General features: G+C 47.3%; 4 protein-coding genes and 1 long non-coding RNA gene across 15 annotated transcripts in view; all 5 read right to left on the bottom strand.

The window, feature by feature from the left end:
• Positions 1-21,293, bottom strand: part of LOC114426772 (potassium voltage-gated channel subfamily D member 2-like) — a 117,219-nt gene extending 95,926 nt beyond the window's left edge. Inside the window, exon 1 of the mRNA XM_028394396.1 lies at positions 19,616-21,293. Coding sequence (XP_028250197.1) covers positions 19,616-20,724 — 1,109 coding nt within the window. The 5' untranslated portion in view covers positions 20,725-21,293. The remainder of the gene's footprint in view (positions 1-19,615) is intronic.
• Positions 21,294-62,438: 41,145 nt separating this feature from the next.
• On the bottom strand, positions 62,439-75,296 carry cradd (CARD and death domain containing adaptor protein). Its single transcript, XM_028394765.1, has 2 exons — positions 74,891-75,296; positions 62,439-62,871 (listed from the first exon to the last, which is right to left on the bottom strand). The coding sequence occupies exons 1-2, from the start codon at positions 75,186-75,188 to the stop codon at positions 62,576-62,578; spliced, it is 594 nt and encodes a 197-aa protein (XP_028250566.1). The 5' UTR covers positions 75,189-75,296; the 3' UTR covers positions 62,439-62,575.
• socs2 (suppressor of cytokine signaling 2) lies at positions 74,791-83,809 on the bottom strand. 6 transcript variants are annotated; one of them, XR_003669418.1, is made up of 4 exons: positions 83,216-83,808; positions 82,127-82,343; positions 81,056-81,839; positions 74,791-74,801 (listed from the first exon to the last, which is right to left on the bottom strand). XR_003669418.1 is itself a non-coding variant. In XM_028394740.1 (4 exons), exons 3-4 carry the CDS (start codon positions 82,251-82,253, stop codon positions 81,358-81,360), a joined length of 609 nt encoding a protein of 202 aa, XP_028250541.1. In that variant the 5' UTR covers positions 82,254-82,343; positions 82,471-82,576; positions 82,653-83,809; the 3' UTR covers positions 80,088-81,357. The 6 variants fall into 6 exon arrangements, 5 of the variants coding, with proteins under 5 accessions (XP_028250541.1, XP_028250536.1, XP_028250529.1 ...); XM_028394740.1 differs by lacking the exon at positions 74,791-74,801 and adding an exon at positions 82,471-82,576 and having other exon boundaries at positions 80,088-81,839; positions 82,653-83,809; XM_028394735.1 differs by lacking the exon at positions 74,791-74,801 and adding an exon at positions 82,471-82,576 and having other exon boundaries at positions 80,088-81,839; positions 82,683-83,809.
• Positions 83,810-87,147: 3,338 nt separating this feature from the next.
• LOC114427074 (uncharacterized) lies at positions 87,148-88,487 on the bottom strand. Its single transcript, XR_003669424.1, has 4 exons — positions 88,299-88,487; positions 87,593-87,786; positions 87,450-87,518; positions 87,148-87,326 (listed from the first exon to the last, which is right to left on the bottom strand). It is a non-coding gene; the product is annotated as an uncharacterized LOC114427074 (long non-coding RNA).
• A 2,480-nt stretch (positions 88,488-90,967) lies between these two features.
• Positions 90,968-114,980, bottom strand: LOC114426512 (filamin-C-like). Of its 6 annotated transcripts, none has more exons than XM_028393980.1 (48): positions 114,199-114,970; positions 109,250-109,498; positions 108,614-108,711; positions 107,943-108,093; positions 107,709-107,827; positions 107,559-107,636; positions 107,283-107,445; positions 107,006-107,206; positions 105,940-106,065; positions 104,933-105,070; positions 104,733-104,859; positions 104,474-104,610; positions 104,162-104,355; positions 103,827-104,084; positions 103,631-103,754; positions 103,358-103,518; positions 103,182-103,272; positions 102,929-103,098; positions 102,746-102,863; positions 102,302-102,564; positions 101,475-102,072; positions 101,227-101,400; positions 100,660-100,822; positions 100,418-100,578; positions 100,181-100,348; positions 99,963-100,086; positions 99,730-99,886; positions 98,306-98,495; positions 98,201-98,224; positions 97,867-98,114; positions 97,035-97,127; positions 96,573-96,672; positions 96,317-96,457; positions 96,089-96,217; positions 95,806-95,979; positions 95,572-95,733; positions 95,294-95,497; positions 95,067-95,219; positions 94,725-94,847; positions 94,329-94,586; positions 93,835-94,104; positions 93,472-93,609; positions 93,200-93,315; positions 92,893-93,025; positions 92,605-92,781; positions 92,308-92,526; positions 91,835-92,041; positions 90,968-91,761 (listed from the first exon to the last, which is right to left on the bottom strand). In XM_028393980.1, the coding sequence occupies exons 1-48, from the start codon at positions 114,575-114,577 to the stop codon at positions 91,574-91,576; spliced, it is 8,337 nt and encodes a 2,778-aa protein (XP_028249781.1). In that variant the 5' UTR covers positions 114,578-114,970; the 3' UTR covers positions 90,968-91,573. The 6 variants fall into 6 exon arrangements, with proteins under 6 accessions (XP_028249781.1, XP_028249813.1, XP_028249796.1 ...); XM_028394012.1 differs by lacking the exon at positions 114,199-114,970 and adding an exon at positions 114,008-114,080; XM_028393995.1 differs by lacking the exon at positions 105,940-106,065 and having other exon boundaries at positions 114,199-114,972.
• Between the last annotated feature and the right edge of the window lie 314 nt (positions 114,981-115,294).

Here is a 115,294-nt window from a genome sequence, read left to right as displayed (position 1 = left end):
CACCGTCAGACTTTTGTAAGAGTTTTTGAATGCGTCTATTCCCTATGGTGTCCTGAGTGGACACAGTGAGTTTTAGCTCATTTGGATGAAGTATGCGAGGCATTGAAAAGTTTTTGCTAGGCAGGGTCACAAATCGCAAAAATTAACAGAAATTTCAAAATGCTGGACTTCCTGTTGGGTTTGGAGGGGGGGTCCAAGAGACTTTTTGTGCATCTTGGGGTGATACACATGTGTGCCATTTTCGGACCCTACTCAAACAGGCCAGGGGGCAGGCAGAAAAACCTATGAAAACACAACATTTTGTGTAGCCAGTAGGTGGCGCTCTGTCAAAGCCTCAATATTGTTGTATAGATGTGTTTAGGGTCAGACTCTGATCATACATGTGACATTTCGTACAGATCGGACAGAAAACGAAGAAGTTATAGAGACTTTCTGTGTCCTCAGAAATGGTCAAACTTTGAGGCCACGCCCCGGCCACACCGTCAGACTTTTGTAAGAGTTTTGGAATGCGTCTATTCCCTATGGTGTCCTGAGTGGACACGGCGAATTTCAGCTCAATCCGTTGAAGTATGCGAGGCGTGAAAAGTTTGGCAGCAGGGTCACACATCGCCAAAAATGGCCACAAACCTTCAAATGGCGGACTTCCTGTTGGGTTTGGAGGGGGGGTCCAAGAGACTTTTTTGTGCGTCTTGAGGTGATACATATGTGTGCCAATTTTCATAATCCTGTGTCAAACCGGCCAGAGGGGCTACGCGTTGGGGGCGCTATAGAGCCATTTTCTATGTGCATTTCAAAAGTCAGCAAATTTCAAAATTTTTAGGGCGAATGAATTTTTCTACCAAGTTTGGTGAGTTTTTGGGCATGTTAAGGCCCCAAAAATGCGATCTAGGGGGGGGAAAGAAAAAAAAAAAAAAAAAAAATTAAAGCTGCAAGCAGCATTGCGGGCCCTCGCGCACCTTGCGATCCGCGGGGTCATCGCAGTCTTCTCTCCTATGCTCTCGTCTCCTATACTCTCCTGTGCTATGCTCTCCTCCTCTCATTTCCACAGATATACAACAAACACATGTTTACAACCAACTTTCCTGCTACCAGTAGGTGGCGCTATGACCGTATCATCCTATTAGCATATATATCTGTTTAGACTCGGGCTCCATGGCAGTACTGTAAGATTTTGTCCACATTGCATAAAGTATATGGGTAGTACTGCATAAAACACAGCGAGTTCCTTTGTAATGGCGAATGGTCAACTTTGAGGCCACGCCCCCACCACACGGTAATACTTTTGAAAGAGTTTTGGAATGCGTCTATTCCCTATGGTGTCCTGAGTGGACACAGTGAATTTCAGCTCAATTGCATGAAGTATGTGAGGCGTGAAAAGTTTTGAAGCAGGGTCACAAATAGGCAAAAAATGGCCACAAAAGTCAAAATGGTGGACTTCCTGTTGGGTTTGGAGGGGGGGTCCAAGAGACTTTTTTGTGCGTCTTGGGGTGATACACATGTGTGCTAATTCTCATGATCCTGTGTCAAACTGGCCAGCGGGGCTACGCATTAGGGCAATAAATACAGTGAGTTCCTTTGTAATGGCGAATGGTCAACTTTGAGGCCACGCCCCCGCCACACCGTCAGACTTTTGTAAGAGTTTTTGAATGCGTCTATTCCCTATGGTGTCCTGAGTGGACACAGTGAGTTTTAGCTCATTTGGATGAAGTATGCGAGGCGTGAAAAGTTTTGTAGGAGGGTCACAAATCGCCAAAAATTAACAGAAATTTCAAAATTGCGGACTTCCTGTTGGGTTTGGAGGGGGGGTCCAAGAGACTTTTTTGTGCATCTTGGGGTGATACACATGTGTACCAATTTTCATGACCCTACTCAAAACAGGCCAGGGGGGCAGGCAGAAAAACCTATGAAAACACAACATTTTGTGTAGCCAGTAGGTGGCGCTCTGTCAAAGCCTCAATATTGTTGTATAGATGTGTTTAGGGTCAGACTCTGATCATACATGTGACATTTCGTACAGATCGGACAGAAAACGAAGAAGTTATAGAGACTTTCTGTGTCCTCAGAAATGGTCAAACTTTGAGGCCACGCCCCGGCCACACCGTCAGACTTTTGTAAGAGTTTTGGAATGCGTCTATTCCCTATGGTGTCCTGAGTGGACACGGCGAATTTCAGCTCAATCCGTTGAAGTATGCGAGGCGTGAAAAGTTTGGCAGCAGGGTCACACATCGCCAAAAATGGCCACAAACCTTCAAATGGCGGACTTCCTGTTGGGTTTGGAGGGGGGGTCCAAGAGACTTTTTTGTGCGTCTTGAGGTGATACATATGTGTGCCAATTTTCATAATCCTGTGTCAAACCGGCCAGAGGGGCTACGCGTTGGGGGCGCTATAGAGCCATTTTTATATGTGCATTTCAAAAGTCAGCAAATTTCAAAATTTTTCGGGCGAATGAATTTTTCTACCAAGTTTGGTGAGTTTTTGGGCATGTTAAGGCCTCCAAAAATGCGATCTCGGAGGGGGAAAAAAAAAAAAAAAAAAAAAAAAAAAAAAAAAAAAAAAAAAAAAATAATAATCCTAAGGGTTTCAATAGGGCTCTTGCACCATTCGGTGCTCGGGCCCTAATTAAAGCTGCAAGCAGCATTGCGGGCCCTCGCGCACCTTGCGATCCGCGGGGTCATCGCAGTCTTCTCTCCTATGCTCGCGTCTCCTATACTCTCCTGTGCTATGCTCTCCTCCTCTCATTTCCACAGATATACAACAAACACATGTTTACAACCAAACTTTCCTGCTACCAGTAGGTGGCGCTATGACCGTATCATCGTATTAGCATATATATCTGTTTAGACTCGGCTCCATGGCAGTACTGTAAGATTTTGTCCACATTGCATAAAGTATATGGGTAGTACTGCATAAAACACAGCGAGTTCCTTTGTAATGGCGAATGGTCAACTTTGAGGCCACTCCCCCGCCACACGGTAATACTTTTGAAAGAGTTTTGGAATGCGTCTATTCCCTATGGTGTCCTGAGTGGACACAGTGAATTTCAGCTCAATTGCATGAAGTATGTGAGGCGTGAAAAGTTTTGAAGCAGGGTCACAAATAGGCAAAAAATGGCCACAAAAGTCAAAATGGTGGACTTCCTGTTGGGTTTGGAGGGGGGGTCCAAGAGAGTTTTTTGTGCGTCTTGGGGTGATACACATGTGTGCTAATTCTCATGATCCTGTGTCAAACTGGCCAGCGGGGCTACGCATTAGGGCAATAAATACAGTGAGTTCCTTTGTAATGGCGAATGGTCAAGTTTGAGGCCACGCCCCCACCACACCGTAAGACTTTTGTAAGAGTTTTTGAATGCGTCTATTCCCTATGGTGTCCTGAGTGGACACAGTGAGTTTTAGCTCATTTGGAGGAAGTATGCGAGGCGTGAAAAGTTTTGTAGGAGGGTCACAAATCGCCAAAAATTAACAGAAATTTCAAAATTGCGGACTTCCTGTTGGGTTTGGAGGGGGGGTCCAAGAGACTTTTTTGTGCATCTTGGGGTGATACACATGTGTACCAATTTTCATGACCCTACTCAAAACAGGCCAGGGGGGCAGGCAGAAAAACCTATGAAAACACAACATTTTGTGTAGCCAGTAGGTGGCGCTCTGTCAAAGCCTCAATATTGTTGTATAGATGTGTTTAGGGTCAGACTCTGATCATACATGTGACATTTCGTACAGATCGGACAGAAAACGAAGAAGTTATAGAGACTTTCTGTGTCCTCAGAAATGGTCAAACTTTGAGGCCACGCCCCGGCCACACCGTAAGACTTTTGTAAGAGTTTTGGAATGCGTCTATTCCCTATGGTGTCCTGAGTGGACACGGCGAATTTCAGCTCAATCCGTTGAAGTATGCGAGGCGTGAAAAGTTTGGCAGCAGGGTCACACATCGCCAAAAATGGCCACAAACCTTCAAATGGCGGACTTCCTGTTGGGTTTGGAGGGGGGGTCCAAGAGACTTTTTTGTGCGTCTTGAGGTGATACATATGTGTGCCAATTTTCATAATCCTGTGTCAAACCGGCCAGAGGGGCTACGCGTTGGGGGCGCTATAGAGCCATTTTTATATGTGCATTTCAAAAGTCAGCAAATTTCAAAATTTTTCGGGCGAATGAATTTTTCTACCAAGTTTGGTGAGTTTTTGGGCATGTTAAGGCCTCCAAAAATGCGATCTCGGAGGGGGAAAAAAAAAAAAAAAAAAAAAAAAAAAAAAAATAATAATCCTAAGGGTTTCAATAGGGCTCTTGCACCATTCGGTGCTCGGGCCCTAAAAAATAATAATCCTAAGGGTTTCAATAGGGCTCTTGCACCATTCGGTGCTCGGGCCCTAATAATAATCCTAAGGGTTTCAATAGGGCTCTTGCACCATTCGGTGCTCGGGCCCTAAATAATAAAGCTGCAAGCAGCATTGCGGGCCCTCGCGCACCTGGCGATCCGCGGGGTCATCGCAGTCTTCTCTCCTATGCTCTCGTCTCTTATACTCTCCTGTCCTATGCTCTCCTCCTCTCATTTCCACAGATATACAACAAACACATGTTTACAACCAAACTTTCCTGCTACCAGTAGGTGGCGCTATGACCGTATCATCCTATTAGCATATATATCTGTTCAGACCCGGGTCCATAGCAGTACTGTAAGATTTTGTCCACATTGCATAAAGTATATGGGTAGTACTGCATAAAACACAGCGAGTTCCTTTGTAATGGCGAATGGTCAACTTTGAGGCCACTCCCCTGCCACACGGTAATACTTTTGAAAGAGTTTTGGAATGCGTCTATTCCCTATGGTGTCCTGAGTGGACACAGTGAATTTCAGCTCAATTGCATGAAGTTTGCGATGCGTGAAAAGTTTTGAAGCAGGGTCAGAAATAGGCAAAAAATGGCCACAAAAGTCAAAATGGCAGACTTCCTGTTGGGTTTGGAGGGGGGGTCCAAGAGACTTTTTTGTGCGTCTTGGGGTGATACACATGTGTGCCAATTTTCATTATCCTGTGTCAAACCGGCCAGAGGGGCTTCACGTTGGGGGCGCTATAGAGCTATTTTCCTATGTGCGTTTCAAAAGTCAGCAAATTTCAAAATTTTTCGGGCGAATGAATTTTTCTACCAAGTTTGGTGAGTTTTTGGGCATGTTAAGGCCCCCAAAAATGCGATCTAAGGGGGGGAAGGAAAAATAATTAAAGCTGCAAGCAGCATTGCGGGCCCTCGCGCACCTTGCGATCCGCGGGGTCATCGCAGTCTTCTCTCTTATGCTCTTGTCTCCTATACTCTCCTGTGCTATGCTCTCCTCCTCTCATTTCCACAGATATACAACAAACACATGTTTACAACCAAACTTTCCTGCTACCAGTAGGTGGCGCTATGACCGTATCATCCTATTAGCATATATATCTGTTTAGACTCGGCTCCATGGCAGTACTGTAAGATTTTGTCCACATTGCATAAAGTATATGGGTAGTACTGCATAAAACACAGCGAGTTCCTTTGTAATGGCGAACGGTCAACTTTGAGGCCACTCCCCCGCCACACGGTAATACTTTTGAAAGAGGTTTGGAATGCGTCTATTCCCTATGGTGTCCTGAGTAGACACAGTGAATTTCAGCTCAATTGCATGAAGTATGTGAGGCGTGAAAAGTTTTGAAGCAGGGTCAAAAATAGGCAAAAAATTGCCACAAAAGTCAAAATGGCGGACTTCCTGTTGGGTTTGGAGGCGGGGTCCAAGAGACTTTTTTGTGCGTCTTGGGGTGATACACATGTGTGCTAATTTTCATGAACCTGTGTCAAACTGGCCAGCGGGGCTACGCATTAGGGCAAAAAATACAGGGAGTTCCTTTGTAATGGCGAACGGTCAACTTTGAGGCCACGCCCCCACCACACCGTACGACTTTTGTAAGAGTTTTGGAATGCGTCTATTCCCTGTGGTGTCCTGAGTGGACACAGTGAATTTCAGCTCAATTGCATGAAGTATGTGAGGCGTGAAAAGTTTTGAAGCAGGGTCAAAAATAGGCAAAAAATGGCCACAAAAGTCAAAATGGCGGACTTCCTGTTGGGTTTGGAGGGGGGGTCCAAGAGACTTTTTTGTGCGTCTTGGGGTGATACACATGTGTGCTAATTCTCATGATCCTGTGTCAAACTGGCCAGCGGGGCTACGCATTAGGGCAATAAATACAGTGAGTTCCTTTGTAATGGCGAATGGTCAACTTTGAGGCCACGCCCCCGCCACACCGTCAGACTTTTGTAAGAGTTTTTGAATGCGTCTATTCCCTATGGTGTCCTGAGTGGACACAGTGAGTTTTAGCTCATTTGGATGAAGTATGCGAGGCATGAAAAGTTTTGTAGGAGGGTCACAAATCGCCAAAAATTAACAGAAATTTCAAAATTGCGGACTTCCTGTTGGGTTTGGAGGGGGGGTCCAAGAGACTTTTTTGTGCATCTTGGGGTGATACACATGTGTACCAATTTTCATGCCCCTACTCAAAACAGGCCAGGGGGGCAGGCAGAAAAACCTATGAAAACACAACATTTTGTGTAGCCAGTAGGTGGCGCTCTGTCAAAGCCTCAATATTGTTGTATAGATGTGTTTAGGGTCAGACTCTGATCATACATGTGACATTTCGTACAGATCGGACAGAAAACGAAGAAGTTATAGAGACTTTCTGTGTCCTCAGAAATGGTCAAACTTTGAGGCCACGCCCCGGCCACACCGTCAGACTTTTGTAAGAGTTTTGGAATGCGTCTATTCCCTATGGTGTCCTGAGTGGACACGGCGAATTTCAGCTCAATCCGTTGAAGTATGCGAGGCGTGAAAAGTTTGGCAGCAGGGTCACACATCGCCAAAAATGGCCACAAACCTTCAAATGGCGGACTTCCTGTTGGGTTTGGAGGGGGGGTCCAAGAGACTTTTTTGTGCGTCTTGAGGTGATACATATGTGTGCCAATTTTCATAATCCTGTGTCAAACCGGCCAGAGGGGCTACGCGTTGGGGGCGCTATAGAGCCATTTTTATATGTGCATTTCAAAAGTCAGCAAATTTCAAAATTTTTCGGGCAAATGAATTTTTCTACCAAGTTTGGTGAGTTTTTGGGCATGTTAAGGCCTCCAAAAATGCGATCTCGGAGGGGGAAAAAAAAAAAAAAAAAAAAAAAAAAAAAAAAAAAAAAAAAAAATTAATAATCCTAAGGGTTTCAATAGGGCTCTTGCACCATTCGGTGCTCGGGCCCTAATTAAAGCTGCAAGCAGCATTGCGGGCCCTCGCGCGCCTTGCGATCCGCGGGGCCATCGCAGTCTTCTCTCCCATGCTCTCGTCTCCTATACTCTCCTGTCCTATGCTCTCCTCCTCTCATTTCCACAGATATACAACGAACACGTTTACAACCAAACTTTCCTGCTACCAGTAGGTGGCGCTATGACCGAATCATCCTATTAGCATATATATCTGTTCAGACCCGGGTCCATAGCAGTACTGTAAGATTTTGTCCACATTGCATAAAGTATATGGGTAGTACTGCATAAAACACAGCGAGTTCCTTTGTAATGGCGAATGGTCAACTTTGAGGCCACTCCCCTGCCACACGGTAATACTTTTGAAAGAGTTTTGGAATGCGTCTATTCCCTATGGTGTCCTGAGTGGACACAGTGAATTTCAGCTCAATTGCATGAAGTTTGCGATGCGTGAAAAGTTTTGAAGCAGGGTCAGAAATAGGCAAAAAATGGCCACAAAAGTCAAAATGGCAGACTTCCTGTTGGGTTTGGAGGGGGGGTCCAAGAGACTTTTTTGTGCGTCTTGGGGTGATACACATGTGTGCTAATTTTCATGAACCTGTGTCAAACTGGCCAGCGGGGCTACACATTAGGGCAAAAAATATAGGGAGTTCCTTTGTAATGGCGAATGGTCAACTTTGAGGCCAAGCCCCCACCACACCGTAAGACTTTTGTAAGAGTTTTGGAATGCGTCTATTCCCTGTGGTGTCCTGAGTGGACACAGTGAATTTCAGCTCAATTGCATGAAGTATGTGAGGCGTGAAAAGTTTTGAAGCAGGGTCAAAAATAGGCAAAAAATGGCCACAAAAGTCAAAATGGCGGACTTCCTGTTGGGTTTGGAGGGGGGGTCCAAGAGACTTTTTTGTGCGTCTTGGGGTGATACACATGTGTGCCAATTCTCATGATCCTGTGTCAAACTGGCCAGCGGGGCTACGCATTAGGGCAATAAATACAGTGAGTTCCTTTGTAATGGCGAATGGTCAACTTTGAGGCCACGCCCCCGCCACACCGTCAGACTTTTGTAAGAGTTTTTGAATGCGTCTATTCCCTATGGTGTCCTGAGTGGACACAGTGAGTTTTAGCTCATTTGGATGAAGTATGCGAGGCGTGAAACGTTTTGTAGGAGGGTCACAAATCGCCAAAAATTAACAGAAATTTCATAATTGCGGACTTCCTGTTGGGTTTGGAGGGGGGGTCCAAGAGACTTTTTTGTGCATCTTGGGGTGATACAGATGTGTACCAATTTTCATGACCCTACTCAAAACAGGCCAGGGGGGCAGGCAGAAAAACCTATGAAAACACAACATTTTGTGTAGCCAGTAGGTGGCGCTCTGTCAAAGCCTCAATATTGTTGTATAGATGTGTTTAGGGTCAGACTCTGATCATACATGTGACATTTCGTACAGATCGGACAGAAAACGAAGAAGTTATAGAGACTTTCTGTGTCCTCAGAAATGGTCAAACTTTGAGGCCACGCCCCGGCCACACCGTCAGACTTTTGTAAGAGTTTTGGAATGCGTCTATTCCCTATGGTGTCCTGAGTGGACACGGCGAATTTCAGCTCAATCCGTTGAAGTATGCGAGGCGTGAAAAGTTTGGCAGCAGGGTCACACATCGCCAAAAATGGCCACAAACCTTCAAATGGCGGACTTCCTGTTGGGTTTGGAGGGGGGGTCCAAGAGACTTTTTTGTGCGTCTTGAGGTGATACATATGTGTGCCAATTTTCATAATCCTGTGTCAAACCGGCCAGAGGGGCTACGCGTTGGGGGCGCTATAGAGCCATTTTTATATGTGCATTTCAAAAGTCAGCAAATTTCAAAATTTTTCGGGCGAATGAATTTTTCTACCAAGTTTGGTGAGTTTTTGGGCATGTTAAGGCCTCCAAAAATGCGATCTCGGAGGGGGAAAAAAAAAAAAAAAAAAAAAAAAAAAAAAAAAAAAAAATAATCCTAAGGGTTTCAATAGGGCTCTTGCACCATTCGGTGCTCGGGCCCTAAAAAAATAATAATCCTAAGGGTTTCAATAGGGCTCTTGCACCATTCGGTGCTCGGGCCCTAAATAATAATCCTAAGGGTTTCAATAGGGCTCTTGCACCATTCGGTGCTCGGGCCCTAAAAAAAAAAAAAAAAAATAATAATCCTAAGGGTTTCAATAGGGCTCTTGCACCATTCGGTGCTCGGGCCCTAATAATCCTAAGGGTTTCAATAGGGCTCTTGCACCATTCGGTGCTCGGGCCCTAATAATCCTAAGGGTTTCAATAGGGCTCTTGCACCATTCGGTGCTCGGGCCCTAATTAAAGCTGCAAGCAGCATTGCGGGCCCTCGCGCACCTGGCGATCCGCGGGGTCATCGCAGTCTTCTCTCCTATGCTCTCGTCTCTTATACTCTCCTGTCCTATGCTCTCCTCCTCTCATTTCCACAGATATACAACAAACACATGTTTACAACCAAACTTTCCTGCTACCAGTAGGTGGCGCTATGACCGTATCATCCTATTAGCATATATATCTGTTCAGACTCGGGTCCATAGCAGTACTGTAAGATTTTGTCCACATTGCATGAAGTATATGGGTAGTATTACATAGAATAGAGCAAGTTCCTTTGTAATGGCGAATGGTCAAATTTGAGGCCACGCCCCCACCACACGGTAATACTTTTGAAAGAGTTTTGGAATGCGTCTATTCCCTATGGTGTCCTGAGTGGACACAGTGATTTTCAGCTCAATTGCATGAAGTATGTGAGGCGTGAAAAGTTTTGAAGCAGGGTCACAAATAGGCAAAAAATGGCCACAAAAGTCAAAATGGCGGACTTCCTGTTGGGTTTGGAGCGGGGGTCCAAGAGACTTTTTTGTGCGTCTTGGGGTGATACACATGTGTGCTAATTTTCATGATCCTGTGTCAAACTGGCCAGCGGGGCTACGTATTAGGGCAAAAAATACAGGGAGTTCTTTTGTAATGGCGAATGGTCAACTTTGAGGCCACACCCCCACCACACCGTAATACTTTTGTAAGAGTTTTGGAATGCGTCTATTCTGTATCGTGTCCTGAGTGGACACAGTGATTTTCAGCTTGATTGGATGAAGTATGCGAGGCGTGAAAAGTTTTGTAGCAGGGTCACAAATCGCCAAACATTAATAGACATTTCAAAATGGCGGACTTCCTGTTGGGTTTGGAGGGGGGGTCCAAGAGACTTTTTTGTGCGTCTTGGGGTGATAAACATGTGTGCCAATTTTCGTGACCCTACTCAAAACAGGCCACAGGGGCAGGCAGAAAAACCTATGAAAACACAACATTTTGTTTAGCCAGTAGGTGGCGCTCTGTCAAAGCCTCAATATTGTTGTATAGATGTGTTTAGGGTCAGACTCTGATCATACATGTGACATTTCGTACAGATCGGACAGAAAACGAAGAAGTTATAGAGACTTTCTGTGTCCTCAGAAATGGTCAAACTTTGAGGCCACGCCCCGGCCACACCGTCAGACTTTTGTAAGAGTTTTGGAATGCGTCTATTGCCTATGGTGTCCTGAGTGGACACGGCGAATTTCAGCTCAATCCGATGAAGTATGCGAGGCGTGAAAAGTTTGGCAGCAGGGTCACACATCGCCAAAAATGGCCACAAACCTTCAAATGGCGGACTTCCTGTTGGGTTTGGAGGGGGGGTCCAAGAGACTTTTTTGTGCGTCTTGAGGTGATACATATGTGTGCCAATTTTCATAATCCTGTGTCAAACTGGCCAGAGGGGCTACACGTTGGGGGCGCTATAGAGTCATTTTTCTATGTGCGTTTCAAAAGTCAGCAAATTTCAAAATTTTTCGGGCGAAAGAATTTTTCTACCAAGTTTGGTGAGTTTTTGGGCATGTTAAGGCCCCCAAAAATGCGATCTAAGGGGGGGAAGGAAAAATAATAATCCTAAGGGTTTCAATAGGGCTCTTGCACCATTCGGTGCTCGGGCCCTAATAATAATCCTAAGGGTTTCAATAGGGCTCTTGCACCATTCGGTGCTCGGGCCCTAATAATCCTAAGGGTTTCAATAGGGCTCTTGCACCATTCGGTGCTCGGGCCCTAATAAAATAATTAAAGCTGCAAGCAGCATTGCGGGCCCTCGCGCACCTTGCGATCCGTGGGGTCATCGCAGTCTTCTCTCCTATGCTCGCGTCTCCTATACTCTCCTGTGCTATGCTCTCCTCCTCTCATTTCCACAGATATACAACAAACACATGTTTACAACCAAACTTTCCTGCTACCAGTAGGTGGCGCTATGACCGTATCATCCTATTAGCATATATATCTGTTTAGACTCGGCTCCATGGCAGTACTGTAAGATTTTGTCCACATTGCATAAAGTATATGGGTAGTACTGCATAAAACACAGCGAGTTCCTTTGTAATGGCGAATGGTCAACTTTGAGGCCACTCCCCGCCACACGGTAATACTTTTGAAAGAGTTTTGGAATGCATCTATTCCCTATGGTGTCCTGAGTGGACACAGTGAATTTCAGCTCAATTGCATGAAGTATGTGAGGCGTGAAAAGTTTTGAAGCAGGGTCACAAATAGGCAAAAAATGGCCACAAAAGTCAAAATGGTGGACTTCCTGTTGGGTTTGGAGGGGGGGTCCAAGAGAGTTTTTTGTGCGTCTTGGGGTGATACACATGTGTGCTAATTCTCATGATCCTGTGTCAAACTGGCCAGCGGGGCTACGCATTAGGGCAATAAATACAGTGAGTTCCTTTGTAATGGCGAATGGTCAAGTTTGAGGCCACGCCCCCGCCACACCGTCAGACTTTTGTAAGAGTTTTTGAATGCGTCTATTCCCTATGGTGTCCTGAGTGGACACAGTGAGTTTTAGCTCATTTGGAGGAAGTATGCGAGGCGTGAAAAGTTTTGTAGGAGGGTCACAAATCGCCAAAAATTAACAGAAATTTCAAAATTGCGGACTTCCTGTTGGGTTTGGAGGGGGGGTCCAAGAGACTTTTTTGTGCATCTTGGGGTGATACACATGTGTACCAATTTTCATGACCCTACTCAAAACAGGCCAGGGGGGCAGGCAGAAAAACCTATGAAAACACAACATTTTGTGTAGCCAGTAGGTGGCGCTCTGTCAAAGCCTCAATATTGTTGTATAGATGTGTTTAGGGTCAGACTCTGATCATACATGTGACATTTCGTACAGATCGGACAGAAAACGAAGAAGTTATAGAGACTTTCTGTGTCCTCAGAAATGGTCAAACTTTGAGGCCACGCCCCGGCCACACCGTAAGACTTTTGTAAGAGTTTTGGAATGCGTCTATTCCCTATGGTGTCCTGAGTGGACACGGCGAATTTCAGCTCAATCCGTTGAAGTATGCGAGGCGTGAAAAGTTTGGCAGCAGGGTCACACATCGCCAAAAATGGCCACAAACCTTCAAATGGCGGACTTCCTGTTGGGTTTGGAGGGGGGGTCCAAGAGACTTTTTTGTGCGTCTTGAGGTGATACATATGTGTGCCAATTTTCATAATCCTGTGTCAAACCGGCCAGAGGGGCTACGCGTTGGGGGCGCTATAGAGCCATTTTTATATGTGCATTTCAAAAGTCAGCAAATTTCAAAATTTTTCGGGCGAATGAATTTTTCTACCAAGTTTGGTGAGTTTTTGGGCATGTTAAGGCCTCCAAAAATGCGATCTCGGAGGGGGGAAAAAAAAAAAAAAAAAAAAAAAAAATAATAATCCTAAGGGTTTCAATAGGGCTCTTGCACCATTCGGTGCTCGGGCCCTAATAATCCTAAGGGTTTCAATAGGGCTCTTGCACCATTCGGTGCTCGGGCCCTAATAATAATCCTAAGGGTTTCAATAGGGCTCTTGCACCATTCGGTGCTCGGGCCCTAAAAATAATAATCCTAAGGGTTTCAATAGGGCTCTTGCACCATTCGGTGCTCGGGCCCTAATAATCCTAAGGGTTTCAATAGGGCTCTTGCACCATTCGGTGCTCGGGCCCTAATAATCCTAAGGGTTTCAATAGGGCTCTTGCACCATTCGGTGCTCGGGCCCTAATAATAATCCTAAGGGTTTCAATAGGGCTCTTGCACCATTCGGTGCTCGGGCCCTAATAATAATCCTAAGGGTTTCAATAGGGCTCTTGCACCATTCGGTGCTCGGGCCCTAATAATAAACGTAAGGGTTTCAATAGGGCTCTTGCACCATTCGGTGCTTGGGCCCTAATTCTGGGTAGTGTCCCTTTAGTGAAATATGGAAACAAAACCCCAGGTGGATACTAGATACACTGGACAGATTCTTGATCTATACCACAATCTGTAAAATTCTATGCTCTTAACTGGTTTGTCACCAAAAATTAACACATATAATCCTCCTTGCCAATGAACAAACAGAACTCTACACAACTCTAATGGAGGAGATTACACAGTGTAGTACTAGTACTATATAGTACACGCAGTGTAGTTTAACACATTCACATCAACCATATTCAGAAACGTCTTTTGCTCATGTTGGCCCACCAAAGAAATATAAATTAAAGCTGCAAGCAGTGATGACAGGCCCTCGCAGGCCTTGCGGTCTGCGGGACCAGCAGCCGCCGCCTCCCCTGTCGTCCCACGACCTCTCTCCCAGCTGTACCGGCACGAGCTGTGGTCTGCAGGGCAGAAGAGTAAAGTAAAACACACGTACAAAAGAGAGGTCCTCCGGCCAGTAGGTGGCGCAGTGACTGTAGCAGATCAGCATGTCAATCTGTGCAGCGTCCGATGTTCAGCATGACTGTAAAGTTTCATCCACATAGGATGAAGTATGTGGGAGATACAGCCAAAAATACATGTATGTCCTGTGAGTTGGCGAAGGGTCAACTTTGTGGCGGTGCCACGGCCAGACCGTGTGACGAAGCGCTGCGGTTTTGATAACTTTTGGTCCCTAATGCCTTAAGAGTAACCAGACCAAGTTTCAGGTGGATTGGAAAAATCCTGTAGGAGGAGTTCGTAAAAGTGCGGGGAGTGAAAATTGCAAAATGGCGCAGGTTTTTTCGAAATGGCGGACTTCCTGTGCGTTTTAGAGTATACATCCAAGAGACTTTTTTTCTTGTGTAGAGGTGATACATATGCATACCAATTTCCGTGTCTGTAGGTCAAACGGGGAAGCAGATCTCATTCCAGGGGGCGCTGCAGAGCGAGAGGCGATGAGGTGATATAAAAAGGTGTACAGGGGCTGATGTCATGATAGAGTAAGAGGCAGGTAGGATGAACAAATCAAGAAACACAGCAGCTTTCTGTATGGTGGCGAAGGGTCACCTTTGTGGCGATGCCCCGGCCACACGGTGTAACATCGTGCTGCGTTTTTGATAACTTTTGCTCAGCCATGTCTTCAGAACCAGGTGACAAAATCTCAGGTCCGTCAGAATATTTCCCTAGGAGGAGTTTGTTCAAATACGAGGTGTGGAACATGGATAATCAGGCTGAACACAATTCAGGCCGCCAGTAGGTGGCGCTATAAGAGTTTGTTGTCATTAGCATATCAATCTGTTCAGAATGACAGGCTCAGCATGCCTGATTTTTCTCATCCACATTGGATGAAGCATGTGGGAGATACAGCCACAAATACATGTATTTCCTGTGCGTTGGCGAAGGGTCAACTTTGTGGTGGCACCACAGCTAGACCGTATGACGAAGTGCTGCTTTTTTGATAACTTTTGGTCCCTGACCCCTGAAGGGTGAGCGCACCAATTTTCAGCCGTATCAAGCAAGACCCCTAAGAGGAGTTCACGAAAGTGTGGGGTGAGCAAATTGGAACTTGGCGTGGTTTTTCCAAGATGGCCGACGCCCTGTAGGGGGTGGAATTTTTTTTCCAAAGCCATGTTTCCTGGTATGAGGCGATATATCAGCATACCAATTTTCATTGCTGTAGCTGTTACGCTGAATATTTTGAAAATCTAGGGGGCGCTGCAGAGCCATTTTGCAAGTCGCAGTCCTTGCGACAGTTTCAGATCGCCATTTTTCGCGAGCTGGGGCAGTCTGCCAATTTTAGTGAGTTTTCGAGCACGTTCAGGGGGTCAAAATTGCGCCCAATGACGCGGAAGAAAAATATGGAACAATAATAAACGCTTGCATTACAATAGGGCTCTCGCACCATTCGGTGCTCGGGCCCTAATAAAAAGCCGGCAAAGCAAAATAAACAAACCTCCCCATTGCAGGCCTGATTGGAGTGGATGCTGGGTGTGAGTTACCTCAAATCCGCTCAGATACAGTCACCTTAAGTCCATGCCAAAACCAGCCAAAAGGAAAAAACATCCAGATTCAGTCCAGGAATGCCGGAAAAAAACCCATCTGTGTCCGAGGACTGACGACAAAAAGATGTTTCGGGTCTCCCGCGGAGGCGGAGGAACCACCGTGTTTTTCCAGGTAACACGAGGCACTATCTGGTGAAGCGTGTCTTGGCGATGTGTCGCTAGCAGGTTGCTCACTAGCGGTTAAGCATCATACATCAAAGCTAGTTCAATAAACGGACTTAACTGACACCGCAGTCCAACGCAGACTGGCAATATAACACACAGATTACGTATGCATGAATGCACAATTCTGTTTAGATTAGGGTTGTAGTCAGTTAACTACAACAAAACAAAACAATATAGCAGGCCTAGCGTTAGACTAGCCCTCTTCTCTCCTCTCCTCCCCTTGACCTCTCAAACCACATGCAACACCAACACCCGCCCACTTAGCCAATCGCATACCTAGGAAACTGATGTCCACCTGGGCAGACCAATTACCACAGGAATAAAAACACACACAGTTAGGTTGTCGAACCTCAAGTCACAATGATCACATTTTTTAAAGAATCATGAATGTTAGACACTACAGGATGAAATCACTGTAAAATAACACACAGAGAGCCATGTTCCTCTGAGGATGGGAGAACATGTACCAGAGGCTCCTGATGTGTGTCTTTAAACAACGCCTGAAATCAGCTCCACATTTACACAAACAACCAGCTGAACAGACCCACACACTTGTAAGAAACCACTGCAGGACGCTACCATCACTGACATGGACGCCCTGCCTGTGCTGCATGAACTCACTGTCCACAGCTACATGTACAGTGCGGCTGACATGCTTCATTGTAACTCCTGCATGGACACACTTCCTGGCTCTGACTTGCTCAGCTGTGAGGTTTTTGTGAAATGTTTTCCGCTGACGTTGGCTGATCTTTAATTCCAGTGTGCCGACAGAAAAGCGCAGAAGAAGAAGAAAGTGTGAGCTCAGACTCTCTGGGGTATATTTATCTTTCATCTCCTCTCAGTGAACCTGCTGTGTCTCTTTAAATAAAAGGAGGTCTTTTTCCTGCAGCTGAGTGTGTGTGTGTGTGAGCTGCAGCTGTGCAGTGTATTTATCTCTCTGTCATTGATATTCACAGCCTGCTCTGGATCAATGAGCCCTGACACTCTGCCTATTATTTCATTTCTGGTGTCTAAAAGGCGAAGCTGCTAAATTGTTTTCCATTCGGATTTGGCTGAGTCGTCACAAAGTGGATGGGGTTGGGGTGGGGGGAGGAGGGTGGAGGAAGAGGAGGCAGAACTGAACTAAGTTATGTCCAGTCCTGTTAACGGCTAACAACTTAGCAACTAATCAGCAGCCAGAGCAGGAAGTGGAAGTGGACAGGAAGTGACACACCATCAGAAGGAACACCTCACAAAGAGAAGAAAACTCTGATGAGGCACAAACATCAACAATGAATAGACAAGAATTTCAGATTCAGAAAACAGAGACCTGTCCTCACTTCTCATCACCCCCACCATGCACACTCACCACTTCACCTAATCACCCTCCTCCTCCCAATCTTCTTCTCTCCTCTAATTGTGTGTTATCCCCAAAAATCTCGCCAGCCTCTGAGTGTCTTTTCCAAATGAAGCAGGAGTCAGAGCCTCTTTTCTGCCTGGCTGCTCCGGGAGGTGGCTTCATTACAGAGCCCATTAAAAATAATCACTGTGTGCAGCTAATGCATTCATTTAATTAGCAACATTAACAGCGTGTCATCCCGCAGAGACAGAGGAAGAAAAGACAGACAGGAAAGAAACTGGAGGAGCAGGAAGACTCTACAAACGGCTTTGGACCCAATGGAACGTTAGAATGTGGATCAATAAGAGCAGCGTGATGTCTCCAAGGCACTGTCCACACTGGAGAAAGTCAATCCAGCTAGAGTAGGACATTTGTGTTCAGACCTGAGCCAGATGTAAGCCAATCAGGCTAGATCCACCTCCGAGAGGTGGTTTGAAATCAGTCCGGATATATCCAGAGTCAGCCCGAATCCCACTCTCATTTCCCCAGTGTGAACGGGGTACAATCTTTTCCAAGATTACAAGATTAATTCATAGTGATGGAGCGAGTGAAGGATTTTCTGCCTGTCCTCTCAGATCCTTGTGGATCCTGTCATCAGGTTTTATGTGGATACATATACATCTTTCAAGATTTTCTTTCTCTATGTCAGTGTCTATCAGTCTGTGTCTGTCTGTATGTGTCAATGACTCAGTGTCTCTCTATATGTTTGGTTCGGGGCGTGTGTTCTGTTCAGTTTGGGACATGCGCATCAAGTAATACAGGGAGGCGTTTTTACCACAGCATGGAGACGAGCATGTTGCCAACTTGGAGTCTCTCTCGCTGCATTTGGCAGCTTTTCAAACCTTTTTTTTTTCAAAAGCAACTAGTGACTTTTGGAGACTAACGTGAAATCATTCTGCAATCAGGCTACTGTCCTCGACAAGCAGCGACCATGAGCTCCTCCCCCGCATCAACGCATTTACAAGCGGTCAGTCTCACTGTAGCTTCACGCAGCAGTTTCAGCTGCAGGCAGAGCAGAGAGACCCACACCACTCTGCGTCCAATCGTGCGCAAAGCTGCCGAAGGTCCCGTCATGGCTTACAGAGCGGAATGTAAATAGAATATTTCATTGGCAAAAATAAAATTAAAAAAAATAAAAGACGGACATCAGTAACTTTAGCTTAGTCTAGTCATAGAGTTCAGTCTATCCAACCAACATGTAATGAGCAACGGTGGACAAAGCAACACACGTTCTCTGTCCGACGGTGTGTGTCTGTGTGTACGCACATCGGGCCTCTGTGTGCAGACAGCAGCGCAGAGAGAAATGACATGCTGCTGTGCAAATAAGATAAATACCATGAGCTGTTCAGTTTGTTTAATAAAAGAACAAGGTGTAGACCTGTTCTATAGGAAAGGTTCTCTTAAATGGCTTCTGTTATGATCTGGTGCTAGAAATTAAAAAGAAATGAAATTGACTTAACCTGATATAATGATATGGGAAACACTGAACTGATTCTTAAATATGGTGAATGTTGGATAATTAGGATATAGTGTATATTTTATGCTCATCTGGTATTTCCAGAGTGTTAAAAGTAGAAAATACCTCAACAATGTCAACCGAACCGAACCGAAAACCGTGACCTTAGAACCGTGATACGAACCGAACCATGGATTTAGTGAACCGTTCCACCTCTACTATATGTCAGTCTCTGTCTGTCTGTCTCAGGTAATCGGTCTCGAGCAGCATCAGGAGGTCATGTGACTAAATAATACATGTGTTCTGCAGCTGAGCTGAAACAAGAGAAACGTCTCACACACACACTGTCTGTCTGTCTCAGTGTCTCTGTGTCTGTCTGTGTCAGTGTATCTGCATCTGTCTGTGTTAGTGTCTGTCTGTTTTATGTCTGTGTCAATGTCTCTCTTTGTGTCACTGTTTGTGTCAGTCTGTCTGTCTCAGTGTCTGTCTGTCTGTGTCAGTCTGTCTCAGTGTATCTGTCTGTATGTCAGTGTATCTCTGTCTGTCTGTCTCAGTGTCTGTCTGTACTATTTCTCTTTGTATGTGCCAGTGTCAATCTGTCTATCTGTCTCAGGTTAATTGGGTCTCGAGCAGCATCAGGAGGTCATGTGACTAAATAATACATGTGTGGTAGCGCTGTTCTGCAGGCATCATTGAGCTGAAACAAGAGAAATGTCTCACACACACACACCAGAATGTCAACATGTGTCTGCAGCCAGTGACCAACAAACTACTTGATGACCTGATCCCAATCAGCTGAGGGCAAAACATGTCCTCAGGTTCACAGTGTAGGTTTGAACAGACACTTTTTGTCCTGCAACAAGCTTCTAGAATCGAGCGCTTACGGACTCAGACTGTGATAAGTCTTCCTCCCACAGAGTGTCTCTGTCTGTCTCTCAGTTTGTAGAAAACCAAAGACACCAACAGTTCAATGGGACCACTCTAAGCCCCGCCCATAATGGGACCATTCCAGAAGCCCTGCCCCACACACACAGGCACAAACACACAGAGGTCAGCATCACTCACCCAAGCGTCGTCATGGTGACGATGGTGTACCAGAAGGCGGCCGGGATGCTGGTGAACTTGCTGCCGGATCCCTTTTCGGCGTAAAACATGACGGTGGCGAAGATGATGATGGCCATGGTGAGGGAGAAGAGCAGGAAGCCGAGCTCGGAGGCGCAGCTCTTCAGCGTGTAGCCCAGGATGCGAAGTCCCGCAGAGTGCCGCGAGAATTTGAAAATCCGAAACACCCGGAAGACGCGCAGCGTGGTGAAGGCCCCGCTCAGGTCCTCATTCTCCGTCATGACGAGGCCGATGTAGTACGGCATGATGGCCACCACGTCGATGATGCTCATGACACTTTTGACAAAGTTGTAGCGGCTCGGCGCGGCCAGCAGGCGCAGCAGGTACTCCACCGTGAAGATCATGACGCACGCAGTGTCCAGGCAGAAGAAGGCCAGCGCGTACCGCTCACCGCACGACATGTCCTTGATGCGGTTCAGCGCGGCGCCACACGGGATTGTCTCCACCACATTGGCGAGCACCGAGACCGCGATGAAAAAGCCGGTAACGTAGTAAAAGACCAGCGCCATGGTGGAGGTGTGCGGGTTCTCAAAGGCCCGCCACACGGACTCGCGGAAGCTCATGTCCGCGGACACCGCCTCATTGTTCTGGTCCATCTCCACATCGTCCTGGATGCGCTCCTGGTTCTCCCGCCGCCGGTCCTTATACTCCTCATAGCAGCAGTCCCCGATAATCTCCGGGATGATGCCGAAGAACGCCAGCTCCTCGTCGTACGCGGAGATGCACTCCTGCCGCGGGTAGTGCAGCTTCCCGGTGCGGTAGAAGTTGAGGATGTGGCGGAAGATGTCCGGGTCGCGGTCGAAGAAGTACTCGTTTTTCTCCTCGTGGAAGAAGAAGTCCCGCTCTGAGCTGCCCAGCAGGGTGTCCGGGTACCGCTCCAGCGTGTCCCGCCACGTTTGGAACTTTGTGCCACTCACGTTCAGTACGATAAGCCCATCCTTCCCGCGCTGCTTTGCCTTCGGGGGCACCGGCATGGGCGCGGTGGCCACCGGCATCCACCCGATGGCCGCCGCGCGGGCGAACGGCAGCCAGGCTGCCACTCCTGCTGCCATGGTGGAGCTCTGCGGGTGGAGGAGGTTCAGCGATCAGCGGAGCAACGGGGGGACATCCGGGAAGAGAGGACACTCGGCCGGCCAAATGGGAACAGCGAGCCCGGTTCTCCAGAGAAAAGTGGGGTTTACGCAAAGAAAGTCCGAAAAGACATCCAGATACGGTCAGTCCGTCCTCATCGGAGCTCCGTCCGTCTGTTCGGACGCGGAAACGGAGAGAAGGAGCAAACCAACAAACTCTCCTCCGCCGAACAGCAACTTCACCTGCTCGTGAAACCAGCAAACCCAGACTTTTCCTGCACAGAGCAACAAGTCCGGCAGCGTTCAGGACAACCCCATGCTCCACAGGCGGACACGGGACCGCCGGACCGACGCAGGCATGCTCTGTTCCGGGTCTCCTCGCTGGAGTCCTCCGGGGCTGATTCCGCGGGGAGACGGAGATCAGATTAAACGGCCGCCGCCGTGAGGAAAAGTGAGCCGAGTCGAACCGGGGAGGACTGACGGGATGTTTTTGCTGAAACGAGAAGCAGCCACATCGGCGCGTTCTCCGGTCACACAGGTGCTGCTGAGAGGAGCGGAAACCCGCGTTACTCTCTCTCTCTCTCTCTCTCACTCCCTCTCTCTGATGGGGGCGTGTCGGTGGAGAAACTCCGCGGAGCAGTGGAGGCTCCGCTGCACAAAGCTCTGTGTGTGTGTGAGATTCTTTCCTTAATAAACTTACATAAAACTATTTTTACATATTTAAAGTAAGGCAAACATACATTGAAGAAGCCCTCAGAATACTAAATGTATAATATTGATCGACATTGATCAGATTAAAACACAATGTTTGGCGTCAGTGTGTGGTCAGATCAAACTGTCTGCCAGGACTCTTTCGGTCCGCCTGACTTTTACTTCCAGCTACCAGAAGCCGACGTCCTCACCATCTGTCAGGGAGGCTGTGGTTGTCATAGTTACTGGCCTGCAGCTACAGAAACCAAACCCACATCTGGACTAACAGCTCCACTGAGGCCTCCATCCCCAGAGATCAACTTAATCCTCCTGGACTCACCTCTGACATCACTGTGTGATGGGAGGAGCAGTGTGTGTTTCTGTCTTTTTCTTAGACGACGTATTTTAAGAGTTTTTGAGGAACCTCTCAGTAGCCTCCATCTTTGTTTCCTCTGTTGTATCTCCTCCTGTTTTATGCTGATCAGCCTGGTCCAATAATGAGCCGCTGTTCTGAAGTTCCTCTGAGAACTGATGAGTTTGATGTCATCAGTTTTCATTTCATTGTCCTCTGAGCCATACCTCAGTTAGACAGGAAACTCCTTTTAGGAAGCAGGTAAACACACGCTCAGAGGCTACCTGTGAATCTAGGTGTCTGTCAGTCTGAGTCTCACCTACTCTGCCTGCACACTTCCTGTTTGTGTGGAGAGGGGGCGGGCTCTCTGTGAAGCAGTTTGAGACCGTTCTGATTGTAAAAAGTGAAATACTAACAAAACTGAATTGAACCTAAGTGTATCTGTGTGTGCACGTGCGTGCTCAGTGAGCTCATTGATAAACCTATAGAGTTGGATTATTCTTCCTCTGAGATCAGATGCAGCCTGTGATCGACAGGAGGGATCAAAGGTCGCAGCATCTTACACAATGAGATCATCATCATCAGTGCTTGGATAACTCTTAAAGGAGCGTCTGGTCCTGATGCTAAAGGTCCTTCCAATCAGGAGAAATGAAGTTTCAACATTATGCAGTTCCACCACTGTCCACCAGAGGCTGTCCCTCCCTGTAGAACTCCATCTTTAAATGTGTACTTTACAGCGTTTATTCATAAGATCCCTTTATGACAGATGTACAGGGAGAATTTCTGGTGTGATGATGTCAGGACAATCTGGTATAATCCGGGGTGTGACTGTTCAAGTATCAGACGCTGACCATGCATCTGCATGTGAGGACAGGCGGCGGTGAGGCTGAGAGACAGGCAGCTCTGACAGACTGAGCTTTAAGCAGTGATTCATGGGGGTTCAGCTTGTTGGATCAGAGGACCTGACCACGCTCTAAGGAAGGACCTCCCTCATCTGGAGGACTTCGGATGAAGATCAGAGGACCCGACCACACTCTGAGGAAGGACCTCCCTCATCTGGAGGACTTCTGATGAAGATCAGAGGACCTGACCATGCTCTGAGGAAGGACCTCCCTCCTTGTTCGTTCAGCTGAGCTCACAGCACATCGGTTCACCTCTGACCTCCAGAGTTCCTCAAGGCTCCATCCTCATCTTTCTGAATCTTCGATGTCGAACATTAAAACCTGTGATTGCTGCTTTTTCCTGCAGCTCGCTGCTGCTGCTTTGTTTTATATGAAAGCTGGGGACAGTAAATCAATGGTCTCATGTGGAGGAGGTGACTTTGAACAGTGTGAAGGTCACTGAGCTGCTGGATGTGTAAAGACTTTTGAATATTGAATATTTCAAATACGCACACGTTTTCCAGGATCTGATTGGCTGACTGATTTCAAAGTGAATCTTTAATCCAGTACTGGGTTCACATACATGAACGTGACTCCACGGACTGACCCTCTGACGCTTTGATGTTTTAATGGTGTGTGTTTTAAAACTGCGACAGGCTGAACAGAGTTTTACAGTGAAAAGCTTTGGGAGCTTCTACAGATTTGTACCCAGAATGCCTCACACCACCTCATCAGTATGGATCCTCTTCTTCCCCCGGAGACTCGTACCTGAAGCAGTCACACCTCTCGGACACAAACAGAAAGTGTAGACTGACCTCTGCTGCAGCTTGTTTCCCCAGAGAGACATCTGTACGGATCATACCTGAAATATTGATGTGTCACTTTCAAATGCTTCTGTTCTAAATACACAATGAATGTTATCACACCTGCTTCACAGGAACTACTTTTCCTTCATTCATTAATCTGTATGAACACATGAGCCTTATTTTCTTTGAGTGACAGCTAAGTGTGTGTGTGTTGCTGAGTATAAAGTGTGCTGTGTGTACTCAGTCTGCATGTTTCCTCCGAACCTGCGGCTGCATCCAGATCAGCTATGGGACGTCAGTTTGATGTCGTCTGCCTCTGAGCTCACACACAATGGGTAAAGTTTGTTCTCACGCGTGCACACACACACACAGTCCCCTGACAGCTCTACCACAATGAAAGAAGCTTCAGTGGGTTTCTGAAAGGAGGTGTGATGTGCGGCGCCCATCAGCCCCTGGGGTCTGCAGCAGCTCGAGTGAGGGATGCTGCAGTGCTGCTGTTGTTTGGCCTTGAAGAGATTCAGAGAGAACTCTGCAGGCTGAGCCTCTCTCTCCAACATCCAATCAGGTTTGATATTAATGAGGAAATCCTGTTACTCAGATCAGCAGAGATGAGGTTTCTGTACGGTGGAACAACAGGTTCGTCAGGTCTGCTCTGATCCTCCAAGATCAGCCACCAGCCTCTCCTGCTGTTGCCATGGAGAAGAAGATGGTCTGAAGGTGTGAAGTAAGGTCATGTTAGCCGTTAGCCAATGTTAGCAGCTGTGAGGTAGAATTATAGCCCCAGTGACTGGATGCAGTTCTTCATGCTGCCCTGCATGTTCACTGCTGCAGTCAGAACCTCTGTGTAAACCAAGCAGCGACCTCTACCGCAGTTCACATTCAGGCCTCTAGGGACTGGCTTCAAACAGGAGTCCACCCCACAGACCTCCATGTTAAAATGTAAAGATGTTTACAGGCTGGCACGGCGGTGGTTGTTTTATTACTCACTCTAAGACATCCAGGTTTGAAGCGAGGCAGCTGGACATGAGCCGGCCTCAGCTCCACTCCTCCTCCACCTTTTTGCCTGTAGTTGGGGTTTAGGCAAACTGTGTTTGTCCAAAGTCATAGAAAGACTATGGTGTATACCAGCTGCACAGCTTTTCACAGACACACACACAGACCACTGCTTCATGACAGCTTCTAAATATAAATAAAAGAATGAATATATCAGACATGATGGGATGTACACAGTTTGCTCCTCACAGATCCTCAGTACAAACCAGTATTTCTTAATAAGTTGTGGAGGTTGTGATAATAAATTAATTCGAACATTAATTTCGAGCACAGTAATGGGAATGAGTATGGAGCTGTAGAACACTAACATAACACCTTTTAGAACAAAGTTACAGAAGAAAATAACTGCATGACAAACAGGATAAAAACGGATGAGAGCAGGTTTATAAAAAGCACAGAGAGCTGGAAGCTGATGCTGTGATGGATAACAGTGAACTTGAATAATCTGTTTTCTGTCCAGACACAAAGAGCTGCTTCTATTTTTATTCTGACTCAAAGGAAGCCAGGCAGTGATCATTTATAGCTTCAGGTCCAATTAAAATGTCCACAGTTTCATCCATCAGGAGGAGGAAATAAAGTGTGTGTGATGTGGGCGCTGAGTCAGCTGAGTGCTGAGGGTCAACCTCAACAGGACCTTAAAGAGCACTCCCAGTTCACCCAGGTGCTCTGATGTGTCCTTGCTTGGAAGGACTGAGCAGCAGTCACATCAGGGGGTGCTGCTACATAGAGGGGGGCCCAGCCGCAACCTCCATCGCTGAATGCAGTTCTTTAAGTGGCCACTTGAGGGTGATTCTAAAGGTGAGTGAAACAGAGGGTGGATGAACCCTTGTGATGTCACTCATGACCCTCAGTGGGTTTGAAGCTTGGTGTGGAGGCTCCACCCATCGACAGCTCAGCAGCAGAAGTCCTGGAGAATCTCAATCTGAGCAAGGAGGTGGAGCCTTCAGACAACACCCACATCTGCATAACCAAGCCCGTGGACTGGATCCATCTTCAAGTGGACACCATCGCCATATGTCCAACCCTGTCTTTAACACTTCGTGTCCCATGTGGTGTTTACTGTGATGTGTGAACCCTAACAACACAGAGGTCAGACAGACTGTAAGGACCTCCACAGGACAGACAGAGGAGGAAACATCCGAACCCTAATCATCTTAACTACTGAAAACAATAAGGAACAAATGATCAATAACCAGCTTTATCAGCGTGAATTCAAGACAGAAATGTATAGATAGATGAGGGTCATGTGACCAGCTTGTTTCATGAATGTGTGTCAATAAAGCAACGAGTAGCCTGAAGGCGGCTTGTTCCTGCCATTAATCACAGAAGGTGCTGAGGTCACAGATCTGTGCAGCCCTCACATTAATGATCCATTTTTGTATTCATGAATTCAGCCGCACACACAGACACGTGTGCTGCCGACACACTGGCTCCAGCTCCAGATCCTCTGGGAGCTCCGACTGCACAGCAGGACGAATAAACTCATTCTCATTTTATGAACTGCTTCTTTCTGCTGCAGCGGCTGCTGTTTGTTCTGACTGCAGGAAACAGAAACACATTCTGCAGTGACGCAGAACACACAGACATATATCCACACACACACACCTGGATATATCAGGGTAAGGACTAAAATCATCATGTGTTACATAACGGCTTCATTTCTGCTGCCACATTCAGGTGGGCAACGCAGGGTTAAAACATGGAGTTCTTGGCACACTTTGGACCACTTAGCACCACCTGAGCCTGCTTTAACGGGCACAGCCAGCAGGAGTATTGCTGCTGACCATGTCCATCCCTTTATGAGCACAGAGCACCATCTCCTGATGGAGCAGGACATGTCACAGAAATCACATCATCTCTGCTGCTCTATTATCAGGAGAGGCGGTGTGGGACCTCGAACAGAAACCTAGGGTTCACCACATGTCATTCTGCAGCTTGAACATAACAGTGAGTTCATTGCACTCAGATGTTCGCCACAGTCAGCAGATCTCAGAGTGTCTTGTCACTGACGTGCTGCCAACAAATCTACAGCAGCAGCATTATCGTGTCTCTGAGGACTCCAGGCCTGTACCAGAGGGCTTACATAAGGAAGAGGCCTCCGACTGCTCTGATGGCTGCTGCAGGCTTTAGCTCCAGATGATGTTCAGAGTCAGAGTCCAACATGTGTGACTTCAGGGTGAATCAGACCGCTCCATTTGAGCTGTTTTTAATCTGCAGCTGTGCTACATGATGACAGGTTGGAGGTAGACATGCGCTCCACTCACTGTGATTGGTCAGCTCTCTATCAGCTCTCAGCCTCAGGCCTTCATGTCCCACCGTGGTGCTTTTAGCATCTTCCTCACTCAGGGCGAATAAAAGGTGGTTATGTGATAAAAATTTAAACACATTCAGTTCAGACAAACTGTTAGGTGAAAGATTTTATTTTGTATGATGTTGTTATGTGGTGTGGGTCCACATATCTAGAGGTGTGTCCCTAACATGAAGTTTTCATTTCTGTATGCATATTACTGTAATGTGTTTTATAAGTACTTATGTGTTAAGTAAGTTTTACAGAAGATCAAAGGAAGACAGGTATACTGAAGGTATTGAGAAGTGTGTAATTTCCCTACTTCTCATAGACTTTTGTAATTCATTTCCTTTGTTAGCTGTTGTCTGCTCTTTGGAGACAGCTCTGGTTGATATCAAGCTAAGGTTGTAAATCTAGATCTTGATTGAAGTAATGTGTTCATCCCCTATGACCCCATTTTACGACCCACCTTTCCTGTGAGTTTGTTTTCCTGGTCACTTTCAGATTTGACCCACAGCTTATGAGATGTTAGGACTTAAAGTGAACTTACATGGGGGAAGAGGTGTAAGCTTTTATGGGGCGTCATAAAGTCACTCGTATGGTACAGTGATCATTTTCCTGGAGAACTTATCTTCAACTTAGGTTTACGACTGACAAAAGGGGACCCCCTGCTATTTCTTTCTGTTTTATCCTGACTCTCAGGTTTACCCATTACCAAATAAGGTAAACTAAATATCAGTTGAGCTGACCCCATTGGTGCAGAGTTAGGGAAGGACATGATTTTATGGGATCTCAAGATAGGATAAAAGGTGTTTACAAGAATGGCATATTGTTCTCTGGCTGTGAGGCCAGGCAACCACAGAGGCCTCTGTTTGTGTGACTCAGAACTTGCTTCTTTACTGTTAGAATAAATTGTAATTTTGAGACCAGATATTGTCCACTTCTTCTTAATCAAAGAACCGGGGAAAATGAACGAAAGGATCCAGAAGATTTTACTTCCACAACAACACGCAGGCTCAGACTCGGCCCCCCTGAGGAAATCAAACCCAGATCATTTGTCAGCGACTGTAGCTTATAGATTTCTGCTTATAAGCCTACATAACTCACTTTCAGCTTGTGCTGGCTGCGTATTTGTGGGGGCAGAAGAAGAAGAATGAGTGAGACATAATCCCTCCGCCTCAGCACGTCTGCCAGTGACAGGATGAAGACGTCCTCACAGCAATTGTTCCTTCATAAGAGCAACCCCACAATCCATACAGCTGCTGACCACACAGCTGGCTCCTCCTGTTAGCTCTGTGCTAATGAACAACCATCAGCCTCCGCTGCTCTGCTCTCTAAAGCTGTAATTAGCTGTGTTTGTCTGCTGGGATTCCTCTGGTCTTTGGGGAGTTTGGACTCACGCTGGCCTCCATATTCAGTCTGTTGATGTCTCTTTGTTTCTCTCTAGCCCAGCTGACCGGACTCACAGTGCCGTCACCATCATCATCATCATCATCATCATCATCACCACCATCATCACCACCATCATCACTATCATCTTCATGATCATCACCATCACCATCACCATCTTCATCATCATCATCATCATCACTATCACCATTATCATCATCATCACCATCACCATCACCATCATCAGAACTCAAAAGAGAAAACCTGTCCTCAGATCAGCCACAGAGGACGGGGGATGACGAGTGTGGATGATGAGTGACCCCGAGCAGTGACGGCTGGACTAAACACATGTGTGAAACACAACGAGACTCTGTAACACACATCAGACAATCACAGAGGGCAGGAAGTGAGAGGAAAGGTGAGCATTTCAAAATAAAACAGAGAACACAATAAGGCATGCTCTTTGTTTGAATGTCAGCAGACTTCACTGTTTCTATTGTCAGAGAAGACGGGAGAGGGAATAATTAGATCCAGAGAATCCAGGAGCTATTTCTGATCACAGTCCAGGTCATGTGACAGCCATAATAAAAGGAAGATGAAGAGGAAGAGATTATTTTTAACAGCAACCATAGAACTGAACATACAACATGTCAGAGCAGCAGATCCTCGTCAGATAAACGTGTTTCTTTGTTTTCACAGAGATCAGATCTGTGAGAATGACTCAGCTGCTGCAGTCCGTCTGTCCAAACTGCTGCGTTTTGCTTCCTGTGACGTTAAGGACAGAGATCCATCTCTCTCATTTATCTTCATCCCTGTGTGGCCTCAGGTGTTTGTCTCTGCAGGACACCTGAGAACATCCACAGTTATTTTAATCTCTGCATCATCATCATCTCTCTTTCCATCCCAGGAGTCCTCTTTCCATCCGAATCCCTGCCCCCAGAAAGCAGAAAAACCCTGAGTCCAGCTGACAGGAAGTCTGACGTTCCCCCTGGACATCTGATGCGTCCATATATCATATTACTCTGTGTCAGATTCCTTCATGTGGAACATGTGAAATGACTCTAAATTCTCTGTCTGAGCAGGACAAAGAGTGTGTTTAAAACACACAGAGGATGAAAGACACAGCAGAGTGGCTTGTCTGTCTCTTGTCTTTGTCTGTCTGTCTGCAGCAGGGCTCCTCCAGGTGGTGTTCCTGTGTCTCATTGAGTTGTGTGATCGTTGTGATGTGATTGCATTTTCTTCAGATTTCATCGCTGCTGGTATTAATGAACACTTGTGCTGAATGCAGTCGTTCAGCTGAATAAATTAACATTCTGCTGCTGTTCGTCATCACTGAGTTACAGCTTCAATTATCAGAGGTGCAAACTTATTAATGTCTGCTTCACAAATATTCAAAGAAGCATGTAGTGGATCTACACAGGACGTTCTGAGCATGCTCTGTTTCATTTCTTCATATTCAGCTCACACACACACATCATTCCAAGCAGAGTTCTCCACCAGTTTGTTTCAGCTCATTACGCTTTTTAACGAGACGTGTGCTGCAGACCACTTGGCCAGGTCACCATTGTAAATGAGATCTGGATCTCAATGGGTTTTTTACCTGGTTAAATAAAGGTTAAAAAAAAAAAAAAAAAGCACACCTCCAGAAATCCCAAAATGTCCTCTCAGCTCAGGCTGAAACCTTCAGAGCTGAAACAGCTGACGGCCACCTGAGGCTGCAGAACCAGAGGTCAGCGGGTCTATCTCAGAACTTACCATGGAAACATGATGAGGATCACCAAGCCCTCAGCCAGCAGAACCACACTGCTGCTGCAGAGTTGTCAGTGTTTAATGAGCTTCAGTGTCACAGATGCAGCTGCAAAGTGGCTCGATGCATTCATAACAAGCAGCTGATTGATCCTGAACGCAGCACAAACCTTCAGCTAATGGGAGTCAAGAGAGTCAGGAGACTCACACACACTGAACACACTAAACAAACACACACACACTAAACACACTCTCTCTCACAAACACTAAACACACCCTCATACACCTCCTCCTCTGTTACAGTCACAGTTAATCAGAGATGATTACCCCCTCTCTCTGTTACAGGAAGGAAGCAGCACCTTTACATGGCCACCTGTACACCCATCAAACAGCAGCTCAAAACAACCCGACTCATCACAGCTGCTGAACCAGAAGAGGTGGAAACAAGACACACAAATCAAATGAAAGAACAAAGAACAAAGCCATGCAGCCTGGTGTCAAAGATTCACACACTGATCGTCTGTGTGTGACTGTGTGTGTCTGTGTGTGATATGTGGCTGTTGGACGTCTTCTTGTCTCCTGGGGACGATACTGATTATCACCATCTGTCAGTGACAACAAAGGATTGTGGGAACACAGGAGGAGAGACACACACTCAGTTCAGTGTGTGTTGTCAGATTTTAAATACGTTGGCTGATGTCACACTGAGGTTTTTCTGAGATCTGGTGGGCTCCTCCTCCTCCTCGTCTACTTCTCTATATTTAGTGATGAGAAGGTGTCGGCGCTGCTGAACATTTGCTGAGACGCCTTCACACCTCAGCGGAGGGTTCTGGTGAACGTGTGGGACGAGCTGCTCCGTTTGTTCTGAGCAGGTGTGTAGCAAAATAAAATCAGGAGACCAGTACACTCAGGTGGAGGTGGTTTCAGGTCAGATTGATGCTCTTTGAATGCAGCTTGTGAGGAGCTGGGGTTGGTGCAGCGGCTGAGAGCAGGTGGAGGTGGTTTCAGGTCAGATTTATGGTGGAGTTTGTGCGAAGATTTACGGACAGACGTTGTCCTGTGAAAGGCTGAGTGACGGTTTAATGAGCGGAGAGATGCAGAGTGATGAACGGCTGTCAGAGGCGGAGGCACGGCGCCGGTGATGGATGACAGGAGGAATGGATGGAGTGCTTCGTCTGTCTGACGTCTGTGTTTATTTATTTTCAGAAGAATTCATGAATGAAGTTTTATTGTTGGCTCAGAAGGATGTTTGTGAGTCTCACACACACACACACACACACACAGTGTCCTCCTCGTTGTCATCTTGATCTTCATCTTGGTTCTTCTTCTTTTGTTTCCCTCTCAGCTCTGAGCTATTCTTCCTCCTCTTCCTCCCTCTCAGGAATTTTTGCTCATGTGTCTCTTTCCATCCCGCTCTGACTGACAGTCAACTTGTCAGCTGTTTGTGAGTTGTGGAGGGATTTCTCAGTGAAATAATATCATAATCCTATTTCCTCCTTTAATCCCCAAATTTAATTTCAGAAATGTAGGAGAAGCCACAGCAGAGGAAGGTGCAGCATGGATATGCCAGCATCAGAGCTGTGGAAGATAATCATTTGACTTGTGGCCTTTAGGATGAATCCTTCTGCTGTCATGATGATGAGGAGAGAGAAGAAGAAGAGGAAGAAGAAGAGGAAGAGGTGGCTTCAGGCTCAGAGTGTAGAATCCATCCATCATATCCACACTATCAGAGCTGAGTGCTCCACCTGAATATTATCACCCTTCATTAAAGAAAGCAAGCCTGATCACAGCTGAGGCTTCCTGTGACCCAGGAAAAGCTCAGATTAGGACAGACAGGGAATGGACCGAGGACAGACAGGGACTGGGGACAGACAGGGAACGGACTGAGGACAGACAGGGACTGAGGACAGACAGGGAACGGACCAAGGACAGACAGGGACTGAGGACAGACAGGGAGCAGACCGAGGACAGACAGGGAACAGACCGAGGACAGACAGGGAGCGGACTGAGGATAGACAGGGAATGAACCGAGGACAGACAGGGACTGAGGACAGAGAGGGAACGGACTGAAGATAGACAGGGAGCGGACTGAGGACAGACAGGGACTCAGGACAGACAGGGAGCGGACCGAGGACAGACACATAACGGGCCGCGGACAGACAGGGACTGAGGACAGACAGGGACTGAGATGTCAGGGTTGCCCTTGTCCTGTGCTGATAGCAGTGTCTGTCTTTTGTCTCTGGATTACGTGCAGAGATATGGCTTTATGGGAAGATTGATTCATTGATTTATTGACGGGGCCTCCTGTGGAAGCAGCACTTCTGATCAACACATTAATGATCAATAAACAATCCTTTCAGTCACTTTATGGTTCAGCAGCAGTTTTTTGTTACGCTCTAATAAAAGTGTTGTGAAAGAATTCATCTTAATCAATTTAGCATCTCAGCCTCACTACCGATAATGCACCAGTGATGGCCTGCCTCTTAGGGGTTAGGGTTAGTCCTGCATGAACAGGAGTGAGTGGAGCTAGAGCTTTTATTTGAGGTTTACAGTTCTGGGCTCCATAGGAACCGGTCTGGACCGTCTATATACAAATACAGCCTGGAAACACACACAGACACACACAGACTCTTTGAGAAAATCATCTAGCTCAGCTCCGCCTCTTTGACCATATTTGGAGTTTAGCTTCCAAGATGGAGACAAATAATTAAATCTTTGATACATGATTTCACATGTCTGTCCCAGCGCCGATAAACAAAAACAGGCCGCCATCGATCAGCCTCACACAGAGTCCTGAAGCTGCAGTTTTAATTAATCTTACCCTGACTCCCCCAGCGACCTCCCCCTCATTGAGAGGAGGAAGAAGCAAGGGGGGGGGGGGTGCGCTGGGAAGGAGGCCTGACAGCAGAGGAATCAGATCTGCAGGTAAAACCTGTCAGACTGTAAGAGTTTCTCAGAATTTCATCAGGGCTCAGGCCAACCTGGTTAACGTGGAACAGACTGAGTGTGACAGGTGGACACACTGCTGACTCACATGAGTGTGTGTCCATGTTTATTATGACCGGTCTTGGGAACAATACTTTTAAAAAGTATTCAGTTACTGAATACAGATTACATGCCTTAAAATGTAATTTGTAATGGATTACTTACACATTGAACTGCATTTTAAGTGATAGAGTGCAACAATCAGCCCCTGCTGACTACAGTGGACACTATAAAACATTCAATAGAAAATGTCCAGATTGTTCCAGCTGACTGCATTCAGTGTTATTAGTTATTCTATTTAGAGAAACAGAAACGGAACGTACTGATGTCAGAATAATATATTTTTTAAACAACGTAACCAAAAGTCATTTTACACAAAAAATAGTTAAATACGTCCATAAAACAGACTCATTTTACCACGTATAAAACTAGCTGACTGCAAGTGACACATTCGTACTTAAATGTTAATCAGCCTCAGGTTTGGACGAAGTTAGCTGGCAGCTAGCAGCTAACTAGTTCACTTCTTCAAGTGATGCTAACAGTGTACCGGCATCATGACTGAGGAGCATTAAGCACCGGTGCTTCATCCTCATCCTTAGACTCTGACCCCCATCAGTCCGGCTGCTCTGTCCTCTCTGTCGCCCGCAGCTGCAGCTTTCTGTCCTGTTTGCTGAACCAAAATCTTTGATCAAAAATGTTGTATTGACGGTAAGAGCTCTCAGTCCAATGACTATTCACCGTCATACACACGTATATGACCACACAATGAGACAAGCATTAGGGGAGACAGACATCTGACGTACATCTTTGTTGTAAGAAGACAGTGATTATTTACATGACTTGTTTCATCCAGCAGAGTGAAAAAACACGCGAAAGTACCGTCATGTAATCCACTGATTGCAACGATGTAACTGTATTCTGGTTACCATCTCTTTACACTGTAACTGTAACGGAATACAGTTACTATTTTTTTGTATTCTAATTACGTAGTGTCGGTACATGTAATCTGTTACTCCCCAACACTAATCATGACCCAGCATTCACACACCACAGGTTTCAGGAACACACGTTCTCCAGAACTTTGCACTTGGACACACGAAGCAGACAGCCCGGACGTTTCAATCAGTGACTTCACAGTTAATGTTTCTGTTAAATCCACCTTCATCACTCAGGTGGTCCCGTCTGTAACTCCTGTGTTATGGATCAGGATAAACATCCATCCACAGCCACAGCTACCACTTTAAATATTTATCTATGTTGGAGCTGTCTGACAGTGAGCAGCAGCTGAACTGCATCGATCGGCCTCTCGCTGTTTTCACTGCTTTTAATGAGAGTCAGCAGCAGACTGAAATCTGATGGACTCTCAGAGCGTGGAGGTGTCTTCATCTCACACTGATGACGCCTCGCTCTGACTTCTCTGATTATCTGACAGACGAACAGGAAGCAGCCAGTGCACAGAGCCAACAGCAAGCTAGCTTCATTAGCTTCATAATGAAAGATCAGAAACACTGACAGAAAAATAACATGACTCATTACTACCTCTTCCCGAGTTTCACTCAGCTAAACCAGCAACACCTTTGAAAGATCAGCACTGAGCAGAGTGGGCCCCAGAGACAGTTAATTGTAACAGTAAAGATGTGAGTGTTTTCGGATCACTCAGAACACTAAACAACAATAACACACAAACACACAGGTCACCCTCTGTGGTTTCAATCTGACTGTTGTAATGGTGTTTCTGCTCTGTGTGAAAACGAGTATTAATCATCATCAGCTGACTGACTGTGAGGGCGTTTCTGTCAGCAGAAACACACACACACACACGTACATTTGAATGCTTCAGGATAAATCGTCCCTGACTCTCTGAGGACCAACATTACACTCTTAGACCAGAGTAGAGGTGTCACCGTGGCAACCGGCCTCTTTCTAATGACCAGTCTTTGTTGTGTCCTCCCCTGTGCTTTCTCAGCTCTGCAGGATTATGTAGATGAGACAAAGAGCTGAGAGAGAAGAAAGAGGGAGAGCGGCGGAGGTTTGGTGGTTGTAGAGGTCGCAGTGAAGCATCGCTTTCAATGATGGATAGAGTGATAAAGATTAGGAAGATAAAAAAAGAACAGCAGCGGAATGAGGTAGTTGAGCTGAAGGACACGAGTTCAGGGTCTGCATTCAGCAGGTTCTGTTTCTGCTGCAGCAAAGAAGAAACCTTCAGAGAAGACAACAAAGTGAGCTGCATGGCCTTCACAGACTGACACACACATCGGCTTATTGGATCTCACTTCATCAGGACATTGGACTGCTGGAAGCTCCATCAGTCCACACAAATTTTGCTAAACAACAGGAAACATTGCGGCTCTGAGCAGATGGGTGTTTTTCTTATCATGTTCTGACTGAGCTCCTCAGACACTGATAACAGCAGAGCAGAAGGTAAAGAAGAAAATCACAGCAGGAAGGAGAGAGCAGAGGGGATAAAGAGGGGGAGGAGGAGGTAGGTAGGTAAAGCTGCATTTCATCACTGTCAGCAGGCCGAGCACCGCTCTGCATGCTGGGAAGGAGAAAATTTGAAGGAGGAGACGCAGGAGGGGGTTCTACCCCACCAAACTCAACTCGTTTGTCTCTGATCCTCCTGTGCTCGCTCCTCTCTGGGTAACCGTCCTCTGTCAGCAGCCGGATGTCACAGAGCTCCTTCTACCAAACACTGCTGAGAGAGGAGTCATCATCATCAGCTCCAAGGAGACAACAGCAGGGATGAGAGCAGATGAGGCACGGGGAGAGACGCAGTCAGGTTCACAGGGCTGACTGAGGACAGAAAAAACAGATTCATCACAACAGGACGACAACATACAAAGTTTAACATCGTCTGCATACAGGAACTACGCGGAGGACATCCAGGTAAGGACTGAGGAACACGCTATCATCCTGTCTGTGTTCTGTGGAACATCAACAGATAAAGAAGGACACAACAAATCCATAATGCCAGCTATGAGAAAACCTGCGAGACGCTGAGGGCACAGGTCTGTGTGGAGGGAACTCTGCGGGAGCTCTGAGGGAGCTGCGTCAGTCCTCAGACGTCAGGAAGACAACTGACTGAGCGGGACTTCAGATCGCATGGTTAATGTTTGTGGACAGTGAGGAAGACGAGCAGCAGCTGATCAGACAAAGTGACGAAGAGAACCGTGCTGAGAGGGCTGTCAGCTGATTGGAGGAAAAGATGGAGGCTCAGTGGTGATTGACAGGATGATGAAGACACCGTCTGTGTCCACCAGACAGACTCAGCCTCTCATGAAAACCTCGCCATGCTGAGACTGTCAGGAGCACTGAAGGGTTCCGTCCTGTTGATCTCTCAAGACAGACCTTCATCACACGTTGGGGTCAAAGGTCATCGAGCTCTCACAAACTAATATTTAGCCAAATTTACTCATGATGAATGAATGAATAATTTTGAATGAATAATTTTTATTTTTGTTTTTTTTTTCAATACAGTACAGTACAAAATACGATTGCACAATTCATCTCAAAACCAAAAAAGGGAATAGGCTGAAGCATCTAGCTTATTTTTGCCTATCCCTAATCACCCCAAAAAGTCAGCCAAACATAGATTTTACTAAATTAAATCACATACATCATTTGCCTTTCGGTTTTCCTTTTACATTTCCTTGTAGTTATTAACTTATATTTTAAAGATTTCCTGAATTTTAACAAAGAACTGCTTGTTTTAAAATGATCATCAAGCTCATTCCACAATTTTGTGCCTAAAACAGAAATACATCTACTCTTGACATTAGTTCTTACTTTAAGTCTCTCAAAAATAAATAAACCTCTTAAATTATAATGCCTATCTCTGATTTTAAATAACTTTTGTAGGCTAAACGGAAGATTTTTGTTCATGGCATGAAATGGTATTTCCAATGTTTTTAAATATACAATATCCATCAATTTTAAAGCATTGGATTCCGCAAAGAGCTTATTAGTATGTTCACAGTATGAGGCTTTGTTTATGATTCTTATTGCTCTTTTTTGAAGCTTCACTATTGGATCCATAATTCTTTTACCAATATTTCCCCAAATTTCTGCACAATATGACATGTATGGTAACGCCAGTGATGAGTACAAGATACACAGACATTTCTTGCTTAATTCATTTTTAACTCTATAGATTATGCCTATACCTTTAGATAGCTTACTTTTGATATATTCTATATGTGGTTTCCAACAAAGTGTGTGGTCTATTGTAACTCCTAAGAACTTATTCTCATAAACCCTCTCTATTTCGGATCCACTTAAAAACAACTTAATTTCTTGTTTTGCTTGACCTGCACCAAAAACAATAAATTTTGTTTTCTTTTCATTAAAAGATAATTTGTTTAAATCAAACCACTTTTTTAAATCAGCTCAATTCCTGTTGAACTTTAAGTAGCAATTGTTTCAAGTCACAACCTGAACAAACTAAATTAGTGTCATCTGCAAACATAACAAATTTTAAGATATTGGACACTTTACAAATATCATTTATATAAAGTATAAACAGCTTTGGTCCCAGGACTGATCCTTGAGGTACTCCACAAGATATCCTTCTCTGTTGCGATACTGTACCATTAATTTCCACATACTGAGATCTGTCATTCAAGTAACTCTTTAACCAGCTTTTTGCCACCCCTCTTATTCCATAGTATTCACATTTCTGCAACAGTAATCGTATCAAAAGCTTTATTCAAATCTATAAAGACCCCAATAGCATACTGCTTATTATCTATTGCTGCTGATATGTTTTCCACAAAATCCATCACTGCTAAAGATGTAGATCTATTACTTCTAAAACCATATTGCTGTTCATTCAGTAATTTATTTTTCTCTATAAAACTATCTAGTCTTATAACAAATAGTTTTTCTAGGATTTTAGAAAATTGAGATAATAAAGAGTCTATAGTTTGAAACTATATCCTTTTGTCCATTTTTATAAGCAGGAAATACCTTTGCCAGTTTCATCTCAAAAATTCCAGCTGAAAAAGACATGTTGCATATATATGAAACAAATGTTGTGGTGTGTTGCAGGTTGGCAAACAGCCAATCAGAGGACGTTTTTATCCTGCTGCTGGAAGACGGACATGGATCCTCCAGGAGGAACAATCGACTGTCTTCACTCAGACCAGCTGCACAGCGAGCTGCACTTCATTTGTCTTCACTGCTGATAGACTGAAGCATCCTGCCGCCCGCCATCCTGTGGCAGAGGGAGGTGATGGAGCCTCGTCCTCCTCAGCTTCGGGGACAAATGTCAGGGGGTTCGCAGGAACAGACATGCAGAAAGGCAATATGAGCTGGAAATGGGAAGAACTCATGCGTGTGGTTTGGAATGAATTGAAACCTACAGCCTCGGTATAGACCTGGGCTGCAGCACCTCTCCAGGTTCATTTTCTGCTCTGAGTGACGGAAATGGTTGGATATGATGGAGAGGAAGTTGCTGACCTTTGACTGAGGGCTGGAGGTCAGCCCCTGCTGTGAGGAGCACTCAAACACAGGTTCAGCCTGTCGGACAGTTCCCAACCAGCCGCACTGTTAATACATTTTACCTGATATGACTTCACTTGGAAGACTTGGAACACTGTAGGAACACATAATACAGACATTATCAGTAATCTAAGGCCTGGAGCCTGACCACTACTCATCCAACACAACACAAACCATATATCACCTCTGACATGGAAGTGGTTCCACACAGAAACCATTCAAACATCATTCCTTCAGAAACCATTCAAACATCAATGATTCCAGCTCTTCCAGGTCTTTAACATAGTATTCAGATCTGTTCAAATGTCTTTACTTTTCAAAATATTAATTAGGGCCTAAGCACCAAGTGGTGCGAAGGCCCTATTGTAATTGCTGTGTTTATTAGGGCCAGAGCACCGAGTGGTGCGAAGGCCCTATTGCAATTGTAGTGTTTTTTCTTTTTAATATTAGGGCCCAAGCACCGAGTGGTGCGAAGGCCCTATTGTAATTGTTGGTATTATTAGGGCCCGAGCACGAAACGTGTGAGAGCCCTATTGAAATGCAAGCGTTTATTATTATTAGAACCTGAGCACCGAGTGGACGAAAATCGTGACTTGACACTGTCGCCATTGGCGGGCGTGGCTGCATGGCTCTGCAGCGCCCTCTGCAGAGCGTGTGCTCGCCCTTAAGGGGTCAGGGACCAAAAACGCAGCACTTCATCATACCGTCTGGCTGTGGCGGCGCCACGAATTTGACCCTTCGCCAACGCACAGGAAATGGATGTATTTGTGGCTGTCTCTCCCACATACTTCATCCTATGTGAATGAAAAAAATCAGGCATGCTGAGCCTGTTATTCTGAACAGATTGATATGCTAATGTGCTGATACACTCATAGGGCCACCTACTGGTGGTATGATATGTGTTCAGGCTGATTTTCCATGTTCCACACCTCGTATTTGAACGAACTCCTCCTAGGGAAATACTCTGACAGACCTGAGATTTTGTCACATGGTTCTGAAGACATGGCTGAGCAAAAGTTATCAAAAACGCAGCTCGATGTTACACTGTGTGGGCGAGACAACGCCACAAAGGTGACCCTTCGCCACCATAGAGAAAGCTGCAGTGTTTCTTGATTTATTAATCCTACCTGCCTCTTACTCTATCATGACATCAGCCCCTGTGCCCCTTTTCATATCACATTATTGTCATATGTGGGCGTGGCCACATGGCTCAGTAGCGCCCCCTAGAATGAGATCTGAGTCCCTGTTTGACCTACAGACATGAAAATCGGTACACATATGTTTCAGGTTGTTGTGACCTAATCTGGTCACCCCGGATTCCCAGACTCCGTCCCCGATGCACAGAACATTGAATGAAAACCAGTACTGATCAGTTTCAGTTTCGCCTTTATAAAGGGAGAATGCACAGCTCAATACAGACCCCTCGATCTGCTCCTGCAGCTGACCATTTGCATTCTGTCTGTCCCATGCATTAGGCTCGTTTTATTAATCTCACAACAAGGTGTGGTTACATTTACATAGAAAGGCATAAAAGGTAATGTTTTTCAGTGAAACATGCATATTCAATAATCACAAGGTGGAGGGCGTATACGAAACTTAAAAGACATTGAAGTTCTCCCACTCACATCTTTGATGTGAGTGTGTGTGTGTATTCTCACAGGTCCTCCTGCTACGACCTTGAGTATATCTTATCTCTTTGGCAAGCTTGTGTTTCCATCTCTGGGTCAACTAAGGGGTTTGCAGTTCGAATTTTCTAAACAAACCATTAAACATCAGAATGCTTTATGGCCTCAGTCAGAGGTCTCGATCTATGAGCAACCATACACTTTTACCATATGTGCAAACAAACATATATTTTGACCAAGTTTGACCATATATTTCCACAATTCCCCCTTTTGGACTCTACTAAGAGTCCAACACAAAATAAGGAAAAAGAAACAACAAACGGTCACATCAGCAAATAGGAAAACACTGTGTGTAATCAAACAAAACTATGTAAGTGACATCTATATGTAACAACACTGTGAGTAAATGTCCAAACACCTGGTGTGTGTGTATGTGTGTCAAAACCATAAATGAAGGTGCAAAAAAGGAAAACTCTGTGAAAAATGTAGTGTATTAAAAAACATACCATGCGAGTACATAAACGAAACGTGATGGCAACGTTTAAATCCCTGCATTGAAAATCAGATCGTCCTCCAAGTCCTCTGCCAACAATGGGATAATATAAGAATAATATAAGTAACAAGTAGAACAGTATAAAGATTAATATAAAAATGAATATGTAGTATTACACCTCTGTCCAGGGAACTCGCAGTGTAACCAATAGATCAAAAAATTATGAACAACCCTAATATGGTTATCCTAACAAGAAAACAAATACATGTTATACATCATAGTATGTGGGGGTATTTTAATCGGTCGGTCTTTCACCGTTCCCGCCCCCAGATACTCCTAACAGCTCAAATATAATGACAATTGTCAGTTAGAATGTACAAAATTGTGTTTTTATCAGTTCATGTATGTGTTCCTGTCCGTCTGCCTCATCGTCCAGCGCCCCGCCTGGTTCTCTGGTCCTCTCGTCCTCAGGATGTGTCTTCTTTCTTCGGATCCCTGGGGTTAGACTACCCGGGATCCTTGATCTCTGTCAGGGGATTATTCTGCCCCTTTTGTGACAGGATCTGTGTCTGAATCAGCCGATTCAGACTTCTGTGCCCTCAGATCAGTTTGGACGTCCTGTAGAGAGCGTTGAGGCTCCTCTGCAGCTGCGCACTGGCTCCAGTGATACCAGGTGTCCCCCTTTCCTCTCAGCCGAACCGCGTGAGAGGTGCGTTCCGTCACTTGGTAGGGACCGGTCCACCTTGGTTCCGACCACTTCCGTTTGATGACCCTCAGAAGCACCCAGTCAGCCTCAGGCGGAGCCCCGCTGGCAGCTGCTGGATGTCGGTCCTGTACGTGCTTGGAAAAGTTGGTCACCAAACCCTGCAGTTTGTGGAAATAAGCTTTAGAAGTTAACGTCTGATCATCATGTTGCATCAAAGGAAGTTTAGAATGTGGTCCTGGAAAAGCTCTTCCTGTCTGCAATTCATGTGGTGTCAGTCCTGTAGAGTGATTTACTGAACTTCTGATAGACATTAGGGCTAAAGGTAATGCATCCAGCCAATTCATGTTTGTCTGTGCACAGATTTTGGCCAATTTGTGTTTGATGGATTGATTCATTCTCTCAACTTTGCCTTTAGACTGTGGGTGGTAAACTGTACCAAAGGCATGTTTGAGTCCCAGCATTGCCTCCACCTGCTGGAGGTCTTTATTTTTGAAGTGTGTGCCATTGTCAGATCTGATTTTCTCAGGAAAACCATGTCTGGTAATGTAGGTGTTAATCAGAAACTTAATGACTGTTTTACTGTCCTCTCTTTTTGCAGGACAGGCTTCTGGCCATCCTGAGTATGCATCAACACACATCAAAATGTATCTGTATCCTCTCACAGAGTCAACCATGTCAGTGTAGTCAATGATTATTTCTCTACCTGTCTTGGTCTCTAGAGGATATTTTCCAATTTCTGGTTTGATAGTCGGTCTGGGGTTGTATTTACAACATTGGTCACATGTTCTGATCAAATACTGAGCCATGTCTTTCATGTAGGGGTGCCACCAGTGCTCGAGATTTTTCATCATCTGTGCCACTCCCACATGGCCTACCCCATGCGCTTCCTCCATGGCAGTCTGTCTCAGTCCAGGTGGCAGTATGGGGCGTCCGTCAGGCCCTCTCCATACTCCTCCTGTGTCAGTCGCCCCTCTAGCTTTCCACAGTGTTTTTTCCTGTGGAGAGGCTTTGCAATTGCATCAAATCAGTCCAATCAACAGGGGGAGGCAAGTCTGTTTCTGAACACATAAAAATCATTCGCTCAACATAGCCTGCTGCCTGTTTTGCTGCCTGATCTGCTGCATTGTTTCCTCTTGTGACCCTGTCAGTTCCTGCTCCATGACCTTTGCACTTAATCACAGCCACTTTGCTAGGCAACAACAGAGCTTCAGCAAGCTCTCTCATTTCAGCCTCATGCCGTATAGGTTTGTTAGTTGCAGTGAGAAAACCTGCTCTCAGCCATTGCCCTAATTCCACATGCACTGCTCCTGCCGCATATGCTGAGTCAGTAAAAACATTGATGTCCTGTCCTTGACCTATCTTTAGTGCCTCAATCACTGCCCTCACCTCGGCTCTCTGCGCTGACTGCTGTCCCTCTAATCTTTCTGCTTTCAGTGTTCTCATTTCTTCCCCTGTGTCTTCAACAACTGCGTGTGCTGCTCTGAGTCCTTCTGTGTCATGTCTAAAACAGCACCCATCTGTGAACAGATTTCTGGCCTCTGAAAGAGGTGTGGCTTGTAAATCCATTCTGACTTTTTCTTCTCTGGTTACCCTCTCTACACATGTGTGTGGCTCTCCAGCTCCTATCTGCTCTGCCATGTTGATGCCCTCATGTGTGAAGGTGATGTTTGGTGCTTCTAAAATCTTGCTCAACCTCCTCTGTCTCAATGAGGTGAGTGTGAATGTCTCTGAGTTCACGTATGCCACTACACTATGTGTTGTCAGTACATACAGCTGGTGTCCCATGACCATGTGTGCGGTTTTTTGAATTAGCTTAGCTATTCCTGCTGCGTGTTGTGTGCACTGAGGGTGTCTTTTCTCCATGTTGTCCAGGGGGGCACCAATGTACATTAGTATTACTCTTTCTCCCCCTTTTCTCTGGAACAGGATGCCATTGATGCAGGCATCCGTTCCAGAGACATCCAAATAGAATGGTAAAGTGTAGTCAGGTGTGGCTAGTTCTGCTGCAGTGGCCAAAGATTGTTTAAGAGCAATGAATGCTTGTTCCGCGGCCTGCGTCCAATTTAGGCGAGCTGACACATTACGCATGCCATGTTCTTTGACAAGGTCTCTGAGAGGTTGTGTGAGGCCAGTGTAGTTAGCAACAAAGTTTCTACTGTAGCCAGTCAGACCGAGAAATGAGAGCATGTCCTTCACTTTATCAGGACGCGGATGATGCAAAATGGTAGATTTGTGCGAAGGCGATATGCTGACCCCCTTTTGTGAAACAATGCGTCCTAAGAAAGCAACTTGTTTCCTGACTAATTGGAGTTTAGATTTGCTGACCTTAAAACCAGCTGTGGCCAGATGTTGCAAAACAGCCTGCGTGGCATCCAGGCAGATTGCTGCCGTTGGAGCTGCGATAAGAAGGTCATCAACGTACTGAATGAGTGTAGTGTTTTCTGGGAGGGTGCAGTGACTGAGTATCTGTTTCAAAACCTGATTAAAAGTACCGGGGGAGAGCGCAAAACCTTGAGGTAGCCTGGTGTAGCGATACTGCGTTCCCTGATATGTGAATGAGAAAATGTCTCTGCATTCAGGTGCCAGAGGGAGACAAAAGAAAGCATTAGCTAAATCTATGCAGGTGAACCAGCTCTGTGAAGGATCCAGTTGGGCCAATGCCACGTATGGATTCGGAACTGGTACCGTGGGGGTTGACAGTGCAGCGTTAATGTCCCTCAGATCATGTGCCATGCGATATTTACCTGTCCCTTTCTTTTCTACAGGTAGGATGGGAGTATTCCAATCTGAGTGAGAGAGTTCCAGCACGCCATTTTCAAAAAGTCCATGAATAGTATCTGCAATGCCAGCTCCGGCTGCTGGCTTGTGTGGATACTGTGGTATCCATAAAGGGCCTGGTGTGTTAATCTGAAACGTCACAGGTTCACAGTCCACCAGACCCACATCAGTGGGACCGTGTGCCCATAAATGTGGTGGCAAGCTGTCAATCACAGCCTGTGCCAGAGGATGATCAGTTTTCTCTCTACCATGATGTCTAGCAAGCAGTTCATGTGCCAGAGTGACAGTGTTCATAGTTGAAACAGTTATTTTGTATGCTTTAGCAGATGGAGAATACATGATTTGAGGTAAAGGTGTGGGTTGCCAGTCTGATTGCCCCATGGCACGTTTAACCATGCCACCTAGTTCTTTGGCCTGGTGGTTCGGATGTACAGCTAATGAGACGTGGGGATGCCCTTCGTCACTCATCATGTACCAAGACATTTGTTCTGGAGTGAGGTCCACACCGGCTGCCACGCCCTCAGATGCCACAAAAATGTCTCGGACTGTAATAGACCAGTCCTGTCCCTCTAGGGAGTGCGCAAACTTCTCATGGTACCAATCAGTTTGCTGCCTGTCATAAAATAGAGTCACATGAGGGGGGTCAGGGGGAGAAACATATGGTTCGACCTGCGCTATCCAGGGCTTCCACTGCAGGTAGGCAGAAAGGATTCCTGGGTTCTGGGGAGTTTCAGGATGTAACATGCCCCAGTAGATGTCAGCACATGGGTCAGTCACAGGTCTCATCAGATATTGTCCGCCTGTGTCTGCAACATTACAGTGGAACATGGTGCCGTCCGGCAGTGTCACTGTCAGCCCGTCTGGGCCGCACAAAATAGATGCTCCAAACTTAATCAGCAAGTCTCTCCCCAGTATATTCAGAGGCAGAAGAGGTGAGTGTACAAAACAGTGTGAAACAGTCTGATGTCCCAACTGAGCAGTCATGGGAGTGGTTATAGGCAGAGTCTGTTTATCCCCAGAGAAGCCCATCACAGTGATAGAGTTGCTGGACAATTCCATAGAAGATGAGTGAAACAATGTAGAACAGGTGGCGCCAGTATCCACCAGAAAAGGCAGTGTCTCATCCTCTACTTGCATAGAAAACATCGGGTCTGCCGTGCCGATGTAATCTGAGCTGCTCTGTGGGGTGTGTCATTGTTGTGAGAAGTCACAATCCCACTGTTCCCAGCCGGAAACAGGAAACTGTCCAGTGAATGGAGGTCCTGGGGGGCGGGAGGAAGCCCTCCGTGGACCAGACGCTGCACGTCCTCGGGCATACTGTCCCTGTCTGTGTGGACAGTCTTTGGCCCAGTGTCCCAACTCCTCACAGTAATAGCAGCGGTCACGACTTGGGTCTCCCCTCGGCTGTCCCCTAAGTGTTCCACCCCTTCCGCGCCTGCCTCTCCATCTGCCCCTCCCTGATCCGTACCCCCTTTAGGACCCCGTAGGCTGCTGATAATCAGGAGAATAAGGTGGTGGAGGCACCCAAGGTGTGACAGGAGGTGCGTCAGAGCTTTCAGTGACAACCATGACTTTATTATTTTTATCTTTCTTTTTTTTCATTGGCCTTCTGTCTGGCCTCAGTCAATTGCATTTTCAATAATTGTGTCTGCAAATCCTGGACATCCCTACTGTCAGCTTGTGCTGCGTCTTGGGCACGTGCCAAATGATGTACTAGATGTCTCTCCCACACACTGGAATCACACCCTGCCATGTCTGGGTTATTATCCATGGCAGTTTTTACAGTCTCAGGAACCCCGTTTAGGACGGCGGTCCTGTACCACACCCTCTGAATGCCTGGGTTACCAGGGTGGCACCCGGTGTGTTTGATCCATGTGTCTTTGCTTTGATTAAGATATTCTCTTGGACTCTGTTTGGGGTCCCATTTCAAAGTGGGAACGGCGGCTCCAGCAGGCAGAGGATATTTATTTCTTAGTGCTCTGCCTATTTCAGTGCTGACCTGAGTGAAAGGTGTGTCATCTGAACTCCAGCTGTCCTCCCTTCCTGTGATCCATCTTTCCACACGCCTCCCACCTGAAGTGTAGCGTCTCCAAATTGGGGGTTAGCGTGTGCATATGTGTGTGGTGTTAAGTCCTGAGCTATAGCAGCCCGCAACTCCTTTAATTCTTCCTGCAACTGTTGCACCTTGTCTATTTCTCCCTGCTTTGTGTTCACAATGTCTGGTGTCTGTATTCTGTGTGACAGCGGGGCTTCAGCTGCAACACATAGTGCTCTGTCGCAGCTCGGTTCTCTCTCCTTTCGCAGCTGAAAAGGTGAAAGGTCAGGGGCCTCTGGAGGCCCTTCACGGGTGCTGACTCCCGAGGGTAAAGCAGACACACTGCTCACTTGGGACGTGTGAGAGCTGTCATCAGACCACGCCTCAGGGGAATCAGGCATGTCTGTTATGGCCAGTGTGCCTTGAGTTATTTGTAAAACTGGATATAATCCAGCGGATGAATGAGAGGCTGGTGGTGCAGTAGGAGGGGGTGGTGTATACGGTGGGGGATCCTTATGTTTTTCTGCTTTGGCATCCTGTGTTTTGGGCTTCTCAGTCATGAGGTGAGTTACACCCTGACCTATCAAAGCCCATCGCGCCCACTGAGCTCTCTTCTCCTCTGCTTTTTCCTGCTCCCTCTTAAATCTCCCTTTCTTAGACCAACCACACTGCTCTGCACTCTTCCTGGCCTTCTCCCTCTCTGCCTTCGCTTCACCCTCCTTTCTCCAAAACTCCTTCTGTAAACAACCTCTATCTTTCATGCCACGGCCTATTTCTCTTAACAAATTAATGACTGCCTCCCTCATCTGAGTCATCTCTTCAGATGCGGTTTTAGAGTCAAAAGCCTGATGCAGCGCTTTCTCTAAAATAATCAGTTGAGCTTCTACTGTTTTTAGTGGGCTGTTCGGACCCCACCCATCATCAACAGTGTCTCTGTTAAAATCTCTGTCCATGTCGTCAGTCATCAAAGTCTCAGTCAAGTGATTACGTGAAAATTAAAAACTAAAGCTTAATAATAATGTGTTATTTGCAAAACTGTGCTCAGAAGAATTAACAAAACTATGTTGTTAGAAAAGTTCACAAACTATGTTCACATCAGAAATATATACAAAAGTATGTGCACAACAAAAACACTAATCCAGTCCGTGAGTGAACCTACTTCAACAGGCCACTGCTTTACGTTTACACCAATTAAGGTTTCCAGCAGTGCTGCTGCTTCAGTTCACCTCGTCTCTGGCATTCATACACATTCCACACTCATGCTTTACCCATTTATACTGCGAGCTCTGTGTGTGTGTCAGTACTGTATCTTCACTTCTCTTTGTTTCTCTTTAGGGGTGCTTCATGAACTCACAGGACTTATTCTCTGGTCTTGCCGTCCAGTGTAAGAACGGCTCACAGTTATTTCATTATTTATTCTCTACTCTCTGGTCTTGTCGTCTTTATCTCAGACGACTCATAGTTATGAGTCTCAGAGTTCCTTTCTTTTCTAGATTCTGGCCGACTGAGAAATATGGCACGCTGTGTCCCTGGTACTCAGTCCCATGGATTCGAGACTAGCCTCTGTCCGTGACACCAGAATCTTATATATCTGTAATTTGGAAGCCTGTAGACTTACTTCAACTCCCGCCTAACTAGTGCGGTCATTGTTTCAGTTTCCAGTCTGTCCAACATTCATACCATGTGTTTTGCCTGGTCTTGTTCCTTTTCTCTCTTTTTTGTAGTGATTTAGGGTTCCTCAAGCCCCGGGCCTCAAACCCAGCTTTTCCGGCCTCTCGTCAGAGCACCGGTGGAGTTGCCACACTCAGGATTTTCTGCTACCCCTTTTTCTCTTAGAATCTCTTATTCCTCTGCAGGCATCATTTACTTATCTCTTATTACTTATCTTATTACTTATCTCTAGCTGTAGTCATTACTCATTCACCGTAGTCATAATTCATTCACTTACGGTTATTTCACTGTAGTCATATTCATTCACTTACAGTTAAATTCATTCAGTCAATGTTCTTTTTACTTTTACAGACAGATTACTACTAAGACTCGGGACACGTTACATTTTAGAGTAGTCAATGCAGATATAAAAGGTCTGCTTACCTTATTGTTGCCGGCACGTGTCCTCTGTCTGTTCGTAATCGGCCCCTGTGTTCAATTGACGGATCTGAGGATGATTTTTGCCCTTTGATCCCCTGGACGAGCCCCCAAATTGTTGTGACCTAATCTGGTCACCCCGGATTCCCAGACTCCGTCCCCGATGCACAGAACATTGAATGAAAACCAGTACTGATCAGTTTCAGTTTCGCCTTTATAAAGGGAGAATGCACAGCTCAATACAGACCCCTCGATCTGCTCCTGCAGCTGACCATTTGCATTCTGTCTGTCCCATGCATTAGGCTCGTTTTATTAATCTCACAACAAGGTGTGGTTACATTTACATAGAAAGGCATAAAAGGTAATGTTTTTCAGTGAAACATGCATATTCAATAATCACAAGGTGGAGGGCGTATACGAAACTTAAAAGACATTGAAGTTCTCCCACTCACATCTTTGATGTGAGTGTGTGTGTGTATTCTCACAGGTCCTCCTGCTATGACCTTGAGTATATCTTATCTCTTTGGCAAGCTTGTGTTTCCATCTCTGGGTCAACTAAGGGGTTTGCAGTTCGAATTTTCTAAACAAACCATTAAACATCAGAATGCTTTATGGCCTCAGTCAGAGGTCTCGATCTATGAGCAACCATACACTTTTACCATATGTGCAAACAAACATATATTTTGACCAAGTTTGACCATATATTTCCACAAGGTATCCTCTAAAACGCACAAGAAGTCCGCCATTTTGAAAAACCTGCGCCATTTTGCATTTTCCACTCCCCGCACTTTTACGAACTCCTCCTAGGGGATTTGTCCAATCCAGCTGAAAATTGGTCTGGTTACTCTTAAGGCATTAGGGACCAAAAGTTATCAAAAACGCAGCACTTCGTCATACCGTGTGGCAGTGGTGCCGCCACGAAGTTGACCCTTCGCCAACACACAGGAAATTTATGTTTTTGTGGCTGTATCTCCCACATACTTCATCCTATGTGGATGAAACTTTGTGCTCATACCGCGTACTGTACTCTTTTTGGATTATAGTGACACTTATACTCTTATACTCTGTACTTAACTGCATTTATTGTGACTTGATACCTCTGGCACAAGAATTTCCTTCGGGATTAATAAAGTTTTATCTTATCTTATCTTATCTTATCTTATCTTATCTTTACAGTCATGCTGAACATCTGATTCTGCACGCACTGATATGCTGATATGCTACAGTCACTGCACCACCTACTGGCCAGAGGACCTGTCTTTTGTACATGTGTGTTTTGGAGTTCTCTTCTGGCCTACAGACCACAGCTCATGCCGGTACCGGGGGAAGGAGGCCGTGGGATGATAGGGGAGGTGGCGGCTGCGAGTCCCGCAGACCGCAAGGAGTGCGAGGGCCCGTCATCGCTGCTTGCAGCTTTAATTATACTTGACTCTGGTTCTGGTATTGTGATTTTGACCCCTTGAACATGCTCAAAAACTCACCAAATTTGGCACAAAATTGTCCCCCGATGAAAATTGCACTGGAAATAGACGTTTTTGTGGCTGTATCTCCCTCATACTTCATCCTATGTGGATGAAACTTTACAGTCATGCTGAACATCTGACTCTGCATGCACTGATATGCTACAGTCACTGCGCCACCTACTGGCTGGAGGACCTGTCTTTTGTATATTGTGTTTTGCCGTACTCTTCTCCCCTGCAGACCACAGCTCATGCCGGTACAGGTGGGAGAGAGGTTGTAGGACGATAGGAGAGGCGGCGGCTGTGAGTCCCGCGGACCACAAGGAGTGCGAGGGCCCGTCATCGCTGCTTGCAGCTTTAATTAGGGCCCGAGCACGAATCGTGCAAGAACCCTATTGAAATGCAAGCGTTTCTTTAGGCTCTATTGTCATTGTAGTGTTTTTTTTAGGGCCCGAGCACCGAGCGGTGCCAAGGCCCTATTTTATTTGTAAGTGTTATTATTATTTGAACAATTAAACACCCATTTTCGCCCCTTTGCCATGCACCAAAACTTACCAAACTTTGCACACTCATCAGGGGTGGCGAAAAATTTGATATTTTGTGGTCGTTGCAAATGGGCGGGGCAAAATGGCTCTACAGCGCCCCCTATCAATTTAAAAAATGACCTTTCCTTTGACATAAGTGCACGAAAATCAGTACACATGTGTATAAAAAGGAGACGCACCAAAAAGTCTCCTAACACCATGACCTCAACTCAACGATTTGCGATTGCGATCAGCCATTTGCACCATTGGTATGCGGATGAACTCCTCCTAGGGATTTCGCCCGATTGACTTGAAATTTACTGGAGGTCACCTAAAGGACCTGCTGATCAGAAGTTATCAAAAGCTTTTCTCTAACTAAAGGCTGTACCATACTCCACAAGAACAGAGAACTTGCTCCACGGGTGGTAAGAGTAAAAAACTACCATAGGTAGGTACCATACTCCGCGAGACGTGTGTCTCCCCTGATACGGCCCTCCTACGCAGCGCACGTCACACACAAAAGGTTGACAATGCAATTGTATTGCAAATTGTGAGCACAGTCGTGGTTACCTGGCCTAACGAGCTGATAATGTTCAGGGAAGAGGGCGTACAGCATGACAATAGATAGAAGATCAGTGTAGCTGACTGTAGCAGACCTCTGGTCTGTGTAAGTTTAATTCTGTGAACGTGTGGGTGACTGTCTGATGTGTGTCGAGCCACTGTAACGCCATGATCAATACTGGGATTAATTTTTATTAACACCTACAGACACTCTCCTCTGTGCGCCGTGTTTCTCCTTCCAGGAGCTGTTTGCCAGGTGCTCATCTAAACTGTCAATTGTCGTTGTACTTCCTCCTTCTGTCTGTGTGTTCTGCATCTGAAGAAGCTCTTGTGCTTCACCACATTCATCACACCCACAATAAATTTCGACCAATCACAGCATGGTGGACGCACAGCTTTGTGAGAAAAAGTTCTGCCCAGGCCATGTGTCCGAGAGAGCTGCACAACGGGCGGTCCGAGAGAGAAAATGACGTCATTTTGTGGGCGTAAAGTCAGCAGGGGGAAGGGAGTTCTCTGTTCTCGCGGAGTATGGATCCAGCTTTGAAGGGCGTGGCCTCTGTGGCTCGCCAAAGTCTGGCGATTATGAAGATTACGAAGATTACGAAGATTATGTTTGGGTTTTTATTGACCTTAAAGACCTTCTATGATCATGAAAATGCATACACACGTTCACAGGGGCGTGTCCTAGCAACTGATGGGGGTCTCGTAAGCGGGCGGGGCAAAATGGCTCAATGGCGCCCCCTGAAAACACCCCTCTCAATAGGGTTTTTTTTGGAGTAGGAAGACAAAAATCGGCACACACACAGAACACATCAGGACGCACATAAAAGTCTCTTGCACCATTGATCTAGACCACACAGGAAGTCAGCCATTTTGATTTTGGCGGCCAAATCCAGCCGGCGATCCAGAAGGACAAACTGGAGCAGTCAGGGGTGGACCACCTGCTGTCAGAGTGGATCAGGGACTACGTCACAAACCGACCACAGTTTGTGAGAGCCCAGAACTGTGTGTCTGACCTGCTCACCTGTTGCACAGGTGCTCCTCAGGGGACTGTCCTGAGGGGCCCCCTTCCACTTCACCTTCTACACGTCGGACTTCAGACACAACACTGACGGCTGTGTACTGCAGAAGTTCTCTGATGACACTGCAATTGTTGGTCTCATCAGTGACGACGACGATGCGGAGTACAGAGGACTGAAGCATAACTTTGTGGACTGGTGTCAGCGAAACCACCAGGGCCAGAGCAGGCTCTACCTGCTGAGGAGACTGCGGTCCTGAAAACCTTTTATGACTCTGTGGTGGCATCAGTCATTCTGTACGGTGTGGTCTGCTGGAACAGCAGCATCACTGAGGGGGAGAGGAAGAAGCTGGACAGAGTCATCAGGAAGTCCAGCTCTGTCCTGGGCTGCTCTCTGGACTCAGTGCAGGAGGTGGGTGACAGGAGGGTCCTGACAAAATTGACATCCATGCTGGACAATGAGTCCTACCCCCTGCAGGACACCCTGTCAGCACTGCAGAGCAACTTCAGTGGGAGACTGCTCCACCCTCGGTGTGTGGAGAGATACAGAAGGTTTTTCCTTCCTGCTGCTGTCAGACTGTATAATAAACACTTCTGATAGGTGCAATATTCATACACCACAGTGTACAATAAATTATTTATTTAGTTTTTGATGCACTATGTACAGTTTTCTTACAGACCACTTCTACCTCCACTCACCTGTGCAATAACTGTTGATTCTATTCTATTCTATATTTTATTGGTAGTCTATTTTATTATGTATATATCTTTCTTAACTTATCCTTTGCTGTCTGTATCTGCTGTTGCAAAAAAAACAATTTCCCCATTGTGGGACTACTAAAGGTTTCTTATTCTTAATCTTAATCTTAAATTTCAGCAATTTCCACCACGTATTCGGATGAACTACTCCTGGGGATTTCGCCTGAATGATTGATTTTCGGTGGATGTGACCTGAAGGACCTGCTGATCAAAAGTTATCAAAGGCTTTTCTCTAAGTTAAAAGGCGTGGCCTCTGTGGCTTGCCAAAATCTGGCAATGATTTCGCTATTACAGTTCGAATGGCTCTCACACCTGCATACTTGCTCCAAACGGCTTCAAACTTTCTGCACATGGTCAGAGCCCTGTCCTGAACGTCTCTATGTCATCATGATCTGTCCTGCTCATGGTGTATCATGTGATACAGACCTAACCCCGACCATGTTTGGACATCTGTGGACAGCGCCACCTACTGTAAACAGGATGTTACTGCAGACTAACAATTTTTACATATATTAACAGATTTGTTGCACTGACATGTCTCTGCTTCTGTCTGCCCCTTTTTTCCCACCGCTGGCAAAATCACCGCAGCACATGGGGGGAGCAGGGGGGGACGGGATGGCGTGATGGGGAGGGGGCGGTTGTGCGGAGTGATTTCTCAGTTTCTCGCTGTGACCTGATCTTTCATGTTTTATTCCAGAACCTGTTTCTTCTTCTTCTCTGCCTGCAGTGCTTCCCCCGGCTGTTCCATCTGATGGCCCAGGGTCAGTGAGGCCTGTCTGTTTTGCAGGAGAGCAGAGGATTGTGGGATACCGCCTGAATCCCTGAAACACTCTTCAGATGGTGCCGAGGACTCACACAGAGACAACCTTCAGCTTTCAAAACTTTAGACAAAGTCCAGAGTACAGAAATCCTGCTGAGACCACAAAACCTGACCAAACCTTAACCCTCACTGAGGACCAATCAAAGTCCAAGTAAGACAAAGCACCAGGACAGGCCCCAGGTCCAAGTCCAGAGTCATAAGTGTCCAGGACCTGGATGAATGAGAGCATCCACAGACACGAGGGTAATGCATCCTAAAGTCATTTAAAATCCTGCAAGACCCATGTCAGGTCCCCTTTGAGACCAACATGTCCAGTCAAACCCCCTGAGTCCCATTTCAACACCAGCAAATCCTAGATTTGGACCAGATTATTGTCCTCATGACTCACAGACACTTTGAGTTCTCACACTGCGGGTTGACTTTGAAAACTTTTCAGAACAAAGAAAACAGATCTCCTCCTCTCATTTATGCAACAAGTCAATGAAGGAGAAGTGAGACTGAACACTCCCTGCAGCCCTGGGCAGCTGAATCACCGTCATCAGTCTCAGTCACACAGGTCAAAGGTCACACTGTCTCATTTCTTTCAGGCTGAAGTCTGCTCCCACTTCCAGTTTTGCCTCACTGACTTCAGCACATTTGTCCTCTCTGTGATGGATCTATTAGCAGTCAGGTGATCAGAGACTCTGAAGCTTCAGTCTGAAGGTCAGTTAGCAGCAGCTGGAGGATCTCACAGTGAGTCTGGTCGGAGGTTTGATCCTCTGTCTCTGTCTGCTTTGTCTCCTCTCTGCTTTAAATAAATACATAACATGTTCCCCTCGAGGGAATTACCACGAAGACTAAGTGTGGACAGGTTGTTCCTGAGTGAAGAGGTCGTTCTGGGTCTTGGTTGGCTTTGTTTGCCCTCTTTGACCTTTGAACTCCTCTTGAGACCTCTGGTTCTTACACAGCAGAACATGATCGACTTTTTATTTACTTTGCTTGAAGTCTAGCTTTAGACGGCAACCTAGAACTTGTCCTGACTTTGAACTTGACTCCAGAGTTCATCTTCATCTTCAGATCATTGACATGCTCTGGGGTATTCTGGGAGATGAAGTCCGAACAGAAACATGAATGACTGCAGGATGTTGCATTCTGTCTGATGGAAAACATCCCTGAGCCCGTTCACACAAACGTCAATCTTTTATTTCCTCCCACACTGAAAACATGAAAAGTTCCTTCTTCCTCTGTGGCCTCTGTCTCCGTTAGGAGCTGCACTGTCACACGTCTCTGATCCAAACAGCTGGAAACCTCACAGAGGCATCATGCAGCCGACTTTTCTGTGTAATCTAGCCTTTGCTGGACACATTTCAACATGAGAAAAAGAAACATGTTATGATCACAGGATCTTCTGCTTCATTGAACATGGCCTCCACATTCACCATCAGTGTTGTGACAGAGGGCGAGCGAGCAGATCTTTTCTGCTGTACGCTCTCAGGACAAAACGCTGCCGTTACAGGACGCTGTCACACAAGAGTGGGCGCCATGCCTCGAGCTGCAAACATGTATATATAGAAGCATCTTCTGTTGTTCCGGCCGCGAGGACACACACTGCAGCGGCTTAATGCTCGCACATAAACAATGAAGCTCTGTGGAGCGTTAACACTCACATCCATCTGAGCAGCACATCTCCGGGCTCCTCTGTCTTCAGCATAGAGGGACAGATTGTAAATCATCTTATATAATCACGCTGCTGATACAGCTGCATTCATAAAAGTCACATTCTCAACACACAGATCAATAATCCAATCAGTCATCAATAGATATCAGAATCAGAATCAGAAATACTTTATTGATCCCAGGGGGAAATTGCTTAAATAGATACACATTTTCAGTACTGTTAAGTCTCCATTCACTTCACCATTCCTGCTTCATTCAGCAGAAATGTCCTCACAGCTGCACCATATTCACACACGCACACACACAAACGCACACATCAATCGTGCACTGAACGAGCACTGTGTTTACGATCCCCCTCAGCCTATGGCCATGATGGATTTACTGTTGATAGGGGAGGAAAGGCTCCAAATTCATCAGTCACACACACACACACACTGACCCAGTGAAATGGTTCGAACTTGAAGCTGTAAAAAAATTAAAAAAAATGTTTCTACCACATCAGCCAATAAAAAAATCAGATGAAAAACACCACTGTGACAGAGTCCTGGTCTGTGTGCAGGTCATATTTCAGAGCTGACGTGTCATCAGAGTCAGATCATTAGCTTCAGGTCTCACTGACAAACACTCATTAGAATCCAACAAGTGCAGAAAACACTTTAAAAAGTGATGAGAAGAAAACAGCTGCAGCTCTTTAAGGTGGAAATATTCCCATCATTATTTATTCAGGTATTATCTCCGGTTACACTCTCAGATTTATTGATCGGGCTCTTTTTATGCCTCCTCCCTGCAGACAGCCATCACTTCAGGAGCTGCTGTATCAGTGGTTGTTTGAGGGGACGGTCTGCTCTGTGGAAGATTTCCTGTTTATCACAGCTTATCTCCTGGAGTGGAGCGCAGCGGCTGGGTGTATGCCAGGGTGTGGACATTAACGCGTAGACTTAAAACCTGCATTTGTTGCAGAATAAATGACAACAGAGCAGCAAGTTCAGAAGTAACATGTGACATCAGACAGCTGACTAACAGGACGAGCAGCATGTGACAGACACGCCACCCTGCAGCTGCTGACTGAGCTCAGATTTTATGCAAACCGCTGCTTTAACAATGTACTTGAGACAGCTGTTCACAACATGTATGTGTGTTTCTTGGCAACAGTCCTGGCTTTGCATGTGGACCCCCGTCACTAGAGCAGGCGCAGCTATGGCTGGGTCAGTCAGGCTCTGTTCACATCATTCCAGTGACAAAGTTGGACGTAGCTCAGACCAGCGTCTGAGAGGAGTCAAGACCTACTCCATGTATGCCCAGGGGGTGTTGCCTAGCAACCTGCTAACAGTTAGAAGTTTACTCTTCAGCTGTTATGAGTTCAGTTTGTGCCTGTGTGTTCCATTGTCAATGTAATCCAACATCATCAGTGTGTAGTGCATCCTGGGATATGCTGCAGACGGCCTTATCACAGCACTCAGAGGTCTAAGGATGCAGCTCCTGACCTGGGATACCAGGGGTCACCTGTGGATCAGCTGTCATTAGGAGCTCTGATGACGGTTCATCCAAACATGGATCTACCCATAACCAATCAGATCAAAGAGAAAACACTGCTGCTGCTCCTGACTGGACTCTGATTGGTCAGAACCAAACCTGGTACAACACCAGCTCAGAGCCTGGAGGATGGAATATTGGGAATTTGTGATGTCACAAGCTGTCTCACAGGGTTTTCTCTCAGATATTTGACATGTCTGACAACCTGAGACGTGACATGGAACACATGGACCTGTAAACCAGATGAGTCCCCACGATGGGCTGGTCCTCAATGTTTGTCTCGCCTGATGACTTAAAATAACTTCCTGTGTGAACTAGAGCTTGTCTCTGAACAGAGGACACATATTTTAGTTCTGTCCCATTGGCTCCAGTAATGACCCATCCAGACCACCGTCTTCACTTCGCTGTTCCTCATTTGTTAATGTTGTTTCTTTGTCAGCCGCTCTGCTCCCACAATCCTCTGCTGCTGCCTCTTATTGATCAGCTGCTTGTTTGGACACAGATTAGTGAGGACCTGTGATCAGGTTTCACTAATCAGTCAGGCTGCTGGACACATACACACACGCACAGACACACACATGCATACATACACACACACAGTCACACTCTCACACTCATACACACCTACACACACAGACGTACACACACTCTCACACATGCACACATGCATACATACACCCACCCCCCTTGCTGTCACCTCCTGCTCTGACCATGCTGATGGCCCAGTAATTGGTTTCCATTTGAGCGCAGCGCTCCATTCTTCCCATCAGGACGTGCAGAAAGGGGCATGCCCCCAATTCCCCACAGCTCAGACATGGTCCGGCCTTGCTGTTCCATCACCTCACACAGACCGTGGATGAGAGAGACAATGAGGAGCGTCCAGCGTAACAAGGACATCATGTTCCTTCTTCACAGATGATGTCGACCTCTGAGGTTCATTCTGATGCTGAAAACAGCTGTTACTACGACTACAGACACACACACAGAAGTATGCACCTGTTCTCCATACATCCAGACATAAATCCTTGGTCAACACGTCGGCTTGTTTTCCCCACATTGTCACTGTAATATGGTGTAACGAGCGTGGCAACCTCCAGACGACGTCTCAGCTCGTCTTCATCATTTACACACATTTATTCTCACTTGACCACAGCCACGCTGCCTGAGACTCAGAGTCCGTGTGTGAGTGTTTGGTCATCGTAGGAAAAACTGGCTGTAAGGTGGAGGCTCATGGTGCCACATCAGTACACACCCTAAGGAGGACCGGCAGGTTGAAGCAGCTCCAGCCTCACAGCAGTGTGTTTGTGTGTGTGTGTCAGATCAGATTCCAGATTTCTGTCTGTAAAGCTGCACAGGTGAAGCCTCCTAACCTGGACCTCCTCAGCTGACTTCTGTGGAGCCTCTCCTAGATCCTCCTGACCTCATTTCAATGTGTTATTGATCACATTCTTTCAGTCAATAAACAGAAGCAGTGGTTGATGACCTTTACCACTCAGCACAGTACAGAAGCTGCATCCAGCAGTGGGTCTGACAGAGAAACCCTCAGCCAGGCCTCCTCAGGGGTCAGAACATCTGCTCACCAGGGTCTAAAGTGTAAATGTTTGGATTCAGCTCACTGCTGTCCCTTGTCCTTTAAAGGACCTCAGACTTCGTGTTCTCTGGGGATTCAGGCACTTTTCTGCTCATGCAGGATCCCTTGAAGAGGAAAGCTTGTTAATGAGCTGGCAGCCCGTCGATCAGAGTGCAGCGGAGGACTTTCCCGAGGCGATGCTCATTTTTCCTGCTGTGGCTCATTGAAGACAGAATGATCCTGCCATGCTGCTCGCCATCTCTCATCCTGCAGCTGAGGAGTCCAACTTCTTCTCTCTCTATCATCCTTTACTGCAGTTGTTACTGCAACTCGCCTCTTCTTCATCCTGCTCTCAAGGCCCATCTTCTTCTGATGAAAGTCAACTGTGGCTCCAAGTCTCCACTGGTCCATCCGTCTTACTCTCAGAGGGACAGAACAGGTCTGAGACCAGAAACAAAGGGTCTTCTGTCAGAGACAAAAACAAGGGATGGATCTATAACTGGGTGTGTGTGTGTGTGTGTGTGAGAGAGGACCAGCTCCCTGTTTCTGTTGTTTGTGGTTGTGTCCTTTTGTAGTTGTTGTTTTGTAGTGGTTGTGTATTTGTGTCCCGGTCTGTCCTCAGTCTCCTTGTCTTTCTTGTCTGTCCACAGTGATGTCAGACCAGGTGCTTGTTTCCTCAGAAGGTTAATGGTGGTTTCATAATCCATTAACGCTGCTCCCAGTGGATTGTGGGAGCTCAACGGAAAGCAGTGAGCCATGCTCCCATCCAATCATGTGGCTGCTGGCTGAGAGCTAGGAAATCGGGGTGACAGTGGAGCAGAGAGTGTGTGATCATTTCCAGGTTTAGCTGTGATAGCAGCATGGCTTTCTTCCAGCCAATCAGAGCGCCTCACAGTGCTCAGTCACACATCAGCGCATGCTCAGTTTGGACCTGTTTATTTGAATTTCAGTGTCACTGCAGTTCTGACTGCAGACACACACTTACTCTCTCTCTTTCTCTCTCACAAACACACACTGTACAGGCAATAAATATCCATCCACTTCCATCGTCTGCATTGTTCTGTATTTTCTCCTCTTTGGAGGAGAATCACAGTTCCCATGATGCTTCAGACTTGTAAACCGGAAGTTACCTGGTGGCTACAGCTCAGGCTCGATTAGTTTAGCTCACATTTAATCACATTGTCAGACTGAAGCAGCAGATGCTCCATCAGCAGATCTCAGAGACTATTCTATTCTATTCTACTCTGTTCTGTTCTGTTCTGTTCTATTTATTCTATTTTACTCTGCTCTGCGTGTCTGGGTGAAGGCTTGTGTTGCAGTGTGGGTTGTTTTGGCTGCTCACTGACTGTCTGTACTGACCGACCTTTATGCCACCTCTCAGATAAAAATGACTTTTACCCCAGAATGTTTAACAGTGTGCTGCTCTGACGGTGTTTTACAGCACAGGACCTGACTCTCTGTCCTGGCTGACTTCCTGCTCAGCAGCTCTGGTTTGTATCACTGCCGTCAGAGCTGCTGGAACATCGGTCTGTCCCTCTCATTTCTGTCTCTTTTTATCTTGTCTCGCACAACTTTGGAGACAGACGTCTCTCTTATGTGTAACACAAGAAGCTCTGGTGGCGCCCCCTGCAGACCCCCCTTCATAAACACACAAATAATCAACCATCCACAGAGAGGAGGTTCCTGGAAACATGGTGCCAGGATGGTGACCTCTCTCAGTGTCTGCAAAACCAAGGAGATGGTCACTGACTTCAGGAAATGTAAGGGGAGAGGTCCCGTCCCATTTTCCATCAGGGGATCAGAAGTGGAGGGGGCTGTCTCCTTCCAACTCCAAGGTGAGTGCATCAGCAAGGCCCTCTGCTGGTCCACTCACACCACTGCAGTGGTTAACACGGCACATGACAGACTTGATTTCCTCATGGAACTGAGGAGAATGGACGGAGCACCTCTGCCCTCTGCACCTTCTACAGGGACCTCACAGAGAGTGCCCTGACTGGCTCCATCACCACCTGCTCCAGCAGCTGCTCCGCTGCATACCACAAGCCGCTCGGACGAGTGGTGAAGACAACAGAGCTTACATTGAGATGCATTATTCATTCACACCACATTCAAACAGTGGCAGTGGGAAACTACAGATGTAGCCACAGCTCTTCTGGGGGCGACTGACAGAGACGTGGCTGCCAAGGTGCGCCTACGGCCTCTCCGACCACTGCCGATTCATTCATACGCATTCGTACACCAGTGAGTGCACTAGAAGCAATGTGGGTAAAGTGCCTTGCCCAGGGACACACAACAATGACTAGGGAGGAGCTGGGGTCGAACCGCTGACCTTCCGGTGTTTGGACAACCCTGCTCTACCACTAAGCCACTGCTGTTTAACAACACCTAAAGTAGGTATTGTTTAGCAGAACTGAAGAAGCCACTCGGGGGAATGGAGACACGTCTTCACACAAATCATCCTTGAGTCCAGTTACCTCGATTTAAACTCTTAGAAATAGCTGTTGTGTTGTTGTTGACAGTCGTCCTGTTGTTGTTGTGTTGTTGGCAGACATCTTGTTGTTGTTGTGTTGTTGACAGACGGCCTGTTGTTGTGTTGTTGACAGACGTCCTGTTGTTGTTGTGTTGTTGACAGACGTCCTGTTGTTGTTGTGTTGTTGACAGACGGCCTGTTGTTGTTGTGTTGTTGACAGACAACCTGTTGTTGTGTTGTTGTTGACAGAAGACCTGTTGTGTTGTTGTTGACAGAAGACCTGTTGTGTTGTTGTTGACAGATGTCCTGTTGTTGTGTTGTTGTTGTTGTTGACAGACGACCTGTTGTTGTAGTGTTGTTGACAGACGTCCTGGTGTGTTGTTGTTGTTGACAGAGATCCTGTTGTTGACAGACGTCCTGTTGTTGTGTTGTTGTTGATAGAAGACCTGTTGTGTTGTTGTTGACAGACATCCTGTTGTGTTGACAGATGTAACAATGTCAATGGGGCTATGGCAATGCATTTAACTGCATACAGAAGAAAGAGGTTGTTAAGAGCCTTTAATGGGTGTGAATGAAGAGACACAACGAATTTAGGTGCAAAAAAAAATATATTAAATTGATTTATGGCGACAAAATAAATAGTAATAAATTAAACAGTTATTTGTCTCAACCAACAGTCCAACAGTTTTCAAACATTTATTTTGAAATAACCCCAAAAAAAACAACCTTCAAAAGCATTTGTTATACCGTTAATATAGTCCATACACAAAACAAAAGTTCAGTTCACGGGATCTTTTTGCGTCTTCCTCCCCTTTCAGAGGCATTAATTACAGCAGAGCTCTCAGACTAATAATACTCTCTATAAAGCTCCGGCAGGGAGGGACTTCCTCAAACATGTCACTTTCATCATCATCCTTATCTTCTTCTTCAGCCTCCTCGTTGTCATCCTCATCACCTTCCTCACCATGATCATCTCTCACACACCACACATCACACATGCTGTTTTTGGTTCATTAAACTATTTGAATCTCACATTCACAGCTTTGTATCACCATCTGTAACTTTTTTTTGTTTGTTTGTTTGTTTGTTTACTTTTTTGGACTTTTTTATTGTTTCTTTTGTTTTCACAGCAGAGTGGTGGGTCAGATCAGGAACTCGTCAGTCCACCTTAAAAGCTGCTGCTGGCTGAGAGCCACCCTCAGCGGCTCTGCAGGCTGTTGAGGAATTACTGAAGTACAGTGACAGCAGCCATTGTTCCTGTGTGTGAGTGTGTCTGTATGCCTGTGTGTGTCTGTATTCCTGTGTGTGTGTCTGTGTGTTACTGTGCATCTGTGTGTGTGTAACTGTAACTGTATGTCTGTGTTCCTGTCTGTGCCTGTGTGTGTGCCTGTGTGTTACTCTGTGTGTTACTATGTGAGTCTGTGTGTTACTGTGTGAGTCTGTGTGTTACTGCGTGAGTCTGTGTGTTACTGCGTGAGTCTGTGTGTTACTGTGATTCTGTGTGTTACTGTGAGTCTGAGTCTGTGTGTTACTGTGTGAGTCTTTGTGTTACTCTGTGTGTTACAGTGTTACTCTGTGTGTTACTGTGTGAGTCTGTGTTTTACTCTGTGAGTCTTTGTGTTACTGTGTTACTGTGTGAGTCTCCGGGCTCACAGGGGGACAAACACTAAGCAGCTTTTCTGAGAATCTCTCCTTCCAGGAAAAGGAGTGAAACTCTGAGAAACTGAGAAAAGTCAGACTTTGAGCCGACTCAGATCAGACGCTTTATTTTCATCTGGAGTTCAGACTTTTCTCTCATCATTCAGGACCTGAATCAGAAGTCTTTCAGACTGTTAGGACTCTTTAACCTTTTAAATGAGAGATTCTGGACTTGTGACTTCATTCTGTCAGAATCTAAATCTAGTTTTTAAAACTCAAGATTGGATTATTTATGTCTAAACTGACCTTACACTGAGCCTAGAACATGGAGGACTGTCTCTGTCCAGCAGGTGATCCATGTCTTCATGATTCATGAATGAACAATAAACGGCACCTTTCCGGGGTCAAAGATCACTGCACCGCTTCCTCCAGGACTGAGGGATGGATGCCGGCAACCTGCAGGCTCTGGAGCAGCTTGTCCACCGTCGCCTTCCTCCCTTCAGACCTCCTCCACTGAACCAGTCCGGCCAGCGCCGCCCCGTGAACGCTGAGACTCTGATCGGCCCTGCAGCGGAACAGAGCCTCCGCAGACAGGCCCAGGTCCATCAGCACAGACTCCCAGTCTGCGCCGAGCCGGAACGCCAGCCGGGACAGCTCCCGATCCGACGGAACCCTCTGAAGAACAGCGGGCGGGAGCCGACAGACACCTGCAGAGACGGTGAGGAGGAGCAGGATGTCAGAGGGCCAGACGATCATTTTAATGAGCACCAATCAGAGTCTCTCTTTAAAAATGAAGCAGAAACAGTCCTGATATTTAGTTTAGAACCTTTCAAGCTCGGACCTCAGATGTATATTTATGACTTCATCGGGTTAAGAATCTTATAACTTAAACTATTCCTGGACTGTTACATTATGCCAACTGCACTGACTTGCACCATTGCATCTTTTGCACTCTCATACCAGTCTCAATAAGCTGTTATAAGTTAAACCATTCCTGTTTATATTATGCCAACTGCACTGACTTGCACTATACATCTTTTGCACTCTTACTGCATTGTGCCTTCATTATGTGCCTTGTATTTTGTGTGTGCCTCATTGTAGGTACATTTTTTTACACTTTATATTTATCTTTAGTTTTTAGTTACATGTTATATGTTGCGGAGTGAAGAGTAACGCAATTTCGATTCTCTGTATGTTCAGCACATATAGCAGAGTTGACAATAAAGCTGACTTGACTTGACTTGACTTGACTTATTATTATTATTTTAATAAATAAAAGTGATGTGCCTCCTGCTCTGATGTCACACGTCGGCCTGTTTCCTCAGAACAAACATCCGACGTGTTTATGTGATCAGCGGACGGAGCTGTGCGGCTCTGCAGGTTCGACTGAATGGAGGATTCAGAGTTCATTTAATGTGACATCATTGATCGCTGATCGTCTTTGTGCTGTTAGCGTCGGTGATCGATGGATCAGATGAAGTGTTTCCTGAAGCTGGCTGTGGAGGAGATGTTGTTGTCAGCGACGCTACTTAGAACTCCCAGACTTTCCAGGAAAGTGTGCGAGTGTGTGAGCACCACAAACCGCAGGAGCAGTGAACGTCCGGCCGGCTCGTTAATGGTTATTTACAGGCAGATGTGCCATCATGTGACAGATGACCCCCCCCCCTCCACACACACACACACACCCACCCCACCCCCAGCCTTTTATTGCCTGCCTACTGCTTTCCAGGAATCCAGCAGTACTGCTGTTGGATCATGTTCATCACATAATTGCAGTGAATGTGGCGGCTGAAGCAGCCAATAACCCTCCGAGGCACCATCAGTGACTTTTTGTCTAGGCTTGTGCAAAATCGTATCGTGTGCAATTAATCGTCAGAAAAACTGTCACCGATTAATATTTGCCACTTATTGATTATGGCGATTAGTGCATCGTCATGATGACGCATTTTTGTGTGCGTGTGCACTCTCATCACCCGCAAGCGCGCACATGTAAGACCACAATAACAATAATGGCGGAAGGCAGTGGTAGTCAGTTAAATGGTGCAGAGCAGCACGTCCCTAACAGAGGTTCAGCATCTGTCACCATAAGCCAGAGTACGAAGAAAGCCGAAGTGCGACAAGGCCACAGCGCCGGCTACAGCTGTAGTATATAGTGCCGCGCATGTGTACGTGACATGCATTAGGTGTAAAGCGTGGAGCATTAGTTGTTGCCATAGTAACTGGATGTTGGCTCGTATTAAAATAATGAACTTTGACTGGAGAAGCTGCCTCCCAATCTTTATTTAAGGACTCCACAGCAAGATAGGAAAACATCACAACAGCGAAGTCCAGCAGATATTGGAAAGAATTCCACTCAGCCAAGAATCCGCGATACGTTTAGTCGTTGTGCTCCTTACGACCAAACTATGCGCTGGAAGAATGTAATGCAGGTTGATTTGCACAGACATACATTTAAATGTGGAATTACCTGGTTTCTTTTTTCTGCTGCTGTTCTACAGTATGAGTGAAAACATGCACTAGTGTGTGACATATTCCAGTCATTGGTTAATTTGCACAGACACATTTTTTTTAACTTGAAATAATCACTGATGTGACTTTTCTGAACTTATTTGTCCTGTTTAATTTTTTTTTAGAGTCAAAAACATGTAAGTGCAATTGTCATCGATTAATCGTCAAATTAATCGTTATCAGCTAAATGCCACAATTAATTATTAAATTAATTAATATTATGGATCACTGTGTGGAGAATTGGCAAATTAGTGCCCCCTGCAGCTGCAGGCACCCCTGCTTGCTGAGAAGCTGTGAGAGGAGGGGAGGGGGCACGGGGGACAGCTCACCTCTGGGTCTCCAAACGGAATGACAGGGAGTAAAGAAGGGAGGTCTCACTCTGTCCTGATAGTGTGCGTCACTGCGTGTTTGTATATAGCAGCGTAAATGATCGAAGGAGTGAGAGATCTTACCGTTAAGATCATTAAACAACACAGAAGTTTTGGGGCCATGACAATGATGCTGGACTGAGAGTTTGATGCTGCGCGCTGTGTTTTTATAATGTCCATCCATGATGCGGTGCTCCGGCTCGCGAACAAGTTAGTTACTGTCTGCTAACATAAGTCCGTCCATTAATGACAGGCTGACAGGGTAAAAAGTGGGGAATTATTATTTTTCATCCATATTTATCATCCATTCAGCCTCTCTTCACTCAATGCCCACAGCCTGGACCATCACAGTTATTAAAATGACTAGTTGCGCAAAGTGTTACACATTACAATCTTTATGCTGCTTACTGAAATCTGAAAGCACTATCATTGCTAACAAAGAATTATATTTATGGGGGGAAGAGACAAGATGGCTGGATGAGCTTGAGCTCCCAATAGCAAGTTAGAATTAGGGCCCCTAAATTCACTAAGTGTCGAGCAATTCATAGTCATTTTACTCTGGTATGAGTAGGGGAGTAAAAACTAGAAGTCAAACGAAATGTGTCACACAAGAAGACACGAAAACACAGGCGTGCTAAAGACAACCCTGAGGAAAACTTGCTCGGTGCTTCAAAGTATCAGCAAGGAAATACGCGACTTTAGGACTGAACACAAAATGGATATACACACTCTCAAAGAAGAACTTAAGGAAGATATGAAGAATGAACTAAAGAGCTCAAGCAGGACATTTACCAAAAACTTTCTGCTAACTCCGCTCGGATCCAGGCTAATGAGACCAGGCTAAATGAAGCAGAAGCACAGATCAACGAGACTGAGTTGGCTAACATGGCTATGAAGTACATGGACAGACAGAAAACTATGCAGGAAAAGTTAACAGACATGGAGGAGCGGTCTAGGCGAAATAACATCCGCATCTATGGTGTACCAGAAGGGAAAGAAGGAAACTCTGTGTCTGACTTTGTGGAGCAACTTCTAAAAAGTGAACTCGCACTGACAGCGGGCATCAACCTGCAGATTCAGCGTGCTCACAGGGCTTTAGCTCGTAAACCAGAGCCGAACCAGCCACCCAGATCTATAGTGGTAAACTTTGTGGAGTTTAATACCAAAGAAGCGGTATTGAAAAAAGCCTGGGGAAAGAAAATATTGACTGAAGGGAGACGCCTGTCATTTGATCATGATTACGCTGCAGAGGTTGTTCAGACGCGCAAGGCATACATGGGGATAAAGAGGCTCCTGAAAGAGAAAGGAATACGTTTCCAGACCCTGCTGGACACGATGCGCATCCACTGGGACACGGGAACTCGTACTTATGAGAGCGCACAAGCTCAGGAGTTGAGGAAGAGAGGCTACACAGTGGAAATGCCAGGCGGCCCAGTGGATACGAGCCGGGAGATGGAGCAGCTTCTTCGAGCCCCTACATGGCAGAAAGCCAATGAGAGGAGCACAGGAGATGCTGCGCGCCGTGTAAAGGAAAGATTACAGGAGTTCGAGTGAACTCCCTCAAACTGACCCTTATTCTCTGCTTGTCACGTATGTAAAACTTGGTTGGACCGTCAATGAAACCAGCTGTAAGAAGTTAATGTTTGAATGATTGGTTTGGGGGCAACAGTGGCGCAGTGGGATAGCAGGGTTGTCCAATAACCGGAAGGTTGGTGGTTTGATCCCAACTCCTCCCTAGTCACTGTTGTGTGTTCTTGGGCAAGACACTTCACCCTAGCCTGTGGCGCGCCTTGCTAGTCATTGTATGACACTGCTTGTGCAGCAGCCGTAACGAATTTCCCTCTGGGATTAATACAGTATCTAAAAAAAAAAAAAAAAAAAAAAAAAAAAATCATCTCTGCCCGTGATGCGAGCCTTTAACTACCTGCGTCCTATTCCTAAAACTATTTTTAATTCATTTTGGTGCTGAGGGATATCTTGTTTTTTGGGGGGAGAAGGTTTAGCAGGACAGGTATTTTATTTATTTACCGTATTTATTTATTAGGGCCCGAGCACCGAGTGGTGCGAGAGCCCTATTGAAATGCAAGCGTTTATTATTATTATTAGGGCCCAAGCACCGAGTGGTGCGAGAGCCCTATTGAAATGCAAGCGTTTATTATTCTCTTTTTTTCTTCCGCGTCATTCGACGCAAATTTGCCCGCCTGAACGTGCTCAAAAACTCACCAAATTTGGCACACAGGTCAGGTTCGCGAAAAATGCAGCTCAAAAGCGCAGCTCGATGTTACACCGTGTGGGCGGCGCAACGTCACGAAGGTGACCCTTCGCCACCACAGAGAAAGCTGCTGTGTTTCTTGCCTTATCGATCCTACCTGCTTCTTACTCTATCATGACTTTTCATATCACCTCATCGTCATATTTGGGCGTGGCCACATGGCTCAGTAGCGATGAGATCTGCTTCCCCATTTGACCTACACACACGAAAATTGGTACACATATGTATCACCTCTAGACAAGAAAAAAAGTCTCTTGGAGGTAGCCTCTAAAACGCACAGGAAGTCCGCCATTTTGAAAAACCTGCGCCATTTTTCAATGTTCACTCCTCGCACTTTTACGAACTCCTCCTAGTGGATTTCTCCAATCCATCTGAAACTTGGTCTGCTTACTCTTAAGGCATTAGGGACCAAAAGTTATCAAAAACGCAGCATTTCATCACGTGGTCTGGCCGTGGTGCCGCCACAAACTTGACCCTTCGCCAACGCACAGGAAATACATGTATTTTTGGCTGTCTCCCACATACTTCATCCTATGTGGATGCAACTTTACAGTCATGCTGAACATCGGACACTGCACAGATTGACGTGCTGATATGCTACAGTAACTGCGCCACCTACTGGTCGGAGGACCTGTCTTTTGTACATCTGTGTTTCGCTGTACTCTTCTGCCCTGCAGAACACAGCTCGTGCCGGTAAAGCTGGTCGAGAGGTGGGCCGATAGGGGAGGCTGCGGCTGCTGGTCCCACAGACTGCAAGGGCTGCGAGGGCCCGTCATCGCTGCTTGCAGCTTTAATTAGGGCCCGAGCAACGAATGGTGCAAGAGCCCTATTGAAATGCAAGCGTTTATTAGGGCCCGAGCACCGAGTGGTGCGAAGGCCCTATTGTAATTGTAATGTTTATTATTAGGGCCCGAGCACCGAGTGGTGCGAAGGCCCTATTGTAATTGTAAGTGTTATTAGGGCCCGAGCACCGAGTGGTGCGAAGGCCCTATTGTAATTGCTGTGTTTATTAGGGCCCGAGCACCGAGTGGTGCGAAGGCCCTATTGTAATTGTAGGTATTATTAGGGCCCGAGCACCGAGTGGTGCGAAGGCCCTATTGTAATTGTAAGTGTTATTATTAGGGCCCGAGCACTGAGTGGTGCGAAGGCCCTATTGTAATTGCTGGTATTATTAGGGCCCGAGCACCGAGTGGTGCGAAGGCCCTATTGTAATTGCTGTGTTTATTAGGGCCCGAGCACCGAGTGGTGCGAAGGCTCTATTGTAATTGCTGTGTTTATTATTAGGGCCCGAGCACCGAGTGGTGCGAAGGCCCTATTGTAATTGCTGTGTTTATTATTATTATTATTATTATTAGGGCCCGAGCACCGAGTGGTGCGAAGGCCCTATTGTAATTGCTGTGTTTATTATTATTAGGGCCCGAGCACCGAGTAGTGCGAAGGCCCTATTGTAATTGCTGTGTTTATTTAGGGCCCGAGCACCGAGTGGTGCGAAGGCCCTATTGTAATTGCTGTGTTTATTATTATTATTAGGGCCCGAGCACCGAGTGGTGCGAAGGCCCTATTGTAATTGTAAGTGTTATTAGGGCCCGAGCACCGAGTGGTGCGAAGGCCCTATTGTAATTGCTGTGTTTATTAGGGCCCGAGCACCGAGTGGTGCGAAGGCCCTATTGTAATTGTAGGTATTATTAGGGCCCGAGCACCGAGTGGTGCGAAGGCCCTATTGTAATTGTAAGTGTTATTATTAGGGCCCGAGCACCGAGTGGTGCGAAGGCCCTATTGTAATTGCTGTGTTTATTATTAGGGCCAGAGCACCGAGTGGTGCGAAGGCCCTATTGTAATTGCTGTGTTTATTATTATTATTATTAGGGCCCGAGCACCGAGTGGTGCGAAGGCCCTATTGTAATTGCTGTGTTTATTATTATTAGGGCCCGAGCACCGAGTGGTGCGAAGGCCCAATTGTAATTGCTGTGTTTATTTAGGGCCCGAGCACCGAGTGGTGCGAAGGCCCTATTGTAATTGCTGTGTTTATTATTATTATTATTAGGGCCTGAGCACCGAGTGGTGCGAAGGCCCTATTGTAATTGCTGTGTTTATTAGGGACAGAGCACCGAGTGGTGCGAAGGCCCTATTGTAATTGCTGTGTTTATTAGGGCCCGAGCACCGAGTGGTGCGAAGGCCCTATTGTAATTGCTGTGTTTATTATTATTATTATTCTTATTATTTGCCTGCCTGTTTAACTGCATTTTTCACCCCTTTGCCATGCACGAAAACTCACGAAACTTTGCACACTCATCAGGGGTGGCGAAAAATTTGATATTTTGTGGTCGCTGCAAAGGGACGGGGCAAAATGGCTCTACAGCGCCCCCTTGAAATTTTCAAAACACCCCTCGCATTTGGCTTAGTTTGGAGTAGGTGCACGAAAATCGGTACACATGTTTATCATACAAAGACGCACCAAAAAGTCTCTTGACACCATGACCTTAACCCAACAGGAAGTCCGCCATGTTGGATGGAAAATGGCGATTTTGGCGATTTACACCATTGGTATGTGAGCGAACTCCTCCTAGAGCTGTAGCCCGATTGACCTGAAATTTGCTGGAGGTCACCTAAAGGACCTGCTGATCAAAAGTTATCAAAAGCTTTTCTCTAACTTAAAGGGCGTGGCCTCTGTGGCTCGCCAAAGTCTGGCGACGATTCATGATTTCGCCATGTAACTTTGAAAGGCTCTCACGCCTGCATACTTTATCCAAACGTCTTCAAACTTTATGAGCATGACGAGGGCTCCGCCCTGAACACCTCCATATGTTGAAACCCTTACTTACTCGTGGCGCCCCCTGCTGGTAACAGGAAATGGCCTCTTATTACTCTGACGTGTACTGCTCCTACATAGTTGACAGCATCAACTTCATTTCACCTCTAGAACCTTCCCAACTAGTTGGTGAAGCTGCACTATGAAGGCCGTGAAGCTGCGTGCAATGGTGTCCGTGTGGCGGGGCGCCAACTGTCGATCCTTCGCCGTGAGATTACGTTTGCGTATTTAATGACCTTAATGACCTTCTATGATCATGAAAATTCATACACACATTCTCGGGGGCATGTACTAGCAACTGATGGGGGTCTCGTAAGTGGGCGGGGCAAAATGGCTCAATGGCGCCCCCTTGAATTTTTAAAATACCCCTCTCCATAGGGGTTTTTTTGGAGTAGGAGGACAAAAATCGGCACACACACAGAACACGTCCACGCGCACATAAAAGTCTCTTGCACCATTGATCTAGACCACACAGGAAGTCAGCCATTTTGATTTAGGCGGTCAAATTTCAGCGATTTCCACCTTTGGTATGCGGATGAACTCCTCCTAGGGATTTCGACCAATTGACTTCATATTCGGTCGCTGTCACCTAGAGACCATGCTGATCAAAAGTTATCAAAAGCTTTTCTCTAAGTTAAAGGGCGTGGCCGCTGTGGCGTCACTTCGCCATTCATACACGAACAGCTCTCTCTCCTACATACTTGCTCCAAACGGCTTCAAACTTTCTGCACGTGGTCAGAGCCCCTCCCTGAACGTCTCTATGTCATCATGATCTATGGCGCTCCCTTGTGGTGGAGACAGGAAGTGCCATGTTCTTCACTGACATGCACTCTGTTAAATCCTTCCCTGTCATTACACAGCCAAATGAGGATCACAGATTTGAAGTCCCACAGAGACAACTGTGTGGATTCCTGTATCATGCTGCCCGTGGCGGTGGCGACTGTTGAACCTTCGCCATGAAACATCAACTGCTTATAAATTCGCCGTGCATCGTCCTAGCGTCCTCAAATTTTTTTCATGTCCTAACGGTCCGTCCCCCCACACGTCTGCATGCTCATGAGTCACCTGCACAGCGCCACCTACAGGAAACCGGAAGTAACTGCTTCTGGACATTTTTCATGTATGAATCAAATGTTTTTTGAGGTTTGATGCACAGACGGGTCTCCACTATTCTCATGGTGTCTGGCTCCACCCAGTGGACACATACGGTACTGCAACTGATATAACTCCACCACGGATGCTCCTAAAATCCTCAAATTTTTTACATGTGATACAGACCCGACCACGACCACGTGTGGACATCTGTGGACAGCGCCACCTACTGTAAAGAGGAGGTTACTGCACACTAACAATTTTTACATATATTGAGAGATTTGTTGCACTGACACATCTCTGCTTCTTCCCACCGCTGGCAAAAACGGCGCAGCTCGAGGGGGGAGTGGGGGTAGGAAGGGATGGTGTGACGGGGAGGGGGGCGGTCGCGCAGAGTGCGAGGGCCCGATCATCGCTGCTTGCAGCTTTAATTAGGGCCCGAGCACCGAATGGTGCAAGAGCCCTATTGAAATGCAAGCGTTTATTAGGGCCCGAGCACCGAATGGTGCAAGAGCCCTATTGAAATGCAAGCGTTTATTATTCTCTTTTTTTCTTCCACGTCATTCGACGCAAATTTGACCCCCTGAACGTGCTCAAAAACTCACCAAATTTGGCACGCAGGTCTGGTTCGCGAAAAATGGCGATCTGAAACTGTCGCCACGACAGTGACTTGCAAAATGGCTCTACAGCGCCCCCTGGAATTTGAAAATATTCAGCATAACAGCTACAACCATGAAAATTGGTACGCTGATGTATCGCCTCATGCCAGGAAACATGCCTTTGGAAATAAAATTCCACCCCCTACAGGGCGTCGGCCATCTTGGAAAAACCACGCCATGTTCCAATTTGCACATCCCGCATTTTCACGAACTCCTCCTAGGGGAATTGCTTGATACGGCTGAAAATTGGTGTGCTTGCCGTTAAGGGGTCAGGGACCAAAAGTTATCAAAAACGCAGCACTTCCTCACACGGTCTGACCGTGGCGCCACCACGAAGTTGACCCTTCGCCAACACACACGAAATGGATGTGTTTGTGGCTGTATCTCCCACATACTTCATCCAATGGCGATGAGAAAAATCAGGCATGCTGAGCCTGTCATTCTGAACAGATTGATATGCTAATGACCAGAAACTCTCATAGCGCCACCTACTGGCGGTATGAATTGTGTTCAGTCTGATTTCCATTTTCCACACCTCGTACTTGAACGAACTCCTCCTAGGGAAATACTCTGACAGACCTGAGATTTTGTCACCTGGTTTTGAAGACATGGCTGAGCAAAAGTTATCAAAAACGCAGCTCGATGTTACACCGTGTGGGCGGGGCCTCGCCACAAAGGTGACCCTTCGCCACCATAGAGAAAGCTGCTGTGTTTCTTGATTTGTTCATCCTACCTCTTACTCTATCATGACATCAGCCCCTCTGCACCTTTTCATATCACCTCATCGTCATATTTGGGCGTGGCCACATGGCTCAGTAGCGCCCCCTTGAATGAGATCTGCTTCCCCGTTTGACCTACAGACATGAAAATTGGTACGCATATGTATCACCTCTAGACAAGAAAAAAAGTCTCTTGGAGGTATCCTCTAAAACGCACAGGAAGTCCGCCATTTTACAATACCTGCGCCATTTTGCATTTTTCACTCCCCGCACTTTTACGAACTCCTCCTAGAGGATTTCTCCAATCCGCCTGAAACTTGGTCTGCTTACTCTTAAGGCATTAGGGACCAAAAGTTATCAAAAACGCAGCACTTCGTCACACGGTCTGGCCGTGGCGCCGCCACAAAGTTGACCCTTCGCCAACGCACAGGAAATGGATGTGTTTGTGGCTGTATCTCCCACATACTTCATCCTATGTGGATGAAACTTTACAGTCATGCTTAACATCGGACACTGCACAGATTGACATGCTGACATGCTACGGTCACTGCGCCACCTACTGGCCGGAGGACCTGTCTTTTGTACATGTGTGTTTTGCTGTACTCTTCTGCCCTGCAGACCACAGCTCGTGCCGGTACAGCTGGGAGAGAGGTCGTGGGACAATAGGGGAGGCGGCGGCTGCTGGTCCCGCGGACCGCAAGGGCTGCGAGGGCCCGTCATCGCTGCTTGCAGCTTTAATTATTATTATTATACTTGACTTTGGTTCCGGCACCGGTATCGCGATTTTGACCCCCTGAACGTGCTCGAAAACTCACCAAATTTGGCACAAAATTGTCCCCCGACGAAAATCGCAACTTGACACTGTCGCCATTGGCGGGCGTGGCCGCATGACTCTGCAGCGCCCCCTAAAGTGTGAAAATATTCACCGCAAGTGCTACAGACTTCAGACTCGGTACCCTGATGTATCGCCTCGTGACAAGAAAAAAAGCCTCTTGGACGAAAATTCCACGATGTACAGGAAGTCCGCCATTTTGAAAAAAACACGCCTTGTTCCAATTTGCACACCCCGCAGTTTTACGAACTCCTCCTAGTGGAATTGCTTGATACGGCTGAAAATTGGTGCACTCGCCCTTAGTGTGTTTTGGTGTACTGTTCTGCCCTGCAAACCGCAGCTCACGCCAGTAATGAGGGAGCAAGGTAGTGGGATAGGTGAGGTGGTGGTTCCTGGTCCCGCGGACCACAACGAGTGCGAGGGCCCGTCATCGCTGCTTGCAGCTTTAATGTTACTATTGTTATTGTATTGTTTTTCCTTGTTTACTGTAATGTACTAAATATTTGTTCTTACTTACATGTGAAAACGCAATAGAAATTTAATTTACAAAACAAAAAAAATATATTTATGTATAAAATGCAGTCCTATTTTAGTACAGTGAAATAGTTTTGTTTTTTCTGAATAAGCAAGGACATATGTTTGATCCAGTACAATTGTAATGCTCTAGTTTACATGCCTTATATTAATTTAATTAAAAATATATATATAGAAAATTGGGAATTTATTTTTAGACCATTTATCATCATATTATCCATTTTGCAACCTGTCATGTTTGTTCCTCAGTCTCTCCTTCATCCTCTCTGTCCTGTCTCCCTCTTCTTCTCCTCAGTCTCTCCTTCATCCTCCCTGTCCTGTCTCCCTCTTCTTCTCCTCTCTCTCTTTCACCCTCTCTGTCCTGTCTCCCTCTTCTCCTCTCTCTCTCCTTCATCCTCTCTGTCCTGTCTCCCTCTTCTTCTCCTCTCGCCTTCATCCTCTCTGTCCTGTCTCCCTCTTCTTCTCCTCTTTTACCTGGCCAACTGTCAGCAGGAAGGTTCTCCTTATGAGTCGGGTCCTGCTCAAGGTTTCTTCCTGTTAAAACTGAGTTTTTCCTGACACTGTGGCTCTTAAGGGGGTTCAGGCTCTGGGTCTCTGTGAAGCGCTTAGAGAAAATTTCTGATTGTAAAACGTGCTATAGTAATACAACTGAATTAAATTGAATTGAACCCTTCCCCCTTATTTAATGACCTCCGCTTTTTTTGGGGGGGGGGTGGGGGGGTAATTTAATGTAGAACCGCCACTGAATGTGTGTCTCAGGTTTTAGGGGGTCACATCAGGATCAGGATCACGTGGCGTTCTTAGTCTGACAGTTTGTGTCACAACATAATTTTCTACTTTAAAACTTCCAGTGTCACACGCGCACACAGTCACAGTTCAGGACCGTGGAGACCGTCCACCCTGACTCTGGTCTGTGTGTCTCTGGTCTCTCACCTGAGGTTCCGGGTTCGGGCTCAGTCTGGAGCTCCAGCAGCAGTCTGTCTCTGACCCAGCTGTAATGCTCCAGTGACCGCAGGAAGGCGTCGAAAGCTCGGGGCCCGCGGTTCGGCAGGATGTCCAGCAGCCTCAGGGTCCTCTGCGTGTCCGTGGGCAGAGCCTGGATCTCCTCCACCTGAGGCTTGGTCAAAATGTCCTCCTGGTACAGAAACGGAACGATGTCGTCGTTGACCAGCAGCTGGCCGGAAAGGTGCAGCCGGTGCCTGCGGAGCAGAGCCATGTGTGCCGGCTCCATGTGAGCGTCAGAGCCGCTGCTACCGCCCGGTAGTCATGTTCGGGTCTCAGTCAACCAGCTGACCGACTTTCCATCACAACAAGCGGCCCCGTGCGCCGAAGCACTGCCTGTCCGTCACTGTTATTGTGTCCTACCGGAAACACATACGCGGAACCAAGTTTTCCTGACGTCACCCCCCCCCCCCCCCCCTTTTAAACGGGCAGAAATGGAATTGATTTAACTATAGTTAGAGGCTTTGTTGAAGCTTCGACACATGATTCAAGAAAACGGTTCATTACTCGAGGCTTCAAAGACACAGTGCTCGAGTAGGACATCTAGTGGTGAATACAATTGCGGTGTGTGTTATTGGTTCATGGATTGGTTGGGATTTGAATCGCCGTGCAGTCTCGTTCGACTACACTACATGGTTGAATGGTTGACACAATAAAATACATTACATTTACAGTTTCACTGCACAAAATTGTTATACAAAGTTACATATGAAGTGGATACATAGGGCTAATCAAACGTCCTGATTAATCCGATTAAAATGTTTAACACAATTAAAGCATTTGCGGCAGAGAATGAAGCTGGATGGTGGTGTAGGGGTATCATTGTCGGTTTGGGTGCGAGAGGTGGCGGCTGCTGGTCCCGCGGACCGCAAGGAGTACAATGGCCCGTCATCGCTGCTTGCAGCTTTAATTAGGGCCCGAGCACCGAATGGTGCGAGAGCCATATTGAAATGCAAGCGTTTATTATGATATACTTGATTATTCTTCCGGCTCCGGTATCGCCATTTTGACCCCCTGAACGTGCTCAAAAACCCACCAAACTTGGCACAAAATTGTCCCCCGACGAAAATTGCAACTTGCCACCGTCGCCATTGGCGGGCGTGGCCGCATGGCTCTGCAGCGCCCCCTAAAGTGTGAAAATATTCACCGCAAGTGCTACAGACCTGCAACTCGGTACACAGATGTATCGCCTCGTGACAAGAAAAAAAGCCTCTTGGACAAAAATTCCATTCCACCATTTTGAAAAAAGTCCACCATTTTGAAAAAAAACACGCCATGTTCCAATTTTACACTCCCCGCACTTTTGCGACCTCCCCCTAGGGGACTTGCTACATTGGGCTGAAAATTGGTGCACTTGCCCTTAAGGGGTCAAGGACCAAAAGTTATCAATAACGCAGCACTTCGTCATACGGTCTGGCTGTGGCGCCACCACGAAGTTGACCCTTCGCCAACACACAGGAAATGGATGTATTTGTGGCTGGACCTCCCACATACTTCATCCTATGTGGACCAAAAAAATCAGGCATGCCTGTCATTCTGAACAGATTGATATAATTATATGCACATGCGGGCGTGGCCACATGGCTCGCCAGCGCCCCCTACATTGACATGTGGGTTGCACTTTCACCTACACACATGAAAATTGGTACACATATGTAACACCTGTAGCCGTGAAAACAAGTCTGTTGGAGGTATCCTCTAAAACAGTGGTCCCCAACCACCGGGCCGGGGACCGGTACCGGTCCGTGGGTCATTTGGTACCGGGCCGCACAGAAAGACTGAGCAAAACATATATTATTCATTATCTGAGTCTGACAGCTGTTTCATTTATAAATCGATCAGATTCATCCGCCTGTGCCTTTAAGCACCTGCCCAGACGCTTGTCTCGGTCACGGGATACGGCACCCCAAAATTAAGCCCACAAGCTAGCAAAAATGAATAAAAAACAAACGTCTTTGGAGAGCTTCTTCGGAAAGGGGAAAAGGCCTAACGAGGAGACAGAAGAAGAGGAGCCTACCCCTTCAAAGAAAAAGAAACCCGCATTTAAAAGACTATATCAGGAGTCCTATTTAAAATACGGATTTATTGCAACAGGTGATTCTCACACACCAAGTCCGCTCTGAGTGATATGTGGCGACAGACTCGCAAATGAGGCAACGAAGCCTTCAAAACTGCGAGACCGAGCACCCTGCATTAAAAGACAAGCCATGGAAGAAAACATGAACAAGAACGACTGAAGCAATTAATGACGGCCAAAACAAAATTACGGAGTGGACTGGACATAAGAAACACACTTCGGGTGTCATGTCTCCCATTATCCCTAGATGGGACCGCCTCATTGCTGAGAAAGCTCAAAGGCTCCCACTAGTTAAGCATAAGAGTAAGAGTCTGTTTATGCACTTTGTTTTTTTGTTTTTTTTTCTGTGCCGGTCCGTGAAAGTATTGTTTTACATGATACCGGTCCATGGTGCAAAAAAGGTTGGGGACCGCTGCTCTAAAACACACAGGAAGTCCGCCATTTTGGAAAAACCACACCATTTTGCATTTTTTTCTCCTGCAAACTTCTCCTTGGCGATTTGTCCAACACAGCTGAAAATTGGTCTGGTTACTCTTAAAGGATTAGGCACCAAAAATTCTCAAAAACCCAGCACTTCGTCATACGGTCTGGCTGTGGCGCCACCACGACTTTGACCCTTCGCCTAAACACAGCAAATACATGTTTTTGTGGCTGTATCTCCCTCATAATTCACCCTATGTGGATGAAACTTTACAGTCATGCTGAACATCTGACTCTGCACAGATTGATATGCTGATAGGCTACAGTCACTGCGCTACCTACTGGCCGGAGGACCTGTATTTTGTATATACACTCAACAAAAATATAAACGCAACGCTTTTGTTTTTGCTCCCATGTTTCATGAGATGGACTTGAAGATCTAAACTTCATTCCAGATACACAATATTACCATTCCTCTCAAACATTGTTCACAAATCTGTCTAAATGTGTGATAGTGAGCACTTCTGCTTTGCTGAGATAATCCATCCCACCTCACAGGTGTGCCACATCAAGATGCTGATCTGACATCATGATTAGTGCACAGGTGTACCTTACACTGCCCACAATAAAAGGCCACCCTGAAATGTGCATTTTGTTTCTGCTTTATTGGCGGTCTGGGGACTCAGAACCAGTCAGTATCTGGTGTGACCAGCAAGCACATCCCAAACATGTTCAATGGGTGACATGTCCGGTGAGTATGCTGGCCATGCAAGAACTGGGACATTTTCAGCTTCCAAGAATTGTGTACAGATCCTTGCAACATGGGGCCGTGCATTATCTTGCTGAAACATGAGGTGATGTTCATGGATGTATGGCACAACAATGGGCCTCAGGATCTCATCACGGTATCTCTGTGCATTCAAAATGCCATCAATAAAATGCACCTGTGTTCTTCGTCCATAACAGATGCCTGCCCATACCATGACCCCACCACCACCATGGGCCACTCGATCCACAACATTGACATCAGCAAAGCGCTCACCCACACGACGCCACACACGCTGTCTGCCATCTGCCCTGAACAATGTAAACCGAGATTCATCCGTGAAGAGAACACCTCTCCAACGTGCTAGACGCCATCGAATGTGAGCATTTGCCCACTCAAGTCTGTTACGGCGACGATCTGGAGTCAGGTTAAGACCCCGATGAGGACGACGAGCATGCAGTTGAGCTTCCCTGAGACGGTTTCTGACAGTTTGTGCAGAAATTGTTTGGTTATGCAAACCAATTGTTTCAGCAGCTGTCTGAGTGGCTGGTCTCAGACGATCTCGGAGGTGAACCTGCTGGATGTGGAGGTCCTGGGCTGGTGTGGTTACTCGTGGTCTGCGGTTGTGAGGCCGGTTGGATGTACTGCCATATTCTCTGAAACGCCTTTGGAGACGGCTTATGGTGGAGAAATGAACATTCAATGCACGAGCAACAGATCTGGTTGACATTCCTGCTGTCAGCATGCCAATTGCACGCTCCCTCAATGCTTGTGGCATCTGTGGCATTTTGCTGTGAGCCAAAACTGCACATTTCAGGGTGGCCTTTTATTGTGGGCAGTTTGAGGTACACCTGTGCACTAATCATGATGTCAGATCAGCATCTTGATGTGGCACACCTGTGAGGTGGGATGGATTATCTCAGCAAAGCAGAAGTGCTCACTATCACACATTTAGACAGATTTGTGAACAATGTTTGAGAGGAATGGTAATATTGTGTATCTGGAATGAAGTTTAGATCTTCAAGTCCATCTCATGAAACATGGGAGCAAAAACAAAAGTGTTGCGTTTATATTTTTGTTGAGTGTATTTGTTTTGGTGTCCTCTTCTGGCCTGCAGACCACAGCGCCTGCCAGTACCAGGGAAAGAGAGGACGTGGGACGATAGGGAAGGCGGCGGCTGCTGGTCCTGCGGACCGCAAGGGCTGCGAGGGCCCGTCATCACTGCTTGCAGCTTTAATTACTATTGATCTGTGTGGGTTTGGTGGAAGTTTCCCTTCAGTTCACCAAATAATGGAGATAAATAAAGTATTTATATTCTATTCTATATATAATGGATATAAATAAAGTATTTATATTCTATTCTATATATAATGGGGATAAATAAAGTTTTTCTATTCTATTCTTTATATAATGGAGATAAATAAAGATGTGGTTCAGAGCAGGAACGTGTTGGCAAAGCTCCGTCAGCCACCCTGCAACCTGTTATTTTTTTATTTTTTTATTTACATCACATTATGAATACAATAACATGGGCTTGTCTTAGAACTGTAAAGTGTGAATATAAGCATGATGTTTTTAGGTTCCTCAGACATTCAGCCTCTCTGTTTTCTTCTGTTTGACGTGATGGAACCTAACCTGTATTCTGTCACTAGGAGGGACCAACAACACACAGCCCTCTGGAAGGGTCCCCTGTGTGGTAATAAACATCCTCTACGTTTATTCTATGTTTAATAACTGTTGATGTTGTTTGTTCTTTGTTTGTCTGCCTTCCATGACGAGAATGACTTGTGTGTTTTGCTTATTTAAAAATGTGACTTAAAACATCATGAACACAGCAGTGAAATAAGAGCGTATTACAACGAACATGATGAAGCACCATATAAAAGTTTATTGATCTCACAGTCTGATCATCATTACAGTTGCAGGCTGAACAACACGTGCTGTCAGTCGTCCATACAAAACACAGCGCGGCACAATCAATAAATATCTTTAAAAAAATCAGAGCGTGGTGGCGTTCAGTCCACAGCTGCAAAATGTACAAGGGCCGCACACGCTCAGTCCTGTTTGTGTTTATTCAACTCTGAGGCCCCGCCCCTCACTGATGGGCCCTTATCAGCAGCACATGCACCAGGACACGCCCCCTCCACCTGAGTGACATCATGACCCACACTCAAACACAGAGCTGAAAGAGAGATGCCAACATGGCCGACCTCAAGCTCTGATTGGACAATTATATGTGGCAGAGGTGATGAAACGGGAAGAGAAGGCTGCTGATTAATTATACTGAGGGCGGTCAGGAAGCTTAAAGCATGAACAGGGTGCTAAAGGTTAGCTATGCGGGGTCAACATGCTAATTTATCATTGAGTTAAAGGAAAACGTTCGGTGCCAGAACGGCTCATCGAATGATTTGAGCCGAGTTTAATGGACGAAGTTTTTATTATCTAGCTGGTTTTAACAGGAATCCTGAATCCACCATGTTTGGATGGAGTCTGGTGAAACAGACGTTTTTTGAGGACGTCCAGATGAATAATCCTGACGTTTTCACACATGAGATGAAATTATAGGGGCTTAAACAGTCGGTGAGGACTGTGAGGCTGGTGAGCAGGTCGGACGGTCTCCATGGTTCTGAACTGTGCTTGTCAGGCTTTGTTTTCGTGCTCTATGATTGGCAGAGAGCCACACACAGCAGGGACAAAGTCTACAGAAGCCCACAGAGGTCAAAAACACTTACTGAGACGATCAACAACATGACAGCAGCAGAGACCTCAGCTCGCTGCCTCACATTCATCCCCACAGGCTGATTGGCCGATTGGCTCAGCTCCCTATAGTTACAAGACTTTTTCAGACGTCTGTGCTCAGAGAGGCTACAGGACCCACAGGGCCAGCTGTTAAATTCTGCTTAAATGGAATTCATCCATCAGTTTTATGGACCAGCTGATTGATTGATATTTGTAGATACAAGCTCATAGATGTGTTGCTGTGCTTTGGAGCGAACATGTGACGAGGCGTTTACTTCCTGTACATCCTGACTCCTCGGTGGTCAGAAATGATAATCCCGCTGTCCGCCCAGCGCCGCTGGCTCAGGTCCCATCAGAGCACGGTAGGATTGGTCAGTTGTCAGACGCTTGGCACGTCTACACATTGTAAGCATAGTCCATCAGGTAGTCCTTCAGTCTGTTGGGCAGTGGCAGGTCCTGCACCTGCCGCGTTGTTTTGTTGATGGCGATGCGGCAGAGGTGCCGCAGGGTCGGCGTGCTGGTGTACACAGGCTTGGTGAGCAGCAGCTGCACTGTACCATTGGGTGCCGCCGCCGCCGCCGCCGCCAGCTGAGAGGTCACAGCCTTGTCGCTGGTCCGGGACAGCTGGACGTAGTGCTCCACCAGGTGCACCACACTGTCAAACTGTTTTAGTTTGGGCTTCACCAGAACCACCGAGTCCAGCTTGAACTTTCCGTGCTTGTACTCGATGCGCAGGTTAGTGGGACCCGCCGACGTCATGGCAGAGATGGTGAACAGGTAGTCCCTCTGAGAGCTGTCCCGCACCAAGAAGGTTCCCTCTGAGGTGTCCTGCAGGATCTCTTTGGCTTCGTTAGCGGTCAGACTGCCCCAGTACCAACCTGCCACCACACAGAGAAACAGTCACACTTCAGAGTCACTGATCAACCAATCACAGCCCAGCTTACTAAAGCGGGTCACTCTCTGAATGATGATGCTAGCATGCGCGCATAACGGCATACTGCCGCCTAGTTAGCAGCTAGCAGCTTCAACTGATGTCCTCCAGCAAAGAAAGATGACTGACTTACCTGACAGAGCCAGTCTCTGAAGAATGTGTCTTACTGATATTTGGACCCTTCAGAGACTAATTAAACTAAAGTTTTTGATTTTATGCTCGCCGTGGGCCCACCTGTGTTCCTCAGGTCCTTCATGGCTAAGGCGATGTGGCTTTCATCCGATTCCACTGCCCTGGCGGTGTTGTCGGCTCGTCTGTTGCCCTCGATGGTGTCTGTGGACTCGGAGGACTGGCAGGTCATTGGACAGATCCAACTGTCAGCCTAGTGGTAGGCCCAGCGCTCAGACATGGATGACGTCTGCAGGTCGACACTTCTGCCTCACAACAACACCTGGAGATGTGACGAGACCGATCAGCACATTATTATCAGTGTCTTCAGGTCATGTGAGAACATTTAAATCGTTTATTCAGTTCATCCTGACAGAACTTCTCTTTGTGTCATTCATGAGCAGCTTTACTTTCAGGCAGCTTGACAGTGAAGTGAGTAAAGGTGAGAGGAGAAGGGCAAACTTCCTGTTATCATCAGAGCTGATTGATATATAACGTGCTGGCTGGCTGCTCGGACTGTAAAACACAGACAAACAGACTTTTATCATTTATCCGACAGGTAAATGAAATAAACCTGACTGCAGGTCTTGACCTTCAGACAGATGTACCCTGCTGTCTTTACCAAAGAAATATCAATCACACAAGCTGTGGTCTTCACTGGTCCCCGTGGCTGATGACTTTCAGGTCATGTGACCGCACAGACCTGCACTGACACGTTGATCACTCAGACCGGTTTGCACTCGAACACATGGGAGCCCGCAGAGTTAACACAGACTGCTGTTAGTCTGCTTAGTCTGTCAAAACTGAGCCGTGGAACAGTGAAACTATAAAAACAATCAGCTCTGTGACAGCTTCACACAGGAGGCCACAAGGAGGGAGGAGGAAGAGGAGAAAGAGGAGGAAGAAGAAGGAGAGAAAGAGGAGGAAGAGGAAGAAGAAGGAGATAAGAAAGAGGAGGAAGAAGAACAAGAAGAGGATGAAGAAGAGGACAAGGAGGAAGAAGAGGAGAAAGAGGAGGAAGAAAAAGATGAAGAGGAGGAGGAGGAAGAGGAGAAAGGAGGAAGAGAGCTGCTAGGACAGTTTTCTCAGAGCAGCCGGGCTGTGTGTGTGTGCGTGTGTTATCTAACCGTGACATGCTGACTGACAGACACACACCTGACAGCTTGCCGTCTCTCCGTGCTAGCTGCTAGCTAACAAGCTGAAGCGCAGCCGCGAGCTCACCGGCAGGCCGACATGTCCGCGGCACGTTCCGGTCCAAACCCGCACTCACGGTCCCGTCCCGGAGGTCCGCCTCGATGTCTCCTCTTCGCTGTCAGCGATGGCGGGTCGGAGCGGGGACGCACGGAGAACCAGCTCCGGCTCTGTCCGTCAGTCTGTCACCATCAGTAACGACGGAACAGCGGATGCGTTTCCCACACAGTGTCTGCTCTGAGCGGACCGAACCCACAGTCTGTCCGTTCGCGAGCTGTGGACCAGCAGCAGCCTGATCACCGAAATCACCATAAACACAAGAGCAGCGTTTCCAGGAACTTTCCAGGAATACAGTCACGTGACGCGGGGAGGGCCGATTTAAGGTGGACCGGGAGACAGACTCACACACACGCACGCACGCACGGGTGTTCATCCTAATGTCACTGCGCGCACCGTGTTCGGTAGAGCCTGAGACACGTGGACATCTGAGGACCAAAAGGAGGTCTTTGTCCTAAAAACAGCTGATGAATGTATATCTCTGAATCTGTTGTTGAAAGGGTTAATCCATTCACAGACAGTCCGTAAGGTCTGCTCGGCCTCTGCTGCCCCCTGCTGGTCCGAGCTGCAGCTTCCTCTGTCTGACTGTAGACCATCACGGACTCCTCACTCACCGAGCAGCTACCTGCTCTCCGTTGCAGCAGGTGGCGCTGTCCGCCTGTAACACATGTAAATTAAGTGTCTGTTTCCAGGCGGCCATTTTGTTCTGAAAACCTTCCTCATCACTCCCTCCTCCATGTGGAGGTCAGCGTCAGGCAGCATTCAGTGAACATTTCAGACTTCACCTCCCTCCTTTTCTGCCGCTGTTAGTGACGTCATGGCTGCCACCAATAAAACCAGCCGATCTCTGCCGGCTAAACAAACTGTTTATAACTGTTAGCAGGTATAAATTGTGCTGCTACAGCCGATGAACATTTTATTATTAAACATGAATAAAACACACACAGCGGGTCATGTGACAGTCACTTAACCATCATCATATTTATGAGACAGCTAACTTCTCTCCCCGTTCTTCTAGACGGTCCACGCAATGCATGATGGTACATGTAGCTGATGTAGGCTGTGTCCCAATTCAGGGTCTGCATCCTTCGGAGTGCGCATTTTAAGGCCGCTTACGTCACAAAGCTGCGCGAAGGCTGTCCCAATTCGCCAAAAGTCGAAGGGTCCTTCAAATGCGTCCTCCAAATGCGTCCTCCTTTTGCCTGAATTTGGAGGACGCATCGCTACCATCCTTCGTGGCCTTAAATATCCCACAATGCTTTGCGGGCCTACTTTTTGTCCAATAGTACAATGACGGACCAAGCGAGCGGCAGCGGCACCGGCAGGAGTGCCGAATTCACATTTAAATGTAAGTAAAGAGCAGTAGTTCGAGAGTTTTAAAATGCTAGTAGTGACAGTGGCATTAAAAAAATGAGTTTCATATTTACAAACATGACGTCCTGTTGATACGATGCGCTGTAAACTAAACGTTTTGATTGAATGTTGTTTCTGGACTGTTTACTGTAGTACAGTATAAAGTATAGTTCACGTGAGGAGCAATATTATCGTTATTATATCAAACGGTCATTCTGCCTGTTGGCATTTTGTTGAAGGAGGAGCAGAGAGAAACAGAAGAAAACCTGACAATTGATAACGGAGGACGTGAGGCTGGAGAGAGAGAGAGAGAGAGAGAGGGAGGGAGAGAGAGAGGGGGAGAGCAGTGATTTTATGTTCTGTGTTATTTAAATGTTACTTATTAAATTAAAGGATGATATTAAATCGTTCTTGTCTCTGTGTTCTTAAACTCTTCTAACCTTGTTACATTATGTGTTTCATCACCTATTTATAATTTAAGTAAACTTTTGAACAACTTCTCAGTGACCACAGTAAATCATTTATTGTTCTGTTATGTACAATATTTACAAAGACACAGTTTGAACATTTCTAACTATTTACCAGTGGGCATTATGAAAATGTGCAGTTTATTATTTATAAAAGATCAGCAGAAAATACTATTCACAAAGAACATATATATAAATGTTTGGCTGAGCAGGAGTCCTTGGTGCTTCTGGACTGGATGATGCCACGGTGAAGACCTTGGAGTCCTCTGGCTGTGAGTGGGACATCATCTGGGGGAGGGGGGTGTCTGTCTCCTCTGTCCACCACATCGTCCATCAGGGTTTGCAGAGCGGACGATCGGCGGCTGCCATGTTACTAAAGATGTTTTTAAAAAGGGCAAAAATAAAAATAATAACTTCAACAGAGCGGCTTCCAACGCAGCTTAAAATATGAAAAGCTATAAAATATGTATCCTCACCCTCCAAAGGTGATGATGGTCAGTACACCTCCTCCAGGACAGACAGCTGGTCCTGCAGGGAGCCCCACTCTCCTCCACCCAGCAGTAATTCTCTGGTGTAGTGACAGACCTGATGCTTAATGACACATTAAAGCAGTGGTTTCAGGGTTATTTGCAGGGTTCGTACACATTTAGCTATTTATTTAAAGTATTAAAATTACAAACAGACCCTGTATCAAGTCTTACAATTGAATCAAATATAAATTACATTTAATCATATTTGTCTACTGGTTATATATCTAGCGTTTGCTCAGTAACCGGTATATTAATTATGATCAATAATATGGTTAAACAGCAGCTTACCGTCACCTCCCCACTGCGCTCTCCCAGCCTGAAGAAAGTGAGCCGTCACCGGTTTTGCTGCCGCTGGAGCCACCTCTCCCCTTCCTCCAACAACAAATAAATATATTAAAATATTCCAAATGTCTAAATCCACACTGTTGTCCCGTTTGTTGTCTAGTCCGTGTTGTGTCGCTGTCGCTGCTTTTGTTTTTCCCGGGGCAAAATTTATGACGTCGCGCCACAATCAGGAAGTGCTTTGAAGGCCAGACCGTCCCATTTACCAACGGTGGAGGATCCTCCGGAGGATCCTCAGGAGGACGCGGCCTCCTGAGACCGCGTAGGCTGCGTCCTCCGAAGGATGCAGACCCTGAATTGGGACACAGCCGTTGTGACCATCGGATGGACACTGCTTTTCATGATGCATTGTGGGATACACTGAGGGCTCTACTCAAGAGCTTGCCCGCTATGCACGCAGGAACGTGACGTCATTTCCGCTGAAAGGTCGGGATGCATGCAAACATCCGGTAACTGTTGAATGCGCGCTGGACTGCACACACTATGCTAGCTTATCTTTTTTCATCACTGCTCGTCAATCTTCGCTGCAAACTTTTGTGTTTTTTTGTTACTATGCGTCTAACTCTAGCCACCTCTACATATAAATATGACATGTAAACGCACAAAATTATCCTTTCAAAAACGTGAGGACAGCAGCTCTAGCCACCACTGTTGTGTGCCTTTCTGCACAGCATCAGCTAGGTGTAATTCGTACCTGAGTTTCCACACTTTCCCGAAAGATGAAGAGTTACAGAGACGGTGGGTAATTAACATCAGGAGAGACCGTTTCATAGTCACTAGTAGTTCCCGAGTGTGTTCACGACACTTTCTTCCTGGTGATCTGATCGAGTCTCCCACTCCGGCTGGAAGACGACGACTGCGGTCTGGAGCCGTGCCTGTACTGTTTCATATTCAGCACAGTGATACCCCTTGCACTTACAGGTAGCATTAACCAACTTTTTACTGTTGCCTGTCTTTTGGTGAACTATCAAAATGGTCCCTTGGTGAAAGCCTGGGCAAGAAATGGCTAATCTAAACATTAAAAAAAGAAACAGTATGTAATGATTTTCTTACTTTCATTTGCAAAAAATACAATGAATACAAATGAAATGAAATACAAAGAATACAATGTACAATAACAATACAATTAACAAAATAAATGACTATATTTTAAAATGCTTGATTTCATGTTTTTATTATTGTGTTGAATTCACTTATGCATGGCTTGTCAGCTGAGATGTTCATTTGGCAGATTAGTGGAAGAGACTCCGCCTTCATTCCAGCATAGGCAGGTCCAGGGTAGAGGGAACTGGGAGCTCACCGCTGTAGGCCTTGTAAAGTGCAGCTCTGAAATAACAGGTAGTCAACATTATTTGTGTACACAGACATTTAACAGCAACAGCAAAAGGAATAATATCAATCAACAATCAATAGCAAACACACTGTTAAATTAAATTTGCATCTACATACCTAACTCCACTGGCTGAAGTAGCACCTGGTTTGGGCTTTATAACAACCATGGCATCCTGGTTTCACCCCCTGTTTATTGAAACAGTGGTAGGAAAGTGACTGGTAAGTGTGACACAAGCATTAGATACTTAAATGATACAAACCATTGTTCGCGGTTTATGCCACTTCTGTTCCGTCTCTGTGCATGAAAGGACTGGAGGGACAACAGACATGCCACATTCAGAATAGTGAGCTGTCTGGAAAAGCAATGCAACCAAGTGGTTCCAGATCCACAACCCGCTACACAAGTGCAGTAGCTGGAAATCAGCACATCTGGCTGTGAATCACGTAATGTCATCTGAAACGCACAGAGGCAAAAATACAATGTTCAAAACTAAATCAATAACCGCAATAGGAGCAAACCTCTCCTGTCAGGTTGTTAGTGGTGTAAGCCACTCATATCCTGTCACATGTAACATTAGTGCTGTTCTGCATCACCCGCCTACTGGCATACTTGGCTATACTGTCTCATTCTTGTGCAGTATTGCACATGAACCAAGTAATGCAATAGTTCAATGAACAAGCTTTCTTTGAACTTAATTTTAACTCCAGTTAAAATGCACATTTGAGTGGTGTCATGTTCTGCATTAATGAAACAAGACTACAAATAATGCATTACAACCTGTACCAGCTAAACTTTGAAATTGTTCTTATAAACTGTCACAACACTGGTCTTGTCTCTAACAATAACTTCCGAGGCAATTCTAGTAACATGATTAAAATGAAGCAGGACGGATCATGACAAAAAAACACCAGTCACATCACTAGGCTAGTAGCGCAGGCTAGCTAGAGCTAGCGTTGACAACTTACCTTCGAAATTGCAGAGATACGAGGACGCATAGAACTTGAAACCCTTTTCAAGCTTACTCTGTGGCGTTGTACTCGATGTTCTTACAATACGACGTACATCGTTAACAGAAAACTTTGGTAACTCCAAAAGGCCCCGAGTGAACTTACAGTCTGCCATGTTCCTGGCACGTCTGCACAGTCCGACCGGAAATACCGTTCCATCCTTACATCAATCCCGGAAATGATGGCTGCATAGAGCACATTTAAATGTAAGTAAAGAGCAGTAGTTCGAGAGTTTTAAAATGCTAGTAGTGACAGCGGCATTAAAAAAATTAGTTTTATATTTACAAACATGACGTCCTGTTGATACGAGGCGCTGTAAACTAAACGCTTTGATTGAATGTTGTTTCTGGACTGTTTACTGTAGTATAGTATAAAGTATAGTTCACGTGAGGAGCAATATTATCGTTATTATATCAAACGGTCATTCTGCCTGTTGGCATTTTGTTGTAGGAGGAGCAGAGGGAAACAGAAGAAACCTGACAGTTGATAACGGAGGACGTGAGGCTGGAGAGGGAGGGAGAGAGAGAGCAGAGAAAGAGTGGACAGACCTCAGCTCATTGAGAGGATGTTGGACAGCAGTGATTTTATGTTCTGTGTTATTTAAATGTTACTTATTAAATTGTGTATTAAATTGTTCTTGTCTTTGTGTTCTTAAACTCTTCTAACCTTGTTACATTATGTGTTTCATTACCTATTTATAATTTAAGTAAACTTTTGAACAACTTCTCAGTAAATCATTTATTGTTCTGTTATGTACAATATTTACAAAGACACAGTTTGAACATTTCTAACTATTTACCAGTGGGCATTATGAAAATGTACAGTTTATTATTTATAAAAGATCAGCAGAAAATACTATTCACAAAGAACATATATATAAATGTTTGGCTGAGCAGGAGTCCTTGGTGCTGCTGGACTGGATGATGCCACGGTGAAGACCTTGGAGTCCTCTGGCTGTGAGTGGGACATCATCTGGGGGAGGGGGGTGTCTGTCTCCTCTGTCCACCACATCGTCCATCAGGGTTTGCAGAGCTGACGATCGGCGGCTGCCATGTTACTAAAGATGTTTTTAAAAAGGGCAAAAATAAAAATAATAACTTCCACAGAGCGGTTTCCAAAGCAGCTTAAAATATGAAAAGCTATAAAATATGTATCCTCACCCTCCAAAGGTGATGATGGTCAGTACACCTCCTCCAGGACAGACAGCTCGTCCTGCAGGGAGCCCCACTCTCCTCCACCCAGCAGTAATTCTCTGGTGTAGTGACAGACCTGATGCTTAATGACACATTAAAGCAGTGGTTTCAGGGTTATTTGCAGGGTTCTTACACATTTAGCTATTTAATTTAAAGTATTAAACTTACAAACAGACCCTGTATCAAGTCTTACAATTGAATAAAATATAAATTACATTTAATCATATTTGTCTATCTACTGGTTATATATCTAGCGTTTGCTCAGTAACTGGTATATTAATTATGATCAATTATGTGGTTAAACAGCAGCTTACCGTCACCTCCCTACTGCGCTCTCCCAGCCTGAAGAAAATGAGCCGTCACCGGTTTTGCTGCCGCTGGAGCCGCCTCTCCTCTTCCTCCAACAACAAATAAATATATTAAAAAATTCCAAATTTCTAAATCCACACTGTTGTCCCGCTTGTTGTGTAGTCCGTGTTGTGTCGCTGTCGCTGCTTTTGTTTTTCCCGGGGCAAAATGTATGACGTCGCGCCACAATCAGGAAGTGCTTTGAAGGCCAGACCGTCCCATTTACCAAAGGTTGAGGATCCTCCGGAGGATCCTCAGGAGGACGCGGCCTCCTGAGACCGCGTAGGCTGCGTCCTCCGAAGGATGCAGACCCTGAAATGAGACACAGCTAATCAGACAAACTGCACAGTGGGGAAGGCTCCAGAGCGCAATGTGTAGTAAACAGGAAGTGACCTCAGACAGCCTCTGAATGTCTCTTCTGACCTGAATAGCCGATCAGAATGACTTCATTTTTTATCTCGGACCGCCCGTTGTGCAGAGCTCTCGAGCTCTCAAGGCTGTGCGTCAACCATGCTGTGATTGGTCGGAATTTATTGTGGGCATGATGAATGTGGAGAGGTGCAGAACACACAGACAGAAGGAGGAAGCGCAGCTGGCAAACCGCTCCTGGAAGAAGAAACACGGCGCACAGAGGATAGCGTCTGTCCAAAAGGTGGCGATAAAAACTAATCCCAGTATTGATCACGGCGTTACAGTGGCTCGCGCACAAACTCCGGGAGACGGGATGTATTATTCCAGACAGTCATCCACACGTTCACAGAATTAAACTCACACAGACCAGAGGTCTGCTACAGTCAGCTACACTGATCTTCTATCTATTGTCATGCTGAACGCCCGCTTCCCTGAACATTATCAGCTCGTTAGGGTAGGCCAGGTAACCACGACTGTGCTCACTGACGACGAGCAGTCAGAAGTCAGACAGATTTGAAGTAAAGACTTTTAGGGGAAAATGAGAGTTAATTTACTCAGATTATTTTTCTGACATTACATGTACATAAATGTGTGCTTTGCGCCCTGATCCACTTTAACTGTAATGCTGTAATGACCACTGCAGCCTGCAGGAGGCGCCAGCTGTTCAGGCCTGAGCAGGTTGTTGGTAAATAAACTTTATTATTATGCCTGCACAATGTTGCGTACTGAAGGTTAACACACTCATCATACAAAAGCACTATGAAATGTCACTCTGTAAAATGCATTTATCAAATAAAGCTCACTGCACTTCCTGTGGTAAAAAACATGTTCTCTCCTCAGCTCTTCCACAATAAGACCATTTTCTGTCAAAGAAAATAAATTAAAGTCACAGCACAATGTGTCCTCATGTGTCCTCCAACATTGCCCAGTGTCTGCGGCTCCAACAGGAAACACAGGTTTGACCAGAGGAAGAAGCTCCGCCCCCAAAAAACCAGGAAGGTACAAGTCTGCTGAGTGGGCCTGATTGACATGAAGGCTGAGTTTCAGCGACATCATGTAACCTGTGTGCAGAACGTATGATGTCACTGACGCACACATGAAGTGATGTCACTGACTGAATGCTGGTGTGACGACGTGCTTCAGGCTCAGAGCTCTGGAGTCTAAACTCGACAAACTGCATCAGAACAACAGAAGAAGAAACAGTTCACACTGTCCTCTAAACAGGAAGCAACACATTTTCAGTGCACAGTGGGACGAGAAGGGACACATATGAGAACGGCTCTAAGGGACGGTGACGTGGAAGGGGCTGCCGGGGACGTTCTCGTCGCCCCACTTCAGGATGAGGATGTAGCTGCCCTGCTCCTTGACGGTGTACGTCACGTTGTACATCCTGTTGCCCATGTGTTTGACATACACCTCCTCGCAGGGCGTCTTAGGCCCGTGGACACCAACCATCAGCATGTTGGTGCCTGCAAAGAAGAACGCAGAGACGTGAGCACAGGCAGAGACTCTGAGGCTTGACCTTCAGGACGGTGTCCTCACCTGCTTTACTGCAGTCCACCGTAAAGGTGTTCTTCTGACCTATGAAGGCCTTCGACAGGCCGGCACCGCGGGAGATGACTTTACTCGCATCTGAGGAGAATTTGGGCAGAGACGCAAAGGCTCCGCCCATTACAGATGGCTTGGAGACGGTCTCCACAAGAACGGACGATGTCTCATGAAGACTGTGGCCCCCAGACAGGCGAGGTCCTGCAGAGAGAGACATCAGAGGACAACAGTCAAGCTAAGCTCTGACATCTCATTGGCTGGATGAAGTGTCCCTCCTGCTGTTATAACTAGCTGAACACAAACACCTTGTCCTCGTCCTGTCTCGGGTGATTTTTGTTACTTTAGCTGAGCGGAGAAAGAGCTGAGTCATGCTTTGTTATGGGAGCACGCTCAGCCGGAGGCAGCGGCGGTACGCTGGACAACCAGACATCCGTTGAAGCTGCAGGAGCTGTCCTGCTCTGACCCACCTGAGACTTTGGCCTTGAAGGGGCTGCCTACGATATGCTGTGGGCTGCCATACTTTATAGAAATCAGGTAGTTTCCGGGGGCCATGGGAGTGTAGGAGACCTTGTAGCCCTCGGGACACTCCTGACAGTCCATCTTCACCTTGGACGGCCCGTCGATAGTGATGGACAGAGCTCCTGCACTGGCGTTACACGTGTTGACGATAAACTCGGATGCCACCCCTGATGCAGTGAGATGAGACATCATCACACAGTTCTTGGTTTCATCATGGGTCACAGTGGGTTATATTTCATGCATACCTGTGCTTCCACCTTCCAGGCCGGGTCCGAAAGCAGACACCATTCCTGGATCTGCAACCTGTCCCGGGTCTCCCACTCGGATCTTGAAGGGACTGCCAGGGACGTGGCTGCCGTTAAAACGCACGTCTATAGAATGGATGCCATTCTCTCTGGGGATGAACCGGATGGCATGCTGATCTGTAGGAACACAGTGACGTCATTCACAGAAACCATGAGGACAGCTGTCCTCTGCACAGCGCTGAGGAACACAATGGACTGAACTGTGGAGGATCCACAGCTGGTCCTCACCGCTGTCCAGCTCAGTGATGCAGCACTCCTCTGTGGCTCCTGACGGGGTGTGGATCTTAGCATCGACCAGGCCTCTGGCTCCGTTCAGCTGCACCGCAAAGGACGCCTCCTGGCCCACCTTCAGACCCATCTCCTGACACACAGCAAAGAACAACATTTAAGGCACACCCTCATTGTAAAACATCAAAGTTCTAACACACACACACACTCCTCAGCAAAGCACCACACACTGATCATAAATCTATCCACAGTCTATCACCGTAAACATAGTTTAATAAGTGAGCTCAGCTGGATGAGCAGGTCTCACCTGCAGGCTGGTGATGCTGAGGCGTCGGGCGTCATCAGACAGAGTGGCGATGGGGACGATGAAGGGCGAGTCTGGGATGTGTTCATCGTTGAATTTAATGGAAACCTCATAATCGCCTGGAGGGAGGAGACAGAGTTTCATATGATAAGCAGGGCCTCACTGAGATCCTCAACAGTAACTCCAGACAGGTATTCAACAGACTGTAAATACATCAGGTTACATCTAACCCCCTCCTCTCCTCCTGTTCCTGGAGTTCTTGTCTCTGGTCTTACCAGACTCCTGCACCACGTAGGCGACCCCACAGGATCCATCCTTCCGGTCTTCAAAGCTGATCTCGGCCTTGCTGGGTCCTTCCACAGCGATGGAGAGACCTCCAGCTCCGGCCTCCCTGGTCCAGATACTAAACTCAGCTGCAAACCAACACACAGATAAATTATAAACAAGGGTAGGCGGGGCCTGTGGGCGGGGCCTGTAGGGGGCGCTGATGAGCAGCAGAGGTAAACATCGAGTCTTGTTTGTCGACATGAGGATGCAAAAGTGTGTCTGCATGACTTTTTGTGACTAAATCAAACTCAGAAACATGAAGAGGAAGAAAAAGAAAGGCAGACAGGTCAAATCCAAGCTGTGAGACCCACCTGGGATCCCTGCAACTCCTCTGTCTAGTCCTGTTCCTCCTACGCGGACCTTATGGGCCCCGCCCTCTCCCAGTGGCCCCACGGTGAACTGGAAGGGGCTCCCAGGGACGTGCTGGCTGCAGTATTTCACATTGACGGTGTGAGGTCCCATCTCTTGAGGGATGAAGCGGACACTGTAGGTGCTGTCCTCTCCTTTAATGATCTCTGCGTCCTCTGTGTTCCCTCCAGGACTCGTCACCTGAGCTGTAATCTCCTGGTTACCTGCCTCACCTGACAGGAAGAGGACAGCTGTTAAAAACCCTTTGATATTAAAAAACTGTCTGAACTTAGACATCAAACTGTGAGTATAAAGTTCATCCAGCAGTTGTTCGCTGATCAGATGTTTTGTTGTTTTTGTTGTTGATGACATGAGAAAATCAAAGCAGGTGTGAGACGAGCAGGTTAGAGCTGACACAGACTCCACAGCACCAACACACTTCACACTTCACACACACCATTCTGCAGTGGTGGTCGGCCGCTGGCCGGCATCCCAGTGAAGCCACTGAGACTCTCTCGTCCCAGAAATCCTCCAAACACGTCTCTGAAGGGATCTCCTCCGACCTGCGTACTCTCCTCCACACGGACCTCCCTCTTTGTCTCTCCAGCTCGAGTTTTACTGATCTCCGTCCGCTCGGTCCGAGTGTAGGTGTGGCTACTGCGTGTGAACGTCCGGGTCAGACGTTCCTGAGCTGAGACCATCTGAAACCAATTTCCTATGAGGAGAAGCAGGAGGAGGGGCCAGCAGGGAGGAAAGAGGAGACAAGAAGAAGGACAAAGACAAGGAGGTAAAGAGGATCTAGAAGGCAAACTGGGCACACAGGGCTGGAGGACACGGTGATGGCACAGCTCACCTGGTATTTTGAGGTTGAGGTCACAGGTGCTGCCCACGGTGGCGATGGAGGGAGCCTGACGTTTCCTGGTGATGCTTTCCTTCATTCGGCCCTCGCCAAACACCTTCACTGTGAACGGACTTCCTGTTTACACAAACAAAGAGGACAGTGTGTCTGTAGTTCCTGTCTCTGCCTGTGGAGGACAGTGTGTGTGTACTTCCTGTCTCTGCCTGTAGAGGACAGTGTGTCTGTAGTTCCTGTCTCTGCCTGTGGAGGACAGTGTGTCCGTAGTTCCTGTCTCTGTCTGTAGAGGACAGTGTGTCTCTAGTTCCTGTCTCTGCCTGTGGAGGACAGGGTTTGTACCTGGGACATGTTGGTCTGCAAACTTAATGTTGATGATGTAGTTTCCAGGTTCCGTTGGACAGTAGGTGACTTTACATGTCCCATCCTCCAGGTCCTCACAGTTTATGTCCACCTTACTGGGGCCCTCAATGGACAGACCCAGACCTCCATAACCTGCCAAGAACAGGGGGGGGCGTTTTAGGGAACCCTGACTTTCACTTGTTTGTTTGTCTGAGTGATGTCCTCACCTGCGGTCCTGGTGTCCACGATGAACTCAGCCACATCAAAGGTGTGTCCCTCCACCAGACCCTGACCGTACACCTTCACCTTACTTGCATTGCCAATCTCTGACTGACCCACCATAATCTTAAACGGACTATTGGTCACATGTTTCCCATTCTTCTTCACGCTCACCACGTGTTCGCCCACTTCCTTTGGTGTGAAGGAGATTCCTGCAGACACAGGTGACATGATCAGACAGGTCTGGTTAGTGGTTTCGGGGTTGTAAGGTGGAGTACACACTGACCAATGTGTCGGTTGGGGAGCCTCTTCAGCAGACACGGCTCTTCACTTCCAGACGGAGCTCTGATCGTGGCAGTCAGGCTGCTCAGGTCCGTCTCGGTGATCTTCAAGGATACGTCTGTTGCCGTGCCAACGTTGAGCTGGGACGTCCTCATGGCGTCGTCACCTGGAGGTCACAGGAGGAAAGGTGAACAAAACAAGTGTCTCCAGAAAAACATTAAGACGCCATTTTAGGTACCGGTGATCTTGGCGGTGAAAGGACTTCCGGGAATATGTTTGTCGTCGAACTTGACGATGATGTTGTAGTCGCCGGGCGCCGTGGGCAGGTAGGACACCGTACACGTCCCGTCTTTGTTATCTTTACAGCTGATCTCAGCTTTGGATGGACCTTCAACAGCCAGAGACAAACCGCCTGCACACAACGCAGAAGACATGTCGGAGGTTATGGAAAGGGTTAATGAGCGTCATCAGTGTTTGTCAGGTCAACACATCTGGATTCTAACAAAGGAAGATATGGACACCTTCTCCTGCGTCTTTAGTAACGATGGTGAATGTGGCCGGTCTGTTTACCGTGCCGTGGCTCAGACCAGGGCCATATGCAGTCACATGACCACTGTTAATGGCGTCAACATAGAACTGGAGGGGACTTCCTGTAACAGAGGAAACAAGAGAAGAAGAAGCTCTGCATCAACGTGTGAAGTCTGCTGTGATTCAGGGTGATGGTGCTGCCTCCTCTGTGTGTGGGGTACCTGGGATGTGGTTCCCGTCATATTTAATGTCCATTTCGTGCAGGCCTCGTTCAGTCGGGGAGTACTTCACCGTGACGGTGCCGTCCTTGTTGTCAGTGATGTTAGGGTGAGCTGTCCGACCGGACGGCATTCGCACTTCACCTGAAGACAACAAATTGCACACAGCTTAGAGCGCCAGCAGCTTCAGTAAAAACAGTTCAGACCCTGATCAGAAACTTCTGAAACTGATCAGTCAGAGCTGCAGCTCAGTGCTCACCTGTGATCTCTCCTTTCTGCACCGTGAAGGGGATGACCAGACTGAAGGGGCGCAGCACGGCCTCCATCCCGTCCACCACACCGATCGGATCATCTGTCGCCTAAACCGGGACAGAGGGGAGGGGCGTTAGGGAGGCCACACTGGGAACTCTGGGAGTTCAACCAGAGAGGGGAGGAGGAAGAGGAGGAGGAAGCACAGCAGGACTTCAGTGGCTACAGTATGTACAGAAATACAACGAAATAATTTTAACACAAGACATCATAACACCAAAATAAACAGGTCTCACTGAGCAGCTGTGATCAGAGCAGCCTGCATGCAAACCATGCAGCCCCATGCCGAGCCAGCACTAATCTATAGTTAATCTGGGTTGTTATTGACTGTCAGTCAGGAAAGGCTGCAGTGATGGAGGAGGAAGAGGAGCAGGATGAAAATGAACAGCAGGTGTGGACGTAAAGCTGATACCCATTGAGGGGAGAAGCCAACATAGGGAGAGAAGGGCTGCTGTAACTGAAGCTTGTCACATGGCTCCTCTATTATTGGGACGGTATCGCTGGCCTGATGGGGAACAAGGTGCAACAGTTAGGAGAAACAGAGACACAGAGACAGAGACAGACAGACACAGAGACACACAGACACAGCGAGAGACACACACACACACACACACACACACACACACACAGACAGACACACAGAGAGAGAGACACACAGAGACACACAGAGACACACACAGAGACACACACAGAGACACGCACAGACACAGAGAGAGACACAGAGACACACAGAGAGACACAGACACAGAGACACACAGGGAGAGACACACTAAACGTTCATTCATTGTTTCGCAGTTGTGCTGCTTTAGCCCCGCCCCTTTCATGGAGGGGGATCTTTTCTGTCATTGTCATGAAAACCCCAATTAACATATGGTATGAAGTTTAAATGTAACTGTTTTAACAAGCTGGACTCCCCTATTAATAAATCCCCTTATGACTTCATGGGTCTGTAGTAGTGTAGTGTCATACTGTGTCTGCAGAGACATTGTTGCACATCCTGGATGTTGTGTTAATGTTCAGTTATATAAACACACTGTTAAAATGTTAAGGTTCGGGATACGGACACAGCAGCTCCCAGCCTGACCAGTTCCTGACCTGTCATCACCATGGACTAGTTTACTAGTCTTCAACCAGTCTGAGGAGAAAAACTGACCAGGAACCACTGATCTGCATACCAGACCAGACCATACCAGACCAGACCAGACCAGACCGGACCAGACCATCCCTGCAGGCCGGTGACTCACCACCACATGGAAGGGGCTGTTGGGAATGTTCTCTCCTCCAAAGCGGATGGTGATGACATACTTCCCGGGCTCAGGGGCCGTGTAGTAAATATCAAATGTGCCGTCTGCGTTCTCCACCACGTCCACATCCAGCTCCGCTCCATCCGGTGTCGACACCTTACAAGTGACTTTACCTTTTCCAGCAGCCTTTGCGTCCACAGTGATGACAGTCTCCTCTCCGATCTGGATGGTCGGGCCAATACCTGAACCTGACAAGATGGACGACAAGTGGGTTGACAGACAGAATGTAGACTCAGCTCCGGCTGTTCATGTAAACACTGTGAAGAACACTAACCCGGTCCGTGTCCTCCGATCGACACTGTAAAAAAAAAAAAAAAAAATCAGGTGTGAGTAAGACATGTATGATTGGTGGACAGTGGATTGGTGGGTGGAGCCTAACCTGTGACCAAACACTTGCTGGCGTCTCCAGTGGGTAGAGCATGGATCCGGTAAGGTGAGTATGGGATCTCATCTCCTCCGTATTTGATGGTGATTGTGTAACGTCCGGCCATGTCTGGTAGGTAAGACACAGTGTATGTCCCGTCTTGGTTGTCACGGATGTTCGCCTTCTTAGGTTTTCCATCTGGATCCTGGAGACGCAGGAACAGGAAGTTAGTGGTACAAAACAACACTAACCCACAACACAGGCCTCCTACTGACCGTCACTGGTCTCCTACCATCTGCCTTCAGATCAAACTCATTGCACCTTCTTCCAAAGTGTAACTCTAGGGCCCTTTAGAAAACAGAGTGTATTTAACCCCTGGCTGCAGCAGCGCTCCCTGGTGTGTGGATGGAAGTGTGTGAAGCAGACTAGAACACCTGGATGGCTGTTGATGGTATAAGATCAGTGGCGCCTTCAGTTCACACGGAATCTACATCTAATCACTGCAGCACAGGGTGGATGGAGGTTTAGGCGGAGGAGAGTGGTTAGTGGAGGACTGAAAACCACATTGTTAGACAAAAGTAATCCACATGTAGACCACAGGGGGCAGACAGAGACCAGTTTGACTTCTAAACATACACTGTCCATCAGTGTAAAGACTGGTCTGCTCAGACCTGTTTTCACCCTCTGAATCCAAAGACCTGCAGGCCTTTCATCATCACAGCCAAAATAAACAGGAAGCTAACGGTCCCTGAATGCATCATGTTCAAAAGTTAAAAATCCCCTAAGAAAAAACAAACATTCTGCACTCCTCAGCAACAAGCAGGAGGCCATGATGGACTCATGTGACAAACACTCAGAGAGTCCTTAAACCCAGGAACCTGTTAGCATGTTAGCACCTTCTGTCCCCTCAGTGTGTGTAAACACAGGGCATGCTAACTCTGGTTGGACTACAGACATGTGTTCAGCTGCTTCTGAGAGTCAGTTTGGAGTTCAGAGGGTTAAACTGCTGATGAGGATCTTGTGATCTGACAGAAAGAGACTCACAAGCAGCCTCCCTGAAGTGTACTGACTTTGTTTTGGTGGTGAAGTGGCAGTGTGGGGGATGAGCATGAGAAGAGACATGAGATGGGGTGAAGGGGGAGGGAGGTGAAGGAGGAGAGCATGCGGGCCTTACACAGCCTCTCTTCAGAATACTGAAGGGGATGGTTCTCTTTACTATATGAGTCTCCCACACCCTCCTGCCCCAGTCCTCCACAAACACAGAGGCCTCGCACCTGCACCCATCCGGACCCTGCAGCAACAGCAACAGCAACAAGCCCAGAAACAGAGCAGAGCATCAAGAGGCCTGAGTGAGGCTGCACCTCCACCAACTGCAGAAACCAGCTCTGTGGGTGGTTCATTTCTCAGGGACAGTGCCTCTCTGTGGTAGAAAGACTCACCAGGATCTGTACCGTGAGCAGTCCCTCTCCAGCATCTCTGGCGTCAATGGTGAACTCAACGGGCAGACTGGCTGGAACACCGGACGCATTCAGACCCGGACCACTGGCCCGAACTTTACTGGCATCGTGAGTCGGTAACGTCTTAATCTTAAACGGACTGGAGACAGTTTGGGATGTTAGAAATTCACCAGAGAATCAGAACTTCCTGCTACATAAATCTGTTCAGCACCGACCTTCGGGGGACTTCCTGGTCGGCGTACTTCACACACACTGTGTACGGGCCGTCGTTGGCAGGAGTGTAGTTGACGGTGTGAGTTCCGTCACCTTTGTCAGTGACGCTGACTGGCTCGGCCATGCCTGAGGTCAGACCAGAATATCAGAACATGGACAAAGGCCACAGAGAAGCTGCTCACATTACAACCTACACTTCAGAAGTGATGACGGGTCTCACCTGTTGGCCCGTAGAGCAGCACCTCCAGGGGGGCCAGCCCAGCTTTACTGCTATCAACAGTGAAAGTCTGAGGAATATGAGCTCGGACTCCAATCCCAAGCCCAGGACCAGAACACCTCACCTTACTGGAATCCACCAGCTCTCGCACTGGGACCCGGAACGGGCTCTCTGCAGGACAAACAGACACGAGTGACATCTGTCCATCAAAAGAAAGGTCTGAGATCTCACCTCGCTCACCTGGGATGGGAAGGCCTCCAAAGGTGATATTCACATCATATTCTCCGGGGGTGAAGGGGATGTACTCCACGCTGCAGCTGCCATCTTTGTTGTCTTTACATGACATCTTTGCCTCTGATGGACCCTCAATGGCTAGACCAAGACCTCCAGTGCCAGCACCTCTGAGGACAAGACCGGGTATAGGACAAACACTCCAAAGTTCTGTCAAACTTGAGCAGCATGAATACACAGCGTGAACACACCTGGTCTCCACTGTGAAGCGATTAGGTTTGGTCACCAGTCCTTCCTCCAGGCCTGGTCCATAGGCCCTGACCCGGCTGGGATCACATCCCTCCGTCACAGACACCCTAAACGGACTCTTTGGTACCGAAACCTCATCGAAGAGAACTTCAATCAGATGTAGACCTGCAGACAGACAAAGGCCTTCGTCAAGAGTCCATGATACAACAGGCGGCTCTGGTTCAACCAACCAGCCTCTGCAGCACCCACCGCAGCTATTAATACCCTGCCTTCATTCTGGGCTCCTCTCACTCTGCTCCTGTTCCTTGCTGAGCTTTCATTCATTTTAACTGCTGTACATCAGCAGCAGCAGCAGTCTGTCGACCGCCGCTGACTCACAAACAACATTTTTACATTTAGCTCGACCAAAGTCTCCTGTCAGAGCAGCTTTTGGAAATCACCAGACTCTTTACTTCACAATGATGATGTGTCATCCTAGAAAAACATCCATAAAACAGCAGCAGGCGCCTCCTGCCTGCAGCACCTGCAGGCCTCAGAAACATCAGGTTGGGTGGAGTTTAGAGCCTCACCATCCTCATATGGAGTGTACTCCACTCTGTAGGTCCCGTCTCCTTTGTCGGTGATGTAGGTGTCTGTGTTGGTTCCTGATGGATTAGAGATCAGGGCTTTGATAGAGCTGCCGCCACTCTTGTAGTGAGCTCGAGCATCTACGGTGAAATGTGTGGTCACTTCTCTCAGAATACCTGTGGAGACACAAGAGGAGGACGTGATGTTGAGCAAAGACAAACACCTCCGCCACTCTAAACAGAAAACTCACCTCTGAGTTCCACTCCTGGTCCATAAACCTTCACCCCACTGGTGTTGATGGCTGGATCCACCAGGACGCGAGCCGGGAACTTTGGCACTGCATGTCCTCCATAGTTGATGGTGATGGTGTACATGCCGTGGCACTGAGGGATGTAAGTGATTGAGTATGTCCCGTCGCTGTTGTTTTGAACATGGACCTCGGCTTTGGCTCCAGAGTCAGAGATGATTTCGATGGTGAGCTCCGCCTCTCCAGCTTTAGAGCAGTCCACCGTGAAGGCTCCAGCCTCGTTCATCTTACCTCGCTCCAGGCCAGGGCCGCTGACTGTCACCTTGCTGGGGTCAAACATGGACTGCACCATGGCCTTGAAGGGGGACCCAGGGATGTGCTGCTCTGCAAACAGGATGTTGATGGCGTACTCTCCAGGCTCAGTGGGCAGGTAGGACACAGAACAAGACCCATCCCCGTTGTCCTGGCATTCAATCTTGGCCTCACAGGGCCCCTCCACCGTCAGACCTAGACCACCAGTACCAGCACCCTTTGTGTCAATAGCAAAGGGAGCTAGTTTACCCACCACCCCACCCTGAAGACCTGGACCATAGGCTCGCACCTGCAGGGTACAAAAACGTTGAGGTTGATAAAAACGAAGCCATCAGCTTTTAAAGTATAAACCGACCCAACAAAAACCAGACCCGAAAACCAGAGACAGAACTTGGGCTCACACTGAGAGGATCCAGGTGGTCAGAACTCAATGAAAAGGCTGCATCTTCCAGCTGCTGCCCCGTATCAATAACATTCTGGAGGTCAGATTTGATTTATTTATCCTGACAATAACTCACCTTGGATGGATCAGGGGGCATGATGCCCTCCACAGCAAATGGACTTCCTAGAACGGGGTTCCCATCGTAGCTGATGTCCACCCTGTATGGTCCTTCCTCAGGGGGGATGTACTTTACTGAGTGATTCTCATTGGCTGTGCCAGACTCCAGCTTGCAAGGGATTGGCCGACGTGATGGGGAGGTGATCTTCACGTCCAGTTTGCCCTGACCTCCAGCACCACGAGTACTGATGGAGAACTCCTGATCCTTCCCAACATCCACCTCTGTGATTTGGATGCAAACAGCATCACACACTGGGCAACACCACAGGGAGCTGCACTCACAGCCAAGCAGCAGCTGGTCTTCAGAGAGTTTCTTAGTTTGGCTGTGAGTGCAGCTCCCTCTTCATGTGATTAACCTGAACTATGTGATGAATGTTTGCTCATTTCACAGCTCCAGACTTACTGTTGTTCAGCCCCTGAACTTTGACCTTGCTGAGGTCCAGTGGGGGGGCCACCAGGATGCTAAAAGGACTTTTAGGGATGGGGTCTCCTCCATGACACACAGTGATGGACATGTTCCCCTAAGAGAGGCACATACTGCAGTTACACTGGGTGTACACACACACACACACAGGGGTCATGTTACCTGTTGCACGGCGGTGTAGCGGACGGTGTAGGAATAGTCATGGTTGTCGATGATCTCGAAGTCTCTGACGGCTTCGCCTTTAGCAGCTCCGGTGAAATGGACCTCGGGTTTGGCTTTACCTGCACCCTTCGTGTAAATGTTGAAGTGAGTGGGTTTGCCCACTTCCACACCTGCACAGGTCACATGACACACAAGAGCACGGTCAGTCCTGTGTCTGAGTCTTTGGATCTCTTTGGACCAACGATAAGCTCACCTGTCCTGCTGAGTCCAGGTCCCTCTGCTCTGACTTTAGCAGCATCATGGGAAGGATCCACTTTTATTCTGAAAGGACTGATTGGGATTTCCTGTTTTCACATTAAAAGGTGAGATGTTTGCTTAGCTTTCTGTCAGAGTGTATATTTAGAAGTCATTCGCCTGTCGGCGCCTCACCTGATCAGCGAAGAGCACCATGATGGTGTACTGACCCGGACCCGGTGGGACGTACTTGACCGTAAACGTGTCATTATCGTTCTTAATGATGTCGAAGTCGATGTCAGCCTCTGCAGGTCCAACCACCCCGGGAGCACACTTGATACCGATGCTGACATCACCTGGATAACAGTGGGTCAGGAGTCAAGACACAGCTGGGATTCATGTGACATCAGATATTAACGTTCCCTCATTGATTGAACAAGGACATAAACCACCTGAGACCACTCTCACCTTGTCCTGCCTCGCTGCAGTCCACAGTGAAGTACGTTGGCTCATTAGCTTTCAGTCCGGTCTTCTCTACACCTGGACCATAAACCTTCACATTCTCCGGATGGCTGCCCTCGCCGATTGTCACCTGATCCATGACATCAGCGACATCAGAAACATTGTTTGGCTCAGAGATGAAGACTGTGTGTGTGTGTGTTACCCTGAAGGGGCTGCTGGGGACGTTGACGTCGCCCCAGGTGATGATGATGGTGTGTTTGATGGGTTTGGTGGGAATGTAGACACAGAAGTAGGTGCTGTCTCTGTTATCAGTGATCTGGATGTCGATGGGGAAACCTTCGGCGTCCTGAGCATACAGCTTCAGCTCTCCTCGGCCAGCTCCGTGGGTATCGATGGTGAAATCTGCTGGTTTGTTGACAATGCAGCCTACAGGCTCCAGGCCTGGACCGTAACATTTAACCTAAAGACAAAACATGCGTCATCAATACATTTATCGATTAATAATCTGAGATAATCACTCTCAGGGTCTGCTCAGACCTGCTCAGGGAAGACATCGTTGGCAGCAGGGACGATGTGAGCCATGAAGGGACTGTCCTTGATGTCCTCATCGTCACATATGACGTGGACAGCATAGTCTCCGGGTTCTGTTGGCCAGTATCGAACGTCACATGACCCGTCACCTTTGTCATCACACTCGATCTTGGCCTGAGAAGGACCCTCGATAGAGAAACCTGCACAGAAACACAGTGTGGATTCAGCATTCTGAAGTTTACAGGAGCTGCTGCACATTTTGGATCCGGTTACAGAACAGCAGTCACAGTGCCTGATGTGTTCCTGACTGTAACGTACCAAGAGTTCCCACTTCTGTGCCAATTGCCTCCACAACAAAGTCAGCGCTCTTTCCAACCATCCCGGTCTCCAGACCTGGACCCCATGCCCGCACCTTCTGAGGCCCTGCCTCCTTACCTACATGCACCTCAAAAGGACTAAAACACATAAAAACACACAGAGCGAGTCTGGTTTCATCCTGGTTCCTCTGTGATTCTGATTTGTGAGGTCATCACTAGTCCCTGACATTACACACATATCTTATATTATCTTATCTCACCTGCGTGGGATGCTCTGTCCTCCCCAGGAGATGGTCACTATGTACTTTCCGGTCACGATGGGGTAATAATTACACTCAAACAGGCCGTTTTCCATCTCCACCACCTTCACCGGCTCCTCCAGGCCCTCTGCATTCAAAATAAAAATATCAGGCACGTTGTGATTGTTGTGTTGTTCATGTGATGTGGCTCAGGGTCTTACTTGGTCCCTTCACAGTGACTTTGAGCTCTCCGCTACCGGCCCCTTTCGTGTAAACTTTAAAGTCTGCCACCTCCTTCACTCTCAGGCCCTTTGGCTGCAGACCTCTGCCCGACGCTCGGCAGGCGTTCGGGTTACAGGCTGTGTGGACCAAAGAGCAGACGTGACACAGCAGTTAGACACAGACACACACAGAGCTGCAGGAGTTTCTCTGTTAGTCAGCTGATCAGCGCTGAGAAGCAGTTGGCTGAGGCCTGAAGGAAAAAGCAGCAAGATGAAAGTTCAGAGGGAAGGAAAACGAGCCGGGAGCTGACAGCTGCAAGGAATGTTCATATTTTAATAGACTGATTTGTTGTTTGCTAACAGATGAATAGCTGTAATAAGTAAGGACAATCATAACATGAGGTGCGAGAGCAGATGAAGAACATGAGGAGGAGGAGGAGGAGGCGTGAAGATGCTCACTCAGGCTTCAGAGTGTATCAGTGGATGTGTAATTATGTGAAGTCATGGGATTAACTGTTGCTTCCTAACTGTGACTCACTCAGCTACAGATCTAGTTCAATTTCATTTGAACCTGATCAGACCAGCAGGAGCGCTGACCGCAGCTGAACCTGTTCTGACACTGTGTGGAGTTCCAGCCCTGAACATCATGCAGTTACAGAGGTGCTGGAATCTGTAAATTTATAGAGTGACCCTGTAAACCTGCTTAAAGCTGGTGCTGACCCTGGCAACAGGACAGACCTGGACAAAGCCTACAGAGGCTTCCCAGGACGAAGCAGAAGAAGGCATGGAGGCAGCCACTGGTGGTGACACCACCCAGAGAAGGCTCAAACACATCCACATTCACTGTGAGTCTGAGCTGCAGAGGACCAAGCACGCAATGCACATGCTGTAAAGCTGGGAGACCCCGTACAGCGGGGGTGGAGCCAGGATGGTTGGAGTGGAGATGGAGAGAACCAGGCGAGCGCAGGCAGGCTCCAGTCACACCCCCGACCCTGGCCTGTACTAACTTGGTCGCTTGGTTTTGGGTGGTGTTGGAGGGGGGGCTCTCCTTGTCCTGTCTGATGGTGGGGTGCGAATGGACTGAGGTACAATCTGCACCGGAGACCCTGGTGGAGGGGGGGCACTCTGTGAAACTGAAGGAGGGAACAACAGTGATGATACATGTTAACAGAAAGGGAGACCTCCTGACCAGCAGGTGGTGAGCCACAAGACCTGCAGGCACAGGAAGCTGGGAAGGTAAATTAAAATGTTTGTCAGTCGCACGTTTCACGTTTCCTAAGATAAAACAGTCCATTTTTAAATGATATCATCTCATCACAGACCAAACCTGGGCCAAAGATCACGTTACCACCTACAACAGAATGCACAAGACAGCAGCAACTCCAGTCCAAAGGCTGAGACAAGCAAGTCCTGAATCCAGGCAGATCAGTCCAAAAACCTAAGTCCTGAGTTACGTTCGGCTTCAGATAAGTCAAAAAAAAATTACCAATAAACAAGACATGCAAACACTTTACCCAGGTCTGTCAAGACCCACATCAAAAGTCCACTTCAATAAAATTCAAATAGATCAAACAAAAAGTCCCAAAAAATCCAAACAGTACATCCGGTCAGGGTCGGCAGTTCTAACAAACACAGGGTGTTAAGGGTCAAGTCAAAGTTTGAGACAGTGAGTCCTACAGTGAGTCAAGGATTTACAAGTCCAAGTTCAGATCCAGAGAGGAAAGTCTGATCCAAAAATACTGCAGAGCAAAACAGGAGGTGTTAATACAGAAAGTCCCTGAACCAGAGTCACAAGGCATCAAACCCAACCCTGTCAGGAGACGTCCATATAAGGACTTTCCTAAGAGAAAACAACTGTAGACCTATCAAGACAAATCAATCACACACCACACACCTGACCCTGAGAGACACACTCAGTCTGTCAGTGAGACACTGATTAGAGAGCAATGCTGAGTGATGAGTGACAGAGGGAGGGTCAATAAGTTCATTCATAAGAATATTAACTGATGGACTGGCACAACAAAAACTGCACATCTCAAGGCTTTGAAACAACAGGATTAGCCTGACTCCTACCCTCGGAGACATGGACAGTGAAAGGACTTCTGGGAATCTGCTGCCCTGCAAAGGTCACGTAGACGGTGTGCGGCCCCTCCAGGACGGGAACATAGGTGCAGCGAAAGATACTGTCGCCTTTGTTCTCCAGGACAATCTCCACTGTGTCCCTGCGGCCATCCGAGTCCACAATGATGATGCCCACGTCTCCGGCCCCCGCCCCTGGTGGACAGAGGACAGCACTGTCAGAGGATGGTAACCGTCTCTAAGACCATGTCAGACGAATCAGACTTTATACCTGCAGTGTAAATATCAAAGTACGTGGGCTTGTTGGCCACATTGCCCATCGCCTGCAGTCCCGGCCCGCGGGCCTGGACTTTGGTCGGGTCACCCATGGCCTTCGAAACGTTTACGATGAAGGGACTTCTGTCGATGTCCTGCCCTGCAAACAGCACCTTTACCTGGAGGAAGAGGAGCACAGAGGCCTATCAGGGACCAGCTGGATGAAGAGAGTGTGGCAGCACAGAATGAGTTACGGGTTGGTGGGACAAACAGCGGAGCAGCGTTGTCTTACTTTATGAAGCCCCTCCACTTTGGGCAGGTAGACCACAGAGTAGGTCCGGTTCTTGTCGTTGTTGGGGATCACTCGGGCCTGATAAAATAAATGAGGTTTTTATTGCGGTCCACTTCATCCTGCTAAATGAAGGTGGGTGTGAGCTCTCACCTCCTCCGTGTGTCCCTCTGGATCCTCCACGTACACCAGAACCTCCCCCAGCCCAGCCTCCACCGTCTCCACCAGGAACTCTGCTGGTTTCAGAACCACGTTCCCGCGAGGCTCGATACCTGAGAGGAGGACAGAGCGAGGACAGTTTAACAGAGCAGCAGCACAGCAGCTGGTTCTCACCCACAGCTCACAGGTCAGGTTCTGAATGGACCCTGCTCCTGTGTGTTCCCCCACCTGGTCCAAAGGCCTTCGCCCTCTTCGGGTGCAGTGTCTTGGCCCTCAGGGGGGCGCCTGGCTTCAGCTTGGCTTTGGGGAACTGAGACAGGTAGGTCATAACGGAGTGCTCGTCCACATTTGGATCCACAATTTCCTCTGGAGCGATGACCTAAGCGGGAGGACGGGACAAGACGTGGTGAAGACAACATGGCTCCCAGCCGCAGACGGCGAGCAACAGAAACAATCAAAACAAACACTGAGAGGCCAAAGTCCGCCATGGGACAGAGGACCTGCAGAGGACTCAAAGGAATCAGACGGCCGGCTGTGTGATGAGACTCATGATGAAGAACAAATATTAAACAGCTGCTCTTCACTCAGAATAGAACATGTGGAACCAGAACCAGACTGACTAATGTGCATTTCTCTCTTGGTTGGATTCTTTCATCCTCCCTCCTCTGAGCTGACAATCAGCCGTCCGCTCTGCTGCTAATTTAAATCGCAGCCTGCTCATCTGTCTGCAGGCTGGAAATAGACCGGAGCAGCATTTAGCGCAGGAAGCTGCTGTCAGAGGATGGGCTGCACTACACCCTGGGAACTACTTTCACTCTGATTCGTCCGGAGTTATGATGCGGCTGAGTTTGATGGGTATCAGTGGGCAGGCGGTGTGTTGTGGTGTCGTGAGCTCTGACCTGTGGCACTCCCAGCCAGTCGTCAGCCTGCTGCATGGCCTCGCGGGCGTTCTCCACCGGCTGACTGGGATCCCATGTTTCCCAGTCTGGACACAAACCTGAAGGCAGCACAGAGGGAAACACGTTAGTCACATGACCTGAACCTGCAAGACCACGAGCAGGGAGCATCTGAGTCCAAGTGACACGTCCAAAATGGACAATATGTCATTATGGAAGACGTCAATCCATGTGAGAAATAAAACTACATCCTGTCAGTCAGCCTGCTGAGGCAAACAGCAACAGCTCAGCACGCAAACAACAAATGACATCATCACAGCAGAAACCCTCCAATCAGAATCCATTAAAGAGCTGCAGGTTCAGGCCACGGCTGTTTACCTTTCAGACGGAGGAGCTGAGTGTTTCTAATATGAAGGCCGACTGTCATGAAGCTCATAAGAGGATTTAACTCAGCTGATGAGTGCGTGTGTGTGCGCGTGTGTGTCTGTGTGTGTGTGTGTTACTGGACTACAGTCAGTGTGAGGACCACAACATTAACCTGCAGAGTGAGGACTGCTTGCAGCTGAAGTGCTAGGTTCAAAGATGTCAGTCCCTGAAATGTCCCTTAAAACCTGTCTGACAGTGTCCTGCTGGTCCTACCGGGGGCGCAGTTGTCCACCAGCGCTCCTAGAGCCTTGCCGTCCCTCCAGTCTCTGTGGAAGTTGGTGATGGGAAGCTGAGGCACTTTGTTTTGGATCCAGCCCAGCAGTCGCTGCTTGGGGGTGAGCTTCTTGGCGTCCTCGTCGTCCTCGTCCTCCCACATAGGCATGGAGATGGAGTAATGGAGGATCAGGGTCCAGATCAGACCCAGGATCAGCTTCAGGTTCCCATCCACGATGGCTTTAGAGTCTGCAGGACAAACGTGAGCACACAGTCAGCAGGGTTCACTTTTACAGCAGTGTCTGTCTCACACCGCAGACCGTCAGTCTGTCCACACACTGTTGGACATTTGATTGACCTGTGGAGGCGTGTGGCCTTCACCAGACACCCAGCTGTGGACATGTGTTCATAAAAGCCTCTGCTCTGTGCTGTGTATCTTTCAGACATCAGTGCAGGAAAGTTTCATCCATCAGCAGCAGAAGGGTGATGTCATCCAGCCCCCGGACACAGGAATGAGGTCAGTTTAAAAACACACAGACACACTCACACACACACACCTACTCACACAGCACAGAGTTTTTTTTATGTGAAATGAAAAAACCTCATGTTCCTCTGAGCAGAGTTAAACTGTCTGATGGAACGTCCAATCAGGAGGCGCTGACATCACAGAGAGAGACGAAGGCCCGGCGCTCATAAATCATCTGTGTGCTACAGAATGATAACACACACACACACACACACACTTTTTATTTTCTTGCAGAAAGCCATCTGTCCACAGCCTTGGCTCCAACAGTCAGAACGCTCCTCACCTCCTTTCACTGTCTCAGCTCCATCTGACCCCTCAACTGCTCACAGTGTCAGCTGACTCTTCAGACTGGCTCTTTGGTGAACTTCCATTACTGTCAGGTTTGACACTTACAGTCCTTCCAGGGCATGAAGATGAACTATTGTCTCACAGTTTCAGTCCCTTTCAGCTGAACAACAAGTTGCAGAGTCAGTTTAGGGTTAAGCACTAAAGCCCACAGAAGTTAAAGCGCAGAAAGCAACTGAAGTGTGAGCTGTCAATCACGTTCTTTCTGCACTTTTATTTCTTGAACACCGATGTTCTGTCTCTTTAGTGCAAACCTCACTTCAGCTACTTTCAGTACTCTGACTTCTACTGAGCCCTCATGTTCTTGGACCTCCAACGACTCCTCCACTGCTTTCAGTGCTGAGCGGTTTCAGGTTCATTCTGCAGGAGTGGAAGTGTGTGTGATTGTTGTCACAATGTCCTCTGGACCGACGGAAACCCGCCCGCCTGTGTTCCAGTCATGAAATTATATTTTCTGTTTTCACCTCTTTCCCTCAGGGTCCAGAACCAGCCCTGAGCTCGGAGAGGAAACATCCGATCGGACCGTTGCTGTAATCTTTCCCCAGGAAACAGGAGCTGCTACAGCCTGTCTGTTCTTCCTCTGAGCACACTGTCACACACTGTTACACACACCGTCTCACTCTGTCCTTTTACACTGTTTTTGTTCAACATGTTTTGTGGAGACAGAAATGATCCCTGTGCAGTCTCACACACACACAGGGAGGTGTTTCCTGTGCAGCTCTGTGCAGCAGTAGAATGGAGTCTGGTGCTCTGCCAGACACTCTGAGCTGCACAACAACTCGCCCATCTGAACACAACTTTTCCTGTTCGCTAATGTTCGACGCTCACCCGTCGCCAATGGTTACCACACAAACAAGCAGAGAAACAATGGAGTCTTGATAGAAAACAGCCCCCCCCCCCCCCCCCACTGGCTCTGAGAGCCAATCAGATCAACAGCCTGCGGGACAGGACGTGAAACAGCCAATCATGTGATCCCTCCTTCAGGCGGGAAGCAGAAACAAACAAACAAACGTCACTTTGTGAAGCTGAGAAATGTTTCATTAGTAAACAAACATCCTGACGCTCAGGTGGAACATGTGACCTGCAGAGCTGAGTGTTGATTGGTTCAGGCGGTCATACTGGCAGACAGTGGTCCGCTATAGCAGGATAATAACAATACTTTTTAAATGGGCGTTCATCATGTAACCATGTACTATAACTCCTTAAAACTAGCCGACTGCTGTCAGTCAGAGTGGATCAGCCTTCATGGATGGAACCACGCAGGTCAAATAACACTGTCCGTCAGACCTGTTGTTCAGTCTGTTATAATGCTACGAGCACATCACGCCCCCTCCCTGAACATGACCGGCTCGTTATCATCACTCATTTAGGTCAACAGCAAATTAGCAAAACCCGCATAGTAGCAACAAATCCTCCTCCTCCGCTGTATGTTCACTTAAACTGCGGTTTCTGCAGCGAAACGTCTTTAATACCTGTCTGTCTGTGTGTGTGCGCGCTGCGCGCTGCAGTGAGAGAGCCGTATGAGTTCTGCACACACGTTTTAAAAAGTCTGGGCCGAAACGAACTTTGTTCTCGTCACCTCGGGAACACGAACATATCTCTCTGTTCTCGTGGAGTATGGAACAAGCTTTATCACACAGCATCAGCTCTGCGCAGCATAAGTCCGCGTTCTTCTGAATTTTCGGTCTTGGCTGACCGCAGCAGACACGTTTTCAAAGATACACACACGGAGGTCCCGCCCTTCACCGTCTCTGATTGGTTTAGACAGTGCGACCAAAATGGTCGCACTCTAGAGCCCTGCTCACTGTTGATCTGTTGATTCTCCAGCTGCTTCACACACCTCACAACTGTGACAACAGCTGACACACACACACACAGGCAGATACCCCCCCACCGTGTCATGTGGTCATGTGGGGGGCGGGGCAACAACTACACAGACCTCTTGTTGTTTGGAGTCAAAGTTAACATGCAGATGAGGCAGCAGTGTGACAGTCAGCAGATCTCTCACACACACACACACACTCAGGGGAAGCCCAGGCTGTCATGGCTCTGTTTCAGTCAGATTCTACACAGGAAGCGTTCCGTTTCTGTGTGTGTACACAGAGGATTTTGGGTAATCTGAGTGAGGACAGTTCTGTCAGAGTGCAGGAAAGAAGCTCTAAACGTACAGATGGCCGCCACGCCGTCACTTCCTGCCAATGAAGTGAAGCTAACAGCAGAGACTGCTGCTAGGCTTGTTGTGATGACCTGAGTGCTCGTCCACCCTACAAACCACTCCATCCATCAGGACAATGGCAGCTGGGGAAGCAGAGACCTCCCTGTCTCCTCCTGGAGGATCTCCAGCTGGTCTGAGAGCAGCTGGAGATATAATCCCTCCTGTAGGTCCCAGGACGGCCTCAGGCCTCGGCCCAGCTGTCTCAGAACTTTAAATCTTAACGTGATGGGAAAGGGTTAATGTAGAGCTGGAAGGGTTAATGTAGCAGGATGTAAACAGGGATGAGCCTGAGAGCTCTGAAACAACCAGTTTGTACTGAGACACTGAGAGGTGTGTGTGTGTGTGTGTGTGTGTGTATAGGGGGGGGGGGGGGGGGTCCTGGCGTCAGTGAAACATTCCTGTGTGCTGACTGCTGAAACACATGGTAACTATTACAGAGAGAGAGGGAGGAAGACATAGAGCTAGAACGAGCAGATCTATGAATGGAGTCTGAAGAATCAGAGCCACAAAGATTCAGGTCGAGAGACACATTAACGCCACGCCACAACACAACACAACAAGCCACGCAAAGACACAACACATCAAGCCACGCCACGCAACGACACGACACAACTGACAGGAAACCAGGCTCAGCATGAGCTGATAGCTAACCAGCTGTGTAATACCACTGTGTGCCACTAGACTAGCAGCAGAGGGACACACTGTGGATGTAGCAGGAAGTGCCAGCGTTTACATCATCAGAGCCCCTGTAGGCTGAGGCCCCGCAGGCTGGGGCCCCACAGGCTGGGGCCCTGAGGGATGGGGCCCTGAGGGATGGGGCTCTGAGGGCTAAGGCCCCGCAGGCTGGGGCCCTGAGGGTTAAGGCCCTGCAGGCTGGAGCCGCGAGGGCTGGGGCCCTGAGGGCTAAGGCTCAACAGGCTGGGGCCCCGCGGGCTGAGACCCCGCAGGCTGAGGCCCCGCAGGCTGAGGCCCCGCAGGCTGAGCCCCTGCAGGCAGGATGAGGGCTGAGGCCCCGTGGGCTGAGGCCCCGCAGGCTGAGCCCCTGCAGGCAGGCTGAGGGCTGAGGCCTGAGCGGCTCCGTTTCCTCGTCTGAGTCTATTTTCAGCAGCTGTTGGAGGAGCGACAGCAGAGCTCAGCTGTGCTGCCATCAATCACCTCCTACTAACAGAGTGCCCCCCTTCACACACACACACAGATACAGACAGACACACACAGGCCCCACAAACCCACAACAACCCCCATCACACCACAGCAGCTCAACAAATGTTTGACACACAATCAGCTCACGGGACACAAATATGATACAATTTTGAGAGCTCTGACTGAAAATGAGGCTCACTAACCCGCCTGGTTCTGATATTGATCAGACAGGAATGCCTGACATCACTCAGCCAGTCAGTAAGCTGCAGTCAGACTGCGATGAGTCGCTTCTGACTCTCACATGAAACAGCTGCTTCCTCACAAACAGAAGCTCCAGGACCAGGACCTCCAGAAGAACGCTGAACAGTGAGCAGTCTCACATCCATCCTCCAGCATGTCTAACATTCTCAACGTTCTCCAAAACAATGCAATTTCCCCAATAATAACCTAATAAAGGTTTCTTAATCTTAATCTTAATCTTAACATTTCTAACATCCATCTCCAAACACTCTGAGAGCACCAACCACCACACCTTCTGCTCCTCCCAGAACCTTCTGAAGACCGAAAGCTCTGCAGGAGTCCAGAGACATCTTCACTGACCAGACTGTAGGAGACACACACACAGACACACACCTGTCCTCTCAGGAACGACCTCAGACTGGAACACCGTCTGGTGCGTAACGTTTGCGTAAAAGCTCTCCACGTACCCTGTCGCGCACTTACCGATGGACACGAGCTTGATGTGCTCCCTCTCCAGGAACTCCAGCGCCACGGACACGTTCTCCAGCTTCATCTGCCTGAAGTTGGGCCGGGAGTGGTACTTCCGGTACATCTTCTTCTGGCTCAGCACCTCCAGCAGCCCGATCAGCTTCAGGCCGTCGCTCAGGTCCTTCTGCAGGTCGTTGATCCGCTTGTTGATTACTTTCAGGTGCTCGTTGCACCACCTGGTGAAGGTGTTCTGCTGGATCTTCTTCCACGGAGCGTCCTCGGCCAGGTCCTTCTCGGTGGCAGGCATCTCCTCCTCCTCCTCGCCGATTTCCGCGCTGCTCTGGTAGAACTTTGGCGGCAGCTGCGGCTCCAAGTAGCTGCTGCTGCTCATCATGGTGCCTGCTTTTATAGCGCGGAGCGCAGTGGGAAGAAAAAGGGCAGAAAAAAGAGAAGAGGCGCAGGAGCAGAGGGGTAGAGCCGGGCCTGAGGGAGGCACACACTTCACTAAGGTCTGCGCACACAGGGACAGCACGCACGCCCACGGTCCGCTAATCCTCTCCGGACACACTCATGGACTCCTGCGGGTTTAGACGGAGCAAAGTTGGAGGCAGAAGAAGGAAAAATGAGGGGCTCGCTGGTCCGGGTGAAGACGCGCAGGCTCTGCGGCTGCAGGAGAAGCGACTGAGTTTAAAAAGCTCGGCGTCACTGCGCTCGACTCCCAGGAATGCCCCTGCCATGACCATATACAACTGCAGCCCTGGCATCCTCCGATACACACGCGCACGGAGGCCGCAGCTCATTGGGCGGCGGCTGGTAGCAGGGCGGGGCCGGCCCTAACGGCCCCGCTCTGACACCCGCACCGCAGAGTCCGGGGCTCCGCCGTGACACCGTCCAGTATTTTTAGCCAAACCAGGGAGAGACACCGTGGGCCCCTGGTCCCGCTCATTAACCTGACCAACGTGCCGTCATCAGAGAGCAGCCAATCAGAGCGGTGCTCACGTAAACAAGTCAAAACTGCTAAGAGGGAGTTAAAAGAATCAGAACAGCAGCGACACAGCAATCAGTAGTAAACAATCAATAAACAATCAATAATCAATCATTAACATCAGTT

Source organism: Parambassis ranga, chromosome 2 (genome assembly GCF_900634625.1).
Source record: "Parambassis ranga chromosome 2, fParRan2.1, whole genome shotgun sequence".
Classification (NCBI taxonomy): Eukaryota; Metazoa; Chordata; class Actinopteri; family Ambassidae; genus Parambassis; species Parambassis ranga.
Note: the sequence above shows the minus strand (reverse complement) of the source record. Positions and strands in the feature narration are given on the sequence as shown.

Excerpts from the sequence above, each read along its gene's own strand:
- cradd (XM_028394765.1), bottom strand. The coding sequence starts at position 75,188 with ATGGAGCCGGCACACATGGCTCTGCTCCGCAGGCACCGGCTGCACCTT. Across the intron at positions 62,872-74,890 it reads GCCCGAACCCGGAACCTCAG|GTGTCTGTCGGCTCCCGCCC; the intron begins GTGAGAGACCAG and ends CCGTCTCTGCAG.
- socs2 (XM_028394728.1), bottom strand. The coding sequence starts at position 82,253 with ATGACCTGCCAGTCCTCCGAGTCCACAGACACCATCGAGGGCAACAGA. Across the intron at positions 81,840-82,126 it reads GAAGGACCTGAGGAACACAG|GTTGGTACTGGGGCAGTCTG; the intron begins GTGGGCCCACGG and ends GTGTGGTGGCAG.
- LOC114426512 (XM_028393980.1), bottom strand. The coding sequence starts at position 114,577 with ATGATGAGCAGCAGCAGCTACTTGGAGCCGCAGCTGCCGCCAAAGTTC. Across the intron at positions 102,073-102,301 it reads TGCCCCCTGATCCATCCAAG|GTGCGAGCCTATGGTCCAGG; the intron begins GTGAGTTATTGT and ends TGTACCCTGCAG. Across the intron at positions 100,349-100,417 it reads TGGAGGCCTTCCCATCCCAG|AGAGCCCGTTCCGGGTCCCA; the intron begins GTGAGCGAGGTG and ends TTTGTCCTGCAG.